The sequence below is a fragment of the Nyctibius grandis genome, chromosome Z (assembly GCF_013368605.1).
Source record: "Nyctibius grandis isolate bNycGra1 chromosome Z, bNycGra1.pri, whole genome shotgun sequence".
Taxonomy (NCBI): domain Eukaryota; kingdom Metazoa; phylum Chordata; class Aves; order Nyctibiiformes; family Nyctibiidae; genus Nyctibius; species Nyctibius grandis.
This window is the reverse complement of record NC_090695.1, coordinates 99,262,789-99,371,362: the sequence shown is the minus strand read 5'-3', so window position 1 is coordinate 99,371,362 and position 108,574 is coordinate 99,262,789. Positions and strand designations below refer to the sequence as shown.

General features: G+C 54.4%; 12 protein-coding genes across 26 annotated transcripts in view; 6 read left to right on the top strand and 6 right to left on the bottom strand.

Annotated features, from left to right (window-relative positions):
* The first annotated feature begins 779 nt into the window (after positions 1-779).
* On the top strand, positions 780-8,020 carry SCNN1B (sodium channel epithelial 1 subunit beta). The gene is made up of 12 exons (XM_068423191.1): positions 780-1,090; positions 1,902-2,340; positions 2,852-3,045; positions 3,900-4,003; positions 4,435-4,598; positions 5,033-5,140; positions 5,429-5,546; positions 5,896-5,971; positions 6,149-6,206; positions 6,484-6,545; positions 7,162-7,237; positions 7,655-8,020. The coding sequence occupies exons 1-12, from the start codon at positions 780-782 to the stop codon at positions 8,018-8,020; spliced, it is 2,076 nt and encodes a 691-aa protein (XP_068279292.1).
* A 3,911-nt stretch (positions 8,021-11,931) lies between these two features.
* Positions 11,932-31,766, bottom strand: COG7 (component of oligomeric golgi complex 7). Of its 3 annotated transcripts, none has more exons than XM_068422547.1 (18): positions 31,508-31,766; positions 30,768-30,916; positions 30,142-30,258; positions 29,792-29,960; positions 27,819-27,901; positions 26,917-27,039; positions 24,753-24,951; positions 22,540-22,667; positions 21,791-21,945; positions 20,556-20,672; positions 19,968-20,033; positions 19,027-19,213; positions 18,183-18,323; positions 17,633-17,716; positions 15,996-16,110; positions 13,714-13,857; positions 12,530-12,744; positions 11,932-12,427 (listed from the first exon to the last, which is right to left on the bottom strand). In XM_068422547.1, the coding sequence occupies exons 1-17, from the start codon at positions 31,671-31,673 to the stop codon at positions 12,578-12,580; spliced, it is 2,310 nt and encodes a 769-aa protein (XP_068278648.1). In that variant the 5' UTR covers positions 31,674-31,766; the 3' UTR covers positions 11,932-12,427; positions 12,530-12,577. The 3 variants fall into 3 exon arrangements, with proteins under 3 accessions (XP_068278648.1, XP_068278649.1, XP_068278647.1); XM_068422548.1 differs by having other exon boundaries at positions 11,932-12,397; XM_068422546.1 differs by having other exon boundaries at positions 12,423-12,744.
* A 627-nt stretch (positions 31,767-32,393) lies between these two features.
* Positions 32,394-45,570, bottom strand: GGA2 (golgi associated, gamma adaptin ear containing, ARF binding protein 2). The gene is made up of 17 exons (XM_068423001.1): positions 45,438-45,570; positions 44,738-44,822; positions 43,866-43,941; positions 43,290-43,388; positions 41,987-42,110; positions 40,784-40,887; positions 40,213-40,293; positions 39,252-39,389; positions 38,067-38,148; positions 36,998-37,117; positions 36,567-36,734; positions 36,254-36,309; positions 35,822-35,973; positions 34,840-35,009; positions 33,819-33,988; positions 33,417-33,527; positions 32,394-32,787 (listed from the first exon to the last, which is right to left on the bottom strand). The coding sequence occupies exons 1-17, from the start codon at positions 45,469-45,471 to the stop codon at positions 32,677-32,679; spliced, it is 1,881 nt and encodes a 626-aa protein (XP_068279102.1). The 5' UTR covers positions 45,472-45,570; the 3' UTR covers positions 32,394-32,676.
* A 189-nt stretch (positions 45,571-45,759) lies between these two features.
* Positions 45,760-53,757, bottom strand: EARS2 (glutamyl-tRNA synthetase 2, mitochondrial). Its single transcript, XM_068423264.1, has 9 exons — positions 53,667-53,757; positions 53,014-53,169; positions 51,484-51,673; positions 50,726-51,198; positions 49,786-49,894; positions 49,131-49,284; positions 48,532-48,662; positions 47,060-47,195; positions 45,760-46,464 (listed from the first exon to the last, which is right to left on the bottom strand). The coding sequence occupies exons 1-9, from the start codon at positions 53,743-53,745 to the stop codon at positions 46,381-46,383; spliced, it is 1,512 nt and encodes a 503-aa protein (XP_068279365.1). The 5' UTR covers positions 53,746-53,757; the 3' UTR covers positions 45,760-46,380.
* Positions 53,758-53,997: 240 nt separating this feature from the next.
* UBFD1 (ubiquitin family domain containing 1) lies at positions 53,998-60,558 on the top strand. Of its 2 annotated transcripts, XM_068423289.1 has the most exons (7): positions 54,005-54,113; positions 54,296-54,562; positions 54,642-54,850; positions 55,991-56,056; positions 56,264-56,369; positions 58,831-58,913; positions 60,188-60,558. In XM_068423289.1, exons 1-7 carry the CDS (start codon positions 54,026-54,028, stop codon positions 60,296-60,298), a joined length of 930 nt encoding a protein of 309 aa, XP_068279390.1. In that variant the 5' UTR covers positions 54,005-54,025; the 3' UTR covers positions 60,299-60,558. The 2 variants fall into 2 exon arrangements, with proteins under 2 accessions (XP_068279391.1, XP_068279390.1); XM_068423290.1 differs by lacking the exons at positions 58,831-58,913; positions 60,188-60,558 and adding an exon at positions 56,818-57,121 and having other exon boundaries at positions 53,998-54,113.
* A 5,340-nt stretch (positions 60,559-65,898) lies between these two features.
* Positions 65,899-77,450, top strand: ERN2 (endoplasmic reticulum to nucleus signaling 2). Of its 2 annotated transcripts, XM_068422601.1 has the most exons (22): positions 65,899-66,025; positions 68,423-68,540; positions 68,872-68,905; positions 69,217-69,289; positions 69,571-69,643; positions 69,795-69,917; positions 70,003-70,104; positions 70,365-70,626; positions 70,732-70,810; positions 70,897-71,047; positions 71,315-71,436; positions 71,641-71,817; positions 72,039-72,279; positions 72,541-72,631; positions 73,239-73,428; positions 73,814-73,913; positions 74,094-74,293; positions 74,961-75,108; positions 75,202-75,329; positions 75,537-75,660; positions 75,923-75,990; positions 76,062-77,450. In XM_068422601.1, exons 1-22 carry the CDS (start codon positions 65,954-65,956, stop codon positions 76,251-76,253), a joined length of 2,868 nt encoding a protein of 955 aa, XP_068278702.1. In that variant the 5' UTR covers positions 65,899-65,953; the 3' UTR covers positions 76,254-77,450. The 2 variants fall into 2 exon arrangements, with proteins under 2 accessions (XP_068278702.1, XP_068278701.1); XM_068422600.1 differs by having other exon boundaries at positions 75,923-76,265.
* Positions 77,451-78,487: 1,037 nt separating this feature from the next.
* On the bottom strand, positions 78,488-83,361 carry PLK1 (polo like kinase 1). Its single transcript, XM_068423726.1, has 10 exons — positions 82,981-83,361; positions 82,673-82,841; positions 82,406-82,550; positions 81,826-81,919; positions 81,103-81,322; positions 80,630-80,788; positions 80,341-80,418; positions 79,688-79,842; positions 79,055-79,237; positions 78,488-78,694 (listed from the first exon to the last, which is right to left on the bottom strand). The coding sequence occupies exons 1-10, from the start codon at positions 83,359-83,361 to the stop codon at positions 78,488-78,490; spliced, it is 1,791 nt and encodes a 596-aa protein (XP_068279827.1).
* Positions 83,362-84,725: 1,364 nt separating this feature from the next.
* On the bottom strand, positions 84,726-88,770 carry DCTN5 (dynactin subunit 5). Of its 2 annotated transcripts, XM_068422339.1 has the most exons (6): positions 88,699-88,770; positions 88,524-88,592; positions 87,988-88,106; positions 87,436-87,547; positions 86,710-86,812; positions 84,726-86,268 (listed from the first exon to the last, which is right to left on the bottom strand). In XM_068422339.1, exons 1-6 carry the CDS (start codon positions 88,744-88,746, stop codon positions 86,171-86,173), a joined length of 549 nt encoding a protein of 182 aa, XP_068278440.1. In that variant the 5' UTR covers positions 88,747-88,770; the 3' UTR covers positions 84,726-86,170. The 2 variants fall into 2 exon arrangements, with proteins under 2 accessions (XP_068278440.1, XP_068278441.1); XM_068422340.1 differs by lacking the exon at positions 88,524-88,592 and having other exon boundaries at positions 88,699-88,765.
* Positions 88,771-88,807: 37 nt separating this feature from the next.
* Positions 88,808-98,066, top strand: PALB2 (partner and localizer of BRCA2). Of its 4 annotated transcripts, XM_068422337.1 has the most exons (14): positions 88,828-88,905; positions 88,980-89,039; positions 89,153-89,234; positions 89,668-90,375; positions 90,538-91,566; positions 92,293-93,104; positions 93,728-93,811; positions 94,299-94,460; positions 94,670-94,755; positions 94,976-95,137; positions 95,306-95,422; positions 95,761-95,848; positions 96,874-97,022; positions 97,673-98,066. In XM_068422337.1, exons 1-14 carry the CDS (start codon positions 88,852-88,854, stop codon positions 97,902-97,904), a joined length of 3,825 nt encoding a protein of 1,274 aa, XP_068278438.1. In that variant the 5' UTR covers positions 88,828-88,851; the 3' UTR covers positions 97,905-98,066. The 4 variants fall into 4 exon arrangements, 3 of the variants coding, with proteins under 3 accessions (XP_068278437.1, XP_068278438.1, XP_068278439.1); XM_068422336.1 differs by having other exon boundaries at positions 88,808-88,905; positions 89,668-91,566; XM_068422338.1 differs by lacking the exons at positions 88,980-89,039; positions 89,153-89,234 and having other exon boundaries at positions 88,832-88,905; positions 89,750-91,566.
* Positions 98,067-98,426: 360 nt separating this feature from the next.
* NDUFAB1 (NADH:ubiquinone oxidoreductase subunit AB1) lies at positions 98,427-100,663 on the top strand. The gene is made up of 5 exons (XM_068423418.1): positions 98,427-98,607; positions 98,685-98,807; positions 98,920-99,007; positions 99,667-99,778; positions 100,470-100,663. The coding sequence occupies exons 1-4, from the start codon at positions 98,458-98,460 to the stop codon at positions 99,756-99,758; spliced, it is 453 nt and encodes a 150-aa protein (XP_068279519.1). The 5' UTR covers positions 98,427-98,457; the 3' UTR covers positions 99,759-99,778; positions 100,470-100,663.
* A 5,563-nt stretch (positions 100,664-106,226) lies between these two features.
* The window catches only part of LOC137676921 (uncharacterized), a 2,617-nt gene continuing 269 nt past the window's right edge, over positions 106,227-108,574 (top strand). The window contains exons 1-4 of the mRNA XM_068424059.1: positions 106,227-106,393; positions 107,067-107,291; positions 107,935-108,088; positions 108,295-108,574. The exon at positions 108,295-108,574 is cut by the window's right edge and continues 269 nt beyond it. Of these exons, the coding sequence (XP_068280160.1) occupies positions 106,230-106,393; positions 107,067-107,291; positions 107,935-108,088; positions 108,295-108,369 (618 nt within the window). The 5' untranslated portion in view covers positions 106,227-106,229 and the 3' untranslated portion in view covers positions 108,370-108,574. The remainder of the gene's footprint in view (positions 106,394-107,066; positions 107,292-107,934; positions 108,089-108,294) is intronic.
* The window catches only part of TNRC6A (trinucleotide repeat containing adaptor 6A), a 50,941-nt gene continuing 50,765 nt past the window's right edge, over positions 108,399-108,574 (bottom strand). For all 7 annotated transcript variants that reach the window (XM_068424052.1, XM_068424053.1, XM_068424054.1 and 4 more), the window contains one exon: positions 108,399-108,574. This exon is cut by the window's right edge and continues 2,609 nt beyond it. The gene's annotated coding sequence lies outside the window, so the exon portion shown is untranslated.

Genomic DNA, 108,574 nt, shown 5'->3' with positions numbered 1-108,574 from the left:
GTTTCCTTTCGTACCTTCGGTATCTACAATAACTTTGTGTTAATCTCATTTCTGCACTGCTGAGTACTGCTGTTATTGAAATACTGCTGTATAATTTCAGCCCTCATCCAGGATGCCGAGGTAGACGCAGCATTAATCTTTAACGCTGTTCTCCTACAGTTTAAATCTGAAAAACGTTCTAAGCAGCTGGCTGGGGGTTGTTTTGAAGTCCTGCCTCGGGATATCAAGATTCAGTAACACAAATTCTCGCCTTAAAATAGCAGCACGAAATGTTCTATTTACTCACAATATGAATGTAAAATATGCAGCATCCCTCACCCGAGCGGGGGAGCATACCGATAGTATCTGACAGACGCAGGAATTTGGTGGCAAACACCGACCCGCTGTCCCTCGCCCGTGGCAGCAGCCCGGACCAGCATTCCTGCTCCTGGGCAAGGCACTGCTGGTCCCTCTGGCCATGGCCAGCCGGTCCGAGCCCCTCACCTCTCGTGGGGCCAGAAGGGACCCCAGAGGGGATGTGACAAAAACATTCGCCACTTTTGGAGCTGCAAAGCACAGACCTCCCCCTTGTGCCCTCTCGGGAGGTGAGGGACCATTTCGCTGCCACGCGTGACCCTGACGAACATCTGCTCTGAGTTTCTCCTGGGTTATAACACCGTGGTCATCACGTAACCCTCCCAGCTCTGCTCTGCCGACAGTACAAGTACCCGTGGTGCAGTACAAACCCCCTTCTCAGCACCGCTGTTTCGGTGTCTTTTCTCCCTCTCGCAGGCAGCAGCATGAACCTGAAGAAGTACCTGGTGCGGGCGCTGCACCGCCTGCAGAAGGGCCCCGGCTACACCTACAAGGAGCTGCTGGTCTGGTACTGCGACAACACCAACACGCACGGCCCGAAGCGCATCATCAAAGAGGGGCCGAAGAAGAAATTAATCTGGTTCTTCCTAACGCTGCTCTTTGCGTCTCTGGTCTTCTGGCAGTGGGGCATCCTCATCAACACCTACCTCTCCTATAACGTCACTTCGTCACTCTCCATTGGCTTTAAGACCATGAAGTTCCCAGCAGTCACGGTCTGCAATGCCAACCCTTTCAAGTAAGTTTGTCTTCACCTGATTTACCCCGTGGTGCATTAACCCCCTCCGTTACACTGCTAGTGTACAGTACTGTGGGTCCGTTCTCAGACACCATGTTAGAAGCATCAATGGAAACGATCCTTCGACTCACCAAGTGGCGTTAAAACCCGAAGGAAAAGTGTAGAGATGGCCAGCGCAGGTCCAGCGGGGGGTTCGTGTGCCCACGGGTCTGCTGGCACTTCCTCCCTGTATCAGTTAATCGAATAGTGGTTATTGCCTCCCTGCAAACCTTCCCTGGCTCAGGGAAAGCTCGAAGTTCAACTCACTTGTCACAGCCAAAATCAGCCTCTCGATCTTTCCCCACAATCCCTTTCTTTCTCCTTCCTCGCCGTGAACGTACCTCTCATCGCTCACACTCCAGCCATGAAGAGCTGGATAAACAGCAGGATCAGCTGGGAGCTGCAGGGATGTAACTTGATTGTAATTTCAAAGGAGCAACTGATTTTTGGTAGAGATGCTTTAAATTTATACCCATGCAATAGCACAGCCCAAGGCAAGGTGCTCTCGGCCGACACAGCCAGTTCGGCTCGGCACTGGCAGGGCACTGTCACCACCACAGCACTCTCTGCTTGTCCTGCCACTGGTTTGCTGCCCAGTTGCAGGCTGCTGGGATGCCCCTGCCCGAGCTGGCCCTGCTCTGCACGGAGGCTCCTGTCGTTCTCCAGTGGATCTTTAGGCAGCAATCTGGGTCCAGGCCAGCAGAGCAGCAGACGAGCTGCTGCACATCCCCACTGCCTTGACACCACCTGGTAACTGCTCTTTGTCCTGCAGATACTCAGAGGTGAAGCATCTGCTGAAAGAACTGGACAGGCTCATCGAGGCGGCGCTGGAGAGGATCCTGCAGCCCGTGCCGGGGAACAGCAGCGAGAACATCTCCCCACCACTCGACCTGGAGCTCTGGCACCAGATACCCCTGGTCCTCATCGACGAGCACGACAAAGACAACCCCGTCATCCTGGACATCTTTGAGAGCAACCACACTGCTGGGGACAACCAGACTGATGGGGGCAACCAAACTGCTGTGGGCAACCAGACTGCTGGGGACAACCAGACTGATGGGGCCAACCAAACCACTGTGGGCAACCAGACTGCTGGGGGCAACCAGACTGCTGGGGACAACCAAACCACTGTGGGCAACCAAACGGCTGCCCCACCTGCCCCAGCCAACATGTCATCAGAAGAAAAGAAGTACAAGCTGGCGGTGAAGCTGGTGAGAGGGGTCCCGCGGTGGGCAGCCAGGGAGGGGTGAGGGACGGGCATTGCTGGGCACCTCGGCAGGGATGTGGCGTGGAGGACGGCGTCTCTTCCCCACGGGTTGCCCGCGGCCGCTCTGCCCCGGGGCTCTGGTCCGCCTGGGGACGGTGCTGCACATCCTCGGGGCCCCCCAGCGCAGCCCTGCTGCAGGCTGAGCCAGGGCAGAGCCGGGGCAGAGATGCTCCACGCAGTTCCCAGCCGCCTTCACCTCTTCCTCGGGTCCAGCACCCAAAATGCCGGGGAGAGGCCACGGCTGCTGCCCCTGCCCCTCTCCTGCTGCGGTCCCCAGCACAGGGCACATGGTGGTCTCATGACCCCCCACCCTCCGCTCCCATGAGGGCTTCAAGGTCCCTGCCTGAGCAGACCTTGGACGCTGGGGCAACTCCAGTCTTAAAGGATTGACCCAAAAGTGACGTTGTCTGTAAGCTTGCGGGATGGGTCACCCCCCCCCTGCTGTGTGTCCCCAGTGCAGCCACCAGGGCTCCGACAACTGCACCTACAGGAACTTCAGCAGCGCGGCGCAGGCGGTGACCGAGTGGTACATCCTCCAGTCCACCAGCATCCTCTCCAAAGTGCCGCTGCACGAGAGAATCCGCATGGGCTACCAGGCAGAGGACATGATCCTGGCGTGTCTCTACGGGGCCGAACCCTGCAACTACAAGTAGGTGCACACCGAGCCCCCTGCCCTGTTCTGTCACACTGCGAATGCCACAGTTCACTAAAGGCGTGACAGCCCTTTTTCTTTTCTCTTTTTAAGGGTATATCAGTTAATAAAGAGATTTCTGCTGGTCCTGAACAACATTTCCCAGGGGGTTCTGGCTGTGATCCTGGCCCTGGCTGAAACGGCTTGTTTTGGCATAGTGCTGGCTTGAGTTTTAGTTTTGGATGGGCTGTCTTGCTCATGACACACCGAGACTCTCAGCGCCCATGGGACCTTCCCAGGGTGTTTAGTGATGACCAGCTGCCAGCCCCGGTGCCCAGCGTACCCCTGGCACAGCCCCAGTTACAGCCCCCCCTCCTTTTTACACAGGGCTCTGAGAAATGCGTTTTATCTGTTGTTTCCTGTGAACACCAAATTTATACACCCAGGTTTGAGAAATGTGAGCGCCCAGCAGCAGCCCCGGCTGCACGGAGTCCTGCCCCTCTGCAAAGAGGGCAACAGAGAATTATTATCAAAGAATGAGATACGACACCAGCCCAAACCTGTTACCACAGCGCAGATCAAGCAGTTATTTCTGCCATCTGTGGGACAGACGATTCCTTTCCCCTCCCACAAAGCGTTAGCCCCACTGGCTGTGTCTCAGTACACACCAGGACCTTGCTTTGCCTTTTTTTTTCCCCAGCAGATTGATTGAAATCATATCAGCTGAAGTTCCCATGCAGGCATCCATCCAACCAAGCAATCTGAAGTGATTCCCAGACGTAGCTGCCAAGCCCTGGTCCCACCAGATGCATTATTTCACAACCCTTTAGTGCTCCCCGAGAGTCACAGTTCTATGTGCATGATTCTTCCAGGAATTTCACCCAAATCTATCACCCAGACCACGGTAACTGCTACATCTTTAACTGGGGCATGGACGAAGAGGCTTTGAATTCTTCCAACCCTGGAGCCGAGTTTGGTAAGAGAGAGCTGCTGCGGGGGACAGGGCCAAAGGGGCAGAGCACTGGGGTAGCTCTGTCTCTCAGACAGAACAGGTTTATGATCTCCGGGTCTCTGGAGCACTACAGCAGGGTGATGGGTTTCCAGAAGGGGATCAGCCCCCAACAGGGAAATGCGCCCCATAGACACAAGCAATGTGACTGCAGATGTTACACGTAGCAGAAGTGCAACATCTGGAATGGCTGAATGCTCACTCGGGTATTTCCATTCTGTGCCTTCGCCATCGTGTGTATTTATGCACACATAAAGCTGCTGCGGCAGCCAGACCCCGGCCCTTCCCCAAGGAAAAGAGATTTCTGTGCACAGCGAGAAGAAAATAGACTCTCTTTTTCCCCAGAGACTCTCATTTCGATACAATTCTTGCTCTGAGCGCTTTGTCCGGTGTCCCAGGGCTGAAGCTCATTCTGGACATCAGCCAGCAGGACTACATCCCCTACCTGTCGTCGGCTGCCGGGGCCAGGCTCATGCTGCACCAGCAGAAGAGCTTCCCCTTCCTCAAGGATCAGGGCATCTACGCCATGGCCGGGACGGAAACCTCCATCGGCGTGTTGGTGGTATGTGTGGCATTCCTCTAGCGCAGGTTGTCTGAGAATAATGTTATCTGATGGGACGGCGACCAAGGCTGATTTCAGTCTTGGCTGAACTGGCTCAAACCAAAAGAGTCAAGGTGTGCGCTAGCTGCGGGCCGGAACAGTTTATGGAGACTTTTATGTAACTGTCCTGGCAAAGTGCTTTATTGAAGCCAAAATACTGAGCTCGGGTCATTGTTCCCTCTTCCTTTCACATGCCAGAAGGTGCCTCGCTAAAGCACGCTGCTCTGGAGCACCCTCCCCTGCCTCGACCCGCCGTGGGAGTGGGCTGCGTCTGGCAGCTCGGCTGCCCACGCCTTATGGGGAACACAGGAATTACAGAGTGTCTATAAAAGGGGCACCAGGGACGCGGGGAGGAGCGATGACAACTGAGGTTTGCTGTTCTGGTGTTCTTTCAGGATGAACTGGAGCGGATGGGCTACCCCTACAGTGACTGCACCATGAACGGCTCCGATGTCCCCGTAAAAAACCTCTACAGCCAGTATAATACTTCCTATTCCATACAGGTAAAACATGCTTTTAAATCAAACAAGGAAAAGTCATCAAAGCAGTTAAAATCTTTGACTAGCACGTGGGATTACTAGAGCATCAGCGATGATAAAGTAGAAAGCATAACCTAAACACGGGAACCCGCTGCAGCTTCAGCCTTCTCTGCGTGCGGCCCCAAAATCAGCTGTTCAGGAGAGAAAATGCCTCAGAGCCCAGTAATTCTCGCAGCCAGCGCAGGCTCCAGCAGCACAGCGGCGGGCGGGGGTTCAGCCTGCGTCCAAGCCGCTCCCTCTCCCCTTTTCCAGGCTTGTCTGCGCTCCTGTTTCCAAAATCACATGACTGAAACCTGTGGATGCGGCCACTACATGTTCCCTTTACCTGAAGGGGTGACTTATTGCAATAACGAAGATAACCCAGGCTGGGGTAAGCGCAAACCCAACTGCCCATCCTTCCCAGGGCCCTGGCACGCGGGAGGAGCAGGTGTGGGCACGAGCTTTGTTGCTGCTGTAAACGCAGCAGGGGAAGGGCTCTGCCCAGGTACCATCTCCCCGTGGCCATTCAGGTCAGCGCTGGGGAGAAGGGGTGAAATCCTGGTCCTGGCCCTGGGCTGAGGGGCCTGAGCTTCTCAAGGCAAGGAAGGTTAGAGGGGAAGGCAGCAAACCTGTGCTGCAGGCTCACACCTAAACATTTATTTTATTAAATGAAATGGATGTAACCCAGGAAGTGGGGTCCTTATCTAAAGAGATGCTTTGACTTTGTTTTCACCAAACAGCATATTGCTATTCGTCACTGAGATCGAGTATAAGACACAGACAGATTTGTATTGACTCGTGTAAGGAGACGTGCAAGTGAGTTCTCTGGGGGCTGTAAGGGTGGAGGGGTCCCACGCTGCGGCTCCCACCAATTCTGACCTTTCTGAAACGGCAGCAAACCGTGCGGGGCTGCTTTTCTGCCTGAGAACTGAAGTTCCAGTGACTTCAGCAGAGGGAAACTCCCGTACCAACGCTCTCCTTTCCTCTCCCCAGCGACACGCAGTACAAGATGACCATCTCCATGGCGGACTGGCCGTCCGAAGCCTCGGAGGTAACACCGACGGCTGGTTTTGAAACATTCACTAATAATTACCTGTTCTCAGCCGCCTGAATCACCCGGTATTTTCACAGCTAATGTCCAGGTTGCAAGTGCCTCTTTGCTAAATGACACATTTTCAGTGTGCAAACAAACGCCAGTGCCAGGGCACGGGAGAGGAGGAGGGTCACCCCCCGGCGGCACCCGCTCCCTGGTCCTGCAGCTCCCGCGGTCCCTGCCCCAGCAGGAGAGGATGCTGCCGCTCGGTTCTGAATAAATTCTGTTTTCCTAGGACTGGATTTTCCATATTCTGTCTTATGAAAGAGATATGTCAACAAACGTGACTCTGGACAGGTGAGTGAAGGGAACAACCGCTTTATCTTCTCTGTGGAGCCCATTAACACCAGATTAACGTGAGCCTTGGCCGTGGGCCAGAGCATGCGTGTGCTAATGCAAAGGGAGGGCAAGATTTGGCACAGGGTTCCCTAGAAGATACATAAAGCAAATCTGAAATGCACTTCTTGCCTACCCTCTGCTCTCCGCAGTGACAAACTGGGGCAGACAAACTCAAACGTGCAGTTAGGTTAAAAGGGACATTAACCACAGCACGTGTAACAAGCTGCGTGTGGGAGTCGGGATGCCCCAAAGCTGTGAACCTCCAGGGTCCAGCTCCTGGACCTTAACGGTCCCTTCAGACTCACAGCTCTGACTCTGCCCGCAGCAGCAGCAGTCAGGGGGGATGCACCAAAATTAGGGCAGCTGGTGAGTTACCCTTTGAGAACCTCAGCCCTGCGCTGGGGGGAAAAGAGGAGGTTTTCCTCCTCGAGAGAAGCAGCAAATGGTTTCACAGATACTGGCTGGTCTGGACCCGGCCCGGCTCTGCGCAGCCGTCCCGCAGGCAGGCGTCGGAGCGGACACGTGGGACGCCCACGGCCCAGCTCTGCCCTGAGCTGCCGTTTGTCCCTTACAGGAACGGGATCATCAAGCTGAACATTTACTTCCAGGAGTACAACTACCGCACCATCTCGGAGTCTGCCGCCACGACGGTGAGTGCCCGTCCCTGCCCCTCCTGCACGCTGCTGCAAGCGGGTGCCAAAACGAGTCACCCCGCACCACAGGGAGGGCTCAGCTCCTCGGGGTGATCAGCCCCGGCCGGAGATGCTCCTCACCAGGAGTTTGCCGCGTCCCTCGGTGCTGCTGCTTCCCACGGCCGTGGCAAGGAAGTGGACAAAGCCGCCTCCACCAGCCGGTTCGCAGCCCCCGGGTTGTTCTTCCCTGGCACCTCCTGTTGCAGGCGCAGGGCAGGTGATGGAGAAGCAGCCCAGGGAGCGCAGCCCCTGCAAGGCGAGGGATGCAGCAGGCGGGTCCCAGGGCAGGAGCATCCCCAGCGCACGGGGCGATCAGCGGGGGCTGAGCAGGGACAGGGTCCCCCGCCGCGGCTCACCCTGCTCTGCTCCCCGCAGATCGTCTGGCTGCTGTCGAGCCTGGGAGGGCAGTTCGGGTTCTGGATGGGGGGCTCGGTGCTGTGCCTCATCGAGTTCGGGGAGATCATCATCGACTCGCTGTGGATCACCGTCATTAACGTCATCGGCTGGTGCAAAGGCCTGAAGCAGAAGCGGGCGCAGGCGCGGTACCCGGACGCGCCCCCGACGGTGTCGGAGCTGGTGGAGGCTCACACCAACCTGGGCTTCCAGCACGAGGACGCGGGTGCCCTCCCCAGGGACGAGGCGCTGCCCCCCGAGCCCGGCACCCCCCCACCCAACTACGACTCGCTGCGTGTCCAGCCCCTCGACGTCCTCGGCCCCGACAGCGACGCAGAAACCGAGTGAGCAGCACGTCCCGTCCCCTCCCGACGGCAGGTGCCCACGCCAGGGTCAATCTGCCCCTTGCTGAGCCATCTTCTATCGAAATTAGGGAGGAACTGACCAGCCCTGGCTGCGCTCCCCTCCCCGACTTAAAGCGTTCACTGTGGAGACGCTCTGTCTAATAAACCCTGTAATAAACCTGTCGCCATCAGGCTCTGGCAGTAGTACGTAGAGCTCGTGTACGAGCACTGCTGTGTAATCGTACGTCACTGTTTCTTTGCAGAAGAGCAGGGGGGTGGCAGCTGCGAAGGGCTGCGGCTGGGTGCGAGGCAGGGAGTGGGAAAAGGACCACGGCGAGGCCATGGGGGCTGGGGAGAGGCTAGGGTGCCCTGACAGGGATGCGTGGTAGAGGGCACAATGCATGCTGCACCGTGGGTCGGACCCTGGGGTGGGGACCCCAGCTACTTTGGACTCCTGAGGTCGCAGTATTTCCACCTCTAAAGGACTGCAGCTGAAAAAGAGCCAAAGAAAACGGTCCCTTTGCTTGTGGAGCCCGCGGGTGCTCTGTTTGCTGCTCAGGGTTGGCCAACGCTCGCACCGCGGGTGGGCACGGCTGTCAGTGTGTGTTGGAGGGAAATACTCCAGCCTCCCCCAAGGGGTGGGGAGGAAGCGCCAGGCCGTGTAACAGCACCACGCTCTCGGCAATAAATGAATTAATTATAAAGTTGCCTTTAAGTTTCCTGTTGGCAGCGGGTGCAGTTCAGCAGCTTGCGAGGAGGAGAGGGGCTGTGCTCGCCCGATGCCAGAGCAGCCCTGCCAGGGGGTTTAGTGGTCCCGGGGGGCCGGGCTGAGCGGGGCAGCGAGCTCGCCAGCCCCCGGCTTTCCCCAGAGCCCACCACAACCCCCCGGGACCGGCCTTACCGAGGCACTTGTGCAAAACTTCAAGAGGAAACAGGATCGTGTGGTTACATCACGCGCCCGGGAACACGATGTTCCGGGCACGGCGCCCAGCGCGGGCGGCGGCGAGGGGGGTCCCCGCTCCTTCTCCGCTCGCAGCTCCCCGAGCGCGGAGCTGGCGGGGCAGAGGGGGCCGAGGGTCTCTCCATCCCCCCTCGGCAGCGGGTCTGGCTGCTGACAACCACCACGCACGGGACCAAGGAACCAGGGACGATCTGCCAGAGGAGATGCCGCCGGCACAGCCGGTGCTGCCACGCGTGGGGGAACGTCTGCGTTCAAAACTCACTGAAAAAGTCAAACCCTCCGTTCCCGGTGTGCAGCTGCTCCAACACTGCTGCAGTAGTTACAAGATAATAACACATAGAATATCTGCAGCCTTATAAAATTAAGACTTGATTCATTAATTTTTAAAATGTTATTATTAGCTCCAGAAGTAATGGCAACTTTAAAATAAAGTTTTGATTTTCTATTACTTCTGATACCTGAATTTTTACAGACATTTTCCAGTTTCACTTGGTGATCGTAAGAACAAGAAGCTTAACCACTTTTTTAAAAATTAAATTCAGATTCTTAAATAATGGAACAGCTTTGGAAATCCCCTTCTCAGCCCGTTTGGGTTTTCTGCCACGGAGAAGGAGGGGTGAGGATGAGGAGTGCGGTGTGTACCTGTGGCGTGCACCTTCATGTCCTCCTGGGTTTCAGCTCAGTGACTGGGGTCCCACCACCGGACCCAACTGATGTTTTACAGGTTCTTTAGCATCTGGAACAATTCCTCCAGAAGTTCTGCCTCAGAAACAACAGACGATTACCTTCTGTACATGAAGCAAACAACGGACCTGCCCCATTACACCGGGAGGAGGAGAGGACACTGTCATCCTTCAGCACCAGACTCCTCATGAACTAGAAGAGTTAAGCAAGGACTCAGTGCACAGAACTCGCCCCTCACCACAGCCCTTCCCGGGCTGCTGAGCATCCATACCCACCTCTGATCTTGACTGGGATAATGGGTGGAAAAATAGGAGTAATTTACAGTCACCACAGCCAGAGAATACCTAAATAAAACGATACAAGGAATAAAAATCCTGATTCAGGGAGCACCTTCTTACCAAACCCACACGCTGCCCCCAGCCCCTTCTCTGTCAGCCGGTTCTCATCTGCAAGAGCAAATGACCCACGAACACGCCGCTCTGTAAGGAAACCACCTAACCCTGGTACGGCGTGAGCCCGGCAAGCACGTAAAACCCACCGGCGCAGGGACAGGGCAGACAAAAGGTGGTGAGGGCTCTTGTAAAGACGGAGGAATCCAGCTCTCACAAAGGTTGTCCTAGACTTCTCCTGCCCAGCTCCCCACTTCCCTTCTCCCTAAAGGGATGCTTCCCTCCCTGAGCACCCTACGCCCACGGTCCAGCCTCCTTCACCAAAAGAGTGACCCTGTAAAGTGACAGCACTTCATCCCCCATTGCAGCCGAGTCAAACGAGCACCCGACAGCCTCCCCTCCCGCAGCGTTCAGCGTACACCTGCAGGCCAACACTGATCTTGGCAAAGACCTCCAAACGATTCTGCAACAGCGAAACGACACTGCTCCCTGCAAGAGACACCACAGAGCAATTTGCTCGAAACACTAGGAAAGCTGAGGACAAAAACCTGGGCATCTATCCCCACGCTCTCACCAACAGCCAACACTGTCCACACCATCAGTACGTCCAGTTGTGTGGGAACCCAAACAACTGCTCAGACATAAAGAGACATCGGATGCTTTTCCGTATGGCAAAACAACGGCCCTGAGCCCGCTCCTCCTGCTCATGAAACAGCAGCACCCCTGAGGAGCTCGTGCAGTGAGACGGGCTGGAGGGAGGGGGAAGGCAGAGCCGTTTTCCCAGGCCAGCCCTCTCCAAAGCACTCTGAAACCGCGGCTGCTGACGGCCCAGGGTGTCCTAAGGGACAGGAAACCTTCCAGCTCCTCACACCTTCAGCCCCAGCTGCCCACGGGCCCAGGGCCATCTCCCCTGTGAAATGCAACAGCAGTAGGCAAAGAGCAGCCTCAAAGCTCCTCACCTCCTAGTGACGCGGCAGGAAAAGGATGGGAGAGGCACAAACAGCGAGATCCACCGCTCTCACACCAAGGGTAAACGGGAACAGCATGTTCTGCAGCAGGACACGGACAGTTTACTACTCCAGTTACTGCTGGTTTATAGAGGGCGTCTGACAACTAATAAAAGTGGAAACTGTCTCAGGTACTTGACTCCAGCTCTTTACCAGCTTGGCTCTCTCCCCCAAACGGACCGACTGCACATAAGCGTACGTGCACAAAGGGGTTTTTCTCGCTGCAGCAGCAGTGTGGGCACAGAGCTGGGCACAGAGCTGGGCACAGAGCTCTCCAGGGGCAAGGCTGTGCCAATCACAGCCAAACGAGACACCTCAGAAGTCCCAACTCAATGCAGCACCAAATTTCCCATTCATTTGGGGATTTTTTAATAGACTTTTCATACTCTGAAACAGAAAGAATAAACATCTAACTGAAAACCTTGCCAAGACAAAAAACACTGCAGAAAACGCATTTTACTTCCCTGCTCTGAAATTTTTTTAGGTGTCAAAATTCACAAAACCCAAAAACTGTTTGTCAAGCACCTCTGCTCTCTTCAGAGAAAAGCCAAGACAGCAGGAAGATCTGTGGATGGGGCTGAACACTGATTACAGCAGCTTGAACCGTTAGGGACAGAAGAAGCAAAGACACGGACACTGGGAAAAGGATTACTCCCCCAAGGCACCTGGTGGTGAAGAGGAGAACACTGCAGGAGTCGATACAGGAGGCAAGAAAGATGTTTTTCCCCTCCAGAAGAGAAGAGTTTGCCTGTGAGGTTTTGTCCAGCACCGTCCCACACAGCTCACATCCCAGCTTTGGGCCCTCTTCGTATTCTGTCCAGTTTTCTCCCAAGAAAACAAGCTGTGGGAGTGCTGGAAGCATACCTGGGGGAGGCGAGTTGCTTTACAAGGATCGATACACCAAGCTTTAATGAATTTTACAAGAAAACAACACTTTCATTAACTTTCTTCTAAACTTCATAGCTTTCAGTAGGACACATTAATCGCACAAGGAACAACCTACAAAACTGGTTTTATTCCCAGGGCTGAGCTTGATCATGCCTCATCTACTAATTGATGAGACTCTCATCTTGACTTTGTGAATAATGACAGACTTGAGCAATAACGATTGCCTCCAGGTAGAAGAGCTCCCAATCAGTCGATCTTTGTTGCACCTACCCCATAATTTTAGATCCAGAATTGATTAAATTTGCTGAAAAAGCCAGTCATCTCGCCGCCACAAAGCAAACTCTCCAGCAACCAGCAGAACGTTTCTAGTCAGCAGCCAGCACTGCTCCGCCTGCTCAAGGTCATCCAGACGGTTTTTGGTAGATCTGGCTGTAGGATCTCTCTCCTCATTTCTAAAGATGGAAAAATGGAACAAGCTTTTCCTAGACAAAGACATTTATTAAAAGTTATTCGGAAATGAATTCCCCTAATCCCTAGAGACATTTTCACTGTCCTTGCAAAGTTTATAGGGAAATAACACCAACCCCAAGAGCTCAGCCCTGGAGCAGCGTCCCGCAGCAGGGACATCACCACTAACACTCCAGGCCCCTCATCGCAGCGACGCTGCTGGCCATTCTGCGGGGCACGCTTTTTGCAGCTTGCCGGTAGTCCTCTGGTTTTGCCTTCAACAGAGTTACAATATTCTGCAGTGTTCTGGATGGCTGAAGGCCGAGGGCGTCCATCACGTTTATTAGGTAATCTGTAAGATTAAGGATGAACATGTGCTTGAACAGGCAGCAGACACTGTGCTAATGGAAGTTATTCTTCATGACAGCCAGAACCCTGCCACCACTCGCTCAAGAACACAGAAAACATCAGTGTGTCTGGCATCTAACTGTGTTGACTGAGGCATATTTTGGGCATCCTGTACACTACTTCAGACAACCGTCTCGTTTGTTCAGAGGCCTGAGACACGTTCTGCCACGTTTCAGTATCTGCACACAAGCCCCTCAGGGTGGTCAGTCACCACGGTCACAGATAAAGGATCGCAGTCTCACTTTCAAAGGCAAAGAGCTTGCAACAAAGCTGGGAAGTTCTGCAGAGGTGGATGGCTGTCGAGGCAGAAGGGAGTTCCAGCTCAGATTCAAAGTCAGCTGTGGAATTAAGGATGGCAGGGAAAGTGCCGAGCACCCAGCCTTTAACTTTTTTTTAGACTTTTAGAAGGCCTTTAGCTGATCTTCCCTACTTCAGCTATCAAGTGAACGGAAGAAATCAACCAGCTGCCCCCTTTGTAATCCACTGGAGCACTTCCCAACAGGCTCAGCACACGCTGTGACCCCCTAAATGGCATATCCTGGCAGTACAGGGCACTCGATGAGAAGGGAAAGACCAGTGCCACGCTGGGAAAGACTATATCCAGATCTTTCTTGCCAATACTGGCTTGTAAGAGAATCCTCTCAGTTCAGAAGGACTCTGACTTCCCCAGTCAGAAACACAAAGCACTGAAGAAGCAGGAGTACCTACTGGAACACCACCCTTCCCTCAAAGAGGGATGTGACAACACTTTGCCAAAGAGAAGCTGTGAACCACTCCACCATGCCGGGTGTCAGATCGACACGCTCACAACTAAAGGAGAACCCCAGGCTGCCATTTCTTTAAATCTGATGTAATGACAGAGCAATGCCTGTGCTACAGCAGCATCTCAGGAGGATGTGTGCACCCAGCTTACCGATGTCTGTGGCAAGCTGCTTTGTGGAATGTGCTGTGAGCTCTGGTATCTGCAGGATGACCTCGCAGTACGTCTGCATCGTCGCCCTGGCGATGGAGCCCAGCCAGTAGTCAGCCATGTTGTCCAGCTCAGGTAATTCATCTCCTGCACAGAAAATTCTCATTAGCTGTCAGCAGTCTCACTCACCTGCATTTGCTGGTTTTATAACAACACATAATTCATAACTGGTTACCTGTCTTTTCAACAGGACATTAAGGTATTCATTAGGATTCAGAGTTTGTCAGCTGTTTTTGGAGTAGTCAAAGCAGTTACATCCCCTCCCTGATGCTATAAACACTGCAAGTCAGCTCAAGACCCAACCCCCTTTACTTCCCTCTATTACTTCTCCAGGTAAGTGATTTCTGAAGGGCTGACAGGTGATCACGCTGGGATCAGGGGCACTGCCTGGCACGTTCTAGAGTATCACCTTCCAGGAGTAGTTTACAAACTACTGCAATGACAAGGATTCACAGGGGTTTTTTCTGGCCCTGAAGACGTTCTGTGTTCACCAGTGTTTTGAAAATTAACAGGCTATTAAACATGTAAATGCTTTAAGATGACAAAATAAGTAATGCAGAAATCTAAACTAAAGAGTGTGTTCTCAGAAGGCTACAGGAAGACTATAAATACCAAGCTCTGCGCCTCCTTGATTGTCAATGGAAATAAACACTGAGATTAACCACAGCAAAGCGTGGTGCGCTGCCAACGGGCTGGGAAGCATGATGGTAGTTACTGTTGCTAACTGCAGCAGGATTAATGACCCAACAGGTAAGGACAGCCATCTGAAGAACGAACGTGAGCCAAAACTCCTTGGAGCATTCTGGGGAGAAAGTTTTGAAGAGGCACCTGGGCTGTAGCTGCCTCGGCAGCCACCCGCAGCACCCACTGCACTTCCTTCAGCACAGAGGGGTTAATCATTGTGGATGGTATCTAATCACTAAAGACTACTCATGTGGCACTGGAAGCAGCAGTGGAGCTCTAATGATTTTTCAGTTGGAGTTAATATAGCATGAAAAAAAAAATTTAAATGAAGCAGCCAGCATTCCAGAATTGTGTCCTTATTGAGCAAGAACCTGAGTATGGAGACTAGAACATGTGGTGGGACCCTTAAGAAAAATTCCCAAAGATGCAAAACCTGTCCAAAACAAGACAGACTGCAGACCAGTTTCTGACTGTGGGCTCCTAACCTTTGTCACAGACGGCCACAGGAGAAAGGAGCTCAGGGGCCTCTCTTTTTCTAGCAAGAAGTTAAGGGGCTAGAGGTCGTGGAGGACTGCATATTTTATACTACAAGTGATTAGTGTAAAATTAAGCTTATGAGATGTTCTCTCCAGATTCCACTATGGTTTGGAGCTGGAAAGCTTCGTACTAGGTTAGTTCCTGGCAGCAGCTGTTGCAGGAATCCCAGCTTAGATATCACCTGCATGATGCACTGTATGATCACTGATGCAGGGTTGTTTTCTTCAGTAGATGGGGACATGACACAAGAGGGTCACCCATCCCAACAACTTACCACTTCTAAACGTGGTCAACAAGCTTTCTCTTTGCCTACTGCTTGCTGTGCACTCCTGCCAGCTCTGCTGCATAGCAGACCTCTTAGGAAGCTGATTTAAATCACTTTATTGACACATTTTTGAGAGAAACTAGGCCAGAAAAAGAAAAAAGTGAGTGCCTTTCTGTGGGGTTAATGAATGGGAACAGCCCCACTGTGGAAGCAGCACAAAGGAGAGGGCAGGAGTGCAAAGCTGGAGGAAGACTCCCCCTTCAGCAAGCTGTCACAGTCCAAGCCGCTCTGTGAACTGCACTCTGATGACAGGCTGAGGAGCAGAAGCCACAAAAGCTAACTTGAGCAGTCTTTCAGGCTAGATGGTTCAAGGGTTCCCTTCAGAGTCTGGGAACTGACCCCAGGCACCTCCTGTTCACTCCCTGCCCCGAGGATGGTAAATACTGCTCCAGCTCAACCAGCAGTACTGCAGACCCCGCACCCCACCCCACAGTTTTCATGAATGCTAAACTTAAATACACCAAGCTAAAGCTTCTGGTTGGAATGAAACTGAAAAGGTTTTACTCATTATTTAGAGGCTCCTCCTGGGTATTACCAAGAGACTATCAGAAGAAACAGCATGATGAGACGATAGGAAATGGGTCTCAAACAGCTTTGTTACCATAACACAGCACACTCATGTGATATCAAAGTGTGAAAGCTTTCCCCCAGACACTTCAAGTCTTTGGGCTCACCCTACCTTGTTCTGGGGGGTAAGGCAGTTTTCCAGCATGTAATGCCAGTTCCAAAGCAGAATCCTCTTGAGTGACAAATGGTTCAAGGTGGAGAGGAAGCGACATAATATATTGTCCAATCTAGAATAAAAGCACAAAGAGCTGAGTCACTGAACAAATGTGAAGCAAGTAGTTCACTAGAGAAAAAAAGTCAAGTGCAGTAATCCACACCTGAAAGCAGAAAGCTGAGCTTGACAGCAACTCACTAACTACATCTGTTAGAAACAAATTGTCTCTTGCTCATTGTTATACTTTGTACAAGAAATAATTTTTCACGAGGTCAGAGACCCAGCCATGGAAACAATCATGTTAAGAAAAACCCCTACAGAGAACTGCTACTCCAAGCAAACCCTTGATCTCTGGAGTGCTCCCGGCAATTTGTTTTCTAGAGGAAAATCTACGAGACTGAACCAAACAAAACCACAGAAAAGGAAACACAGATTCTAGTGACAATACAGTAATTACAGAAACGTATCACTGCCAAACAGGGACCATGCTCACAAATTCACATGCGTGAGCTACATAACTTCAGGCACACCACAAATGCTGCACTGTTTGTAAAGTGATTACCTGCTGCTACAGAGGTGCAAGTACAGTCGAGAGTACTCTGCCTCCCCATATGGAGCATGCTCATTAATAGCCTTTTCCTGAGCTCATATCCCCTTGTCTTTCCTTCTACACAGCACATATGTCACATCAATTTGTTTCTAAACTCTAGTTTTTTAGTTTTCAGTTTTACTGCACAATGCAGTACTGTTATTTCAAGACCACCCAGGATAAAGCCATGGCTCAGCTTTAAAAGCACAGTATAACAGTCTGTAGGCCATAAGTCAGAGAAACCAAACTATTAAAAGCTTTTGGCTCCAGTCTGTCCTTGAAAAATCTGTTCCCTGTGTGATGCACAGAATGATAGTAACATAAAAAACTTGCTTATCAAATTATACTTTGTACTGAGATAATAATAGCAGCTAATATTAATATCTGAACTGCAATTCTGTCAGGGACTTGAACCACCACCCAGGAGGACGGGAGAGCAATCTGAATGCTGTGCAGCAGCATCGGCTGAGGAGGGCCCAGTCAGAAGGAATGAACAGCTCACTCTCCTCTTCCAGACACCCCACTGCCAGAAAGGTTTCATTGTTATTCCATCAGACAGAGAAACCAGGGAGTCTCATGGGGATTAGAAGGGTAAGAGCTCAAGACTTTTTTAAGTTCACAGTATGATTAAATTACTCCAATACACATTGCAGGAACTTCTCTGCTACATGGGCTGCACTATGAAGACAGGCTCAGTATTCACCCCTACAAACAAGAGCTGGCATTTCCCATCCCCTTACGAGAGTTAACACTGCAGACAGTGCAGTTCAACAGGGAAGAACATCTCCTTGTGCTCCCGACGTTCTTTTTCTACTCCAGAACTTGACAGGGATTTCACAAAAGCTACAAAAAATGGCACAACCCAGCTGATGAGGGCTGCACCACTGAGAGCATCTATCACCATCATGTAACAATTTTAACAAACACTAAAATTTTTTTACAAAAAAATTGCAGAAGAGATTCCCCCAGCGCTGGGCTTCCAGTCACCACCCTTGCACGCTCTTACATTGCTGATATATTCCAGAGGAGTCAGGCTGAAGTTTGGCAGGTCATCTGTCAGGGTCTCCCCAATGCCACCAGAGTTCCAGCCCTGTAAGGCAAAAAGTGCAGAATGAATCTATGACTTTCTGGAGCATGAAGCCTATCGGTATTCTAGGAAGGAGTCACCCAGCAACATGAACTGTGACTACCCAAGGACTTCTAGAAAGGAGAACAGAGATGGTGAGAAAACTGCTTCCGTTGTCCTCGCTCAGGCCCAAAACATACACACCCTTTCCACACAGCTCCCTGTGGGAAATACATGCTCACACAGATTAGAAAAGCAACATCTCAAACAAACACCAGAGCCTGCAAACATAGCTGTCTGTCATGAATGCTGTGGATGGAGGGGGGTGAACTTCTCCACTGACTGTAGCTCATGGAAGAAATGTTTCTTTTTACCAGAGCGAAACATTCTGCAAAGGAGAACGGTAAGCAACAGTGGGCTGTACTCCACCTAAGGGAGCCCAGGGGTAAACCCTGCCAGGTCAGATCAGGTCGATGGACCCATCACTCACCTCCATCTTTGAAACAAGTAAGAGTTGTTGTTTGATGCGAAGAAAAACAGAATCAAAAGCCAAGTGGTGTGCCAGCTGGTTGAGGCGGCTTAGCGCAGATCGCGACGAAGACAACAGGTTGTGGTTACTCGTACCTTTTTCCTAACACACACGTGGAGACACAGAAAAATGTTTACATACAGAATTCATTGAAGTGGCCACAGAGAAGCTACGCTGGCATTTTCAAAGGTTTAAAGTCAAACGTCTAACACTGAAGGCAGAGCTGCACAAGTTGCAGGTAAATTAAGTGCAAAAGAAATCAAAACATTTTGTGGAAATATGAGACAGAACTCATAACCTTGACTTCACTACTACATGTGACCAACAATTGCAAACATAACTTAGATCCACAAGATAACTGGAGTCAATCTACCCTGTTCACAGATACATGCATGAATGATCCTGCAGAATTATGTTTCAGAATGGATATGGCAGCAGAACTAAGTGGCAAAGAAAGTCTTGAGAAGCCTGTATGTGGACTCCAGAATTTGAGAGGGCTCCAACATAATCTTCCCAATGCTTTCTGCGACAGAATCTCCCTCATCTGAAGTGATAAGGGCATGTTCACAAAACACAGCCAGGATCTGGGGAGAGATGGAATGAGCCCAGATTTTTGGGTTTGGACATTTCATCTCTCAGCAAATCAATCAGCGCCTCTGTGGAAACTTGGAACACAGCCCATCAAAAGGCTGCAGCTCAGGATGAAAAGTAATCAGGCTGTAGGCGGAATCCAGGTCTCATCTGCCAAATGTGGGCCCAACAGCATCCTGTGACAGAGACAGGCTCTCCCAGGCACCAAAGCTACCTTTAGAGTGTAAAGCGTTTCCATAAGGCTGGCATACTCAGATGGATTCTCCTTCAAAAGATAATTGTATTCCTGCCAGGGATTCTTTATAGAGCTCTTCTTTTCTGCAGAACTGGTATCCTGAAAGCCAGAAAAACTACAAGGGCTGTAGGAGTCTGAGAGATACTTCCCAGCAGTCGATAAAATCCTGAAAAGAAGTACACAAAAGCATCAGCAAAATCCTCTGAAATCCACACTGTCATTCTCATGTCGGTCCAAGGACCAACACTACCTTTATGTTACTTCAAGGGAGAGAGTATTCATTGGTGGCAGACACTAATTACAGCCAACTCTCACGTCTACTGTGCGACTCAAGAACTGCAAAAATATTGAGATGAAAAAGAGAGGACTGTGCTCTCGGACTGTCTAGCAAATATGGAACAAACCCAGCCTCCTGTGCACTTCAGGCCACTGTGTCCTGACAAAGCACAGGCACTCAAGTCAGGCTACAGCATTTCAACGTACAAGAGGCTGCTTACAAGCAACAAAAGACCTACGTGCTGCCTCTGCTTGACGCTCCTCAAGTTACAAGGAATTGATCAGTTAAGGCACACCTAGAGTCATTTCAGCAAATGATTCATGTCCCGTGTCACAAGGGGGGGGAGAATTTTGCCAACTTGATCTGGTGGAAAATTCCTCCCTGACCCCAAACTGGCAGTTTGTCTGATGCCCAGCCAGGTATCCAAGAAAAAGGATTCTTGTGACTGTCTCAGGGCACACGACTGAGTAGAACAGTCTGCAACCCATCTCTGACATTTCAACAGATGAGGAGGGGCAGTGGGGGTATCTCACAGGGGCTCTGCTTTCCCTCCATGGTCTATGCAACAAAAGCATAGCGGTTTGTTTTCTTTCAACTTGGTGCCTATGTTGACAGCTCATGAATTAAGTTCAGCAGTGCTTACCTGTTGGCCAGTTGCTGCTCAAAGTCTCCACACTGACGAAGGAGCTCACCACAAGTAGTAATTATCCTGGGAAAGAACAAGACAAAAACACATGTTGTGAGATTTGAGGCAGATAATGCCAGACACCCCCCCCGCCCCACACAACCCATCTCAGACACGTGTTAAGTAATTATAAAATGCAATAACCAAATCATAGCCCACAGGGGACACATCTGTCAAGGGTTACTTTGGCTGTTAACTCTGCATCCATCTGAAAACATACTGAATTCTTCTGTCCAACAGCCTCATCCACATGCTACTTCTTGTCACCACAGCTAAGGCCAGCTCAGTGTCACTGGGAAAAATTTTAAGAGCTGCTGCTATTTCAAGGGATATGACATGCAGTCGTGCTCCAGAGAGAGTGGGGAGCTTCACAGCACTTACTGTGCCAGCAGCAACCTGAAACCCAGTCACTAACACTGCTGCTCCCAGCAGCACTGCAGCTCAGTGCATTCTGCACTAAGAACCTGTGTAAACTGACCCCAAGTAATTCCCTTCCAGCTTTGATATAAAAATCAGTTCTGAGCCAGGCAAAAAAATCCCCTTTACCGGACAGAGTTCTGGAAAGCAGTCCAGTCCTCCTGGAAAAGGGAATCTGATGGGACATCATCCAGTTTACATTTCTTTCGTATAGACTGCAACGTATTTGTAAAATCAGATGTATACCTGTAACGAGAAATGGAGAAGAGAGAAGCACCAGCTCAACACAACAGGTTGGAGAGCAGCGTAACAGCATGCCCTGCGATTTGCTCATTCAGTCCTCTACAAGGGCCAAATAAGAACCAGAAATATGAAAAGCAGTTCAGAAGAAACACTGTTGTTCCAGTCCAAACACATGGATGTGAAGAACTGATCAGCCACAGCCACTCAAACCTAAGCTAGAAGACAGGGAGAAACTCAAGAGTAAACAGACACTGTGGACACTTCAATTTGTCGCATATGGGTTACTAGGAACTCTCCACTCCCATGAGAAGGTATAAGTTCATACCACAACATTTTTGTTACCACTACACTAATCACATCTCCTAGGAAAGAAGAGAAAAAGTTTATAAGGCTATTGCTACTCCAATAACACTTGGCTCTTACTCCAGGAACACAGTGACAACGATCTCGTGAATTTTTCTCAGCTACTCCCCAGATGAGAACATGGATAAAAAGGAGAACATTTTGTTTTCCACACGCCCCCTTTTTTTTAAATAATGCCCATAAGCTGGAGGCATGCATGCTGCTATGTAATTGCCTATAAAGAAGGTGAGATCAGAGACGCGTGCTTTCCTCTTCCCTCTTCCTCACAGGGCAGCAAGGTAACAGTCTGATTTATACCTTATGAGCAGCTCTTTCGATACCAGGAAAGAATAAGGAGGTAATTAGTACTGGAACATGACCTAAGCAGGCTGTCACTGATACCTCAAGACAAGACTCACTAGGGTATCTCGCACCTACAGGTGGATTCAGAATGTGAGGTCACTTGTCCCCGTAACTGTACATTTCCTCACCGAGTTCTACTTTCATCAGCCTAATTCGTCTTTGTCTTACTGTTTTGGGAAACATCTTTCCTTCCTAAAGTATTTATTAAAAATGAAAATTCAGTCCAACCAGAATAGAAAACAGCTGAGAAAAAAAGTCTTCCACTTAGCCATAAAAAGCTTCCATTTTTCCCCTAAGACACAGTCACTGCCTGAATGAAGGGGTGTGAGGGACATCAGAGGATTCACGTTGGCCACAAACTGAACACTTGCTACTCCCTTAGGATAAAGGCAACAGTGTACCTACAAGCACCTTACTTTGTGAACAGAGCTTTCAGGGCCTTCAGAAGCCCACACACTCCCAGTCCATCGGTGAGTTTAACGCAGTTGTCGATGGCACCCGAAGCCAGAATGAAGAGTTTGTTGACTGAATGGTTCAGCTCCTGGACACAGTCCATTACTTCCCAATGCTCCTAAATAAGAACAACAACAAAGCTGAGCCTGACTCTTCTTTCAGTGAGTGTCCAGGCATTAAAGAAAAGACACCTTGTGCAGCACATTGTTCTCTCAGTACCCCCCTGTTTTGTGACACACTTAAAGGAGAGCAACGCTGGCTGCTTCCACCCTCCTGCACAGTGACTGTTAACAGAAGTCAGGCTACCAAATCCTGTTTACCAGGTCTTCAAGGAAAAGCAGTTCTGCCAACAACACAATCTTCCACAGAAAGGACTTTCCTCCCCCCAGTCTTGCTCTTAATAAATTCTATTAACCTGAAGCAGGCTCTTCGTTGTTAGTAATATTTTGGTAAAGTCTTTCTCCAGCAGATCCACACAGTGCCGTGGTGAAGGAGCAGGAGTTACCTCCAACCTGACAGTGCTGCTGAAACTAACTTTATTTCTTAAACAAAATTTACTTAACACTATCAAAATATACTGCAAACAGGAAATATTAAAAAAAAAAAAAAATTAGAGGAGGAAAGAGAGCAATAACTATGGTGAAGACCCTTGTGTCTAGTAGATGCTTTTCAAGGCTCTCCCCATGTAGCTGAACAAACACTGCTACGTTACCAAGGGCACGGCACTGATCTGAATGAGGAGGTTTTCTTCTTCCAGATCTCCATACTCAAGTTGATAGGGCTTGTATGGACCATACACTGCTTCCACCAGTTCCATCACTTTTACCAGGTTCTGCTCCTCTACAAAGAATCAGACGTTTAGTCTACAAATAGATGAACATGCTACTAAAAACCTTGTTTTAAGCAACATGCCGTAGTTCTTCAATTAGAGCATGCTGCCTACACAGGCTTGGAATGTTGCCCAACAGCTTTAAACTACACAGATTTTTGTTTTTCATTTCTTTAAAAACAAGGTTAGTATCTCTACCTGCTTCCTAAAACCAAGAGGTTCTACCTCAACAAGTGCCTCAAGAAAATTATCACTCACTGCTCCAAAACAACCTGAGTGATAAAAATCTATTAAACATTCCAACCTACAGTAGAAGGAAGGTTTTGAAACCATTTGAGAAGTGAAAGACATTACTCCTACAACTTGAAACAGGGGCAACCCTCATTTATCAGAAAGCCTGGTTCATACCTAGAATAACTGACACTAACTCAATTCACTTAGTACTACTGCTTCACGGTGTTCATCAACCAGAGCCGAATGTGAACCATGAACTTGGCACCTCAGCACCACTCTGTTGAGGAGGGAGCTGCAAACCCAAACAGAAACCAGGTCTGAATGATTATTTCTCAAACCAGAACTGGATACTGGCTGTTATCGTGAAGCTTTGCCAAACTCCAACTAGCAGCAAACCAGAATTACTTTGAATCCTGGATATAAGAAAAAAGCTTTTTGCCCCAAGGACAGACAAGCAACAGAGCAGGTTGCCCAAAGCCTGTGCTAACTCCGTGCTTGGATGTTTTCAAGATCAGACTGGACAATACCCTGAGTAACATGGTCTGAACTCATAGCGGACCTCGCTTGGAGCAGGCGGTTGGACTAGATCATCTCCTGAGGTCCCTTCTGACCCGAATTATCTATGAATCATAACCGAACCCTCCCCTCACATACACATACAGAGGAACTAGTTTGACCCTGTTCTATTGAGTCACCTGACCTTTCCATTCTTGAGATATTTCTCTTCCCAAACATCTTACCCCACAGCAAAAGCGATGAAAATAAAGAATTTTTTTTTTTAAACACACTCGGATAACAGTTCAGCAGCTGCCTTCTTATTCCATCATCTTCTAGAATTTGACATCATTTTTCCAAGTTTTTTTTAATCATTTCTATATTTCTAACCACAAATTAAGCTAAGCCAAGGACAGAAAATGACTGACAAGAGCACGCAATCGTGAAGACAACAAAACCAGACACAATGACAGTCATACTCCCTGAAATTGCCCGGTAATCATAATTTACACAATCAAGTAAGAATCTGGGTTTAAATAGCTCAAGACAATGTTATGAGGAACCAAACACAGGAAACACAGCATTAGGAATGCTCCATTAGCTTTAATTTAGAATTTTCCCATACCTGCTCTTTGAAGGGGCTCTAACCAGATTCATAAAGGACTATAAATAGCCAACAGTTCAAGTCAGGCATAAACCATGTAAACACAGCGCCTCACTACTTTGTGGTTTGTGAAAATTATTCATCAAGTCATGACCAAAATGAGATGACAAACATCACAGGGTAAGGAAAGCATAGGGTAGATTTCGAATTAAACACTGAGGATGCTGCTAGAGAATAAACTACCAGCAGTTCAGAAATAATATTTGGCCCTGCGTTTTCACTTGATTAAAACACAAGTCAGTAGCAACAGAAAACTACAAAATAAAATGTAAGTATCCAATGGATGCAGCTTTCAAGCAGGTTTTCTTTTGTTTGGTAAGGTGTGACTTAATTCCAGGAAACTCCTTGACTTTTATGCTTTGTGTTCTTTCACAATGGGTTTCACAGATAGCTTCCCTAGAGACATTTCCTCATCTGTTAGACAGAAGAAATACTAATGCTTGTAAAAGAAAAAGCGCTACATATTATTTACCCAAGACAGCAAGCGTGCTCAGAGCAGCTCTGCTTCAGTAAACTCATTCAGTATTGTGTCAACATCTTTAGTGTAAGACATGTACACACAAAGGTGCAAATGCCATGTAACTGGTCACTGCTGTAGGAGAGAGAACCCCTCCCTCCACGTAAAACTAAACAAAATCCCGCAATAGAACTTGACAAAGGAGCTGACAGAACAGAATGACAGAATTCAGGGCAAGAGCCTTACTCAGGTTGGGCAGCATGGCCACTTCCAGCCCTTTCGCGAAGTGCACGGTGGCATCGTAGAGCTCCAGCAGCTTATTCAGCTTGGTTTCTTGGCCCGTTCTCTCCATGGCAGTGCTGAGGCAGACAGGGATGGAAGGCACCAACGCTCCCAGAGTTTGGATCAACAATACGGTCACAATTTCATGGGGGTTCTTGAAAACCTGTGGTAACAGAAGAGCTACTAGCAAGAGCACGTTATCTCTGAGGAACATGATGGAGAGCAGAGCGAAGCAGATCGCTTCCAGAGAGCCCCACAGCGTACAAACCACATGGCACTGTCTCACCAAAGACAAGGACAGTCCCACCCCACACTGAGCAGGTCCTGTCTGTCCAGGGGCTGATACCTCCTTCAGCCCTCCCGACCACGTGCTGCTGCCCAGCTGGCAGAAGCAGCACCACTTCCCAGGGGCAATCATGCCCACTGTAGTCTCCCCAGGCCCTTGCCACAGGCACCTGGGCTCCTGAAACAGAGGAGGCAGAGCAGTCGGGTTTGCAAATGCTGTCAGCAGAGAGGCAGGCTGGCACAACCAGGGAGTAAAGAGCTGGGAGAGAAAGTAGCAGCAGCCCGACCTGGACTTTTTCATGCCCAGCACAGAAAACTGTGTTGGGCGTGTGCTTCTTTCTATTAAAGAATTAATATAAAATTGCCTATTGGTTAGAGACAGTGATATACACATCAAGAAGATAACATTTTGTGCACTAACAGATCAAGATTCCTCAGATGACACGAGCTCCCAATCAAAAGGGAACAAAAACAAATTTGAAAAACCTCACAAGGGGTAAAAAAAAAAACAAAAGAGGTCTGCTATGACTGCAAGAACCTCGCTGGCCGAGCGTGCAGGACGGCCCGATTACAAAAGTCGAGGTCAATATATATTACACCATTGAAACTGTGCTTTGAATGTAGCAACCAAGAAACTAGAAGATGGGTATATGTCAAAAACTAACCCAGCAGAACACACGCACCACGGCAATTCAAAAAACCACCTGGCAGAAAAGGGCATTTAAAAACAGAGCACCCAGTTTACACGTGTGGTGGGAAAAAACACACATGCATCTGTAAAATATGAAGAAATAGTACTATACCATGAGCCAAATTACCAGTCAGATGGGCAGAAGTCAGTTCTGGAAAGGCTAGAAAGACTATAATCAGCTGAGAACTTTTATTTACATGCACCACCCTCAACTCCACTAGCATAAAATGTGTTGCAGCCTTTTATTGTGACCTTTTTGTCAGCTATTCTTGCTCATTTGCTTTGAAAGCTGGGATCAACACGAGCCTCCTGCAGCAAGGTCGCTGTGGATGCTGAACAGCATGAAAAAGGTCCAAGAGTCCTTCAGAAAGCAGAAGCAACACAGGAGAGTGAGTGACATGAGCTTTGTCCCACGTGCCATTTCTCTCTCACAATCCCCAGCTCAAAGAGTATCTGCTAAAATGTCAGCTGACATCTGACCTGTAATTCACATCGAATCATTAGGCAGAAAAAATACATTTCAAGGAAACACACTGAGCTCCTTTGCAGCACAGGCCTAGCACTTGCACTGGGCTTTGTAACACGAAGATAAGAATCTCTTAACCTTCATGCATGAAAAACTCTTACAGGCTCAACAATATGAACTTATTTCTTCATTTCACTACAGGACAGTAACTTTTTTTGGATCCTACATTATTCTTGGCAGGAAAAACAAACACATAGACCCCAAGGGGTGATAGCAGAAGCCCTCAATGTCTTACACAGTGACATGAATCAGTCCAGTATGACCTTGAGGGCCTCCTCCAGGCCAAGTGATAAAGCAATTCAGGCATTTCAAATGTCTTGCAACAGAACACATTTGCAACACCAACAAATTAGATCTAACTTAAGATACAGATGAAAGTGATAGAGCAGCTTCAATGTCAATAACACAGCAACCTTGCTGTCAGGAGAACACCAGAAATCAAATCTTGTCTGCAAGAGCTGGACAAGAAACCCAAAGCAGGTTGCAGGCCCTGTCTTGCACTGATAAGGCACAGAGCATAACTCAGTGAGCACCGATGAACTATTCTGAGCTTCATGAGAACTCAGAGAGCGTGCTCAGTCTCATCCTCTCCCACACACCACACCAGTATCAAACAGCCACTGCACCTGTGTTGCCCACTGCAGCTGCGAGTGCCAGGTCCCAAGGAGCGTGTCATACAGTTCAGTCAGCTGGCGATTTAAGCTTAAGTCACTTTGGCAAAGATCCTGCCACGCTGCCACCAGCGGCACCTGCAGGGGCAATAAGAACCATTCTAAGAGGAGAGCTGACAGTTCACAGCCCTAGCTTTTGTTGTTTCAAACCAAGAGCTTCCCACGCAAAGCACTGTCGCTAAAACACACTGCCCACCCTTGCTCCTCTCTCCAGATTTCAGCATAACACTTTGCTACAATTCTGTACCACAGAAAGAAGTGACTTTTAGCATGAAGCTAGAGGCTTCTTAGTTGATTCAAAGATTTAATTAACATTGGTATTTTACTCATAAAATGAGACCGTAACTGATACCTCCACATAATAGTTGCAATACTTGGCAAGCCCCAGCCTTGAACTTAATCCTCAAAAGCCACAGTCATGAGAGAACTTTTGAGGATCAGGTTATGGCTACAGAACTGTCTGGAATTCCAACTTTTAATCTTACCTGAAAAGAGTTTACAGAAGTCAGCAGCTGGCAAGTTGCAGCAATAAAGTTACTGCTGACATAGCCACATCCCAGACAAGCAAAGCAAAACTATAAGGCACAGAGAAATCAAGCAGAATGCACATATCCTGTGTCTACTGCAGGAAGGAACACAAAGCCCTGAATGGAGAATCACTCCTGAAACAGGGGAGTAACCAAAGCTGTTAAGAGCCAGAAAGAGAAGTCAGAGAATGAAACGTGGAAAAGACCAGGTTCCATCCTCCTGTGCACAGGAAAGGTAAAACACACGATGTAGCAGCTCCATCTACAGCCCAAGCCAAGCAAGAACTCAAATGTTTATTCCACCACATTAAATATTATCAAAGTACTTACCTTGTGACATTTATAATAATAAGCAAGAAGCTGGGGCATCCGATCAATCTCAGTGAAGACTTTAACAAACGTTTTTGCCTGATCTAAATAAAACAAAATAATAGGCAGTTAAGAGTCAGCCTCAGAGCTGAGGGTGAGGCATTAGTCTAACTGAGCAAGAGAATTTTTTTAAGGGAGTGTGCACAACAGCCTATACAGAGACAGTTTCACCTTTTGTTTGCTTACCTTCTCAAGTAGGAGCAGAACTGCCTAAAACCCACATTCAAACAAGAACAGGCAGCAGACAGGAGGAATGAATTTAACTTCTTGAATTTAACTTCTTAACTAGCAAATGTATCTAGTATTAAAGATAGATAAAACCTAGAAGGAAATCATTATTTTCCAGAAACAACCTGCTATGTACAAAACTGGAACATACCTCACAAAGTCCCCAGCTTTGCTTTCAGAGATCCTCAGACTGATACCTAAGGAGCTGCCCTGAGACTAATGGCACAGTCAGCTCTCACACAAAGTTTGAAATCCAAGTTCCTCAAAAGTCTGTTTTGTCCTGTAAGGGGGATGACTATAGTTCTGTCCACAAAATACATCTGGGGTTCAAGAAATTAGTTAGAAACAGACCTTGTTTTTCAAATAGGATCCAGAAGGCAGACAGACTAGAACACTAAGTAACTTAAGTGCTCTTCAGCTGTGGAAGTCACGGAACACAGACTCTCTGGGGATGTTTATGGACTTGTGTTACAGTTATAGGAGCTGGACTTCAGGAAAAAACAAGACTTCACAGTAAACAAAGAAACTCTCTTCAGTGGGAAAAAAGCCCATGTTTCCACACGCCCAGAACAGATTTCAAAAGAGAATGCAAACAGTGCTCAAAGTGAGTTATCCCAAATAGTTCACCTAAGCAAAGGACCTCAGACCAGCAGACCTGCTGCCAGCAGCTTTCTGGCACCTGTGTGTTTTCTTGGTGGAGAACTCACAGAGCATATGAATATTCAATTTACTTTCATCCTAAGCAGAGAAAATACTTCAAAACTTCATCCTTTGTCTTGGATTTGTCTGTAAAGGGTCATGCACTGCAACAGCAGAAAAAAGGCATGGCACCTACTGTGGAGGTGATGAGCACAGTTCAAGAAAAAGGAGGCTGTGCAAAGAAGAAAAGGCAGCAGAGCAACGGGAGAGCGGAGAGAGATCTATGCAGAGGGTTAAGCACACGTTAGAAGCACAGCACGCAGAGCTTCTTCCGTCCTCCACTCCCTCCAGCTGTCTGCAGTCACACACTGCTGTGCCTTGACTTCACCTAGACAAGAACTCCACAGAGGGCCGTGCAGCAAGAGCACCGCAGCCTCAGAGCCTCACCAGGACCTCAAGGTGCACACAGATGAGAGGCAACAACCAGAACAGGTATTTTTCAGAAGCGCTGTGACAGCAGGAGAGGGAAATAGGAGCACAAAGAACAGTCCAAAAAGTAAAATCTTCTAAAGGAGAGTTTATAAAACAGCTTTTACAAGCTACTAAGGAGTCAGAATGTTTCCAAACAAATTTTCTTACTGATTACGACACCAAAGCTGTAACAGAAACGCCCAGCAGCACTATGATAATGCAAATCCAGAGGCCTTCTGCTTACTTGAGCAGCAGTTCCCATCTGGAGGGCATCCACGCATAACTACACCAGACAGCAGGGCAGCCCTGCCTCAGCACAGGGCCATCTCACACATCTGCATGGCCTGTACAACCAGCTCACACTTCCCTTATTTCCCATAGTGGCCACAGCTACACCAAGCTGTAGGAGAGTCAAAGATGCACTGGACCAGAGGCAGCTGCAGAGCACATAACGTTTCATGGCATCTGGCTCCATCAGGAACAGCACACAACCCAGAGCCAGGAGCCTTCAGGACAAACTCCCCACCCAAACAACACTTTACTTTTTAAAAAAACAAACTCCACACTGATAGTAAATGACACCAAGACTTACTGACCTACAGACTGGGAGTTAAAGGCAGCGACAATCTGAGGGCTGGCCATGGCCTCCAGGCGGTTCTTCAGAGCCTCAAGATGCACGCACTTCTCAGAGTAATCCGGCGTGTCCACGAGCATAGCCAGGCTGCTCTGCATGCTCGTCAGCTTGGCCGAAATCACAGACACGTCCTGCCACCAGGGAAAGGCAACTTGGTTACTGAACGTGACCTTAGAGAGTATTAACATCAGTTTCATAATGACATTTTACAAACAGGAACGTGTTTTAAAGTCGCTTCAAAAACCTACTTTTAAACACAGTTTCCTGGAAAGCCAAAGGCGCAAAGAACAGAAAAAATAACGGGGTATCTACCTGTGTTTTAAGAGTCTCTTCAATGTCTGCACTTAATGTGCTCCATTTGTCTGCTTCCTGAAGTGACTCGGCAGCCAACTGCATTCTAGATTTCACTTGGTCAATCTCTACCAGGACCTGAAGGAGAAAAATAAAATGTTGCTCATTGAAACAAAAGATGGGCGCCATAGATACTTCTATTATGGGAGTTATTGTTGGTTTGGATTTTAAAAATTGGGTGAAACGATCACGTGCGTTACAAGGAGGAAGGAGCTGGCTGAAAGAGCTAGAGATGTTAAACCAATTTCCAAAGCCAAACAACAGAAAGACAGTTTGAATTCTTAGATTTGTACTTTTAGTATCCACTTTGCCTGAAAAACGTTATGCACCCCAGCTAACAACAGGCAGAAATTTGGGCAGAAATCAGCATCCCCAGTCAGGTAACTCGGTTGGAACTGGAACGTGATCAGCTGCTCCAAAGGAAATGCAGGTTGCACTAGTCTGTGTCACACCCACTTTTCTACTATTAATGTTAAAAGAAGTGTTTTTGTCTATCTTGAGTTCACAAGATTGTTTAATATGAACAAGTCTGGGAACTTCAGAAGATCACAAGTTGCAGATAAACACTAAGACAGACAAGAACGTACCTGCATGGACTGAGCTGTGTCTTCTTCAAATTTCTTGATATCTTCTTTAACCAGGATCATTTGCTCCTTCAGAAATGCTGCCTCCTGTTTCAAGACTTCCACTTCCCGGAGGACTCTGGGCATGTTCTGCAGAGCTTGATGGCTTGTTTCTACAGAAACACCAAGCGGGACAGTGAGGAGGGCCTGAGAACCCTTGCAGGAAAGGGCGAGTTTTTCAATAATCTTGTATAATCTTCAATACGTAAACCCCAAACAACAGAGCAAAACACCAAACAACAAAACTTTACTTATGTCCTTAAAATTTAAATATGTACTTTATCACAGAATCATGGAATCGTTTTGGTTGGGAAGGAGCTTTGAGAGCATCGAGTCCCACCGTTACCCCAGCACTGCCAAGGCCACCACTAACCATGTCGCTCAGCACCACATCTACACGGCTTTTAAATCCCCCCAGGGATGGGGACTCCACCACTGCCCTGGGCAGCTTGTTCCACTGCTTGACAACCCTTTCGGTGAAGAAATCTTTCCCAATATCTCATCTAAACCTCCCCTGGCCGGGGCAGCTGTTTCTCAGTGTCTCACACAGACCCGTCTGCTCACAGAGAGTCCAGAGGCACAGGGGTCTGTCCCTCAGCGGGAGGAAAGGCCAACGGAGGCAACGAGACCCCCACGGCACCCAGCCCGACAGCAACGGGCCCCCCGCGGGCTCAGCCATGGCCGGGCCCCGCCGCCCGCCTCACCCTCCACGGCGTTGTTGACCTCCTGGATGAAGAGCTGCAGCTTCATCACCAGGGTAGCGGCGTGGGCGTCCACCTTCCCGGGGGCCTCCTGCTGCACGGCCCGGAAGGCCGCGTTCACCCAGCTCTTCACTTCGAACTCCTCCGACAGGAACCGGGAGAAATCCATCGCCGCCGCTTCGCCCCCCGGGCCCGCGGCGGGCACCCGTGGGGACAGGCCGGGCACAGCGGCGGCCCCGCCGGGCACCGGCAGCCGCGATGCGCCCTCGGAACCGGCGCTCGACGCGCAGCGCACCAGGAAACGCCCCGCCGGGGCCCTGCCGGCCACCGTACCGCGGGGCGTTCCGCGGGGGCAGGGCCTGGCCCGCCGAACGGAGTCCCTGAGGCCTCCTCCGGGCCACGGGCCTGGAGGGGGTCTGTGGAGAAGAACGAGCGGGTGGTCCCGTGCGGGGCGAACGCGCACCGAGAGAACCGCCGGCTCTCCCCGGGCGGAGGAGCGCCCCACGGGGGGCTCGCAGGGCGGGCGGCACCCCCGCGCTCCACGGAACACCCCCCGCTCATACCCGCTCCGAGCAGCGCCATGAACCCGTTCCCCTCCCGCCCAGCCGAGGGGAAGCTGCGGGGGTTGGGGATGGACGAGCTGGTGACGCTCGGCAGGTCTTTCTCCCAGCCTGGTCCCCGAGCACACCCGCTATTTACTCTCTTCACGCCGTTCTGTACCTTTCCCTACAAAGTACATCCACCAGGGCCCAGCTAGCCCAGCCCTCGCCCTTCCTCACCTCCTGGCCTGCATGTCAGCACACAGATCCTTCCAAGCAGTCTGCCACCAGGGATGATTGTTGGTCTAGGTTTGCCTTTTTTAATTCAAAAATAAAAGGTAATGGGAGAGAGGGAAAATGGCCCAGAAAGCAGCAGGAAAGACGTCGATGGAAGAAGCATTAAGGCTCCCGGGCTGCAGGGCTCTACAGCAGGGTCAGCTACAGATTAAGGCCGTGGCAGAAGCTGCCCGTTTACACTCCTCCTGCCAGACACCTGCCCAGAAACCAAAAGGAGAAGGAGATGGCAGATCCCAAGGCAAGGAGCCATCACGGAGCCCAGGCCGGCATTGCTGGCACACAGTCCCTCCGCATCCACCGCTAAAGCAGTACAGCAATGTCCGAGCCTGCTGAACTTCAGCTCCTGCCCCAGAGCTCTGCTTCTGGGAAGCCGGCCACCTCTCCCACCTCACTGAAGGGCTGCACGCCCTGCGTGAACGCTAGTTTGTATCTCAGACGAATGGGATCCTGTGAGAGAAAGGAACAGAGAGAGAGGGGCATGTCATGGTTGCAGATTCCTGGCCCCCTTCAGCCTCACCCCTCGCAGTCTTGCTGCAGTGAATCACCCTCTGAAAGGGGACACGAACACTTCAGCTATGCAGAAGCTCTGCACAAAATGAGACCTGGATCCTCATAAGAGATGTGAGGAGTGTCAGGGAGGAAGGCCTGTGCAAGGCACCCAAGGGCAATCCAGGCCTGGCCAGCCTTCTCAGTGACAGAGTATTCCTTAAACCAGTCGTTTGTCTCATAATTATTCACCAATGCAACAGAACTGCCACCCATTGCTTGTGCCTTGGGTGGCCTCGTGTTCCATCAGTTGCAAATATCTGTGCAGTGTCTACCAGGAGCCATCTCTGCAGGCAGACTGAAGCAGAACTGTGCAGGCCCCTGCAGCAACTGCCCATTCAATCCTTCAGATTATAGCTCTGAAAAGCTGTTTCAATGGGGAAAAATGTCTTCCCAGCACAGCCCAGACTGCTCTGTCTCTCCCCTGCATCTCCCCATGAATAACACTCTCCCCATCTTTCATACAAGTAGCCCACCCACTCCAGTGACATTCGGAGCACTCCCCCAGCAGACTGGATCACCGCACGTACCTTGTGTGGGTTGGCGAGCAGCAGGACCTGGGATACCACTGCGGGGGGGAGAAGAGGGCTGAAGGCAGGCAGCTCAGAGCCAGATGCTGGCTGTAGCTTTACTTTCATGGTCTGAAAAACATAAGGAGCACTTTCTGGTCCACACTGAAAAAGGGCTGGGAGTATTACCAAGCCACAGAGCTGGTTAAAGATACATCAGTCTAGTTGTCTCAAGGTCAGGGATGTACTCTGTGAAAGAGGTACCGGGGCCACAGGCACCACCAAACAACAGGTTCACCATTAGAGAAGTGAGCCATGCCATTTCCAATGAGCAAGGCAAACCCTAAGCAAGAAACAGTGAACCTTCTCCTCAGGACATTTCTGAGTAGTCCCACTCTCTGCTACTCGTCACAGGCTTCTCACCTTTGGGACTGCAGCCTGGAATGCTATGTCCTTAATTGGTTGAGCTGATGTGCTCAGCATGGAAAGAACCATCACCAGCACGTCTGGTCGGCCAGGAACTGGGTCTCTGGAGAAGTGGAGCATAGCCTTGAAACCATTCCTGTCGTACACAGTAAGTGGACTGATACTGCCTGCCAGAGACAAAAGGAGAATCAGAACCACAGCATGGATTCCTCTCCCTTCTGAGGGCAGAACAGTGAAGATGGGACAAGGAACAGCAGGAAGGAAACATTAATACAAACTTTTACTTCCTCCAACAAACTCACAGACCAAGCAGCATAGAGCACCTGCCTGGGATTTACATTTTGCCTCTGAGGCAGAGAAAGGAATCTGAATGTTGAAATTAGAGATTTAGCTGCTCAGATTTCAACAGTCAGCTAGAGATGTCAGGTATGAATCCAATAGAGATGCAATGGGAAAAGCAAAATGTAACTCGGGCACACACAAGACTTAGCCCCTTATCACCACTGCCTGGTGAATCCACACCCTACTATCGCCATCCAGCCCTTCCAAAACCTGGCAAATCCTTCACCCGGGAGACTGGAAGCAGAAGACAATCAGGTCAGAATGTCTTTGCACCTGTCCTCTTCCAAAGGCAGCGATGGCCAAGGCTCTGCAGGCCTCTTAACGGGACGTGCCCTGCTCAGGGTAACAGTCCATCGGGCAGCTGCAGGGCTGGGCCGTACAGCGTGGAACCAAAAGGTGCTAAGGGCAAACGGTTTAGAAGCACATCACAAAGGCTAGCCAGGGCAGGAAACTCCTGACTACTGAGTAGGAAGGACAAGGACATTTCTATGGTACGATCCCTCGCGCTTGCTCAAATTCTCAGATACATTAAGTCCTCCATAGAACAGCCATTACTTTTCTCCAGCTGACCCACACAGCATGAAGCTACTTTGGCTTGCTCCCCTGCAAACATCACAGAAGAGCTCTAGTAAGCCTCTAGTAAGCAGAGCTGGGGCGCAGAAATCATTGCACTTACTTGGTGTAATCGAAATTAAAGGGACAAAAAGGTTTTCTAGAGAAGCATCATGGGAAGCCGGATGCAAAGAGGCAGCAGGCTTCAGCTCATGGCCTAGGCTGGAGAATGAAGGATCTGCCATTGAGCTATCTGGAAGATCTGCAAAGGGCAATTTCATGGGTGATAAATCCCTGGAAAGAAAAGCAGGTAGAAAGCTTACATTAACTGCGGAGACTACATGGTATATGCCATCTGCTGCTGTGTCCATTGGTGTTCCCAATCCTTCACCCCTTTTAGGTATAAAGAAAATACAAGCTTACACTCTCTGAGTTCTTGAGAAATTCAAAAACTGTCTCTATTTTATATGGAAGAAGCTGCTGTTTCAGCATTCATTAAGGCAGACTTTCTGTTACTACCATGAAAATTTGTTTCAGGACTTTGGAACTCTCCCTATGTACAGACTCTCTCTGGAGCTCTAGTCAGTGAGATTAAAGTAAATTCTAGCTCAAAGACAATGCAAGAAGCTGGGAATCTCCAGTAAACTTTCTTGGCTTGTATTATTGGCAGACTGGAGAAGTGTATCGTAATGGTCACCCACTCTGAAGATCTGTGGATGATTAATTTGGTTCACGAATTGTTAGGCTTCCACTGAATGCCTGGAAACTACTTTGTCACAGCCTGAAGGAAGCTGGGGAAAGTATTTTTTGAGTCACAGGTTATTATAATAAGACCTGACTAAGGTTTTTGTTCCTTTCGCTCAAGATCACCTTGTTACTGAGCCATGGGATTTGTCTCCCCAGGTTTCTGACCCTTGGAAGGTCCTAGTTTGCAATTACACCAAGTGCAATTAACAGGTGCATAACTGCTGCTTAAGAGCCAGCATGCAGATGGATAGCTTGCCATCACTAACCAGCTGCAGTTGAAAGGTTGTCCTAAACCTCACTGCAGTACAACAGTATCCCTCATCTCCAAAGCCAGGCTGTATTATGCAGAGTTTGCTTACAAGGATAACGTCTTGGTCCTGGATGATGGAGAGAGCTGATCACTCAGGCTCTGAAATTCATTCTTCTCTGAACAGCCACCTTCCCAGCTCTCCTGCAGCCCCAGCGTTTGAACAGCACTGAGGATTTCACCATATCCATTGTGTACAGCGGTCTGAAAAACACAGCGCTTGTCGTTCATGCTACAGAACATCAGCAAAAATCAGACCTGTTGCACTGAAAAGAACCTCGTTTTTAATAACACTACTTAGAAATAAATACGAGTAGTCTGGTTGCAAACTGCAACTGACAAACTCCTTGCAGAGCAGGAGGATTCCAGTTTCCCTTCAGAAGAGAGTGGTGTAAGAAAAGGCTGCAGAGACAGCTAGATCAAGAATGATGTCTGATTTTTGTCCTTTGTACCTTATGGACTAGAGTACCCGAGGATCACTCACCTCTGCTGAGCCAAAATCGGGTGGTGGTTTCTGTACAACAGGAGAGTTGCTGAGACCTAAGAAAGATGCCAAAATGCCACCGATCAATTACAGAAAACAAGGGTTTTCCACAGGTTCTTCCTTTGTCGTCTAGCGGCAGTTTGACTACAGTCTAACACCATTAAAGAAACTACATTCTTGAAAACTTACGACACTGGCTGAAAGGATCTGCTTTGTCTCAGGCCCGACATTAATGTCAAAGTTCTCCTATCTTTATTAAATGCCACGAACCCCAGTAACAAGGATAACACTGTACTGAATTGCACATACAAACCTAATGACTTTAACTCCTCCTCAAGCAGACAGGTAGAGGTTGTGCTGCCGTGCCGGGAGGAGGTGGTGATGTTTGCGAGTTGGTCTGTAGGAGGCTGGGATGTCACCTCCAGTTCAGAGAAGTCAATCAGTGTATAGCTCTTCACGCGTCGTGGGGCTGTCCGGCATGCTTTGGGAAGAGCAAGAGTTAAGAGAAAGCTCCTGAAAGGAACAGTGCATGTGTGGGTACAGGCATGCCCGAAAGGACTCACAGGTGAAGAACTTCAGGGATATTTTCTATCAACCATATGTAAAATAAACCAATGGTTACATAACAGTTTTCCTGTGTTATAGGATTTTCTCCACACTTACGCTCCGAGAAGCACTTCCAAACCCCACTCGTACACGGCATGCAGGAGCAGAGCTGTCGTGGAACGCTGCAGGACACTTTACCTGGTGCATCAGCAGAGCTGGTGGCTGAACCTCCTCCACCACCATCTTCATGGCTGGCTACAACCTGCCTGTACTCTCTGAGTGCCTGCGTGAGCTTGTCATTGGCCTGCAGTATCTCAGCTGGAAAACAAGAGAAGAAACAAAATATTAATGTTCTAAAAGGCAGGTCATTTCCACAGCACTCTCCAAACCGCTCATGAGGAAGGTACAGTGCATCCAAGGCCTTGCATGGAGCAGAGCCTAGTGGGGCAACCTGCCTTATGCTCCTGCCTAGTTTTTCACCCCGTTTGCTGAAGCGCAGCGTTTTGCACATACATCTCCCGATTTCAGGTCTCATTTATCAAGACCACTTTGAAATCTGATCCTATCTCTAAAGCACTTACAGTTCCTGCCATCTCTTATGCATGTTGTTGTTCTCCGCAAGTTTTTTGAGGGTACTTGAGTCTATAATCCAGCGCTCCCCAGCTGAAGAACCCTGGCATTCATGGGTATGAATGAACCGTCTGAGGCACAGCTGAGCTCTTCTGGTTGCTGTTTAAGGTGTCTGTTCAGCAAGGCATCACTTCAGTCAGGCTGTCAAGGCGTACAGACAAGACTGCAAAATGCAATCCTCTGGGAAGGGCTAAATTTCACAACTGTGGAATTCAAAGATCCTGCTCATATGACCCTCCTTGGTATTATACTTAGGAAATGAAAAAAATATTCTTCCTTCTGTGTTTATATAGACTGGGACAACTTTAATCTCTGTAGAGAAAAGACCTCAAAAGCCTTCAGCTCTGTGAACACCAGAACTCCCCAAACTCCGAAAACCACCTTGGCTGGAAGAAACTGGATTCACTGTTTAATTTGGGGGTCCAAGTGAAAATTTATAGCTTCCTTGGAGAGGAGTGGGAGCAGGCTTATGCCACTTCCCATGGGCATGGTTTAAAGGTGAATGCAGAAAGCTTTGCCAGCAGGGTAGCAAGTGCCTAAGCATTCCCCCTCGTAGGGGAAGGGCATACCCCACTTGTCAAAGCAAAGGTAGATGAACTGAACAGCAAAAAAATCCAAGGACAGTGTTGGCTTTTACCTAGAGCCTCATCGTCATCAACTGTCTCGCTGGCAAGGCGAAAGAGCAGTGGCCTGAGCTTCTCACCACGTTGAAAGAGAGTCTATGGAAGGAAACGTTTCACGTCATTGCTCAGGATATCCCAGACACTCACACTTCTCTGTCCCCATGACCACCTGTAAGGGATGCTACCTCTAGAAGATGCACTTTCTGCCCAGGTCCAGACAAAGGGTATCAATGCTGTGTGTTGCTGCATGCTTAAAAATCCACAGTGGCCTGGAAGTACAGCCAGTGGAACAAGGAGGCTTTGCTGGGATCTCCTCAGCAACCACATCCTCTCTGTGCACACAGATGTAAGATAGACCAGTATAAAATTACTCAATTTAAAAGAAAAAGTATCCAGAAGCCAACAGGTCGATCACAGCACTCAGAGGGAAGCGTTACGACCATCAGTTGCAACTACTGTCAGACAACGCAAAGCCGTTATGGCTCTCTGCTCCGTGTTTTGGGAAGCGAGGAGGCACAGAGGCAGCCACTTGTTCAGACTGAAAGTAGAGTCTCTTCCATCTACAGCAGCAGCCTTCCCAAAAGGAGCCAACGCCAAACTCTGCCATCACACACAGCTACAGGAGAAGTTCTTACCTACACAAATTCAGTTGTCTAAAGTTGTTTTAATTTCAGAGTTTGGCAGGCATCCTAGTGGCGTTTCAGGTATTTGGAGGCCATCAAGCTATTCTGACAGCTCTATTAGTGACACCAAACGTTTCCTCAATTCACTGATACTTATGAGCAGCAGCAGAGCAGTGAACTCTGGGCAGAAAAAGGGCAATCACAGAAACCATACCACAAGCTGAAGAACCCAGAGCTTTCACGCCCACCTAACCATGCTCAGGCTCCAGGGGATTCCCGTGTGCTACGCCGTGACTGGAGGAAGAACCATTTCCCCATAAGATATCACAAGAAGAGCAGCTAAACTGTACAGAAACTCAAACTGGTACAGCAGGAGACAGTCCCATTCCAACTTTGATTACACTAATGGGAGAAACCATTATTCATCAAATATGTTGGAAACTTTTTCTGCCGTGGTAATGCTCTTTCCCTGGCAGAAGCAGAGTGCACCGTGCTGCCCTCTGAGTCCTGCTGCTCTGCGCCCTCCCAGCCACAGCCAGACAAAAGAACGTCTCATGCAGGAAAAAGACTATTTACCTGTAGGGTCTCCTGGTCAGATTTGGATAATTCTTGTCTCTTGTAGTTTTCCAGTAATTCATCCATACGTTTAACATTCTCAGAAACCTCACCGATGGTACTAACTCTCCTGGACACCTTAGCTGACTTTTCTTGTTCCTATGATGAAAAATGAAATAAAAGCAGATGATGATTTGGCTAATAGAGCCAGTGCACGTGCTTGGCTGGGTCACTCTGGATCACACTTGTTGGGGAGTTGCTGCCTATTAATATCTGATTGCAGGTAGAGGAGGCACAAGGCAGCGCGGGTAAGGACTCACCCCCCAGCAGCTCCAGTATCAGCACTGCACCACACCTCCCTGCCACGGGTGAAGATGCAAACCTCCTGCCCTTCCCAGGGCACCCTGCCCAGGGTGCTGGTGTGTAAGAATTCATTTCACCACAGGCACAAGTAAGACTTCAAAATTAGAGATGGGAGTTGGTGGCTTCTGCTGTACAGAAGGACACTCTCAAAACTGCAGGGATTTCGTTAAACCAGACCAAATCTCCTGTTTACACAGGGAAGTGGGGTGCCCTTTCAGATGGAAAATGAAAGCAGACACACCAGATGCACGCACACACACTGTGTGCAGAAGAGAGGTAGTTCTGTACAGATGTGGCTTTTTTCCACCTGGGAAATGAGTTTCTTTTTGGAAACTTCTATCACTAATGCAGTGCTACTGCCAGGATCCCACCAGCGTCAGTGTCCTGCCATACAGGCTCCTGGGATACACACTCCCTCCTCCTGGCAAGGGCATATTTTAGGGAAACAAACCAAAACAATCCCACACTGTAACTTCGGAATAACAAATACTGAAACTCGTCCCTCCTCTGGGGCAGCATTATGGAGATCCCAGAGGGCCCAATGCCAACAACTGAATTGCCAAGTCCCTCCCATCCTCCCCGGCTGCAAGCACAGCTTCTGACACGAGGAGCTGCCCACCTCTTTAATCATGCTCTTGATCAGACGGTTGGCAGCCTGCAGGTCTTCAGCGTGGCTGCTCTTTAAAAGCCTTGCTAGGAGCTGTGAGGGGAAAGCATTGGACAGCAGTGAGCAGCAATCCCTGTGCTACAGGCACACGTCACATAAGAGCAGATATTGAGACACACACTGTCCTAATAGTTTCTATAATCCTGGAAATACGTGGGCTCGTGTCCCATAATCTAATCCAGATTACACTGCTGCCTCTTCCAGCTGCCTGCACACACTGCTTGGCTGTTTGGGAACAGGAACTCTCTGGCTCTGCAGAACTTCTGTAAGACCTGGAGAAACCCTCCCTCGGGAAAGTTGAATAGAAACTGGTGTTTTTTCTGTAAAAAAGTTTCACTTTTTACTAAGCAAAAATTTCTGACAAAGCATCAAAGGATTCTCTAGCTGTTGTACAGCAAGAAGTATGAGCATTATTCTGAAGATACTCTGTCTGAAACAGCAAAAGCTCCCAAAACATGACTGAGCCTGTTTTCTCAGCAGTACAAATCAGAGGGGGAGTAGGCATGAAAACCCTAAGGTTTACCTTGGATTTCTCTTCATCCGTGTCAAAAATAGAATTCTGAGATCTGGGGGAAGGAGGAGGTAAAATTTTGTCTTCTGGCACTTTGGGGTCTTCTTTTACAATCCCTGGAATGGGTAACAATATTAGTTCAGTGATGCCTGAGCTGTTAAAACACCACTGCTCAACAGTGCGCTGGATTTTGCACCTAGTTCCTTCACACCTCCCCAGGATTTTACAGAATGAGATGGAGAACCAAGGAGTTGCCTTAGCACACTCCCAGGCAAAGGACCTTCCTTTCTGCCCTGAATTAAGCACAGGCCAAACGAGATTTTCAGGGCAGAAAATAAAATTCGGATGTGCTGAGCTCCCTCTGGGTGCAGTGCTGAAATGCCCCCCCAAGCAGTACTGCCCTCCGAGCACGCAGGATGGCCACCAGCAGCACGGCCATAAAACGCAGGGAGCCAAACACACACACCCGGGTCCCAAAGGAACCCTTAACCCCAACAGTGATTCTAAACAAATTCCCTAATTCCCCTGAACTTCCACAGAAAATGTTACGGCATTTTCTTAGTTAAGTTATGAAACTCATTACCTGGGATATCAAGATGGGATAAATTGGACATACTTCTGGATGACAATACCAGCAAGGTCTATTAAATCACACAGAATCAATCAGGTTGGAAGAGCCCTCTGGGATCATCGAGTCCAACCATTGCCCTGACACCACCATGGCAACTAGACCAGGGCACTAAGTGCCATGTCCAGGCTTTTCTTAAACCCCTCCAGAGATGGTGACTCCACCACCTCCCTGGGCAGCCCCTTCCAATGGCTAATGACCCTTGCTGAGAAGAAATATGATGGAATGGATAAAAACTCCAGCTCAGGATCTCTCTGAACCCTGGGAGAGCATTCCAGGGCAAAGATCACGCTGAGCTTGTCCTGTACCTCTTCCCTGTGCAACAGTGGTGAGCACTGTGTGAAGAGAGGCCCCAAGGCCAGCCTGAGCTCTGACCCAATACGACTGTGCTTTGGTAAATCTCTTTAAACAGTTACTTGTATCCTTAAGCACCCAAACAGCCCTGTCAGCGTGGCCTTTGTCCTGCTCTCCTTACACACAGCATCTTAGGAAAAAAGCTGAGTCACAAAGTAAAGAGGACAGATATCTGTGGTCTGCAACCATGTGACTCGGAGGCTAAAAAGGAAACTGAAATAACAGAACTAAACCTTGTTTCTTCAGCATCTGATACGCATCCCGGATTTTAACTTCCTGAGGAAACCAGACTGTCCAACTGAATATTACTTCTGTGACCCTCGACTTGACTTTTTCTGAAGACCAGGTTCCATAGTACTGAAAAGAAAACAAAATAGTAAAGTGTGACAAAAAAGGTTAAAACCAAAGAATTAGTGCCAGATATGGCATATGGCTCTAGCCCCAAGTTGTGTGCAGAGACCGAGTAGCAAATGGATTCCTAACGCTTCATTTACAGTGTTGTCAACTGTGTATCTTGTGGCATAGGAAACAGCGTGTACAGCTGCGGCTGTAAGCACAGGGAATGCTATTAAGCATGTGATAATTACATAAGTATTATATGACAATCAAAATGAAACAATTTCAAAACTTCTCCGATCAGTTATTGAATGCAAAACCAAAAGGAGGCTGGTTTATTTTACTGACTTTAAATACTTCCCCTAACTGCCCGCAATGCGAACAGCACCACTGGCCTCACCCAGACCCAGACAAATGAAAACTGAACAAAATGAGACATGAAAGTTATTGTCTTTTTTCAGCATCTGGATGTTTTCTACGATTTCTCTCATTATTGCCTACAAGCACTCACTTTAATGTATTATAAAAACATCAGGAAGAACAATAAATCCAGCTGGTCCCTTCCAGCCTCCCCCCGACTGAGGGCTGCTGCTGCCCGGGGGCTGGGAGGCCTCTGCCCGGCTCAGGGACCCTCAGCAGGACCCCGGAGGGGCTGCATCAGTGCACGGCTGTCACACGATGGTGGGGCGAGTGCTGCACCAGTGCTGAAGTCCAGTCCCCCTGCCTCTACCTAAGCTGATCCTACCCCAGGAACAGGGCCCAAACCCAGGGTACCCTTTGGCAGGAGGGAGCAAGGAGAGCAGCCGGGGCACGAGGGTTTGAGGACAGAGCATAAGCAAACATGGGAGATACTCTGGGCAGCTCCTAGCACCTCTGTCCTTTGCCACTTCCCTGACCAAAGTTCTGTAAATCACCGAGAGGCAAAAGGGCCACAGGCTGAGGGGTCACAGGAACAATTTCAGGCTCCTCCAGAGTCTCTGTCCCAGCAGAGTTGAGAGAAACCACAAGGAAAAAGCTTTCCACAGAAGGAGCTCCTGGCTTACATGTTTTACATGGGGATTCACAACCAGTCCTTGTGCTCGGAGGCACAGGATGAATTCTGCTCTACTCCTACGTGAGATTAATTCTAGGTTTTCACATCCAGCGCAAAATAAACAGCGTGTCCCACCCGCAATATCCAGCATAACCACAACCACCTACCTTTGGGGAGAGCACTTTAATCAGCTCGTTCAGAAACCTGAATTTTGCTATTTCACTGTGAAATCTTTCACCGCAGTTATTCACACAGGTCTCCAGCACCTGCAGAAAACAGAAGAGCACCAAACAGAAACTGCATACACGGGTCTTGGGGGATTTTTAAAAACTTTGCCATCATAATACTAAATCTAAGAACTTTCTGGCACTGCATTCACAAATACAAGATACTGTGCAGCAAGAACATGTATTTTTCCTTCATCTAACCTCCTTAAGCAGCATGTTTAAAACCATCTCTCTGTTCAGCCCATCACTCGTAACTTTTGGACGCACTGACCCCGTGGTGGGACCACAGGCCAAGCAGCAGGAGTTGCAGAGCACTGAAATACCCCAGCAGAGACATGGGAAGGAAGAGCAGCAGCTGCTCCCTCCATTACACCCTGGTTTTTGTATTCATTGTGGAATGGAAAGTTAAAAGGGAGAGACATCTAAGAGAAAAAGAAGAGAGAACTATACTGTCCCTACCCCCCAAACTCTATTTCCACGCTACTGCTGCCTCGGCGTGCGGATGAGAGCACTTACTGTGAGAGCATGGAGAGCTTCCACCTCCTGCGGTGACTGGATTTTGTGTGCCAGCAGCCTCGGGGCAAGCGATGGGCTGGGGAGTAGCAGAAGCAAGTCAGACGGTGCACAGGGTCCCAAGAAAAACAAGTGCTGCTCCATCAGACACCCCTCCTCTGGCGGGGCGCTGGCCTGGGGATGCACCCACGCACGAGGGTCTAGAGGTGAACTGAAGCAGCTTGTATGACCCCCGTGCTGCCCTCCAGCCGTGCCAAGGCTGTCCCCTTGGCAGGAGCCGGCTGGGAGAGGCTGGGGGCTCTCCCTGGGCAAGTGTGGGGCAACAGAGCTGCTCTCTGCAGGCACAGGAGCTCTCGTGCACAGCCTGACCCCCGCTGCGCACACGGGTGTCACGCTGCGGGCTCTGAACGCACAGGATGATCACTAAGCTTTGACAGGTCATTTGCTTAATTAGTTCCTGCTCCTTCCCACAGAGCCTGTCAGCTGGAAGGCGGGGAAGCCCCAGCAGAGATCTCCCACCTCTCAGGAAGGAAAAGCCCAGGCTGAGCTGGCCCAGGGCTCCCCTGCAGAACCCCACGGCAGGTGGCCTTGGCCAGGCTCCCAGGAGGCCGCTGAGGGCACAGCGGCAGGACCTGCTGCCTCCTGGGCTGCAGTAAGGGATGTCAGAGCCCATTCCTAGATATCACCCCCCACCACATTGGCATACACCTTGTTGCAACTTATCTAAGCTCTGAGGAGCGGCAGAGCCCAGCGAGCACTCCCAGATGTCTCCCCAGGCTCCCACACCGCGGCTGACAGGTCCCATTCCCCCCCGCAGCCATGAGCAGCTCAGAGCCAGCCCAGGGCGCACACAAAGAGCCGTCTGTCTGCCTTACCCTTCCATGTCAGCGTTCACCTGGTCACAGAACCGCTGGATGCATTCCCAGTTTTCCTCGGGGACGCTGGGGTCAGTGGCTTTATCTTACACAGGAGGAAAAAAAAAAATAATTAAAGAAAAACCAGCCCCAGTGTGAGGCGTGCGAGCGGCACAGGGCAGGAAGCAGCTCAGACCTCGCACTGCTTTAGGGCTTTTGGTAAAAGAGGCAGAAGTGGAAGACGCTGGATGAGCAGGAACCAGCTGTGACTAAAATCTGCTTAAAAATACAGTCCTGAGTAAAGAGTCAAAGTCAGGTAGGAACGGAGGTGTCGGAAGCACAACATTGCTTTCAGCACAGAGCGTGAGAAACTGTTAAAAAGTATTTACAGGCAGGACCAGGCTGCAAACCTTGCCGTGCTGGAGCACAGGCAGGGATCACCCTTTTGCAACAGGGCTGCAGGAGCGCCCACCCCAAAGCTCTGCCTGCACGAATCGAGGAAAGAAAAGTCTTTTTCAGCTGTATCCACTCCCCAGTCCAGCGCACAAACAGCCGTGGCAGGACTGGGGGAGGAGGATGGGACAGATGAGGAGCAGGAGAGATGCAACAGGTTAAGACAGCACCCATAAACATCACCCTGAAGGAGACGGACCCTTCCCCATGGAGCTGAAGCTGCTCCGGTGCCCACCTGGTTGGGTCCCCGGCCCCCAGCCCCACTCACTGAGCCACTGCTCCAGCTCCCCGGCGCCGGCCATGGACTCTCGCTCCACTCCGCCCCGCTGCGAGCAGGAAGCGGATCCACCCACCGCCGCTCCTCGCGTGCCGCCGCTCGCCTCCGTGGGAAGCCCACGCGAGTTTTCGTGGCGTGGAAGCGCACGCTGTGGGCGTGGGATGGCTCCCTAAAACATCCCCCCCCCCCTCCCCTCCCCACCCCGTCCCTCTGGCTGCTCCTCCCCTCGCTGGCGTGCAGAGCGAGCACGTGTTGGCGAGAACGGAATCGAATCCACCAAATTAATTTAATAATTAAAAGGTCATAATCCAAAAAGAGGAAAAAACATCCCAGTCTCCGGGTCAGGGATATTTTTAGCAGAACCACGCGCATGACACTGTGCAGAGGGAGGAGAGCTGCCCTCTCCGAGCAGCTCACTCAGCCTGGCAGGACACCGGGGCAGCTAAGAGGGCAGCAGCTATAATATACATATTATATTTATATATTACATATAAAAAAATACCTTCCCCACAGTATTTGTTGGGGACCTGTGTAGTCACAGCTGTAGATACCCCGACTGCGAGAGACCGATCGCTTGAGAGGAATCATGGTGGTACCAGAAATAGCATCACTTTCTGTCCACGTGCTCTGAATTTAAACGCTGATAAAAGTCTCTTTCTCCCAAGCTGGCAACCAGGCTGTTGGCACAAGATGAAAGCAGAAGGACGGACCTAAATCTGTATTTGGTTCCTCTCCCAGACAAACTGGCTTATGCTCAGTGCAGATACATACAGACCTGGAAACCTCATGGTGACACCTGCCTGGTCTAACGCCCAGCTTGGCTGATCAAAGATAATCATGCTGAGATCAAAGAACTCGGGTCTAGGACCACGACACGTGCTGCCTACACCATCCGAGGCCGCGGGCTGGCTGCTGGTGTCATTCCTCGCTCGTGTTAGCTAGACAGAGCTTTGTGTATTCTTCCACACACTTCTTTGGGTCCCAAAGTCACCATCATCTCAGCAACGCTCGGTCCATGCTGCAAACACAGAAGAAGTCACTGTACAAATGGAAACTTACACTTTTCAGCACGTGTTTATGCCTCCTCGTGACGGAAGTGATAGGGTGTACGTGGTCTACAGATTGCTGTTAGACCAAGGGCAGGGCTTTCATTAGCAATCTCAAAACAAGGGTTTGAGTGGGGGTTTTTTTGCCTCCTGAAGTTAAATGCTAATGCTGGACCCAGAAGGACTGAATGCCAGAGCCTAAGCCAGGATTGGGCTTTGAAGAACTTTTTTTAAAACTTGTGTTTGAACTCTGTAAAAGCAGATTGCACGTAAAATCCCAGTTTTGCCCAAAACCTACAACCTTACCAACACTCCCTACAGCTGGTCCAGAGGTTTTTCTAACTCCATATTTGTGACCAGCATACCCACGCTTTGGCAACTTCTGCCTTTCTGAAACTTTCAGAACAGCCCTTTCTTCCAGAACTGCTGCGTGTTGGTACGTTCACTCACAACAGCAACTGATGTCAGTTCTTGCAAGAGGTCCAAAAACCACTATCTTGCTATCAGAGAGAAGACAGCTGTTAAAAAAACCCAGGAGGTCTCAGTCTCCAAAATTTCATTTTTTACCTGCTGCCCACTGAGAGCCAAGCGAAGGAGCTTCATCACGCTGCTGTATTTAGTCTCCTTGGTTTGCTCCTGGAGGCTTCTCAGGTCTTTATTCAACTCCTCCACGGTCAAAACGGCTCCCTGCCTTGTCATGAGCCTTTAGGAAAGAAGATGTCCTTACCATCTGGGGACACACAGAACACAGGATTCCCACCCAGACTGACTCCTGACTTCGATGACTGCCAGCTACCTCAGACTGGTTTTGCAAAATCTTCTGGCAGCAGCAGCAGTTCAAGGTGAACTTCCCTGCCCCGTGCCAGGGCACTCCCTCTGCTCGCTGCAGCGTTGGTCATGTACACGGGTGCCCTCCCAGCCTGGCACGTGGGACTGCTCTGCCTCAACACCACTGCTGAAGGCTCTGCTCTGCCAGCCCACGCCTCTACTTCAACAGCACCAGAGCAGAATTTGTTCAGAAAAGCAAGCGTCGAGTTTAGATCACAGAATTATGCCAAGGACCTGGAAAACCACAGCAAAAGCAGTAATTCTGATTTCTTTTCTAATAATATGATTTTTGGAGATGCAGGAGCCACCGCTGGTGCTACTCAGCTGTAGGGAGCAGTGCTCTCACCCCTCCAGGCCAGCGAGCATTCTGACATTTAAATTACCATCACTGGGATTCAGTTACCACTCAGCTGTGACAAATGACTGAGGGCAACCAACTTCACAGATAGCTGGAAATAATAGCTCAATTTGCAGATACTGCCACCTTAATCACTCCCAAAACTGTTTTTCGGGGCTCATTTTAGTCCAGATGTGAGATCTGAACTGGAAAGGCAACTGACGTACACCCTGTCTGTTTGCGAGGTGCAGAGTAGCAGAGGGACGTGGGGCAGCAGTGAGACATGTTGGCAAAACCCCACAAAACTCCCTGGCACCGCAGGCCTGTCTGCCAGCCCAGCAATGTTCCTGAGCAGACAGAACTGCAGACTGCCAGCGAGAGACAAAGAAATGGAAGCAGGAGAAGCCACTCAGGGACGAGCTCTTCGGAAGTGACAGTGGTTCCAGCTGGACACGAACGGGGTTCATTCCAGAGACCCAGAAGTCTCATTATCTGAATTCACACTGACAAAAACCACCCTGCACTCCTCCAGTGCGATGCTACAGCAGACAAAAGGAGATCAGGTGGCAGGGGAAACCCTGCTAACGCCGCTGCTTCCTTAGCGCCGTCCTGGCACACGAACTCCTCTGTGCTCGGTGCTTCACAAAACCCAGACGTGACAATCCTTGCTCGAGAGCACTGATGTGAGCTTGCCTGCTGGCAAGCTGCTTTTCAATTAAAAACACAGAATTTCTCCCTAGTTATTAACTACAGCACATTCCAAAGTAAAGCAAATTAAATAACAACTATGAGCATGTGCAACATGGATACGGCAGCCAAGAGCAATGCTCTGGGGCAGGCAGGTGGGTGTGCACACAGCTGGGGAGACACTTACCCTAAGACTAGTTTTCCTATTTCATCTACTTCTGCAGAAATAGTTTGTAGCTGCTCTCGGGAGACTGAGGGCCTAACCCATAAGTAAGAATAATCAGATGACACCAGATTCTTCAGGAAGCTTATGTGACCCTGGAGAAAGAAAGCAAAGCTGTCAAGGATGAGGGTTAAGCTGAGGGTGAGCAAACTCATCCTGTCTGGACTTGACAACGAGTTACAGCGGGTCCAAGCACACCACTGTCGTGCACTCAGTGCTGCTCAGAGGAAATGGGCATCGCTGACGTTTAGGCAGCCGAGTTTTTCAGGCCCACGACTGCCAGTGTGAGCAGGGACACAGAAGCAGCCCAGAGGGCCGCGGCTGCACGCGTGCTGCAGAGCCACATGCGGGCTGACTCAGAGTTAGCCCGAGGAAGTGGCTTTGCCACGTTCATCTGCCGCTTTTCAACAGGCCATGGGGAGTCACGTGAGTCACCTGTCCCGCTGCCAGGAGCTCCAGAGCTCAGATCAAAGCAGTGACAGGACTCAGCTGAGTCTTCCTCCAGGAATCCCACAAAACCTCAGCTCCCCAAAATGGTGACACAAAGCCATCACTGCTCGTACTTTTCTCAGCAGAAGGACTCGCTCCACGTACTCCTTTTCTAGAACCTCTTGATCCACCTGTTGATCCCCATAGACGTGCTCCACCAGCAACTGCAGCTCTCTAATTAGCTTCTGTCGCAGCCCTTCATTCTCAACGTGACGGGTGAGGTGAATCCTGTAACAAAGAAGAAAACTGCTTTTGGACTGCTTTGGGTTAGGTTTAATCCAATCATCCCAACCTCAAAACACTTACCAATTAAAACTGTTAGAAAAGCAACATTAAACCCCAGACATTCTCCAACAAAGCCTTACGTGCTAATGCACCACAGCGAGCTGAAGATGTGGTAACTCTCAGTAGCTACAACAGTAGCTTGCAGAAGTACCCTCTGGAAGTGTTGCCTCTTTTTAGATGTTGTTTTGACTCTAAACTTAAGACCTTGCAACCTCCTGGCTACACACCATCTGCCCAGGCTTTTACAGTGCACCCAACACCAGTGTCCAAGCACAGGACGGGAGAGGAGACAGGAATGACCTCACTGTAGCGCAGCGAAAAGGCTGCCACGCTGGGACCATGCTTGACCCAATAAACAAAGTCTCCAGACAAAGCCAAGCACCAGGAATAAATTCTCACTGACGTACAGATTATTATGTTTTAAAGTTACCGCTGATTTTGTACCTGTTGAATTCTGGGAGTTTTTCAAGATCCAGGAGGGCAGAATGGGTTGTAATTCTGCCTATTTCAAACTGTGAGATCAGCTCCTCCAAAGTCCTCCCCATCTGTTTCTCTGCAAAACAACCCAACAAGGGAATAACACACATCCACTCTCCTGCAGAGAACCAGTGTCACTGTGCTCCTTGGCAAGCCTCAGGCGCAGGGCTGGGGCAGCAGCACACCCAAGGACGAAGTGACACAGGACAGACACTTCACAGGGCCAACAGGGACATACCCCAGCAAACAGGAGGGAACTTGTATCAGGCACGCACGGGAAGCTGCCCTCTCCCCAAGAGTGGGCTCTGCTAACTACTGGCGAGGAACTGGGACATTGTGCTTGGCTCTTCCGTGGAACACCCCTTCCACCAGTCAGCCAAAGAGATGTAACACCCAGCCAGGAGGCTCCACTGCCCACGAAAGGTTTCATTCCCAAGCAGAGTTCCCAAAACACAAGTTAATTTGTGATCCCCATGCAGCCAGAGCAACAAAAAGAGTCACTGACTCAACTTGTCATGGTCTTTCAGGTTAAACGAGAAGTGTGACAGACGTAACAGACGACACTGCAATTATTAACCATAAAACACAAGCTTTCCCAAGAGTTCACAGACAGTGTCTTCACCTTGAGATGAATGTTGTCCCGAGTGGGAACCCATTAAACATCAGACTCCATTTAAATGGCTGCACAGAGGCAGAAGGATTCCCACCATCCCAGCACACCACCCAGTCTTTCGCAGGAGCTCTGCAGAAGCCCTGGTGGCATTTCAGTGACTGGTCTCCTGACACCCATTTCCTGCTCCCTTCAAACACTGACAGAGTTCTCAGCTATTAAAGTAACAAACCTAACCCATTCCCCAAAGTCAGCATCGAGAGGGGTCCTAGCAAGGACCCAGCCTGGGGTCGTTACCTGCGAATCCAGAGCCGCAGTTGGTTATGATGTCCAGCAAGGCCTCGGGCAAGTAGCCGTCCTGAGCAAAACGCTCCAGGAAGATGTCCCCCTGCCTTTTCGACAGCTTGCCACCGTCTTTGTTCAGAAGCAGCGGGAGGTGACCAAACTGAGGGGGATCCCAGCCAAAGGCTTTGTAGAGGAGGAGGTGCTTGGACGTCGAAGTCAGCCACTCGGTTCCCCGCAGAACGTGGCTGATGCCCATGTAATGGTCATCCACCACGTTTGCCAGGTGGTAAGTGGGGAAGCCGTCCCCCTTGAGAACCACTGGGTCGCCTTCCACGTCAGCCACTTCGTGCTTGTTCCAGCCATAGACCAGGTCCCGAAAGGGTTCTACCCCCTTCTCCAGACGGAAGCGGACCACCCAGTCAAGGCCCTGCGCCAGCTTCTCAGCCACCTCTGCGGGCGTCAGGTACCGACACCGGTTGTCGTATCTTTGAGAAAGGAGAACGAAGGTCTTGGTGCAACACAGGCCAACCCCATCAGCCATTGTCACATTCCCAAAACTCTAAATGGATCCCTGAATTTTAGCTGTAACCTGCCCACTACGTGTCCAGTCAAACCACCTCATCTCTGGAGGTCGCTCCCCTAAGCCTCTCAGGGCTATGCTGGCTTCTCTCTCTACAGGTAGCCAGATTACAATCCTATCGCCACGCAAATCATCGTAGTTTTTGCAAGTGCAGCACAGAGGGAACCACCCGGGGACATGGAATCCCTACCGTGGGGTCTGCTGGCTCCGCAGAGCCTCCTTCTTCAGCAGCTCCAGGCGCTGCGGGGTACAGAAGCAGCGGTACGCCGCCCCTCTCTCCAAAAGCACGTCGCTGGCTCTCCTATAAAGGTCAAGTCTGCGGGACTGCTGGTAGGGCCCGAAGGAACCACCGCGGCGAGGACTCTCATCAGGGGGAATACCTGAAATATCAGCGTGACGGGACTTAGAAAGCCCTTAAAAAGGCAGAGCACAGCAGTCAGATTCCCCGGGACGTGGAAGATAAACAGCAGCCACCACCTTCAGAATTGAGAGTACTGTGGGTGAAGCAATGAGCAGAAAAAAACCACCCGAACCTAGCGAATAGTTGAGCAGCTCTGATGCATTGCTTAGAGCAAAACGTAGTCGGGGGTACATGTACAAAGTAGCATCCACCCTTTCATAGTAAAGGACACTCACACCACAAAAACACAGTGGAGACCCTAGCCAACTATTTTACCTACTCGAAATTTACTACTCAACAGCAAAGTCCTAGTCCCTTAAAGCTTACCTATTAATGGAAGCATCTGTGAGATCTGGCTCTAAGTTGATCACAATTCTGTATTCTAAACTCACCCTCACTTCTAGTTTTTAAGCTCAAAAAGAAGCAGAGGATTTGTCTTCATTTAGCCCACACCTGGGGCTAAACAATAACCAGGTGTTCTCTCACTCAATATCCCTTCCCCGACCAAGAAAGGGAACTGGGAAAAGGAGGGAGACTCGTAAGTTCAAATTTAAACAGATTTAATAAAATAAAGAAACCAATATCAATGATAATACAAAACACACACAATCATACTTAGCCCAGAGTTGTGGCAAGTCGCTCCATGGAGAGCAATTGTTGAGAAGGAGAAAGAGGGATGGGAGAAGAGAGCAGAGCCAAGAGCCCCCACCCCCAGCAGCTTCCCATTTACAGTGACCCTGAGGTTAATGCTATAGAACACACCTGGGGCAGCCTGGGGCAGCTGCCCTGGGTTTAACTGCTCATGGCCTGGAGCACCAGCCCACAGCTGGGCACAGCCTGGAACAAAGTGGAACAGAAAAGGGATTCTATAAATTTTATCCCAGCAAAACCAGGACAGGATTCAAAATGAAAACTGTCTGCACCTCCAGATCCCTTTTAGCAAATACTCCGTATACAAACAATTTCTGAGCTTACAGGGAGGTCCGTCTGCTCCAGCTTCTGACCTTTCCAGCACGTCTCTCGGGCACAACCTTTGTTACAACTGCACGTGGGGCCACTTTCACAAATTTGGATCTTACTCCGTGGCAGACAGCACAGCCAAAAGAAACCAAACCTAACCAGTTATTTCTGCTAGAAAACATCCTTCCAGTAGGACTTTCCTGACGCCTGGCTGTAGCAACGACCACATTTCAACTAATTCATCATCTGAAACGCTGCACAGCTTGCTATCATGCAAAATACTCTCCGTTTGGGTACCGCTAATCTCTAAAAAGAAGAGAATATTTCCATAAGTAAAAAATTAAAGATGTTTGTAAGTACCTGCCCAATCCAGCATATCTTCTATTCCCTCTGCAGCTCCAGGCACCACTCGATTTTGATCTGTGTCCTCCACTCTCAAAATAAAGGTCCCTTGGTGCTTTTTGGCAAAAATATAATTGTACAAAGCAGTCCGAAGGCCACCCAAATGCAGAAAACCTGTTATCGTGGGGATATGATAATGATATCATGAGGAGATGGTAATAATTAAGGCCAAATAAAGAGGTTTTTAAACAGGAGCTGGAAGGGCAATGCTGCCAGCGACGGCAGCGGGTACCGAGGGCTAACGGGAGGGGGGGGCTGCAGGGACACCCCCAGGCTCTGGGGGCCTTTGCTACGGATCTGAATTACCGGTAACGGCCTCCCAGGAACAGGCTCGGGAAAGGGGCTACGCGCTGGCACGTGTCGCGACACCCCCTTTCGTGGCCTGTCACAGGGCGGCACCGCCCGCCGCAGCTCCACCGGGGCCCGGCACGGACCGGGCGGCCCCAGCAGCAGCCCCGCACAGGGCGAGCAGGCGCCTCAGAGCGCCCCGCGGCCCCGCACCGGCCGGCCCCGCACCGGCCCTCGCTCCTGAAGTGCCTGAATTCACGTTTTCCAACCCAAGCGCCGGCCCCGCCCGCAGCGGAGCCCCCCGGGGGGCGGGCCGGGGTTACCTGTGGGGCTGGGCCCGAAGCGCACCCGCGGCCCCGGGCCCCGCTCCAGCCCCGCCGCGCCCCGCAGCGCTCGCGCCATGCCCCCGCACCGCCCACGTGGCCGCCGGCGCCGCTTCCGCCCGGCCGCGCCAGCCAATCCCCGCGCCGCGGCGGCCGGGGGGCGGGGCGCCCGGTACAGGCACCGCCCCCCTCCTCCTGCCGCCGCCACGGCCCCCGGCAGCGCGGCTGGGAGGAGCGCGGGGCCGCCCCTGCCCGCGTCCCCGGGCGGCGCGGACGGGGTCCGGGGGCGCGGCCTGCGGGGGCCGCACCGCCCACCGGGCCGGGAGGGGCGGGGCGGGCTACGGGAGCCGGCGCGGCCCATGCGGCAGCGGCGGGCGTTTCCCGGCGTGCCCCGCGGCAGATTGTACACAATCATCATGGCCGCCGCCGCCTCCGCCGCCGCCGATGGTAGGAGCCGGCGGTCCCGGCGGCGGGCGGTGCCGCGGGGTGGGGCGGGGCGGGGAGGCGCCGGCGCGGGGAGCCGGCCCCGGGCAGTGCGCGGGCGGCGGGGGCGGTGCCGCGGGGCGGGAGCGCGGGCGGGCCGGGGCAGCTTCCCGTTGGCCGGGCTCTTCCTGTCCGCTCGCCGCCAGGTCCCGAGGAGCCGGGCATGGAGGCGGAGGCGCAGGAGCTGCCGCTGGGTTGCGGCGGAGAGGGCGGCTCGCCGGCGGCGGGGAGGTCTCCGGAGGGCGAGGAGCGCCGGGATCCGCCGCAGGCGTCTGTCAGCAACGGCGGCGTGGCGGCGGGCGGGCAGGAGCTGGTGGAGCTGAAGGTTATCTGGAACAAGAACAAGTACGACGTGAGGTTTGGCCTGGACAGCACGGGGGCCGAGCTGAAGCAGAAGATCCACTCGCTCACAGGTCTGTCGGGGCTGCCGCCGCAGCCCGCTCCTCCTCGCCGCTCCCGGGCGGTCTCGTAATCGTTGTTCTTGCCCCTTAGGCCTTCCACCGGCTATGCAGAAAGTTATGTTCAAGGGACTTCTACCAGAGGATAAAACGTTGCGGGAAATCAAAGTAACGAATGGAGCGAAAATAATGGTTGTTGGCTCTACCATCAATGATGTTCTAGCAGTAAATACACCCAAAGAAGCTGCTCAACAGGAGGTCAAAGCTGAAGAGAATAAAAAGGAGCCGCTCTGCAGACAAAAGGTTATTGATGTCTCCGTAATGCCTGGCGCGGGGGAGCTGTGGGATTTGCGCGGTTCTCTTCTAATACTCTGTAATACCTTTGGGTGCTGTTCCCCTCAGAGCAGGCTGGGTTTCTCCTTTCACAGCTAAGCGGTAGAAGGGCTCTGTGCCGAGGAGTTCTAGCAGCAGAAAAACGTTTAGCCTGGCGGAGGCCGGGGCTTTGCGAGACACCGCGTGTGCCGGTGCCAGGCACAGCCTAGCCTTCCAGCTCAAACACAAGCTAGATTAATCCTGTTTAAAAACTAACTGATTTTTATTGGCGTAAAAGAATTTGATCTCCAAAAACTGCCTTTAAAATGAACACCAAGAGGGCAGTTCCTTCAGCTGTGCCAGCGCTGAAGGGAACGTGGGTGTTGAATGCTCCTCTCGCACGCTGAAGTGCTGCCTCCGGACAGGGAGTGCAGTGGTGTGGTGGCGGTGCTGCAGCGTGGTGGGCTGGTAAAGGATGCTCAGCTCAAGGTATTACCGGCCCCGCACCTTCCTCAAAATAAATTTGATTAAAAATGAAGTAGTGCATCGTTGAACTGCAACCTTCATGAAACGTGCTTTTGTTTTTCTATAATTTATCATAGTTCACGTTCACTGTAAGTTCCGTCATTGTTTAAAGGTACTCAGTGACTTACGAGCTGTGAGCATGGTTTTCTTAGTTACTACTGCTCTAATCTGTTCTGGTTTGCTGCTGTGTTGCGGTATGTTGCACTGTCAAATGTGGAAGGTTTTCTGCCGTTCACTGGATGTAACACTGGACTGTTAAACTGTCTTGCCAAACGCCAGCGATGTGATTCAGCATGTACGATATTAAAGTGGGGCTCGGGGTTCTTTAATTTTTATAGATATACATTTATGTATATGTATATTCTAGAAGGGATGTTACCCTTTGCATTATATTGGGGGTTTATTCATTTATATAATTTCATTAGACTGTCGTAGAAAGTGCTCGGTTAACTTTGAAAATTAACCGTTTCCTGTGTGATAAATGACTGTGAGTAGTCCTTAACTGTCCCTTAGTGCTGTCGGGATAGGGTCAAGGGTGCAGCTGGGTGTAAGTTGAGCAGCTCTGTGGTGTTTCTGTAAATTCTGATTTCTGTTTTTATATTGTAGCAACACAGAAAAGTATTGGATAAAGGAAAACCTGATGATGTGATGCCTTCTGTTAAAGGTGTTCAGGTAAGTAAGTAAGTACTTGAGACATTGTCATAATCGGAAGAGGGACCTTTTTTGTGGTTTGAGACCTTTCTTTGCTGGTTCAATCATTCTTTGTTACCTTAGTAGAAAACTGGAAAGATGGATCGTCCTTATGCTTAAAAAGCTCAGAGGATTTGGCTTTTCTTCTTAAAGTCCTTCACTGTGACTTCCTATGTTGCCTTTTTGTAGGAACGCCTGCCAACAGTGCCATTATCTGGCATGTACAACAAGTCAGGGGGGAAAGTAAGATTGACCTTTAAACTTGAGCAAGACCAGCTATGGATTGGTACAAAAGGTGAGTAACTAAAACTCTGAGATGAATAATTGATAACTGGGCTATAAGTTAATTGTGCAACCTAGAAATAGCTTCTGGTGTGGCTAAATTGGTATTGTAATACTTCAAAACTAAATCATGCATCCTCTTCTCAAATGCTGTTCTCCCAGATCATTGAATAGTACTTAATATTTTACCTCTCTTCTTGACAACTTGAGTTCAGTTGTGCCAGTAGACTAACGTTCCAAGCTGCTATTCATAGCTCTAACTGTAAATTACAATATTTGGCATTTCTAGCACATCTCAAAGCACGTGGTGAACATTGGTTTGATGCCAGTATCACACAGAGGCTCAATGACTTGGCTAAGACTCGAAAGGGGATCTTAGAACCGGGATTAAAACTAGGAGTGCTGGCATCTCTGTCATTATCTGTCCTTCCAACCAAAATTAGTTGGGTGTCTTGTTTCAGTGATGTACAGCTGCAGAAACTATGGCATGTGTTGCTGTGCAGAGGAGTCAGTTTACCGTCTTGAGTGGTGCCAGGAGGAGCTGAAAGTGCTGTGGTGATAACGTGCATTGCTGAGGACGTCTCAGATAACGCCCTGCCTCAAAGGAAGCTGTGCTCCTTTAGTTTGACCAGGATGGGGCAACATTACAGTGATGAGCAAGAGGAATAGAAGTGCTTGCTCACTGTCCCAGTAAAGTAACCTAATTGGATGGTAATATTAGCTTTGGATGGCACCTGCAGCTGCTACGTTATTGCCAAAGTAAGCAGAAATCTCGGAAGTTTTTGACCTTTCCTTTGTAGGAGAGACCTGACTGTGAAGATTTTTCTGGCTTTAGAACCTCTATCGATACCAGTTGCAGTGATTTTTCTCCTGGGCTAAGTGATGGAGCGAGACATTGTTCTTTTTCCTCTACAGGTTGGGCAGCCAGAACTTTTTGTTATTGATAACGTGTTCTAAATACATGATTAGTATTTAGGTGATTAATCCTCTTCCTTCACCTTGTAGACAAGTTTCAAATTTAGTATTTCTGAAGTGTTCTAGATTAGTGTTTCTTAAACTGTGAAATTTGATTCTTCTTGTAGTCATCTGTCTTTCATGTAACCTGTTTCCCTACTTCTCAAAGTTAGCAGCACCTTGCTTCCTTTAGGGAATGGTTGTAATTGCTGCCTGTTGTTGGGAAAAACCTCCTGCTCCGAGAAATTCGTGGCAGATGCCAGCACATAGGGGCTAGAATAAAACCAACTGGATGTTAACACGGTTTTTCACTTGCTGGTCCTGGAAAGTTGAAGCTGATTCTTCCCCCCCCGTCCCTGTGCTTCACAGATCACTTTGTACGTTTTTGTAGGCTGAGCTTTGGTGTAGGTGGGTGTTTCTCAGTTGCTCTGTGTCATTTCCATAGAGACATTGATAATACGGATTTGTCTGTCACTGAGATGCTGTGAAGAGTAATTGATCTGCAGGATGCTAAACAAGTGCAAAATAAGACTGTACTCAATGAATGTCGCGAGTCTGAGTGGGGTAGTTTGGCGTCAGCTTAGTTGCAGCACTGAGGTAGAGAATATTTGTCTTTACATCACTAAGTTTACCTCCCCATGTGCCTCTTTTAGGTAGGTGCTTTTTTTTTGATCGTACAAATTAGATATACCTAAGGAACTCATAGTTGGGTTTCTCCTTTGTAGTGTTTGTTGTTTTCTCCATCTTATATCCAAGAAGATAATTTTAGGCTGACACTGAAAGCTGGAACTGAAAGGAAGGATCCTGGAGTTAAGTCTTCAGGAAGTGGGGACAGAAATGAGACACAAAAAGTCTGCCATGAACCATATACTTCGTCGTTCTTGTTGGTTACCTCTGGCTGGCTGACATTACCCTGTCACGTAATTGTAGTCATTTTTTTTTTCAGTTTCTCTTTTTGTTTCTTTCCCTATTTACTCATGAATATTTCCTTCCCTGTGCTTTTGTAGTAACAGCTGAACACTGCCTCAGGGTAAAACCAGGACTAGGCTTTCAAAGAGTGAGTTAGCCTGTCTCCTTTCATCTTGTTCAGCCTTGTCATTTCTGTGGAGCTTAGTACAGTCCTTGGTAGTCAGGCCTGAGTATTCTCACACCTGGGCCAGCTTTCACTGTGGTGAGTAATCCTGGTGGTCCCAGGGGAGTTCCTTGGGGGGAAGCATTAAATAAAGCCAGGGTTTTTAGGCCTGAATCAGATACACTGAAGTACTTAATGCGATGCAGAGACATAAAATGCAAGGAACTGTGTGATCCAGCTTTGGACTCCTTTAAATCACTGGTGTGCAGGCTGTGGGGTGTGTGGTAATGTGGAAGACGGGCTCCTCGGCAGCAGGTATCCAAAGTTCAGCCCCAGAGGAGGCTGCTGGCATGAGGAGCTTTGGGAAGTAGTGGAGGCAGTATTTGAAATCAGTATGAAATACCACGTCCTCATATCAGAAATAATGCTGTGATCAATTTTAATGTAGAGAGAACAGAAAAGTTACCCATGGGGTCCATTAAAAATGTGGTGAGTGAACCTATTGAAGGACATGAGGATTATCACATGATGGTAAGTACTGTCTCTACTTTAATAATATCCAGTCTAATTACTTCATGCAAATACACAGAAGTGAGGCTTTTCAGATGGAGCGAGGTGGAGGTGGGCAGTAATACCAGCCTCGTGTGTTGGGGAAGGTGGGAGTGTGGACGTGGTCTGCTGTCACGGTGTAAATATTTTGGGTGGCATGTTGAGTATCTGCGACGTTGTGGAAATCTGGGCTGGTTTCACACAAATATTAAGTGCTTAAGTGTTATTTCATATCGTCTGTCTTGGGACAGTGTTAAAACAGTAAAAATACTTGCAATATAACTCACGATTTCTTAATATTAGTGATGTTTTCCTACATCTGGTTTAATTCCTAGTTTCTGTTGTATTTGTATGAACAAGAGGCCTTGCTGGAAGTTAAAAAAAAGAGTGATTTGATGCTGTAATATTTTTTTTCCCCATATGTGATATTCTGAAAAATTGGTATTGGGTCTAGAAAAGTCACACACTTAAGAAGAGAGCGGTGCTAATTCTGCTGAATTTTTGGCTGTTTCTTTTAATCTATGGGGTTTTTTGAGGTCTTGCTTTCCAAGGTATAGTAACTAACTTCTAATGTGAAAGTAAGTTCCATATATAAGTCTGTTTCCTTCTTTAGGGGAAGAAAGGGGAAGCGTTACACCTTAAAATTATGGTCTGCAGGAGGGCACTGACCTAGCCTTTGTCCTAATAATACTTGATTTTTGGTCACCCATGTGAGAAAATGTCCTCTGCAGAATATGGTACAATAAACTCTGACGCTGAAGCAAGGATAAAGGTTATTGGTGTGCCGTGGTGCTTCTCTCCTATTCATACTGACAGAAGTGGAGAATAGGACGTTATGTCTAAAAATAAATTCTGTGAAATTTTATGACTATGAAAACACAGTCGTTGTCTTATTTAGTTTCTGTTTGGCTTCTCAGCTCTGAGTGTTCCAGTCGTTTCTTTAGAGACTTTGAGTTATGCTTCAGATTCTGTCTTCCAGAATAATTTCCTCATGTTCTTGAGACTGGCCAAGAGTTTTTGTTACTGCTACAATATCGTGAAAGGAAAGAGCTCTTCATTTTAGTTGGTACTTTGCAGTTCTCGTTTCTCTGAGGAACGCTTTTTTAATTGCTAATCAAATACCTGCAGTGTGCACCGAGTGTTTGAGGGAGGCAGTAGGTGTGAGAGACTTGGATGTTGTAGTGGGTAAGCTCTGCTGTCCACTGGTACAAGCTGTTGTTTCCCTTGTGTAAATGTTGTCGTTTTTGACTTTGCAGGCATTTCAGCTGGGCCCAACAGAAGCATCTTACTACTGGGTCTATTGGGTACCGACTCAATATGTTGATGCAATCAAAGACACGGTGCTGGGAAAGTGGCAGTATTTTTGAAAGCACGCTCACCTCTGGCACAGGGAAATGGCACAAAGCTAAGGACACTGCTGGGAGAGGCCTCCAACGTCCCTGGATGTGACAGTCCTGGAACTTCTTAATAAAATACGATAAACGAGGCATTGATGGAAGCCAGAGGTGATGTTCTTTCACCATTAGTTTACTTTTAACTTAAAAATTTCACCATCCTTTTTCTGCAGTCAGCTTCAACCATATTTAAAGCAAATACAATGGAAATCAATAAATCTTAATTCACAAAATATTGTGTGTAATACACTTAAATCTGCTGAGAGTTGATCTTCCAATTTAGTTTTAAAAAAGAAAATATTGCAGTGTATTATTGAGGATTTTTTACATGGTTTGAACAAAAATATTTTCATAATCTTTCAGTTACAAGCGTCAGACTTAATTTCATTACTTGGTTGTGACTGAGAATTTCAGAAACAGTTTTTTAAAAATAAACTTTAAACAGTATGCAAAATTGACATTTAGTAAGCCATATTCTGCTGGCCCTTTTATTTCAGGTTTAACTCTTTGGTAGCAAAACTAATCTTTTTTTGTTAACCCAAAGGTGCCCTGTCTTGGTTTTCTTTCCTTTCCCTCTCCTTTTTTTCCAGTACCAGAAGCTCTGGGTTGGTTCTCTGTGCGGCGTGTTTGGAGCAGACAGATACCACTGAGGATGTTTTGTAATCGCAGTGACCCAGTGCTGCTTACTGTCCCCTCCGTGCCACGTCGGGTGTTCCCCTCCCACCCGCATTCCTCTTGCTCCTGTTCCTGCCCCAGCCCTGCCACATTTTTCAGAGCTTTTTCTCGGTGCATGTTGCAGTCCAGAGTCATTTTGCAGCTGTTGTGGTGACACTTTCCTGTTTGACTGAAGAAAAACCCGTAGCGTGCGCTGCGTGATGCCGCTGGCAGGAGCGGGGCGAAGCAGTGACCCTGACCTGGCAAAGGGAGTGAGACAGGGACCTTCCTGCCCTGTCTGGGGTGGGGAGTGGGGAGGAGAGGAGCTGAGGAGCTCAGGTGCCATTGGGGGTCCTAAAGCGCTGCAGTAGCCTGTTGTGACCTGGATTTGAAAATTGGTAGTGATCTTATTCAGTGATTCTTACCCAATTTAGAATCTCTATCCATCAGCTGATGTTTTGAAATGTAAATCACCTTTCAGTGTTTCTCTTGCTCAAGTTTACAGGAAGTTCTCGTGTCTCGTCCCGTCTGAACTAACGCTCCTGGCCTCTGGGCTGTGACGCTCCGCGTGTCATCTCAGCAGTTCACGTGCCATTTATCTCAGGTTTTCTGAACGGACCTTTCAGTCCCGAAAAGGTGCACACCCTTAGCAGATTGTATGTGCAGCCAGGCTGAATCAGCCTGGCTCTGTGTTAAACCTGTGTCCAACAGATCGCTGTCCTTCTCTAACGCCGTAGGCTTGGTACTGCTCAGTGCCAGGGGCTCGATATTCTGTGAATCTCCTGGAGCAGCAGCCTTGTAGGAAGAGCTGATCTTGGTATAGTCCGTGTCCATTTTTCTCTCTGCTTGAAACAGCCCAGTTGAAACTCGGCAGGTGCAAATTCCCAAATGAGTATTTATTTTATTTTTATTTTATTTGAGAGACTGGGAAAAGTGTTCACTTCATGGTATGTGTTAAGGTTGCGTATTTACCTGTAGACTCTTGATAGCGACGTAAGCAGCTTTTATTTTCTATTTTCAGTTAGAACATTCATGCAATATGAATTTTAAAGGTGTTTCAGATCCTACTTATAAACCAGTGATGTGCTTGTTACTCTTGTGGCTTGAGCTGTTTCTGTATGCAAGCCACCAGCAGCGTGTCCTGACACAAACACGTTGGGGCAGGAGCCCTCCCTGCAGCCGTGCTGTGCCAGCCCCCTGACCAGTCCCCTGCCGACGCTCGGAGCAAGCGGGTGCAGGGAGTGGGGTTGGCGTGAGTTAATTGGAGATAACAACATCACAAATTACAGGCAGCTATCACCCTTCTAATTGCCAGTCCTGGTGGTAAGGGTTAGATTTAAAATTCAGTACCTGGGGGACAGCATGCACTACAGGATAAAGCAAATCGGTGGCTTGGGGTCACCTCTGGGCTCGCTGTCTTGTTGGTCCTGTGGTTCTCGGCTTCCGCTTGCCCCTTGGCTCGCTTGGGCCTGCCCGTACATCCCTTCACATTCCATTTTCCTCTCCTGTTCTCTCCTGCTTGCTCCTCGAGAGGACGCGTGTCTTGGTTCCCGTGGCTCCTGTGCTCGATGCGGTGAGGCGGGTGAGTACGCTCGGGTGCTGAGGGGGGGCAGGCACCCGACCCACGAGGGGCACCTCGGGCGAGGGGTGCAGGGCAGTGTTCAGCAGTCCTGTCTGCTCCTTTCCCAAGGGCACAGTTACTCTGCGTCCTGTGCCAGGCACAATCGATCATCTCAAAAGAAACTGAGTACAAAACCCATGGGTTACAAAGCAGTTTTAAACATGCAGAAGAAAATATTATAAACTAAGAAAATGTGATCCTGTTTAGGTGCTGCTTCTCAAGTTGGTTTTGATTTGAAAAAGGAAATTGTTTCACCTTTTTGTTCTATGTGCAAAGTTTGAATTAAAATACAGGAAAATGATACTTATATAAAATGCTTTAATTGGTGTTTGTTGGCTTAATACAGTAGGTTTCGTGGGAGTTCTTTGAAATGAATGTTCCAACTGAGCTTAGCAGCACTGCTGTTAAGATCCTTTCTCCTTCGGAACGATGTGGAGCTTTGTATCTTCTGGTATAGACCAGTTTTTCCAAGGCAATTATTGACATTAACTAATGATCGTTAACATCTAAGAAACCACCATCTCTTTAGTTGGGTGGTGTCACGGCTTGCCTAACTGGGGAGCTGATTGCCAGCCTCTCGCTTGGCTTTGGGTTTTACTCTCTGATGTCTGTGATCGTCTCCAGGGCAGACTCAGTGTAACACACGGTCCTGCGGAGGAATTTGGCAATTAGCCCTCAGAGAGACACGAGCGTTGTGGGTAAAGTGCAAATATAATCAGTGTTTTGCATTGGCTGATAAAGATTGTCTTGAGATCCAGCGTGTCATCTTCCCTAGGAAGTTTATGGTAATATCTGGTGATCCTTGTGCAAAAGTTTATTTCAGTTAAATTGCAATTTAACGATGTCTGTCCCACAGAGATGGATCCCTGCTGTACGTGTCACTCCCTGGGAGTGTTTTGGGGTGTGAGCCCTGATGCAGATGCACTGAGTGCTTTGCTGGGTTTGCTCCTCGAGGATTAAAGCACCCATAACGCAAACGTGGGTTCCCACAGCACAAAGCTGGTGGTTCCCACGCCGCGCTGCCGGTGCCCGGGCAGCGTCTCCCTTCTCGGGGCGCGGGGCTGCGGCACCCCTGGGCTCGCCGTGCCCCCTGCGGTGGCGTGAGCGGTGCGGCTCCCCTCTGTGCCGTCCCTTTCCCTTTGCCATGCCCAGCGCTGTGGGTTCCTCCTCTCCCTGTCCTGAGTCAAGCATTCCTTCCTTCTCTGTGCATCCCCAGCGTAAACAGTTCCTGGATATTGCACTAGGAATGGAAAAGTGTGTCACCGAACTTTGGGTTTGAGCAGAGACTCTCTTGCATTAAAATCTTGTATTACTTGCAAGTTTTTCATACCAAGATTAAAGTAAATCATTAATTTCCATTAACGGTGCTGTTTGAGAAAGGTGTAATTAAAACAGGGGTGTTATGATGATCAAAGAGGAAAAACTGATGTGAACTCAAAGTGCTGGATAAGAAGCTGTTAAGATGCAACACGGTGTAACCGGTACCACGCACACAGCCTGCGGAGTGGGACGGGATGCGGTTCCTGTCCGTTGCTGCCCCACACTTCAAGGGCCAAAGAGAAACAATCCGCTCGCAGCGACGCTGTCAGGTGCCATATCGGGGTGTCTGCCCGCGCTCTCCCCTCTGCCCGCGGTGCGGCTGTGCGGGCTCGGGCGCCGCGGTCCTGCTCCTGCTCCCTCTGCCAGCCCGCTGCAGCCAGCTTTGGGTCCAGAGCTCCCTTCTCTTCGTTACTTTTTCTTCCTCTGTGACTTGATTTTTCCAATGGAGCTGTTTCCATTTTCAGTTTTGTACTCCAGCCTTTCGCCGCCGGTCAGGATCGGGTTGTTAGCGTCTTGGTTTGTTAATTAATGTCCTCGTCGCTGGGGAGGGGAGCAGCGGGACCAGGAGAGCTGTAGCAAGTCTTGTGTGAAACATGCGGCCGTTCTACTTCTAGCCAAGGATTTGCTTTCCGTGGCTCATGGAAGTTCACTGTGTCTTACGCATATTCGAAGCAATTCATTCTTTGGTTTTATAGTAAAAAAAAAAAGTCTGAGATGTTTGTGTCCGCTGCAGATTTATTTTAAATGGAATATGTAAGTACCATGTATTATGGTATTTTTAAATAATCTATTGCCTATTTCAGGGGAGGGGGAGATGACAAATATTTCGTCTTAGATTTGCACTGCTGGATTTTTTAAGTGTAACCTTGACTGGTTATCCTGTTGGTTTATTCTGTAAGATTAGTCTCATGAATTAAAGTTTGATAATTAAGTATTTCTGCGTTTGAGTGTTGCAACATTCTGAAGCTACTTCCTACTGCATGAACAACTCTTGGCAAATGATTTGTAGTTAGTTTTTTTGTAGAAAGCTGGATGCAGGCGGAACTCCACGGGAACCCGTGCTCGTTGTCAGTGTGACGCCATCGCTGCCTTCCTCCCAGGCTGGGGGTTACGGGACGCTTCTCCTCCAGCTCCCACTCCAAAACCAGGGTTTAATCTTATTTTAAACTGCAGCTGTCCTTGTGCAGTGTGCTCACTGTGAGTTACACGGGTGGGCAGCTCCTTGGGGTGTCTGAGGTCCCACGTCTGCGTAACAGCCCACAAAAAGTGGGTGCTCGGGAGAAGCCTGGCACGGTGGGGCTTAAACAGCCGAGCTGCTGTAACACTTGGCAGATGCTGCTCGTGTTTGCTGCTGGCTTTAGGAGCTTTCTCTTGAAAAAAAACGGGCTGAAACAGTTCGGTAGTGTTATCACTGAAATAAAGCTCAAAATACATGATGTGTAGTGCACCTAAGGTGTACAAACAGGCAGGTTCTGGTTCACTTTGGTATCGAGGAGTGCCCTCGCTGCAAGGGGCAGTGTAATAATTCCTGGGGGCAGTTGAATCCTGCTGAAAATCTCTTTCAACTCCAGTTTGTCTTTTGGGAAAGAGCTCTTCCATGAGCACCTCTGCCCTGCTCTGTCCTGAATCTAAAGGTTATTCAGCGGGGGTTGGTGCGTAAGGCGGCCGGGAGGAGCCCTCCGCTGCCCCGCAGACCGGGGCCGGGGCCAGGGGTGCGGGGCTGGGCCAGAAAAGCGTTAAAGCCGCTGGGATGGGGACGGTGCGGGGGATGCTGAAACGGGAGTGCGGGTCCTTGTGCCGACGCGAAGGGACGGGGGGTACCGGGGGGTACCGAGGGCGCAGGCTGCCCGCTCCCGCTGCCCCCGGGCCGAGCGCCGGGCGGTGCGGGGGGGCGGCGGGGCGCTGGGGGCCGGGCCGGGGGGGGCAGGAACCCGCATCCTGGATCCGCCCCGAGCCGCTGACTCACGGCGCGGCGATAAGCGCGGCCCGGCTCGGCTCGGCCCTGCTCGCCGCGGCCCCGGCATGTCCGGGACATGGGCGGCCCCGCCGCGCCGCTGCTCCTGCTCCCGCTGCTGCTGCTGCTGCTCCCGCCGCCCCCGGGGCAGGTACGGCCGCGGTGGGAGCGCTCTGCGGGGCGGGGAGCGGGGACCTGTGCGTGGCCGTGTCGTGCGGGTGGGTGCGTGGCGGTACCGGCACAAGAGAGCCCGTGTCCCCCGGTGTGACGGTGGGCACGAGCACCCCGCGGGTGTGGGTGGGTGCGCAGGTGGGCACAGCCTGTGAGACCCGTGGGTGCAGCGTGGGCAGGAGCACCCCGCTCGTGGCAGCCCGTGGACGCGGGGATTGAGCCCCCCGTGCCCAGAGCGCGGGGGTGCGCGGGGTCCGGCGCCCCGCAGAGCGCGGTTTGGGGGGGAAGGGGCTGTGGCGGGTCTGCGGGGTGGGGGCGGCTGCGTGCGGGGTCCTGTGGCCGTACAGTGGTGGTGTGGGCAGGTGCGTGATGGAGATCCACGCTGCTCGCCCCGCAGAGGAGCCACAGGCAGTGCCCAGCGTGGAGGTTGGTCACCTCCGCTCAGAGCATCTTCTCTCCGGGCCTGGCCGGGCTGAGAGTGGAGCCCCCTTCCCCGGAGCCCTCGGCCCCTCTCTGCCCGCAGAGCCTGGCGGGGTGGTGCCCCTGGAAGCCGGATGGCAGCTCCCACTGCCCGTGGTGATTTGAGCAGAGAGGGCAGCGTGCCAGGGTCGTTCTGGCAGGCGTTGGTAGCCCTGCTCCGGTGAAGGAAGCAGCAGATGCTGGCACCGTGTTTGTCTGGGCTCGGCTGTCCCCCACCATCCCTGAGCTCCGGCCCCGGTGGCATCGCTGCAGACTCCAGGGTGGCACGGTGGGAGCCTCGGGAAAGAATGGGCCCCACGGACATCCCGTGGGAGCAGCAGCCACGCATCTGGGCTGGGGTGCTGTGGCTCTGACAGCTGGGAGGGCTCAACCGTCTCGGTTCTGTTTCCTGGTGCAGGTGGCCCCACTGCAAGGGCTCCGTGTCTTGCCTGGCTTGTCGCAGCCAGTCCCTCACAGCCGGCAGCGAGCCTGCCTGCGTGGCCGCACGGTGCTGGGGAGGCGGCGGCGGGGAGCGGTCACCCTTCTCTGGCTGCCCTGCCTTGTTCTCTGGGCAGAGCGAGAGCTGGGAAACTTGCTCTGACCTCGCTTAAAAATTAAGCAGGAAGAAGAGCAAGTGGAAGAACTGGGCTCGAAGCAGAGGGGTTGATGTGAGGTGCGCTGGGAGGGAGCTGGCGTGTGCTCCGGCAGGAGGTACAGCCGGAGAACAGGCGCCCTGGCACCCGTGGTCTGTGCTGTCTGTGGTGTTGGGGCTGGAGGGATTTCAGTGGCTCGAGGGAGAAGGTGTCTCCTGGCCCCCTCATGCTGTGGCTGGTCTGTGACCGCCATCAGGTCCTGCTCTGCAGGTGGGCACATGCTCACACGTAGGCCCCGTCTTGGCACAGGCTGCGGCCGGTCCCCGCTCTCTAGCCTGGCCGGGTCCCCAGGGCGGGCTCTCTGCCCGGATCAGGCGCCAGGAGCTGGTACAGAGCTGAGAGGCAGTGAGGGGCTACCAGGGGGACAGCGTGCCGAGCCCAAGGGATGTCCTTGGGCCACTCCACATGAGTGGCCGGGGCAGCAGCTTGCTCGATCTGCTTCTGCATCGCGGCCAGCGCTGAGCCCCGGCTCGGCTCTGGCTCCCTGGCATCGGCCACGCTGGCCCTGCCCCTGCCTGCAGCCGTTCGGGTCCCCGAGCTGTTTGCTGACCCTGTTTGCTGACGGGGTGAGGCTGGCGCGTGTGCCACCGGCTGAGCTGGCGCTTGCTCTGCGGACGCCCGACACGGAAGCAGCAGCTCCTCTTCCCAGCTTGAATTTGCAATAACTCCCTCAACGCCAGGGCAGCTGGAATCCGTAGCTTTGAAGGCCTGGGCGAGCAGTAATTGCATTTCTGGCATGAAAAGTCACCCAACTCGTTTGTTTCTGGAAGGAGCCGGTAGTCGGGCTGTTTGTGTCACCTTTAGAAAGGCACCGGGGAGTCGTGGCTGGGAACAGCCGCGCTGCAGCTCATCCCCGGGGCTGGCTCCGGGGAACGGAGGGGAAGGGCTGCGCCGGCCCCGGGACTGCACCGGTGGGATGGTGCCGGTGCCGCGGGTGCCACTCGCTGCGAGCCCTTAGTGCCAGGGCTCAATGCCATGGGCTTGTAACACACATCCCCTTCAGCCAGCCGTGAGCAGAGGCGATCCTGCCGCTGTCCTGCGTGCGGGGGGATGCAGGAACAAGCAGGTTTAATACACTGGTGCAAGGAAATAAATTATTTTTTATTTATAAAAAAGGGACAAGGAGGGACTTGGGGCTCTTCCCCACAGTCCGCTGCTGCGGCGCGCTGGGTGCGGGGCTGCGGAGCTGCCTGAGCTGGCCCGGGCCACGGGGGCTCGTCCCCGCGTCTGGCCCCGCTCTCTAAGGGCAGCGTTTCTGTCCGCAGTGCCTCAAAGGCGGTGCTGTGACCGTCCCAGAAACGCTGCTCTTCGTTTCCACACTGGACGGAAACCTCCACGCCGTGAGTAAGAGCACAGGAGACATCAAGTGGACCCTGAAGGATGGTGAGTAGGGGCCCAGCGGGTGCTCGCTCGCGGCCTTGCTCCCTGGGCTCGTTGCTAGCCGGGGTCGGGGATGTCCCCCTAGCCTGGCTCCTGCTGGCCGTGCTCTGGGCCAGCGGTTCCCCCCGCCCCGGGGACGCTGCGGTGGCAGCTCCAGCCCCAGGCACGGCCGAGCACAGAGCAGTGCCCGGGGGGGCCGACCCCCGTGGCCAGCAGTGCCTATTCTGGGCCTGAAATGCAAATGGGCTGGGGCCTGGGCACGGCCGCGCTCGGTAAACACTGCCACGTCCCCGCAGGGACAGGCTGCTGACGTCTCCCTTTCGCTCTCTTTCAGATCCTATTCTGCAGGTGCCGGTGTACGTGGCAGAGTGAGTGTCACCCCCGTGCAGTGGCCCTGGCAGGGTGGGCAGCCCGCGGGCTGTGCGGGGGCCTTCGGGGGTGCACGACTGCCCCAATGAACCAGCACGTTCCCAGCAAGAAAGGGGAACCTCGGAGCAGTGAACCTCCCAGCCCATGCCGCAGCGCTGCCTTGAACCCCGCTTTGTGCCCATGAGGAGTAGCTGCTCCCTGCCCCGGAGCAATCTGCTGGAGGGGTTTCTTTAGTGCAGCATCTCCTCAGCCCTCGGCGTGTGCCCGGCGCGGGGGCAGCTCACGTTTCCTCCTTCTCTCTCCTTCCCAGACCAGCGTTCCTTCCAGACCCCAATGATGGCAGCCTGTATATCCTGGGAGGAAAAAACAAAGAAGGCTTGATGGTCAGTGGGGCTGCGAGGGGCTCACCGGGCTGGGGACGGGGTGGACCCGGGGCCTCCGGTCACTCCAGCTTGTCCTTGGTGCCTGGAAGGTGTCAGCCGAGTGGGTGGGGGCAGAAACAGCGGGGACCCTCCTTCCTTCCCCACTGCTGCTTGGGGTTGAGCAGTGAAGGCAGGCGAGGAGGAGGGGGCTGTGGGGGGACCTCTCCTCCCCACCCTGCTCCTGAGGCAGGAGGGCTGCTGCTCGGGGAGGCCCCGCGTCCACGCTGCCGTCTGTGTTGCAGAAGCTGCCGTTCACCATCCCGGAGCTGGTGCAGTCCTCGCCGTGCCGCAGTTCGGATGGCGTGCTCTACACCGGTACGGGAGAGCGGCCCCCCGTCAGACCCGGGGCCAGGGAGGAGGAGAGGCTGAGCGGGGACCTCCCGGGACCGTGTCTGTGGAGGGGAGACAGGAGGAAGCCTTGGGGACGGACAGCAGAGACTTACACAAAACGTATTTTCATTCTCAGGGAAGAAGCAGGACACGTGGTTCATCGTGGACCCCAAGTCAGGAGAGAAGCAGACCACCCTCTCGACAGAGGCCTGGGACGGTCTGTGCCCGTCCAGCCCCCTGCTCTACATCGGCCGTACCCGTAAGCCAGCCCTGCTCCCCGTTGGTCCCTCTGGTCCCCGTGCGGGGCGCTGGGCAGCGACCTTGTGCCCTGCTCTCGTCCCCAGAGTACGTCATCACCATGTACGACACCAAGTCGCGGGAGCTGCGCTGGAACGCCACCTTCTCTGGCTACTCGGCGCCGCTCTGCGAGGAGTCCTACCACTACAGTGAGTGGTGGCCACGGGACCCCTGCCCCGTGTGCTGCCGTGGGGCCTGGGCTGCGTGGGGACCCCGCAGCGATGCCACCACGGCCAGCAAGGCTGTGCCCAGCGCTGGGGACAACGGCTGCTGCGGCGGCTGCAGCTCCCACGGGAGCAGAGCAGCAGGCAACAGCCCAAAGCTGGTGGCAGGACTGAGGGGGGACGGAGGAGGACAAAGCCCCGCGGCCACCACCGCCGCATCGCCCCCTCCCCTTGGCTCTGCCTAGAAATGGCACACTTCGCCTCGAGCGGGGACGGGCTGGTGGTGACGCTGGACAAGGAGAGCGGGGAGGTCCTGTGGGCGCAGAACTACGGCTCACCCGTGGTCGGCATCTACCTGTGGCACCAGGACAGCCTCCGCCGCGTCCCCCACCTCAACCTGGCCATGGAGACCCTGCGCTACCTGACCTTCCACTCGCAGGACATCCACCTCCTCAAGTGGGGCTACCAGTCTGTGAAGGACTTCGCCGCCACCAAGACCCAGCTGCTGTGCGTGGTGCCCGTGCCATGGCAGCCCGCGGCGTTGGCTTTGCTTGAGCTCGGCTGCCTCGATCCGTGCCAGACCCAAGGCTGACGCTTGTCCCTGCCTTGCAGGCCAGCGCTCTACGTGGGCAAGTACGCGGCCAGCTTCTACGCCTTGACCTCGCTGGTCCACGGCAGCGTGGCTCTGGTGGTGAGTCTCTGGTGGCCCCTTTCGGGGCGAGCCGCGGCGGGCACGCGTCCCGGCTGCGCGGTGCTCCACGAGCCATCGGGCCCCAGCCGCAGGGCATCACGCTGGCCAGGATCGACGGCCCCACCACGGACGACGTGACCGTGAGAGAGTCGGGGGAGTGCGAGATCACGCCCAGCACCGACGTCAAGTACCCGCAGGGCAGCATCACCTCGCTCCGCAACCAGTGGCTCCTCATCGGTGCGGACCCGCGAGGGGCACGGGCTTCCCCTGCGGCCTGGCTGCGGAGGGTGCCCCGGGCAGGGGGGTGTTTTGGGGTGGCAGCGGGGTGCGCAGTGGGGTGAATGGGGCCGAGGCCGTGACTCACCTGCGGGGACTGCGGTGACACTGGCTTGGGGCTGGTGGAGCCCAGCCTTGTCCCCTCCCAGGAGGGGCTGCCTGGGCGGGGGGTGGGCAGTGGCTTCCGTGGGCCCTGCACGCAGCCGCTCTGTTCTCCTCCCACCGCAGGGCACCACGAGCTGCCTCCTGTGGTCCACACGACGATGCTGCGAGCCTTCCCGGAGAACCTGAGGAAGACAACGGAAACCATCATCCCCAGGGCTCCCGCTGCCAGGACCATGTTCGACGACGTGAGTGGCCGAGCTCTGCTGGGTCCCACCTCTGCCCTGGGGGAACCTCGGGCGGTGCAGAGGGGCTGGGGCTGGGTGGTGGGGTGTAGCACAAGGAGGGGGGTCCCACATGCAGGGCTGTGGTGGGGAGGGGGTCCCGAAGCGGGGTGCCCAGTGGGTTGAGGTGATCCCTCCGGTGTCACCGGCCCCGGGCGTGTGTTGCAGTTCCTGGCCCCCAGCAGCCCGGAGGAGCCGGCTCTGCGCAGCGAGGGGCAGCCCCAGGCAGACCCCGCGCCCCGGGAGCAGGCGGAGGTGTACCCCGAGGCCAGCACCTGGGACCTGCTTGTGGCTGGCGTGGGCACGGCGCTGCTGGCCGGGGCAGTCCTCCTCCTGCTGCTGACGGTGAGTGGTGGCCACTGGAAGAGCCCGTGCTGGCCACAGGAAGGTGGCTTCCGAGGGGCTGGGGACTCCCTTCTCCCTGTCCCTGCGGCCGTGGGTGCAATGAGCCACGCAGCTCCAGCACTGTCCCCTGTGCCCTCGTGACGAGCCGTGGCGTGCACGTGGTTGGTGCCACTGCCCGTGCCCCAGCCCCGCGCCGGCGCAGCCCCTGGTTTGTGTTCCAGAAGGTGCAGACGCAGCACGCGGCGCAGCAGCGGCAGCTGGAGGAGCAGATCCAGCTCCTGCAGCAGCAGCAGGAGATGCTGCTCCCGGGCCGGGTCGCCGGGGAGGGCATCCCCGCGGAGCCAGCGCTGAGCCGGGGCAGCGCCTCGCAGCCCTCGCAGAGCTCCAGCGCCTCGGCCCGCGGGAAGGACCTGGCCAACGGGACGGTCAGCGCGGAGCCGGCTGTCCCGGCGGCTGCCCAAGGTGTGTGTGGGGGGCACCGGGCGGGGGGCTCTGCCTGCAGGCGTCATCACCCAGAGCAGGGGCAGAGGGGCCCCCTGGGTGAGGGGGCTGCATGAGGTGGGAGGAGATGCCAGCCCTGCTCCGGGATAAACACGGGCTACAAAAGCCATTGCAGTAGGGCCGAAGAAGCGGCTGGGTGGTGAAGGAGCTGGGTGTCCTTCGTGTAGGACTAAGGCTCATGGGCTGAGGGATGGCTGCCTTCCTCTTCCTCTTCCTCTGCAGGTGCAGAACCAGATGTGATTGTAGTTGGGAAGGTTTCTTTTAACCCCAAGGATGTGCTGGGCCATGGAGCTGGAGGAACCTTTGTCTTCAGGTGGGTGGCACCCCGGGCGCCTGCCCTCGTCCCACTCTTGTTCTCCGGGGAGCCATGGGGACAGCGCCAGGGCAGCTCCTTCCCTGGCTGGTGGTTCAAGGGCTGCTGAGAATGGGTTACCGCCTTCCCCTTCGCATGGTGCTCATCAAACCCATCGGGGGAGCTGGGCTTGTGGCCTTTGGGAGGGGTCTTCAGGGCAGGTGTCCCCTCGCACCACCGCCCCGTGCCCCCCTTCCCCTCCTGCCTGTGCCAGCTGTTGGGCAGCCGGGCTGTCCCTGCTCCGGGCAGCCCCCAGCAGCGGCAGGTCGAGTCCCTCGGGAGGTTCCCGTGGCTCGGGCTGAGCCCTTCCCCAGCACTAAACACAGCATAAAGCAGGGCAGGTATTTTCCTACAAAAAGGGGAACCTGAACCCCCAGTTTCCAGCTTGCTGCAGAGATTTCTGCCTGCCTGTGGCTGTGCCAAGCCTTTGGGAGTCACTCCAGAGTGACCTGGGCTGAGGGCCCCGAGGGGCGAGTTTCGACCCTGGCTGGGCTGTGCGTCGCAGCGCTGGGCTCTGCCCGGGCTGGGGAGGGCTGTGTGTGGACCCCAACATCGACCCTCCACGCAGGGGACAGTTTGATGGCCGGAACGTGGCCGTGAAGCGGCTCCTGCCCGAGTGTTTCCATCTTGTGGACCGCGAGGTGCAGCTGCTCCGGGAGTCGGACGAGCACCCCCACGTCGTCCGCTACTTCTGCACCGAGAAGGACAAGCAGTTCCACTACATCGCCATCGAGCTCTGCTCCGCCACGCTGCAGGAGGTGAGCCCCCAGTCTCCCCCTGCCTGCTTCTCCTGCCGCTTTGTCCTCGGGAGGCAGCGGGGCAGCTCCGAGCTCCGGTCGGGGCAGTTGTTTGTGTGCTGGGAAGAGGCTCAGCACGGGGGAGAAGCGTCCTTTTACCACCCCGTAAAGCAGGAGCCGTGGAGGTCCGAGGACACAAGTGAGGGCAGTTTGCTGCAGAGGGAATAGATGCCAGCTGGCAGACCTGGCAATGGCGAGCCCTGGGCACACAAACAGCCTCCGGATGGGCTCATCCCCTTCCACCTCTGTCGGCCCAGCGAGGAGCCTTTCTCCCGGCAAGCCCAGCCTTCCTCACCCCCGTAAATCAGGCCTCAGCTCCTCTCTTTCTCCCTCTGTGTGGTTCCAGTACGTGGAGAGCCCCAGCTTTGACCGTCGCAACCTGGACCCGGTGTCTCTGCTGCGCCAGACCATGTCCGGGCTGGCCCACCTCCACTCGCTCAGCATCGGTGAGCGGGCAGCGCGCGGGAGGGCAGCGTGTCCCATCCTTGTCCCGTCCCCGGCCGAGGCCGCGGGGTTCAGGGAGCAGCTGGGGGGTGGGCAGCGTGCGGGGCGGCGGGCAGAGCCCTGCTCCGGCAGCACCGGCCCCGCTCCAGCCCTTGCAGGTGACGCCGTGCCCTCTCTTCCAGTCCATCGCGACCTGAAGCCCTGTAACATCCTCATCTCCGTCCCGAATCGCCACGGGCAGATCCGAGCCGTCATCTCCGACTTTGGCCTCTGCAAGAAGCTCCAGGGGGGACGACAGAGCTTCAGCCTCCGCTCCGGCATCCCCGGCACCGAGGGCTGGATCGCGCCCGAGGTGCTGCAGGAGGCCCCGAAGGAGAACCCTGTCAGTGAGCTGCGGATGCCTCCCCCCCCGCCTCGGGTGCTCCTCGGGTGCCCGTCGTGGCAGATCCCCCGTGCTGGCTGTGGCCTCGCAGCGTGCTGTGCACCGTGTGGTTCAGAGGACAGCCCTGAGTGCCTGGGCCAGCCCAGACACATCCCTGGCAGGGACAGTGCCTGGCTGGGGTCAGCCCAGGGCGTCTCATCTGGCCACAGTCCTCGGAAATCCGGGTGGGGAGGTGGGACGGGCCCTGGCTCGCTGCGAAGGTTACGCTTCTGCTCGTCTGTTTAGCCCAGGGAATCCTGTTCCTGCTGGAAGCCGGTTGCTGTGCTGGTCCCTGGCAGAGCACATACTGGTGCCGGCAATGTTCTCCCCATAACCTCGTACTGGGGTCACTGGCCCGGCTGGGTGAGGCACCAGCAGCCATGGCGTGTCCATCTGGCCATGAAATCCTGACTTCTGTGCCTCTGAAAAGCCCCTCCCTGGCTCGGCCCCGCTGCCATGGTGCTTCCCTGGCGCAGGAACGCGGGGCAGGAGCGCTGGGGCCACGCGGCTTCCAGCAGCTCTGAAGCCAGTGACCAAGTGTTCATATAAAAGAGGGGAAAAGTGGGGAGGGGAAGGCTTCGTTCGCCCTTTGCTGCCGGGGTCCCACCTCCCCTCTGGTGTCTCGCAGACGTGCGCCGTGGACATCTTCTCAGCCGGCTGCGTCTTCTACTACGTGGTGTCGGGAGGGCAGCACCCGTTCGGGGACAGCCTGCGGCGACAGGCCAACATCTTGTCGGGCTCTTCCCAGCTGAGCTGCCTGCAGGAGGAGGCGCACGGTGAGACCCTTCCCCACGGGCACGTACCGCGGGGCGCAGCTCCCGGTCCTTCTGGGGGGGGTTAGCTCCCCGCTGTGGTGTTTCTCCTACCAGACAAGCTCGTTGCACGAGAGCTGATTGCGGCGATGATCAGCCCCGAGCCCCAGCGCCGGCCCTCCGCCCCCGTGGTCCTCGCACATCCCTTCTTCTGGAGCCAGGAGAAGCAGCTGCAGTTCTTCCAGGTGAGCGCGCTGTGAACATAGGCGTGCTCCAAAAAAATGTGCTCGGTTTGAGCCGCTTTTGGAAGGGGTGGGGGGTCCCTGGGTCTGGGGCCGGGGCCAGACCCTCTCTGTCCCCGCTGGGTGCCAGCTCTGTTCCCTGGCGCTGGACGGGGCAGCGTGGGGCGAGGGCAGTGCCGTACCCACCCTGGCCCCGCTCTGGGCACGCAGGACGTGAGCGACCGCATCGAGAAGGAGCCCGCCGAGGGGCCCATCGTGTCGGGGCTGGAGGCGGGGGGCCGGCCGGTGGTGAGGACCAACTGGAGGATGCACATCTCCCTCCCGCTGCAGACAGGTGGGCGTGGGGCAGGCAGAAGCGGGCAGAAACGGGGCTCCCGGGGCTGGCACCCTTTGCTGGGCAGGAGGCACCTGCCCGTGCCCAGGAGCTGAGAACCAGGGTGCGTGGGTGGGTGCCGGCCCTTCCTCGGGCAGGCAGAGCAGAGCGGTGCCCGGTTTGTCGCCGGGGGCAGTGCTGGCACCACGGGGGGCTGTGGCAGCCCCGTGCCCCTCGCCCCGCCACGTCCCACCTCCCTCAGCGTCTCTCCTGCTCTCCCCAGACCTGAGGAAGTTCCGCACCTACAAGGGGGGCTCGGTGCGTGACCTGCTGCGGGCCATGAGGAACAAGGTACGGCCACCCCCGTGCCCGCGTGCCCCCGCCGCCCGCTCCCCCCGCTCACCTCGCCCTCTCTCCTGCAGAAGCACCACTACCACGAGCTGCCGCCCGACGTCCGGGCAGCCCTGGGCTCCGTCCCTGACGGCTTCGTGCAGTACTTCACCTCCCGCTTCCCCCGGCTGCTGCTGCACACGCACGCGGCCATGAGGGGCTGTGCCCACGAGCGGCTCTTCCACCCCTACTACTGCCAGGGGCCGGGAGACGACGGCAAGTGAGCGGGGACACTTGCCAGGATGGCACCCACGGTGCCCGGCTGCTGCACCCGCTCCTCCCTGCCCATACCCCCAGTCTCATCTAGGACCAGCCCTGGGGCTCTGTGGGGTCCCCCCCCCGGGGCGAGGTGGGGCCCCAGGACTGGGAGGTCACCCAGCCTACACGGGGGTTACCAGCAGCACGGTGGGCACAGGGTGGCACAGGGCTCTCACCCGGGCTCTCCTGAGCTGCAGAGCTGCTCTCTGGGCACCCACCTTTGCAAGCGCTCACGGCCAGACTCGGCAGCCTGATGGTGTCAGTGTCAGAGAACAAACCAAAAAAATCTCTGCGGTGGACGTGGTGCTTGAGGAGAAGGAAGGAACAGTGTGTTGGGTTCTCCTGAGGGTCCCCAGCCGGGCTGGTGCCGGGTCCCAGCGGGGCGTTCACCCCGTGCATCCCCCCGTGCCGCAGCCTGGGGAAGCGGCTCTTTGAGCCCGTGTCCAGCACAGGGCTCTGACAGGACTGGTGCACCAGTCGTGACACTGGAGAGGATCCTCCAGCCCGGCCGAGGACTGGGGCACGGCGGGTTGGCTTTTAGCAGCCACCCCAGGGCTCGGACCTGCTGTTTGCATCAGGCCTCCAGCGCAATCCCGGTAATGAAGTTGTTAATCTCAGCTGGGCTGAGAAAAAGGTTTTCTCCCTTTTGGGCACCAGCAGCCTGGCATCACACCAGGGCAGAGCCCCCCGTGCCAGTCCCCCGGAGCCCCAGGGGGTTTGCACAGCAGCGCAGCAGTTCAGAGCCGTGCTCCGAGGACACGGAGGCAGGGAAACCCCTTGTCCCCGGGGTCCCTTCCCTCTGACCCCACAGCCTTTCAGGGGCAGGTGTCCCACGGGTGTTCTGGTTTACAGCATCCCCCTGGGCACGTATTTCACGTGAGTGCAGCCCCCGCAGGGTCCGTGGGCAGCTGCCAGAGCAGCAGGAGCCCCTGGGCAAGGCTTCCCCTCTAGAAGAGCAATAATTTTGTACAGTCTGATTCCTCTGTGCCCTGGGGTGTGGGATTTTGTTACACAGGTAACAAGGGGTTTGTACCTGGTTTGTATTCAGAATACTGTATGGCCTAGAGCTTTTTATAGAAAATGGTATAAAAAAGTAAAAAGCCAAAAGCTTGTCCTGCTTAAAAATAAACCAGCCCAAGAGCACCAGTACGTGCTGGCAGCAAGCAAGGGGGGGAAGAAATCCCCACAGAGCTCAGTGGGCTCCTGCAAAAGCGTGCTCCAGTAGGTGACTTCTGCTAATTCTACAGTCACGTTTGTGAGCATCTGTCGTGTAGCAAGAAGAGCCCACCAAGGGGGAAGGCTGTGAGCCTGGAGGTCAGAGCATGGCTCCTGGGGTACCCCCAAGGTCTCCCCTCCTGCAGCACAGCTGGGGAGATGGGCACAGCCAGCAGTGACAATGCCCAGGCCCTTCTTTGCTTATGACCAGCATCTCCCCAAACAACTTCACCCTCTCCCCCTTTCCCATCACAATCTGCTGCTGTTTCCCTACTGCTCAGTGTTGAGGTAGAGCAGAGCGAGGAGCAAGTCCAGGGCTCAGCTCAGCCCAGGGCTGTGAGTGAGGGCAAGCAAGGCCACAGCCCAAGCTTGGGAAGAGGACAGCCAGAGGCAAGGTGCTGCTCCCTCCTTCACAGAAGCCAAAGGGACCCAGGACAGGCTGGACGCTGCAGCGAACAATCTTTAATCAAGTTATGCAATATACAAAAGTTTAGGTTTCATGTAGATTAATTTCTGTATTAAAAGGCTGATTTCTCAGTCTCACCCTGGGCCTGTTAAATATCTCACCTGAATTTCTACAAGAGGAAACAAAAGCCTGGAGCATCAGCACAGACATGTACAAATAACTTACACGATAGTTCTGCTCTCCCCATGCTTTGTTCTCTCAAGAGAAGACCCAGGAGCCTCAGACAAGAGGGTTGTTTCTGAGTCAGGCTTTTGGCTTTGGGACATTAGAAAAAAACACTAGGTATGCAATTAAAAAATAGACGTTCTATGAGGAGTGGGGAGCAAGAAACCTCTTTGGATACCAGTCAGAGTGAACAATGCCATTCCCACAGCACCAGGGGCTTCCTCGTGGCAACTAGACGTACCCAGGAGGGGAAGCCCAGCATGTGATGGGAGGTGACAGCAGGGGGGCTGCTAGACCTCCCCATCCACAGCTGGCGGGGTTTGGCACAGACGTGGAGTCCATGGAGAACAAGGCCTAAGCAGAGGGTTTCGCACGGGCTGAGCCAGACTTTGAACTGAGGAGCTTCTCCACCATGGTGCGAGCGTAGCGCAGCCGGCTGGCCAGCTCCTTGCAGCACCCGTGCTCCTCGATGAGGCTCAGCTTGTACGTGCGGAAGTCCCGTTTCTCGTCTATGTACGTGACAGCAGCCATGAGAGGGCACAAGATGACCTTGGTGTGGTCCTGTGGGGAGAGAGCACGCCGTCACCCCGAGCCCTCCGCTCCTCGGGGACTGATTTGCTCAGGATAAACCACCCCAGCAGCGGTTGGGGCACCCCAGCTGCACCCAGAGGCACGGGGACAGAGCACCACGCTGGGAGACAAACTGGTCTGGCCAGCCAGCTCCAGAGCACTGCGCCTGGGGCTGGCCAGCAGCCTCCCTCCTGCTAAGGGACACGGCCCCTTCGCGAGCCAGGAGCGTCTGGGTGGCACCAGCAAGGGGAGCAGAGACCCCCCCAGGGCAGTTTCAGCTCAGGTCCCCCCTCCTGCCCCTCTGGCAGCGCTGGAGCTGCAGCCCTGGCAGAAGGCGAGCGGCCGCCTCACCTGGAAGAAGTTGATCTGCACGGTGCCGTTGCTGAGGTGCAGGATGATGGCGCTGCGGGTGCGGAACCACGTGCAGAGGTAGGGCAAGCGGGCCAGCTCGTCTCCTTCCCGCGGCGTGATGTTGGCCCCGGCCTTCAGCAAGTGCTCGCTCATGTAGTTCCGGAAATATTTCAATAGTGTTATCTGCAGAGGGGGAAGGCTGTGAGCAGGTGGGCTGGGGACGACCCCGGCCACGTGGGGAGGGCAGGGGCTGCTCTCACACTCCCAGAACCTCCTCACATCTTTCAGAGCTTGAGGTGTCACCGCACAAACCTGTGCAAATTCTCAAAGTTAACTCTGATACTAGAGACTCGCTTTGCCAAACACTTCGGTACCTGCAAGTCTTGTGAGCACTTATTTCTGTGGAGCTGCTCACAAATGAGCCTGAGATACCAACTAGAAATAACAGTTAGAACTGCCGGTGTCTGTCCTTGGGGCCATGATTTACCAGCCAAGAGGCAGCCTGCAGAATGCCAGTGACCCCAAGATGTTTCTCCCTGGAAAACAGGGAGCCAACAAAGCCCAACAAGGCTGGTAGAAGCTTCACCAGGAGTAGCCACCCCCCCAGCAAGGGCTCCTGTGCCCAGGACTGACCTTCTTGTTGAGGGCAGAGGGGTAGGATCTCACAGTGAAGTAGGACTCGGTGCTGTTTTGCTCGATGTACTGCAAGCTGTCCCCGTCGTTGTACATGATGAGACGAGTGGAGTCGTTGAAGAGCACTCCGACGCTGTTGTCACACAGCTGGTAACCTAGTTCACAAGGGAGCCCATTAGGCCTTCAGACACATGGGACCACGGGTTGTGTGACATACAAAGGCAGAAGGTTGTGTCACCTAAGGGCTCCCTGACAGCCACCCCACCAGGACCCTGCCAGGCCTAAAGATCCTCCTCTTGGGGGAGGTCTGGGTGGCACTTCTCCTCCTCTGGATTTGCCACCCTCCCTTCTTGCATCACCTGGTGCAGAAGCAACTTTAGCTGCCACAGTGGGTACGGGTGCTCACTGCGGAGCAAGGCCAGCCAGCTCATGCAGCAGGTAGCCATTTTCCACCTTAAAGTGGCCAGGGCTGGTGTTCGGTGACCACTACTCTGGATTGACTGTGTATTTGGTAACGTTCCTGGCAGTGGTCTGGGACACACACCCTGGAACACTGTGATAAAGAACCAGACCTACGCAGTGCCCAGACCAAAGCTTCCCCCAGCCTCTTCAGAAGCTAGAGGAGGCTGAAGGATCGCCCCCACGTTATTTACCTAGACCATATTTATCTGAGTAGTCCACCCATTTGCTAACCCAGAAGATGGGAATGCAGGCTGGGTCTTCAGCTTCTTCTGCAAAGAGGAAAGGAGTCTGTTAGAAGACATTTCACAGCATCCCGTGCACCCCAGCAAGCAAACAATGCCAGGAGGAAGCAAGTAGCTTCTCAGCCTTCCAGTTTGGAACTGAGGCCAGCTGGTCTCTCACTTCAGACAAGAGCATCAGAACGACAAAGCAGCAAGTTACCCAGGAAGGCCATGCCTGTGGGATCGTCCCCAGACTCACCTTGCCTCACCACCACTCGCTCGGAGGGCTTGGCCGCGTTGACAGCGGTCAGCTGCTGGAGCATGTCAGCCAAGGGACAGTCAACAGTGTCCCCCAGCTCCCGCAGCCCAGCGACGTCCTCCTTCTCGGGCAGGTTCTCTAGAGCAGGGCTGTCTGGTCCTGGGCCAGGAGACAGAAGAGTGTGGAGGCATGACCAGGGAGTAGGGTCCTAAGGCACCAGATTTACATTCTGCCCTAGCTATAGCAAACATTACACACCCTAGAGCTACACAGCTAGTGTTGGCACCTCCTCCTTGCTTTGGTTCCGGGCAAAGAGCAAGGAGATGCCTCTCGCTGACAAAAGCTCCAGGTTGTCATAAGAATTGGGAGAAGAAGGGAGGGAGTGCCACATTCCCCCTCTGGACACTGCTGGGGGCCAGGCAGGCTCTCACCCAGCGCTGCAGCCCAGCTGCCCTCCAGACACTCGCTCTCACCTTTGTTGAGTGCAGTCAGCGGCTTTCGCCCCGTCACTTCGAGTCCGCTGGGAGCAAGTGAAAATCTGGGCGCGATGGTGAGACAGGTGGTGGGCAGGCGGCTGGGGATGTACCCCGACGTGAAGAACTCGTCATTCAGCAGCTCGTTGATAGTTGGGCGCGTGGCAGGGTCGGACCTCAGCATCTTCTGGATGAGGCTAGCAGCTACGGGGTTGATGTGCTAAGAGGAGACAGGCAGGGTTTAGAGACAAGGGTCAGGGGACAACGTGCACTAGTGGCAAATGCAGTAGGTGTACAGCCCGGGGGAAGTTCTGCTTGGAGCAGAGCTCCTGTGCTGTGACAGGCAAGCAGGGTGCAAGCCTGGAGAAACAGAACTGGGCAGGTATGGAGAGCTGCCTCCTGACAGCACGCAAAGCCTGAAGTCGGCTGACTTTAGCAAGACCAAATCAAAAGCAGTGGGATGAGCTGGGGACCTGGGCTCCCGACCTCAGGGACTTCAGGTCATTCATTTAACCCCACGTGCCAACTGCCCAGCTGGATTAGAGTGGGGAGCTGCAGCTGGCTCCACCACCGACTGAAACATCCCCTCCCTCACACCCCGCAGTATGAGCTGTTTCACCGTTATGTTAGAGCCCGTTAAGTGCCAGAAACGGGATGGTGCAGCAGAAGGCTGGCCAAGAACTGCTGCGAGGTGACCAGGTCCCACCCGTGGAAGCACCATACCTTGGGGATAGTATACTCGTTCTTCTTGATTCGGATGTACGTTTCTTTCAGACAAGAAGTTTCAAAGGGCGGTTTCCCCACCAGCAGAGTGTACCTGCGGGTTTGCAGACAGAAGGGTGTCAATTTTGCAAAGGAACTTGTGTGCAGAAGTGACCCTGTCCCTAAGCACGCCCTAGGACTTTCCTGGCAGAGGGAACACCCTTGGTATCAGACATGCAGGAGCACAGACAGCTACGTGTGCTGTGCCTGGCTCCTGCCCCCTGAAAAGGGAAGCTGGGATCCAGTACCCTCTGGGGAAAGTTCGAGTTGGGAGGTGTGGGCTTTTGGGAAATGCCTTAAGACAGCCATGCCATGCAGCTGATCAGCCTGCAGACACGCACGCACCAGCATGTGCTGAGCACAAAGGAGGTCACGTGCTGGCTGGCAGCGGGGCTCAGCCAGGGCAGGTCCGCTGGAGACAGCGCACCCAAAGCTTCAGCTCACACGGAAGCCCAGAGGGGCCAACGAGACCTGGACCACAGGGACAGTCCAGCCCCACGTCCAGCCCACGGCACGGCCGCACAGAGGCATTTTGACTCACATGATGCAGCCGATGGACCAGACGTCCACCTCGAAGCTGTGCCCCTTCTTGCCCAGCACCTCCGGGGCGATGTAGTTGGGGGTCCCACACAGGGTCTTCTTGCGCTCGCCATCGTACTCCACTTTGGTGGCCAGGCCAAAGTCACCTGGGAAAGACAGGGAGATGGGGTATGACCAGAGCTGCTCGGATAGCCAGTCCCTGGGGCTGGGGTCCCCACCGTGGGGCGGCCACGGGGGGTTGTCTGGGCATTGCATCACGGGCACCTACCAATCTTCACCTCCATGTCGTCGCTGAGGAAGAGGTTGCCCAGCTTGAGGTCCCGGTGAATGACGCGGTGGCTGTGCAGGTACTGGCAGCCCAGGATGGTCTGGCGCAGGTAGTACCGCACCTCGGGCTCGCTCAGCGCCTTCCGCCGCTTGTGCAGCTCCAGCAGCGACTGCGGGGGACGGTCAGCACGGGGGGACACGGTCAGCACGGGGGGACACGGTCAGCACGGGGGGACACGGTCAGCACGGGGGGGACACCGACACCCCCCCCACCCACCGGCGGGTCCCGCCGCCCCCCCAGCCCCTCACCCTGCGGCGGCAGAGCTCCAGCACGACGTAGACGAAGTCGGCGTCCTCGAAGAAGCCGTGGAAGCCGACGACGTGGCGGTGGGCCAGGCTGCGGTGGATGGCGATCTCCATGGACATCTTCTCCTTCTGGTGCGGCTTCACCAGCAGCGACTTGGGCACCACCTTGCCCGCGAACACCTCCCGGCTCTCGGCCTCCGCCAGCTCGTAGCACCGCGCGAAGCCGCCCTTGCCCAGGAACCGACCGCGCACGAAGCTGCGCCGGGTCCGCGGGTCCACCAGCACCTTCGGTACCTCCTTCCCTCCCGCCGCCGCTGAGCTGCCCGCCCGGGCCGGCTCCGCCAGGGCCGCCGGCCGCGCCGCCTTACCGCCCGGTGCGCTCATGCTGGGCCGGGCCGCTGCGGGTGTTGGTGGAGCCGGGGGGAGCGGAGCGGGCCGGTGGAACCGGAGGGGCCCGGAGCAGCCCGGTGGGGCTGGAGCGGGCGCGGGCCGGTGGGACCGGAGGGGGCCGGTGGAGCCGAAGGGGCCCGGCGCAGGCCGGTGGGACCGGAGGGGGCCGGTGGTGCAGGCGCAGGCAGCGGGCGCTGCCCGATTCAAACGCGGCCCCGGAGCGTTACGCGCCCGCGGCCGCTCCCCATTGGCCGGGAGGATTTAAAATCCACGCCGCCCGCCGCGGGGCACCATGGGAGCGCCCCGCCCACCGCGCGGCGCGGGGCGGGAACGGGCGCGGCGGCGCGTGCGCCGGCGGCCGTTGGTGGCGGCCGCGCGCGGCGGGGAACAGGCCGCGGGACACGCGTGAGGGGAACCGGGCGCCACGGTGGGGCCCGTCTGCCCGCTCCCGAGCGTGTGATGAGGGGCAGCTCGCGTGGGGCCTGCGCCCGCCGCCGTTTGCCCTGTGACACCGGCCCCGGCAGGGCTGGTCCCCGCAACAGACCCCACCGTCACCCCAGATCCGGTCCTTCAGCTCGTTTTTATTCCGTGGGATCCCGCCCGCCCCCCGGTGTCGCCTCCAGCCCTCCCCGGGAAGTCACGGGCTGTCGCGCGGCGCTAGGCCCAACGCTGCCATCACTCCCGGGGCCGCAGCCGCACCCCACGGACGCCCCGTCCTGCCGGAGCTGGCAGAGGCGCGGCGGTGAGCCCGGGTCGGAGGGACGCTCCAGAGGACGGGAGGATAAAGTGGGCAGATCTAAGGAACGTGAACAGTGCTGAGTGTCTGACATCTCCAGTGGCGACTTGGTTTTAGACCCTGGCAGAGGCCGCCTTAACGGAGACAATAAAAGAGGTTTTAATTAACGCAGAAGGGTCGGCTCAGCCTGCTGGAAGGAAGAGTAGGCCAAGAAACGCGTAACTGCGGCGACGCATCCCTCCGTGCCCTACAGCTGTGCTGCTCAAGCCATCGTGGAAAAGCATCCCTCAGACTTCTCCAGCTGCCGTCCCGTTCCTGCGCTCAAACTCACACCCCTGGATTTGGCGGCCGCCTCTCCCCACCCCTCTCCCGCGCCAGCAGCCTCCACGCTGCCACGGCCGTTCACCAAGCGATCCCGGCGAAACGCACTACGCCGTGTTGAAACTTTGAGGTGACACCATGGCAACAGCACACACAGCCCCTCCCGACCACACACGGGCCTCCCAGCCCGCGGGAGACGGCTGATGGCGAGTAACACAAGGCTGTGGCTCACATGCCCAGGCAGGGTAGAAACCTCACTCTAGTCTCAAGTTCGATTTGAAGAGTCACAACCCTGAGTCGCTTGAACAACTGAAGAGGCTTTAATTTATGTACAGTAAAAATACAAACAAACCAGGCAGTGGTGTTACATTTGGTTAACAGTAGTTACTACACACTTTAGTACTCGTACAGCTGTTTGCTACCTAAGGTGTATCAGTACTTTGCATTACACAGAGCAGCTGAAGGCTCGAGGGCTGCTGATCTCACAGTCATACACATACTACAGAACTAATACGCGTCCTGGCCCACCGCTGCCACACTACAACATGCAGGAGCCCCAGTGCTAAAAGCCAGAGAAGGACAACGCCAAGCTTTAACGTAACACAACCAGAGCAGGCAGGTTCACTGTGAGGCAGTTGTCTGGTACTGAGTCAGGTACGCACAAGTGTCAGCTGTCTCCAACTTTCACACAGCTGCTGCCAGCAAGAATTATTCCTGCTCTATCCCATGGCCAAAATGAAATGTTCACTCTTTCCAAGAAGTCTGAATCTCCTTAAGTTTTATAATGCAGAAAAGCACTAAAGAGCTTTCTGCAAGTACACCTAGTGGATAACAAGTGGGGACAAGCGCAGCATTCTCTCACCCACCTCTGGTCTCTGCTTCTGATTCCCCACTTTCTGCTGCACTGAATTCTGTGAGTGACATGGCAATCCTCTTCCCAAAGCCCTTTGGCTCTTTAAGGTCTGCGATGTTCAGGAAGTAGAACACGCATCAGCCATGAGAATCCTAACTCTGCGTGACGGGCGAGAGCACAGGACCCACGTCTACTTCAAGAGCTAAAAGCTAAGCAGCATCCCATCAGGCAAGGCATAGACAGACAGGTTTCAGTGTCAGCCAAAAGTCCTAAAGCCAATCCCAGGATGATGAACGATATCCTGTCCCTACAGGAGAGGATCTCAGTCCACGGGGAGAAAAGGAAGAGGCCATCCACCTCAACACGCAGGCCTGCAGAGCAGCAAACATCTCCCAAAGGAAAGCACTGGGTCTAATGAACCCTGGCAAGTAACTGCCCATAACACGCCCATCAGCCACACAGCACTCCTGTTCTAGGATGGAGATCGCTTCCAGCAAACGTAAACCCTCTTGCTTTGGGTCAGGAACAGAACTGACGTGACAGACAGGCTGTGGCTGCAGCGTATGCGCTGTCACCTCTGCCTTGTTCCCCAGCTGCAACGAGGAGATGCGCCCTAAAGGGAACTGCACCAGCTTTCCTGGCTCCGGAACATTTAATGGCACAGTTCAGACAACATGGAATGAATTAACATTCAAATGAGCACACAAAGTTTATACAACACGGCAGCTTTCACAAGGGACTGCTTGGCCAGACCTTCAGTGTTGAGGAACACCCACAGAAGTGCTCAGGAATGGTGCAGGGCCGTGCCCTGGTCTCACTGAACAACATCCCTCTCCCTGCCCCCAGAATACTCCTACGTGCCTGTGCTGCTCTGAAACACAGTAAATAGGCTACTAGACCTGAGTGAGCGGCAAGAACTTCTGGTAATAGCTCTTTGTAACGTCAATCATGAGCTCCTGGGTACATTCAGGGAGTTCTCCAGAGAAGAGACCTGGAAGAAGAACAAGAGTGTGACCATCAGCGTTCTTGCAGAAGGCAGAAAGAAGCTTATATGGGCTTATACTCAACATCCAAAGCAGTGACTTTGATGAGTTGTAAGTAAATACTCATAGAACAGCAAAGGGCTCTTCTCTCACGTTGAGCAATACGGTTGGATCGTTCCCTCATACCCCCTGGGACGGACTCAGACCGACTGCTGCAGCCAGGTCCCGAAACAGCTTCTGCTGTGCCCCGTAAAACGCTACCAGGAGATAAAGGACAGAGCACGCAGGTTGTGTGAGGAGGTCTCCAGCGCAGCCAGGTCGATGGGCAGGAACTAAACATTCATGTACCTCAGTTTTATGCACCTACCTCCCCCTCAACGTGTGAATAACGAGCAAGTGGACTTCCCATCCACTTCACTTATGTGCGAGTGAAGTTAGAGGGAGCGTACCTGGGCAGCCCGAGAAGACTGTGAAAGGTGGGACTACTGTTTCAGGAGGTAGTACTGTGTTGTCTAAGATCTTGCAGCAGTCTTTCAAAACGCATCTACGACCCTAAAACAGAGATGAGGTAAAGTTTATACTTGAAATACTACGTGCTTTTGCTTATTCCTGATGTTACCTAAACTTCAATGAGTTTAACTGCTCAAAACATATTCTGTGTATGAGATCATGGGAATAAATCTTTACCCTGACTGAATGTTCTCCCCAACAGAATTAACTTTTTTTTCTTTTTTGAGGAAAAACGTCCATTTGCCCTTGACTGACGCACATACAGGCAGCTGCATGTTAACACACGTCAGGGTACAAACTGGAGCCCAAAACTGGAGTCATGCAGTAACGTAGCAAGGCCTTCTCTAACTCAGCAACCTTGACTACTTTGTGTTACTTGCACACAAACACAATTCCACTCGTACTTGGTGGAAAGGCTGCCTCCCCCGGGCCGTCCCATTAGCCACAACATTGCTGGGATGGATTTTCCAAACAGAGCCAGCTGAACCTGCTGTCCTCAGCACAGCAAAAGGGAAAGGACCATTTGCGAGGAGAAGGAAGAGGAGAAAGGAACAGCACAGAGGAAGTACACTTGCTCCAGCCAGCTGGTGCAAATCCCTCCCCCACTGCTGTTACAAAGCTTCCACAGTACTCAAGAGTTTAAAGAACAGAGAAACGGCACTCACAATGACACAGTTCTTGCCTATGTGGACGTAGGAGCCAATCTGGGCTGCATTGACAACACAGTCCTCTTCTATGAAGACATGATCACCGATGTGGAGAGGGAAAAAGGCCACCCTGTGACAGGAGAGTTATTTGTTCCCGTGTGCAATATACAGACTGATCCACGACACTGTCAGACCCAAAACGATGCTGTGGAGCCTCCCACCTCCAGCTGCACTGCCAGAGGTAGATCTGATACTAAGGAAAATTAAACACCAGCTGGTCTTTTCTCACCTCCATCTAAAGGATGGCCCAAACGAGCAGCAGGGAGATGTTGTAAATAAACAAACAAGTGAAACACGTGCTTCAGTTAGCTATTTTAATATAGCCTAGCCTTTCCATACTGGGGGCTGAAGGGAACGCCAACCTTCAAGGCAAAGCTGAGAGTTTGAGGAAAAGGCAGGTTTAGAGGGACATATTTCTGCTGCAAGAGGACCACAGATCTCAGCCAAGCCGATGTGTTTTTTTGGGTATACAGATTTTAACTTCCCCCCTAGCAGAAGGGGATCTCTTACCCTTTACTAAACTTCTTGAAGGGGGGTCTGATGACACTGCGGCTTTTCACCACGCAGTGTCGTCCAACCCGCACGTTTGCCAGGTCACCGCGGATGATGCAGTCGTTCATAACTATTGTCTGGAGGAGAAAAGAGAGATAAATGAGCTCCAGTTTCCACCCGAGATACCAGTTATTACACGGACTCATGCAGAGGTCAGGCCACTCCAGCAAGATTATGTTACCTCAGAGAGAATTCTTTTAGTTAAAAGAAAAGCGAGAACAAAGCAAATGACACGGGAGCCTGGAACCACCAGCCGTGCTCCTGTCACATCAGTGACCCGCACAGAACGAGCCAACACACAGAAACACGTTGTTGTGTGGAAAAAAGCCCCGTGATCTGCTCGCACGCAGAGGAAGCTGTTTGTGTTCCCGGAGAGCAGAGCTGCGGGGCCGACAGCGGCGGGGACAGGGACCCCGCGCCTCGGCCGCGCTCCCCTCCCGCCCAGCCGAGCCACCGGGGCGGGGGGACACCGCGGCGCCCTCCCCGCCGCCTACCTTGCCGTTGAGAACGATGTTCTGGCTGCCGCAGAGCACGGACTGCCGGCTCACCTTATTGCCGGAGGCCTGCGGGGAGAACGGGCGGGTCACTGCGGCCGCCCTCGGGCCCCGACGCCTCCCCGCCACCCCACCCCAGCGCCACAGTCAGCCAGCCCGCCCCGGCCCCCCGCACCGTCTCGATGTACTCGGACTTGTTGTAGAGCATCTCGCTCAGCTCCATGGCGGCGCCGCCGCTTCCGCCCAGCCCCGCCCGACTTCCGGCACGTCACTTCCTGCCGCCGGCCGGCGCTTCCGCCGCGGGGCGGCCTACGGCGGCCCGGGGGCCATGGAGGAAGGACCGGGGGCCGCGGGGGCCCTCAGTGGCGCCGAGAAGGAGAAGGTGCGGGACCGGGCGGGGCGGGGGGCGGCGGGCGCGGCGGCGGCAGCCCCAGCCCGGTGCGTTGTGTCTTGCAGCTGCGGGAGAAGCTGGCGCTGCTGAGGAGGGAGTACAGCGAGACCGTCAGCCGGCTGCGGGTGAGCGGGCCGAGCCGGGGTCGGGGCCGGCGGCGGTGGGGCTCGGCCCGGCCGGGCGCGGGAGGAGGAGCTGGGAGGCCGGTCCCAGCCCCGCGCCGGTGTTGTGTCCGCAGCGGGCGCGGCGAGCCGAGCGAGCGCGGAGCCACGGCCGGGGCACGGCGGCGGAAGGGGGCCGGCGGGAGCGGAGCCCCGCAGGTAGGAGCCGGCCGGCGGCCTCCCGGGGGGAGCGGCCGTGGTCGCGCCAGCCGCCGTGCGCGCCCCTTGTCATGGCCCAGCGCGGGCCCAGCCCAGCCACCACCGCCCTGTGTGCCCCCGCGGCCCGTCCTGCCGAGCCGGGGACCGGGCCGGGCCCAGCTCTGCTGGCAGCCTGGCCCCGCTGTCCCCTCTTTGCTGCTGCCACATCCACGGCCCCCACACCCACACCCAGCCCTTCCAGTGCTGCTGGATCGTGACCTGCAATAACATCTCCTCTCCTTTCCTCCTCACCAGCCCTGCAGTGCTCTCTGATCCCGACTGTGAGATCCCACTCGTTCGCTCCTAACAAAGTCAGACAGTTTTACTGTGTGATGTTTTCCTTGGACAGGACTTCGCTGACAGTACTTTACACATACAACGTTTTTCCCCACAGGTTCTAGAGATGACGCATCTCCTAGTGCTGGCAAACATGAAACCTCTCAGTTACAGACTAAAACCTGCTCTGATCTTGACAGAGAGAAGAAAACATCTGTCCCATTTAAACACGTTCCTGAATTCTCCAATGACGAGGCTAGCCTGCAGGACAGCTCGCAGGCAGAAGGCACACAGGCTAGCCAGGAAAACCTGTGCTATGGAATCGTTAGGCCTGCCCCTGAGGAGAAAAAACCCCAGACCTCCAGAAGCTTGTTGAAGCTGAGGAGACGGACGAAGGCTGTGGTATCGGAGGAAGGGGAATCGGTGCGTGATGTAATCAATGCTGATGAAACGGTGAAAAATCAAATTGCCAGTACAGAGGAACTCCGGTCACCAGTCTTCAGGCGAAGCAGTCTCTCAAACACTGAGGAAAACGCTCAGAGAGCATCCAGGCCAGCAGTCGTGCAGAGAGAAGAAAGCAGTTTCACTCCTCCCGATGCAGCGTTAGGAGAGCTTGACGACAGTGTCCCTGCAGCAGAGCCTGGACTGCTCCCGTGTGCGCTGAGGGACAGCAGCGGTGTCGGGCAGCCTGAGTCTCCCCATGCTGTGGCTATGTCTGATAACCGTGTGCCTGCACGGTCGTGTTCAGAGAACGGTGACTCTGTGTTACTGGACACCAGTGGTGATGGAGGAAAAGAATCCTGCAGTATAATCAAACAAACAGACGGTGAGAGTATGTGTGAGGGTCAGGGAGAATTACATGAGCTCTTGGATTTAATGTCAGAAAATGAAGTGTTGCCTGCTGACGGAAATAACGCTGTAACTAATGAGAGCAAAAGCCACGAAGGAAATCAGAGTGACACTAATAGCTTAAATCCCTTTCCTGCAGATCTTGCTTTGGGCAATGCTGAAGAACTGTTGGAGAATCAACAGCTTGAAATCCAGTCAAGACTTTCTCAGCCAGAAGAGGTGACAGCTCCTGAAAGCGCACTGAACTCGTGCACGGTGGTTGAAGGGCTTCTCTTCCCGGTTGAATACTACGTCAGGACAACCCGACGCATGTCTAACTGCCAGAGGAAAGTGGACCTCGATGCTGTGATTCTCAGCCAGCTGGGCAGAAGTAAGAAAGGTCAGCGAAGTAAGTGCAAGCAGAAAGATGCAAATTCAGATCAGCCCTCCCAAGAAGGAGCTGAAAATGATTTGGAGTCAGGGGTCGTGCCATTCCCTTTTCTTGGTGCAGAAAATGATCCAGCAAATTCAACTAGTCCTCAGAAATCCCTTCCTGCGTCCAGTGGTAGCAGCACTTCACTTGGATCGATTTCTCAAAACAGCATCACTGGCACCAAGCGAGATCAGAGACGATCACAGAGGAAACAAAAGGGAGGAAGAAAGTCTACCTGCAAACCCCCTGTGCATCAAGTGTCACAGGAACTTACAGAGAGTTTGGATCTCCTAACAACGAGGGAAAGCAGGAGTCTGCTGTCAAATGAGTGTCAGAGTGAAAAGGAAAACTGTGAGGCTAATCCTGAAAAATCAGATGAGAGAGGGTTTGCTGCTGCTGCTGCAGCGCTTGTGTCTGGAGAGACAGAACTGACTGGTGCCATACAGCCAACGAGCGCTGATCCTCCTGGAGGAAGCCAAGTGCTGGGCAAACGCCGGAAGACTCTGGTAGAGCAGGTTCAAAATCCACTGCAGAACAGCGATTCTCTAAACCCAGAGAGTGAAACTTTTGCCAGCCACGTAGGAGATCTGGAAGCCAACTTAACTGTGGGTCAGGCTGATAAACATCCAGTGGAGCACGTTAAGAAGCAGCACGTGCAAGGAGCCTGCGGGGATGAGCAGCTCCTCGCAATTAACGTCCCTCTGCGCCGCTCCCTGCGGTCCTCTGCAAGACAGAGAGCCAGCCAAGTCCCCAAAGGTACTGCATGGAATACTCCCTGAAACCAGAGCCCGAGAGCAAGGCAGGGAAACCTCCCAGCGAGTGCATGCACTGATGTTCATGCCCTGCTGTATTTTTTTATTCAAGAAAATCTGGTATGGGTTAGCTATTTTTTCTTTAATGAAAGCTTTTTAAAAGTATAGATCATTGTGGTGCCCGTGTTCCTTGCACAATTCCAGAAACTTCTGCTTCAGCACAGTGACAGGCAGTGAACACCAGTGCATGGGTGAGGAGCAGGGCTGAGAACTTCCTGAGCTGCCTTTGCTGTTGGAGTGAATATTGTGCACAGTGGACCTGATTTTCCAGCAAATGGCTGTAAATGTCTGTTTCTCCAATTAAGTCTGCATATTAATGATTGGGGTTTTTTTAGGGGTGACAAGTGTGAAACACAAAGAATAGCATTACAGTCTGAGGGGCTGTGAATACTGTGAAAAGAGAAAGTGTTGGGATAAAACCAAACTGCCCAGGCTCTCGGTCAATCCTGGCAGCCTTGGGCAATGGTGTTTTAGCTCAAGGTTTGATGCAGAGCAGTTGCAGAGGGTAATGCCTTTCCAGAAAAGTGCCACTTCCACGTGTTAAGATGGATGTGTCTTTTTTTTTGAAAATAGATCAGGGTGACACTCTGGATGAGAGGTTCTGAAAAGGCTAGTTGCTGGTTATTTTATGATGCAATGTTCTCCTATTGTTGTGTTTTTCTTTGTCTAGATGACAGCAAAAGAGGACGCAGCCATCCAACAGGCTCAGAGGGTCCTGCGTCCCTTGGCCTCCCTGCTGGGGACCCCGATGCTTGTGGCTCTCTCTTCTCCTTCCGCAGTCGGCAGTGGCTGGCCCCCACACTGGATATCAGAGAGTTTCACTTACCAGATGAGGAATTTGGGCTACTAAAACTTGAGAAATTAGAATCTTCCCCTGTGAATGACTTGGAGGTTTTTGTTCCTCGTGTGTTTGGAGATGGTGCGGCTTCAGAGGACGCACAAGATGCACAAATGAATCCAGATAAAAAAAGGCTCGAAAGTAATTTGATTTCACCTTTTAAAAATGGATTGCCCAGGTTACCTCATGTAGAAGGCCCAGCTTCCAGGAAGGAACTTTCCACGCATGAATTGCTGTTTACTCCCATGGGGACTGTCCTAGCTGGTGCTCCCACTCAGCCTGAGTCCCAGATCTCCTCATCTGTTTTCCCTGTCGTGGGTGCAACCCCAGCTGTTCTACCAGGAGTATGCAGTGAGGTCTGCCCCAACACACCTTCTGTACCTCCCTCGCAAGCGAGCCTGTGTTCCTCCAAAGGAGCATCTGCCCAGGTCGTGGATGATGGGGAATGCAAAGGCTCTGCTGTTCCACTGCACTTGGACAGCTGTGGTGCAGGATCTGCTGGAGAAGAGGAGGAACAAGGTACAACGTTGTGTTTAGAAGCAGAAAGAGATCCCGGTAATAAATCTGATGAGGCTGTTGCCTTGGAGAAGCGTCAGCAGCCAGAGAGCAAACAGCAGAGATCCTGCAGAGCTTCTCCTGAACAGGTAACAAGCTGCCTCTTTGCCAAGGGTACTGAGCCAGCGGTTTTGTGGGCGAATCCCCTTTTCCAGAGTCTCACCTGACTTCAGGGGAAGGACCTCTTTGCATGCTAGCCCTGTGTGCTGTCTTTTAGCTGGCTTGGTGAATGTTTGGGTTTCATGTTGCCTCAGGCCTTTTGACCTCAAGAGCAAATTCTTCAAAATCCTGTTTGATGAAACTGGAGGTGTGGGTTTCAGTGCTTACTGCAGGATGCGTGTTTGAAACGTGTGTATGAACAAAAAGTTTCTGGTACCCACATAGTGTTGGTCTACCTTCAGGAAGATTTTCAGCTAGGATTTGGTAAAGGCAATTAAATTACTCACATGCGGGGTGGGTACTGAGAGAATGACTTGTGTTTGAAGGCTGAGAGGTGCAGAGCTGTGGTAAAAGACAGTTTTCAGGTGAAACCAGGAAATAACCTGTCTGGGATCTCTTGTTTTTCAAAAACATGCAAGTACAAAAAGAGGTGCTCCTACCACAGCTCTCCAACAACTGCATGCAGAGTGAATTCACGCTTCTGCCTCGTTCTTGCAGGTGCTGAACGTAATTTCAAAGTTGAATTATCCTCATTCTTTACTTGTTTGTGCAGAAAACAGATGTAGCAGAACAGTTGACTCCGGTACTGCGTGATGGCCTGAGAGAAGAGAGCTTGCAGCTTGTATCAAAGCTAAAGGTGGGATAACATCGGGTAATTGTTTACTGAGTCAGTACCAGCTCTTTAACACCAAGTTTAACAAAAATGTGATAAAAACTGCAGAATGGCTAGTAGTCTGTGCTGCTGCAAGTGCTGTCTGCCATTTGTGCAGCAAGGGAAGCAAGTGCATGACCGCAGGCTGACTGCAGGCTGGTGGCACTCGGGCTTTGTTGTGGCTGTGCCATGGTACCCCCAGTGCTGTCCCAGCTCTGGGCTCTGCTGGGTTCCTGTCATTTCAAATGACAAGGGATTTTTGTGAAGTGAGCCAATATATTTGCTGCTCTGAGGGTGAAACCCACCAGGCTTGTTTTCCTTGATGCCTTACTGGCACTTTACTCAAAATTAAACGTTGTAAGCGTTAAGTTTTAGCCTCACACTGAATGTCAAGCACTTTCCTCAAGCTGAATTTGCAGGTTAGATAACCATGTCTGTCAGAAGAAAACCAGCACCGTTTTGTTTTGGACAGGATTCTTCAAGTTCCTGTGCCGTGGATGTGAGCACCATGTGGTGGGAAGCAGCGGGCAGCAGGGAGCTGTGCGTGGTGACTGCTTGTGAGAGCTCTGTCTCCCTGTGGAAACCTCTGGCATCCGACCGCTGGGGAAAGGTCTACACTTGGCAGCTCGGAGAGGTATGAACACAGTCCTTATTTCTAGAATTTAGGACAACTTTCTTGTCCCAGTGTGTTAGTTCTCAAGATACAAGGAGCTTGCAGTCTTGGGTGCAAGGGAAGTTCTTTAGGTGGCATAATTTTTTCATTCCATCAGGCAATGGAATCCATCAGGAATAAAGTCAAAGGGACATCGTGGGTGACACTGAATTCCTGTTTTGCTGTCCTAGATCCCTGTAATACAGATCGTTCCTCTGCCTGACACCTGCAATCTCGTGTGTATAGCACTGGGAGATTTGGAGATTGGAGAAATAAGGTGGTGTATTTATTTCTTACGAGCGCTTTGCACCCTGTCACTTCCTCAGTCATTTAACAGTTGGAAAATATGGAAGGGATTTCTAAAAATCAACTATAAAGACTTGCTTATTCGTCCCTAGAGGTGGTAGAGGGTTTAAACACATGCTTATTTTTACATGCTATGGCATGTTTGAGTTACGTTTCCTTCTGTCACTATGTGTACTTTTCTCTTAATTTAGGCTCTTGCTTTATTCTTCTGAGAATGACTCATTCAAGCAATCACTAATAAAAAGTGGAAATATAAAAGCTGTTCTTGGGCTAAGGGACAGGAGGCTGGTCAGCAGCAGCAGGACTGTGCAAGAGCAGCAAGTGGAAGTAGTATCGCTTTCAGAGACAGGAAGGTGAGTCTGCTGGGTTTGGGGTGGTCTCGTTGTGGCAGGTGGAAGAAAAGCAAGGAGAGACCTGGGATGTAGAAGAGCGTCAGGTTCCTCTTTCTGGAGGTGTGCTGAACCCAGAACACGTACTTCTTATTTTGGCTGCCTTTTCTCACGTGCTGATCTGCTGTTCAGGAGCAAGGACGGACAGACTTTGATGCCCCCCGAAGAAACTGTGTTAGCTTTTGCTGAAGTGGAAGGAATGCGAGACGCCTTGGTTGGCACCACCGCCGTGAACAGCATCGTTGTTTGGTCAGTGTTGCCTTTGCAGTGACATGATTTAGCTCGCAGGTGTAGGCAGTGGCTGTGACAGCTGCAGGGGTTACATGGGCGCGTTGGTGGGCAGCTGATTTGCCTGTGGTAGTTGTCAGAGGGCCTGTGGTCTGGCACGTTAACAGGGGGGTAGATAGTGAATGAACAATGCTGCTGTAATTCCACTTGCTTTTGCATCCTCTTTGTTACATCTCTTCCTGTGGTTTCGTTTATGTGAAACCAAAAATGTGTCCATCTTGCACAGTGGTGTAACTGATTAGAAAATAACGGATAGAGGGTGGAAATGCACTCAGAATTTGTATTTTCACCGACTGCAGGAACTTGAAAACAGGCCAGCTCCTGAAGAAGATGCACGTTGGCTATTCCTACCCAGCTTCCATCTGCCACCGAGCGTATTCCGACTCTGTACGTACACGAAATATGACACGCAGTTTATGCATGGACAGCACTGACTAACTGTAGCAGAGACCTAAAGGATGAGGGTTTCTAGAGCAGATTGCAGTGTTAGCTCTGATACACTGGAGGTATTTCAAAGGCAAACAGGTGAACCGTGAGAAATAAGCCACACTGGCTACCTCGAATTCTTGGCTTTCTGCAGTATACTGATAAAACGAGTGATGCATCACAGTGTATCCAAAGCAGCAGCAGCCTGGATGTGGGAGCAGCAGTACGGTTGCCCAGTGCTGGTACTTGCTAAGTCTCTTCCATGTCACGTGTGGGTGACTGCCAGCGTGGTGGTGGCACACGGCCCTGGTTGGAAAACTGATCTGAAGTGGTTAGTATTTATGTATACCCTGAGGATTAAAAAAACAAGATTCATGCTAATGATTCTTTCCCACTTGCTTCCACCTGTGCTGTGGTTCCAGGTGGATTTTTCTAGTTTATGGAGGATTTGATTGTTTTCAGTGAGCATTTAACCTTTTGGGGCAAGAACGTCCTGTCTGGTAGTGATGGCTTGAGTCACACTTTGGAGACTTCCTCAGAATATCCGTCCCAGCGTGTTTCGTGCTGGCCTGTGGCTGTTTGGAGAGCTGCAGCTTTCAGCTGTGCTGGTTTGCATGGAATTCTTGTTAAATTTATAAGCTCCTGGGGATTAAGATGAGCCCCAGACGTTGTACTTTATATGTCACCTCATCCTCCAGCAAGTTTAGCTTTTTCAGGCAGAAAGATAAGCGCATACATCCACTGGGTCACTGGGCTGTCACGCTGCTCTATTGCATCAGCCCTTATCAGTCAGCAGCTGCTTTGGGTTTTATCTAATTTGATAAGGAAAGTAAACAATTTCTGTTTTGTTCAGTAAAAATAGTGCATCACTCTCCATGGGGCTTTGATTATAGAGAGGATGTAGCAATTCATTATTGGAAAATTATTTAGTTTTTTTCCCCCTCTTGCTGTTGTTTTTAGTGATGTATTTTCCCTCCGTGTGCCAGGGCCTCCTGTTTGTTGTTCTAAGTCATCCCCACGCCAAAGAGAGCGAGTCCTGTGGGAACCCCGCCTTCCGCGTGGTAGCGTTCAACCCCAGAACAGCCAGGAGCACGGGCGTGATGTTCTCCTCCCTCCCGCCGGCGCACGCTGGAAGGCGAGTACCCGGGGGCTCCTCCGAGGTGGTTTGTGGGGGGATTGCTTACTGAGCTGCGCAGCGCTGCTGGCAGGGCTCCCTTTGCCATCCTGCCCCGGATAAGGAGGCTCCATCCATCACTGCCGCCCGTCCCTGCGCAGGCTGGAGCGGGGCGAGGGTGTTGGCCGCTTCCTGCCCGCTCCCCGCCCCGCTCTGCGCGCTGACCTCTGAGCTCCCGGGCTCTGCCGACAGACGGGGGCTTCAGCTCCTGCCCGCTCGCTGCTTTTGTGTGCTCTTGGAGGTTTACTTCTGTGAAGCAGCTGCTTGCAGTCAGATGACCTTTTCCTTCCTCTGTCTTGCGTTTTGAAGACTAAGCTCTTTCAGACTCAGTCTTGCGACGCGCTCACAGCCACCGTAGCATTAGCGGGCTGGGATCTTGGCTCACGGAACGATTTCCAAGTGTGCACTGAGGCTGTGGGAGGGTTGTCTGGACATCCATCCCTTGTTCTCAGGTGGGCCGAGTATACACCATGTAACATGACCTGGCTTCCTGCAGTTGGCTCAAATTTATTCGTTTTCAACGTTAAAAATCAGCAAATTTTTAAAAATGATGTGAGAGTGTTTTGTCCAAACTAACTGCAGCGTCGTGACCCTCCCGTGTGTGACCGCAGGTACCTGGAGGGTGACGTGAAGGACGCCTCTGCCGTGGCCGTGCTGACGTCGGGAGCCATCGCCGTGTGGGACCTGCTGCTGGGGCAGTGCACGGCCCTGCTGCCCCCGGACCCAGAGCGGGGCTGGGCACTGGCCCGCTGGGCCACCACCAGCGCCTGCCTGCTGGCCGGGCAGCGGGACGGCACCGTCTGCCTCTACCGGTACCGACAGCCCCAGACAGGAGTGGCCTGACGCAGGAGGAGGGGCGAGGACCCCCGCCCCGGTGGAGCCTGGCGCTTCAGCTCGGGCACGTCGGGGCTGCCGGTAACGGGCTGTGCGGGCCGGGTACCGGGCTGGCGGGCGCTGCCGGGCGCCCCGGTGTGTGCAGGGCCATTAAACCTGTGTGCTGAGGAACGGCTCCGTGCCTGCTGCCTTGGGGGGGGATCTGAACCGGGGCGGGGGATCTGACCCCGGGGGGCTCTGCCCCGGGGAGGGGGGGCTCTGCCCGGGGGCGGGGGGCTCTGCCCGGGGAGGGGAGATATGCCCCGGGGAAGAGGGGCTGTGCCCGGGGAAGGGGGCCTGTGCCCGGGGAAGGGGGCCTGTGCCCGGGGAAGGGGGCCTGTGCCCGGGGAAGGGGCTGTGCCCGGGGCCGTGGTTCTGCCCGGGGCTCCGCGATCACGGCGCGGCCGCCGGCCGCCAGGGGTCGCTGCCGCCGCCGCCGCTCCCCGCGCGTGGCCGGCCCGCCCCGCCCGCCGCGCGCGGGGGCCGCCGGGAGCGGCGCGGTGCCCGCCGGGAAGAGGTCACCATGGCGGCCCGTGTCCTCTCGGTCTGCGCTCGCCGCCTCCTGCCCCGGCCGCCCCCGGCCGCCCCCCGGCCCGCCGCGCTCGGCACCCTCTGCCCCCGCCGCCCGCTGGTCCCGGACACGGCCCCGCCGCTGGCGCAGCTCCTGGCGCAGGTAAGGGCCGGGCGGGCGGGCGGGCAGGGGGGCGGCGGGCGGCCCGGCAATGCCCGCTGCCGCCCGGTGTCTCGCAGGTGCCGCGGGCGCGCTGGCCGCCGTGCCGCTGCTTCTCCGAGCTGCCGCCCCTCACGTTGGCCGACATCAAGGAGCGCGTCCTCTACGTCCTCAAGCTGTACGACAAGATCGACCCGGAGAAGGTGGGGGACGGGCGGGAGGTGGGCGGCGGGAGGGCCCCGGTTTAACCTGGGGGTCCTGCCCCGGCGCCCCGAGGTGGCTGCGGCCCGCTGACCTGCGGCCGTTCTTCCCCAGCTCACGGCCGAGTCCCACTTCATGAAGGACCTGGGTCTGGACAGCTTGGACCAAGTGGAGATCATCATGGCCATGGAAGACGAATTCGGTAATTCAGAGCCACGCGCGCTCGGATCCGTCGCTGCCTTTTCTGGCTGACCCTTGAGCAGAGCTGTAGCAAACGAGTATTAGTTCTTGTTCTGTTCTCTGAACGGTAACGACTCTTCTCTGATGTAATTCAAAGAAAATGGTGCCGTTCTCGGTTGGTGAGAACATGCGCTGGTCGCTGGTGGCCCTGGCAGGAGTCAGGAGGAGGTGTCCATCCGTCCGTCTGCTGCTGAGCTCGGTCCCCCCGGGCACACCGGCTGCTTTTCTCCCTGCACCCCCCCGGGGCACCAGCCGCCCGGGCAGGGGGAGTGGGGCTGGCAGGCTGTGAGAGGGCAGCGGGTGGTAGGATTAGCGTGAAGGCGGTGCCTGGAGCTGGTCTTGGCTCCTGCTTGTGAAATCACAAATATTCCAGATTTTTCCTCACCAGGATTTTTTTCATCCTCAATCTTTGATGCTACTAGGAAAAAAGGGTGGTTTTTTCCTTACTAGTTTATATTCCCCGCTGTGGCTGCCGTGTCCCTTCTCATCCAGTGAGGGAGCGTTGACTCTGACTGAGGCAGCAGCCCCGGCCCTTCGTGCCCCCGAGCCGGCGGTGATGGCGTCCTTTAGCCTTGCTCCTGTTTCCGTTGCTTTGGGCTAAACGTGTGCACTTGCTTCCAGGGTTTGAAATTCCTGATGGAGACGCAGAGAAGTTAATGTGTCCGCAGGAGATTGTAGATTACATTGCAGATAAGAAGGATGTTTATGAATAAAAACAGTTCTTCAAAGACGGGTGAGTAGAACCGTGCTCCTGCGAGTGTCACACGCCTGCGTGAGGTGACAACGCCGCAGGGCTGTGTGGGAGGGGGGCTGGCAGGGCCGGGAGGAGGGAGGGTGAGGGGTGCTGTTTTCCTGAGGCATCTGCTGCTGGCGGGAGGGCGTTTGGCTGAGCCACCCTCGTCTTGCCCCGTGTGGCACTTCCAGCCTCAGAGTAGCCACAGGTCTTCTGGTAGATGGCGATTTGACTTCAGTTGTGGAAGTCCAGGGTGGGCACCTCCGGTGGCAGGTCATAGCAGAGCTCCCGCCTGCCCGTGGCCACCGTTTCCTCCCCGCCAGCCGCAGCTGGAGGCCGCAGCAGGGACGGAAATGGGCAGGAAAGGGTTATTGGAGCGACTGGCCTGGGGGGCTGCAGGGGAAATGGGCTGCTGGCCTCGGGCCAGGGCGCAGCAGCAGCTCGGTGGTTCCTGTTTGTTCCTGTGTGCGCTTGGGCCTCCCCCCACGCTCTCCCCTGGGGTGGGGGGGACTGGGGCCCTTCCCTGCGCTCAGCCGTGGTGAGAGTCCTGGTGATGTGAAAGGCTCGTGAGGGGCCTGCTGGGGGTGCTCAGCTTGTCTTGGCTCCGCCTGACCCCCTGCTTAAACTGGAGTGGTTAAACTGGAGTTCTCAGCTGATGAAATACTAAATCTGTGGATTTTTTTTTTAATAGGAGATGTCTTTACCCCTCGGCCTGGGCTGGTGTCAGCGGGCGTGGGTGTACGCGCACGTGCTGCACCATTGCTGCTTGCATCGGAAAGGTGTACGGGGCCCTTGTATTTAAAGCTGTCTGTGTTGTCCTTTAAAAACAAGAAAAAAAAGAATAAAAATATAAGACCATTGGTGTGTCAGTGGCCTTTCCCTTTCGCCCCGTGTCCGTGTTCAGCGTGTGAAGGACACCTCGGGGCTGAGTAACTCACCCCTCTGACCCCGGCGCTGACCCAGCACAGCCTGGGCTCGACTGGGACCCGTTGGTTACCCCCGGGGGTAGCAGCACCGTCAGCCAAGCGCAGCGGGAGGGCTCTGGGGGGGCAGCGGGCGCTGGGCTTGTCTTGTTGAGAGCACTTTGCCGTTCCTGCTCCGCAGAGCACTGGCAGCACCCGTGCAGCCCATGCCCCTGTGCCCAGAGCTCTGCCCCTGCCGCGGGCGCTCGTCCCCATCTCGCCGCTCCTGCTGGCTGCTCTCTCCCACGAGCCGCCCTCCCGCTGCCTCCGTGTATTTCCTCAGCGCTGGTGAAAACAAGCCAGTTCGGTTGGAGAGGCTTCTGCTTTCCCCGTGGAAAATAAACGGGGGAGTGACTTTCCTGCTGCTGGAAAGCAGAATCGCATCAGTGGTTGTGAGCCCAACTGATCTCGGCCGGGCGGCTCGCTTGGGATTTCCCCCGAGACACAAACCAGTTATTTCTGGACACTGCCTGGTTTTTACTCTGAGACAAGAAATACGTTCCTGTGTCCAAGAGGCACTGCCAGGCTGCGAGCCAAGAAAGTGTCACTCGATAACGTCTCTTCCTCTGACAATCAGGGCGGTGGAGGATGGAAAATGGAGCCCGGCCTGTCGGCGTGGCACACGGTGCCTGGGCGCGGTGGGGATGTTCTCAGGGCTTCAAACACCGCGTGGTGCTGAATCCTCGCCCGGCTGGGTGGCCCCGGGCCGGCTGGGTGGCCCTGGGCTAGCTGGGCGACACTCTGCCCTCAGGGCACAGGTTTCACTCCTGTGGTGTGCGAGGCTGGTGCCTTTGGAAACGTCTTCGCGGCTCCTTCCCCCCGGTGTGTTCTGACACGTTTTCTGAGCAGGCTGCCCGGTGGAACTGGGGGGGATGACAGTCCTTTGTGGCCACCGTGTCTGTGCTGGTTTCAGGGCACCTGCTCGGAGGCAGCAGTGGCGGTGGCCGCAGAGCCAGCCCTCTGCCACCCAGGCGTGTCGGTGCGGTCCCTGGTTTCGTTGGTGGCCCCGAGCGATGCGAAGGAGCCGCAGCCAGAGGTGCCCTGGAGGAGCCTTGGCCCTGAGCCCTACAGGAGGCAGGGCCGGGCACGGCTGGCGGTGGCGCTGGGGCCAGCCCCTGCCTCAGAGCCCGGCAGGTCCCACGGTGGCTTTTCTGGGGTGAAACCCGCCGGTTAGAGCCGGGCGGGGGAGAGCTGGTGCCCACCGGGGAGCAGCTGTGCCCACCGGGGAGCCTTCCCCGCGCCCCCCCGCACCGGCGCGGCGGTGCAGCCCCTGATGGGCGATGGGTGCCGAGCCGGGGTCCTGTCCTGCAGCCCCCCGCACCCACGCGCAGCCCCGGCTCAGCCTCCGGGGCGGTGCCGGTGCCGGTGGGGCGGTACCGGGCCGGGGGCTGCGGCTGCCCGGCGCCTCCGCCCCGCCGCAGCGGGGGCGGGCGGGGGTTCCTGCTGCCGCCTCGGCACCGCCGGCAGCGCCCGCTATGGAGCGGCCCCGGCCGCGGCTACCGGGGGGGCTCCTGGCCGCCGCAGGTGAGCGCGGGGCCGCGGGACGCCCGGGCCGGGAGCGGGGGGGGCGGGGGCGCTGCGGGGGGAGCGGCCGCGGGGGTCTGCGGCGGCGGCGGGGCCGGGATCGGGCGTGGGGCGGGTCTGGGCGTCCCGGTTGCACCGGAGCGGGGGCTGCTCGAGTGTCACCGGGACCCGCTGGGGGGGCTCAGCCGCGGGATCCGGGGGGGGACGCGCCGGTGGGAGCGGCGGGCACGGGGGGCTGCGGCCGGGGAGCCCCGTGGGGCGCTGGCGGGGAGCGGGGCCCGGGGGGGTCGTGGTGGCCCCAGCCCCGACGCCCCCCGAGCCGCCCGCTGTCCCCGGGGAGCGGCCGCTGCCGCAGCGGGGACCCGGCGCTGCCCGGGGCGGTGGCCTGGCGCTGGAGGGGTGCCCGGCCCGGGGCCCGGGGGTGCCGGTGTCGCCACGGGCGCTGCCGGGCGGGGGTTCAGGGCGACACGGGCGCTGCCAGCACGTGGCGGAGCGTGGCCGGTGCGGCCGGGTCCGGGTCCGTTTGCTGGGGCGAAGGCGGGTGGTTTCCAGCCGGGTTTGGGTCCTTCCCGAGCGTCTCCTTTAGCGGTGCCACCCGCGGTTAACGGGGGGGGGCACGGAGCCCCCCAGCCTGTGCCAGCAGCTCCTGAGGCGGGGGTCCCGGTGCCGGTGCCCGGTGCCCGATGCCCGGCCCCGGTGCGCGGCTCTCCGCTCTCTCCGCAGTGATCGTGGGGTGCTGTGCACCGCTCTGCCCCGTGCTCGGCGGCGGGACGGGCTCCGCGCTGGGCACTGCCACCCCCTGCGCCCACCCGGGGCCCGCAGCGGGGGAGCGCTGCCAGACAGGTACCACCGGGGCCTTCGTCCGTGGCACCGTGTGCTGGCCACGTGCGTCGGTGCCGCGCTGGGGCCCGGGGGGCCGAGCTGGCGGCTGTGGGGTGCCAGCCGTGGGTCAGCCCTGCTCAGCCTCCCCCCACTTCTGCCTCTGCCCGTAGATCCAGAGCGAGGAGCTGGCACAGGGTGGGCACCGACGCCAGGGGCCGTGGGGCAGCTGCGGACAGAGGCTGAACCGCTGCCCTTCGCCGGGACCCCCGCCGGGACGGCCGAGCCCCCCAGCCCCCAGGGCAGCCCCGGAGGCCCCTGGGCAGGCAGGGAGGGCGTGGGGCCCACGGTGCGGGGTGGAACAGCCCCCGAGCGCCCGGGGCCCCCGCTCCCGGCTGGCACCGCTGAGCAGGCAGCTGCAGGCAGCGAGCGCCCATCTCCTGCCCCGAACACGGCTCCTGCAACCGGCTCTGCCCCCGGGACTGACCCTGGAGGAAACGTGATGGCAGAAGGTGCCCCGGCCCCGCAGGGGACCCCCTCGCATTCAGCGTCCTCCCCAACGGTGCCCGGCTCTGCCGGGGGGCAGTGGGGGTCCCCCAGCACCCTGCCGGGACAGAGCCCCACGGGGACAGGGCTTGTGCAGAGACACAGGGGCTCACACGGCCCCTCCTCCCCAGAGCTGTGGGCTGGGGAGGGCCTGGGTGCCACCGTCCCGCTGGGTGACAGCAGCCCAGGGACTCACCCGAGCGTCGCGCCGGGCACTGACAGCCCTGTGCTGGGGACAATCGGGACGTCGCCCTTGGTGGGGGGGCTGCAGAGGCTGCTGAGCCCCTCGGGGACATGGCAGGGGCTGCTGGGGATGGCAAGAGGACGGGGCTCTGCCTCCCACCGGTGGCATGGGATGGATGTTGCCTGGCAGAGTCCCCACTCTGACCCTCGCCCCTCTCTGCCGTCCCTGGGGGCTGGTGGCCATGGGGGCACCCTGGCCAGCACAGCCCACCCAGCCATGGGGACAGGGCCAGCCTCGCTGCCTGCTGCAGGCAAGGGGTCAGCTCTGCCTGTCCCCACCGCCCCAGGGGTGACATCCCCCAGCCTGGGGGGAGCCCTGGACTGGACCAGGGGGGTTTTGGGGCCACCTGACACAGAGGGTCCCCCTGAGCACAGCCATGTCCCCCTGGACCAGACCTGGCGCCCGCCAGCCGTGCCAGGGCAGCCCCCTGCCTCGGTGGCCCCAGGCAGCACGGCTGCGGCACAGGATGGGGGGCCATGTGCCAGCCCAGGGTCCCCCTGCGTCCCCCCCTCCCGACAGCCTGCCCCGACCCACAGCTCTGCAGCACCCACGTCACCGACCCCACAGCCCTCCCCAGGGACCAGCCGGGGTGTCCCGGGGCTCAGCCCCTCTGTGGGTACCCCCCCGGCAGGGCTGTCCCCAGGGCTCTGGCTGCCTGATGCCGGCTTGGGGGGGGACCCTGCTGAGAGCCCCCAAACCCTGGGTGGGACCCCGGTGGGGGTGGGCGATGCCGATCCCTGGGCAGCAACTGCCCTGTGGAGCTGGCAGCTGGGCAGCCCGGCCCCCCCCTCAGCCCCTGGGCCCCCCCAGCAGCTGGCTCCATCCCAGCCTGCGTCTTCCCTGGGGCTGACCCCCGCTATCGGTGTCACTGCCACCACCACCACTGTCGCTGCCACCACTGTCACTACCATCAGAGCTGCCACCACCAGCCCCGCACTGCGGGGGGACGTGGGGACGGTCACGCCGGAGCCTGGTGCTGCTGTATTTCAGGGGGATACGGCAGGGCTGACGTGGGAGCCCCCAACAACTCATCTGCCCACCACGGTGCCAGGGCCCCCCCAGCAGCCCACTGATCCCCCTGGGACCCTGGGCCACCGTGGGGGCCCTGCGTCCCCCCCAGGTGCCGGGAGCACAGAGCTGGCCCAGCCCTCGAGCAGCCCCGGAGCGTGGCCAGATGCTGACGTGCCCCGAGCGCCGCCGGCCCCGGCGGCAGCAGGCAGGGCCCCCCAGGTGTTCATCGTGGAGGATCAGCCACCCCTCCTGAGAGGTGGGTCGAGGGGTTTGGGACCCTCTTGCCTGGGCATGGCAGGAGGAGACGAGCTCCGAGGAGCCATCAGCCTGGGGGGGGGTCAGTGGGGTGGCCCCCTGGTGCTGATGCCGTCTCTCCTCCCGCAGCCCCCCTCCTCCGCGTCCCCTGCGAGCTGGTGCTGGACATGGGCTTTGTCCCCGCGCTGCAGGACCCCGAGTCCCCCGAGCGCCGGGGGCTGCTGCACAGCTTCAACCGGACGGTGAGCGTGGGCCGGGGCCGTCACGGGGGGCTGCGGTGGCGGGGGGGGGGGGTCTGTCCTGCATCGCCTCAGCCTCCTCCCTGCACAGGTCACACCCCTGTTCACGTCGGTGCCCGGGTTCCTGCGGCTGGAGGTGACGGGGATCAGGTAGGTGCTTGCTGGGCCCTGCAGCGTGCGACGCCCCTGGCATGGGGGTACAGGGGGTGTCACACGCTGTGGGGCTGGGCCTGGGGGTCCGAGGCCCCCCCGGACTCGCCGCGGGGTGTCCCCGCAGGGAGGGCAGCGTGGTGCTGGCGTACGACGCGCTGTTCGCGGCGGAGCGGGTGCCGGTGCCGGGGCTGGGTGCCCTCCTCGAGGCCGCGCTGGGGCCCGGGGGCACCCGGCCGGGGCTGGCGGTGGGCGCTGCCCCCGTCCTGCGCAACGTGGCTCTGGGTGAGTGCGGGGCGTGCGCGGGGCTGCGCGACCACCGGACCCTCCCGCAGCCCCCCCGGGTCCGGGGCTGGTCGCAGGGTGGGCCCGTGCCTGGCCCTGGCTCTGCTCGGCGGGGAGGGGGTGGCACAGCTGGACCCCCTCTCTGCAGAGCGGCCGCTGGACCCCTGCGCCGCGCTCTTCGCCTGCCGGGCCGGCTTCGCCTGCGTGGCCGGGCAGGACGGGAATGCCACCTGCACGTCCCTCTGCCACCGCGGCTACTGCAAGAACCACGGCATCTGCACCCACCCCCGGGACCGCGAGCCCCTCTGCCAGTGAGTGCCCCCGGGCCAGCCCTGGGGGGGGCCAGTGCTGTCCCCCCTCCCCATGGCTGATGCCCCCCTTGGCGCAGGTGCCCCGTCGGCAGCGATTTCTGGTTCATGGGGCTGCGCTGCGACTACCGGGTGACGCAGCAGAGCCTGCTGGGCACGGCGGCCGGGGTCCTGCTCAGCATCGTCCTCCTGGGCGCCGTCGTGGCCGCCGTCGCCGTGCGCAGGTTCAAGGCGCTGCTGCTGGAGGCCAGGGCCGACCAGACCCGCAGCAGGTGCGTGCGGGGGGCGCGGGGCTGGGGTCCAGGCTGGCCCTGGAGGGGGGGGGGGGGTGCTTCTGCTGTGGGGCTGACGCCCCTGCCCAGGGGTGCTGGGAGTGGGGGGGGGCTGATGGCAGCAGCTCTGGCCCCCCACAGTGGGGACCCCATCTGGGTCAGGGGGAGAGGCAGGGAGGCCCACTCGGGCTTGGGCTCGGGCTTGGGCTCAGCTCTGCCAAGACAAACACTCTGCAGCAGCCGATAGCGGTGGGCGGGAGGTGCTGGGGTGGGGGCAGCACGTGCGGGGCCCCGCGGAGCCCCCGGCTGGGTGGGTAGGGGGGGGGTGTCGGTGTGGGTGCATGTATGTGTGCCCAGGGGATGCTGCGTGGCCGTGGGGCAGCAGCGTGCGGGTGGGAGAGGAGTGCTGGAGGGTGTGGGGCTGGGATGGGGCCGGGGTTGCACTGAAGCGCTCCGTTCCCGAGGACACCACTGCAGCAGCTGCGGGGCCACGGCCAGATGTTGGGTGTCACGGGCTCTGTCCCCACCCAGGGCGCGGGGCTGGGCCCTGCCCCGGTGCCGTGGGGTTTGGGTGGGAGCCTGAGCTGCGCTGGCGGTGCGGTCACTGGGGTGGGGGGGTGCGGGTGTGCCCATGCCCGCGGTGCCGCCGCAGCCGCCATGCCTTGCCCCGCAGCTACCGGCGGTTCTGCCGCCTGGACGACGTCTCGGCCCGGTACTGGTCGCGCTCCCGCCTGCCCTCGGCCACCTCGCTGGACAACCCGGCCTTCAGCAACTCTGAGGAGCTGCTCCACTTGCACATCTTGGACACCGGCTGCTGCAGCTGTCGGGAGGACGCGGCCATCACCAGCGGTGCCAAGCCGTGCCCCGCGCCGCCCGCCCGCCCGCCGTGCCGGCCCAGGTACCGGGAGCTTTCCCGAGCCCACGGGCTCAGCTTTGCTTTGCCCGGTGGCGGGGGGTGAAGCAGGGCAGTGAGGGGCTGTGGGGCGCAGCCGCCCACCCTGGCACCGCTGCTCGCAGCCAGTGCCCGGCCCCGCGCTGGCCTCCACGTGCTTACTGGCAGCGCCGGGAGCTTTGACACCACAGCATCCTTTGGGGGCCAAGGAGGAGTAAGTGGGGTGGGTTTTTTCCCCTCCCTCCATGCACAGAGCTTTGTGTGAGGGGGACTGGAGTAACAGCAGAAGGGTTGACGTCTGCAGGAAACAGTGCGCTTGTGTGTGCATAGGGGAAGGTCTTGTAATCAGCTTCCAGGGGTGTAAGTGGAAAAGAGGCCCCTGGAAGTTTCCAGTTCCATGAGGAAATGGCACTACAGCCGGGGCCACCCCTGCCAGGGGCCCTGGGGCCGGGCGAGCCCAGGGCAGAGCCGCTGCTGCAGGCCCGGGAGCGCGTCTGCAGCCGGACGCAGTCGGGGCAGGAGCCCATCGCCCCCAGGAGCGAAATCCCTGCGCGGGGGCCGGCTCCTGGGGGCCCCAGGGGGCTTTATCAGCACCAGCCTGACTTTTACCCCCTCCTCCCTCTTCCTTTAACTACTGTTTTCTTCCCAGTTTCCATTACGACTGGGACACAAGTTCTAGCAGCACGAACGATCCCATGGTGGACTCGGGAAAAGCCAGTGACATCTCGGTGTCGAGCTGGCCCATGGAGCCCATCCCCTGGACACCATTTCCCCTCCTCCACCAGCTGTCCAGGCAGCGACCGGTGAGCAGAGGGGGCCAGGGAGGGGGCGTGGGGTTTGGTTTGAAGGGGCTGTGCCTGCTCCATCCCCAGAGGATGCACCCTTTCTCACTCCGTGCTGGGGAGGGTGACAGCAGTGGGAGGCTCGGAGGGAAGCGCTGGGAGCTGCCGGCTCCTCCCCAGCTGCAGGGCAGCAGCTCGGGCACAGGATGAACCCACTCTCTCCCCAGCACAAAGCCCGACGGGCTCGCTCGTACTGCGAGGGGACAGAGCTGGCCAACCTCGAGCGGAGCTGGACAGCCTGAAGCCCGCGGACCAAACCACAGCGACAAGGTTCAGCTTTTAAAACCAACCACATTTTATTTCCACGTAACAAGCTCAGTGAAGGAACTTCAAACACTTGGACAATACAATCAACGCGGGTGTGGTGTCGGTTCCACTCGAGGCAGAGTCCCGGGAGATGATCTGCCGCCGCTTGCACCGCTGTGTCGGACCAGACTGGGGAAGCCA

Excerpts from the sequence above, each read along its gene's own strand:
- PALB2 (XM_068422336.1), top strand. The coding sequence starts at position 88,852 with ATGGAGGAAGGACCGGGGGCCGCGGGGGCCCTCAGTGGCGCCGAGAAG. Across the intron at positions 89,235-89,667 it reads GCGGGAGCGGAGCCCCGCAG|GTTCTAGAGATGACGCATCT; the intron begins GTAGGAGCCGGC and ends TTTTCCCCACAG. Across the intron at positions 93,105-93,727 it reads GCAGAGCTTCTCCTGAACAG|AAAACAGATGTAGCAGAACA; the intron begins GTAACAAGCTGC and ends TTGTTTGTGCAG.
- PLK1 (XM_068423726.1), bottom strand. The coding sequence starts at position 83,361 with ATGAGCGCACCGGGCGGTAAGGCGGCGCGGCCGGCGGCCCTGGCGGAG. Across the intron at positions 82,842-82,980 it reads TGGAGCTCTGCCGCCGCAGG|TCGCTGCTGGAGCTGCACAA; the intron begins GTGAGGGGCTGG and ends CGTCCCCCGCAG. Across the intron at positions 80,419-80,629 it reads GCGAGTGGTGGTGAGGCAAG|AAGAAGCTGAAGACCCAGCC; the intron begins GTGAGTCTGGGG and ends TCCTCTTTGCAG.
- COG7 (XM_068422547.1), bottom strand. The coding sequence starts at position 31,673 with ATGGATTTCTCCCGGTTCCTGTCGGAGGAGTTCGAAGTGAAGAGCTGG. Across the intron at positions 24,952-26,916 it reads AGCTGCAGTGGGCAACACAG|GTTTTCAAGAACCCCCATGA; the intron begins GTGCAGTGGCTG and ends CTGTTACCACAG. Across the intron at positions 22,668-24,752 it reads GGCCATGCTGCCCAACCTGA|AGGAGCAGAACCTGGTAAAA; the intron begins GTAAGGCTCTTG and ends GATTCTTTGTAG.
- NDUFAB1 (XM_068423418.1), top strand. The coding sequence starts at position 98,458 with ATGGCGGCCCGTGTCCTCTCGGTCTGCGCTCGCCGCCTCCTGCCCCGG. Across the intron at positions 98,608-98,684 it reads TGGCGCAGCTCCTGGCGCAG|GTGCCGCGGGCGCGCTGGCC; the intron begins GTAAGGGCCGGG and ends GGTGTCTCGCAG. Across the intron at positions 98,808-98,919 it reads ACAAGATCGACCCGGAGAAG|CTCACGGCCGAGTCCCACTT; the intron begins GTGGGGGACGGG and ends GTTCTTCCCCAG.
- EARS2 (XM_068423264.1), bottom strand. The coding sequence starts at position 53,745 with ATGGCGCGAGCGCTGCGGGGCGCGGCGGGGCTGGAGCGGGGCCCGGGG. Across the intron at positions 51,674-53,013 it reads AGATATGCTGGATTGGGCAG|GTATTCCCCCTGATGAGAGT; the intron begins GTACTTACAAAC and ends CTGATATTTCAG. Across the intron at positions 49,895-50,725 it reads CTGCGGCTCTGGATTCGCAG|AGAAACAGATGGGGAGGACT; the intron begins GTAACGACCCCA and ends GTTGTTTTGCAG.
- GGA2 (XM_068423001.1), bottom strand. The coding sequence starts at position 45,471 with ATGGCCGGCGCCGGGGAGCTGGAGCAGTGGCTCA. Across the intron at positions 39,390-40,212 it reads TCAAGAGCATGATTAAAGAG|GAACAAGAAAAGTCAGCTAA; the intron begins GTGGGCAGCTCC and ends TTTTCATCATAG. Across the intron at positions 35,974-36,253 it reads CCGATTTTGGCTCAGCAGAG|ACCGCTGTACACAATGGATA; the intron begins GTGAGTGATCCT and ends TGTGTTTTTCAG.
- UBFD1 (XM_068423289.1), top strand. The coding sequence starts at position 54,026 with ATGCGGCAGCGGCGGGCGTTTCCCGGCGTGCCCCGCGGCAGATTGTAC. Across the intron at positions 54,563-54,641 it reads GAAGATCCACTCGCTCACAG|GCCTTCCACCGGCTATGCAG; the intron begins GTCTGTCGGGGC and ends CTTGCCCCTTAG. Across the intron at positions 56,370-58,830 it reads GCTATGGATTGGTACAAAAG|AGAGAACAGAAAAGTTACCC; the intron begins GTGAGTAACTAA and ends ATTTTAATGTAG.
- SCNN1B (XM_068423191.1), top strand. The coding sequence starts at position 780 with ATGAACCTGAAGAAGTACCTGGTGCGGGCGCTGCACCGCCTGCAGAAG. Across the intron at positions 4,004-4,434 it reads CAACCCTGGAGCCGAGTTTG|GGCTGAAGCTCATTCTGGAC; the intron begins GTAAGAGAGAGC and ends CCGGTGTCCCAG. Across the intron at positions 6,207-6,483 it reads GGCCGTCCGAAGCCTCGGAG|GACTGGATTTTCCATATTCT; the intron begins GTAACACCGACG and ends CTGTTTTCCTAG.
- ERN2 (XM_068422600.1), top strand. The coding sequence starts at position 65,954 with ATGGGCGGCCCCGCCGCGCCGCTGCTCCTGCTCCCGCTGCTGCTGCTG. Across the intron at positions 72,632-73,238 it reads GGAGGAACCTTTGTCTTCAG|GGGACAGTTTGATGGCCGGA; the intron begins GTGGGTGGCACC and ends CCCTCCACGCAG. Across the intron at positions 74,294-74,960 it reads AGGCCCCGAAGGAGAACCCT|ACGTGCGCCGTGGACATCTT; the intron begins GTCAGTGAGCTG and ends GGTGTCTCGCAG.
- DCTN5 (XM_068422339.1), bottom strand. The coding sequence starts at position 88,746 with ATGGAGCTGAGCGAGATGCTCTACAACAAGTCCGAGTACATCGAGACG. Across the intron at positions 87,548-87,987 it reads TTCAAGAAGTTTAGTAAAGG|GGTGGCCTTTTTCCCTCTCC; the intron begins GTAAGAGATCCC and ends CTCCTGTCACAG. Across the intron at positions 86,269-86,709 it reads AGTCTTCTCGGGCTGCCCAG|GTCTCTTCTCTGGAGAACTC; the intron begins GTACGCTCCCTC and ends TTCTTCTTCCAG.